Genomic DNA, 119,338 nt, shown 5'->3' on the forward strand with positions numbered 1-119,338 from the left:
CGATTCAGCCTCTCGACTGGATTGCTTTGGGGGTGATAGGGTGTTGTACGAGAATGAGATATTCCAGCCAACTGCTGCAGTCTCCTGAATAAGTTGTTCTCGAATTCCCGACCCTGATCATGGTGGAGTCTTTCTGGATATCCAAAACGAGGTATGAAATCATGAAATATTTTCTCAGCCGCCGTTTTACCCGACTTATTCTTTGTAGCGTATGCCTGTGCATAACGGCTGAAATGATCAACCAGTACTAGGATGTATTGATAACCACCCTTGCTGGTCTCAAGGTGGAGGTAATCAATAGCAACCAGCTCAAATGGTGCAGATGTGACAATGGACCCCATGGGTGCCTTCTCATGGACCACGGGATGTTTCTGTTTCACGCAGTTGCATTTTCGGATTACGTGATCTTCAATTTCACGCTTCATGAAAGGCCAGTAAAACCGGTCTCTAGCTAAATGAATGACCTTGTCTGCCCCTACATGTCCCATTTCATTATGTAATTTCTTTAGCACCTCTGGTCTTAGTTTACTTGGTAAGACTAATTGTCTGCGAGTACCTGTCTGTCTGTAAAGAATGCCATCATTGATTACCAGTTTGTTCCACTCGTGTATGAGTCTCTTTGTGTCTTGGCCCATTGTTCTTTTGTCTTTTTCATTTGGCTTCCAATTTCTTTCTTTCAGTTTCAGAACCTCCCTGATCGTCTCATCCTCGTACTGTGCTGTCTTGATGTCATGGGGTATGACCGAGGACGTACTACCTGATGAGAGGTTTTCATCACTGGAAGTAAGCAGCAATGCAGCAGCCCATGGCACTTCCTCTTCCTTGACAGCCTTGCTGCCCTGCAATACAGTCGAGACCATCTCTGGTGACATAGTTTCAGTGTACTCACTCAGGTTGTCGGTAAGCGTGACAGGATAGCGGGATAAGGTGTCTGCATCCACGTTCATCTTTCCTGGCCTGTATTTGATATCGAAGTGAAAGTCGGCCAGCTCCCCCACCCAGCGATGACCTACTGCATTGAGTCTTGCTGTACTCAAAACATAGGTTAGTGGGTTGTTGTCGGTAAACACTGTAAAGGTAGGTGCATAGTATAGGTAGTCCCTGAACTTATCACAAATGGCCCACTTAAGAGCTAGAAATTCCAGTTTACCAGAGTGTAAATGATATTTCTTTTCAGCTTGACTTAGTGTTCGAGACCCATACCCAATTACTCGCAGTTTACCTCCCTGCTGCTGATAAAGTACAGCTCCTAACCCCTCATTGGATGCGTCAGTATGCAGCACAAAAGGTAGGTCAAAATCGGGGTATGCAAGAATAGGTGGGCTGGTTAACATATCCACAAGCTTCGCCACAACAACTTGGTGTTCAGTAGTCCAAGTGACTGGTGTTTTTGAAGGGAGCTGTCCAGAAGCTTTACTGTCAACCCTTCTGTTCTTGGACCTGGCTCCTGAACTTTTGGGTTCATCTGTCCTCTGAAGGAGTCCAAATAGAGGCCTGGCCAACCTTGAAAAATCCTGAATAAAGGAGCGATAATAGCTTAGGAAGCCGACCAGAGCTCTAACGTCTCCAACTGTTTTGGGTATCTTTTCTTTCCATTGTAGGACTGATTCTAAATCCTTAGGGTCAATCTGGACCCCCTCGCCAGAGACTAAACGACCTACATATCTAACTTGGTGTTTAAATAACTCACACTTCTTTGGACGCAGTTTTATTCCATGCTCACGCATTCTTCCAAATACACGTCGGAGATCCTCCACATGCTCGTCAAATTTTTTCGAGAAACAAAGTACATTGTCTAAATATGGATAGCAGCACTCATCTCGCAAACCTTCCAGTACCCCTTCCATGCACCTCTGGAAAGCTGCTGGGGCGTTCGTAAGACCAAATGGAACCCGTACCCAGTCATATAGACCCCAGGGGGTGCTAAACGCAGTGAACTGCTGTGAATTTTCCTCAACAAAGCCCTGGTGGTATGCACTGCCTTGATCTAAAATCGAAAACCAAACATACCCCCCTAGGTTATCTAGCAGGTCCTGGATACGTGGTAGAGGGTGACGATCTGGGATTGTTTTACGGTTGAGTTCCCTGTAGTCCACACACAGGCGCAAGCTTGCATCTTTTTTCCTGACACACACCACCGGAGATGAGTACGGTGAGACAGACTTCTTTATCCAACCACGATCTAGCAAATTCTGTACGTATTCTTTGACTTCCTTATACAAAGGCTTTGGGATGGAATTATAACTTTTCTGAACCGGTGTTTCGTCTTTTAAATTGATCTTGAGTTTCAGGCTCGGGATACACCCAATGTCACTGTCGTCCTGGGCAAAAATATCAGATTCCTCATATAACATACCTCTGACAATTTCTTGCTCTACTGCTGACAGATGGGACAGGTCAACAGGTGGATTCCATTTTTCCCCATTTCTTACATTGTTGCAGTTTTTGTCAGTAGCAACTTGAGCTGAGTTTGCTTGGGCGTTGACTAGTTGAGTCACTGGACCTGAATCTTGCTTCTGCTGGAACATTGGCACAAGGTCAGTGATTTCCTCTAGCCTACCCAACACTGTTCTTTTAGCAAGGTAGATGTCACGCTGTGTGGAGTTTTGAATGGGAATTTTGACAATCTTAGTGAAACCTGCAGGAACATCAACAACAGCTGGAAATACTTCTAAGCCATCAGGACAGTGGATTTCCATTGCTGGTTCAAACGACATTGTCCCTCCTTTATGACAGCATCTCACTCTACATCTGATGTCACATATCCGGCCTGCAGGAATGACGAGACCTCTCTTTCCCACTTTCACCAGATTGCCAGATGATGGTGTTTCCAACAAATTCAATTTGGCTACAGATACAATTGTCTCAACAGTGTTTTTCCTTAGATTAAGCACTTCACTGAGCAGTGCGCTTAGATCAGTCATGCCAGTTGGACTGTCATTTTCCCGAATAATCTCTTCAATGACATTGAATCCTAGGAGTGGACAGTTAACACTGCTCCCACTAACTAACATAGGCACTTGAATTGCTAGACCGCCATGTCTTTTGCTTGCTAGTTCCAAGGACACATCTATCCATCCGTCAAATGGGACTTCAGTGCCATTAGCTGCAGCGATATGGAAAGATTCATCATGAAGCAATCGGTCAAGAGGTTGGATCTCAATGCCCGGGAGTTCCCTCTCCAGCCATTCTCTACCAATGATGCTGACTTGAGCGCCAGTGTCTAATAACATGTTTGTTTTGACCCCATTGATGAAATACTTCTCCTACCTACAGATGCAGAAGCTCTACCTGCTGCACCCTGCATTAAAGAGTCTCTGTCCCTGCTGGCAGGTGTGCTTGTCTCTGGAGTTGTCGTGGTTGAGTCTGAAGATGGGTGATCGTCACCTTGAGCAGGAGTCCCAACGGGTGGTGGAGTTGTTCCCTTGCTTTGCTGCGTCGCTGTGTCCTCACTTGCTGCTTGTGCCGAATCATCACTAGCTGCGAGTTCATCCATCATATCACGGAGGAGAAGCAAGCATGACATTCCCTCATCCTCCAGGCTCTGCAACTTTGCACTCTTAACATAGTCTGAAATGTAGAAAAACAGTTCTGGATCGCTGAGGGTAGAGACGTCTGGAGTCTCTTCAACTGGTTCACCCCCCAAGGTTGCGGCCAGAGTTTGTAGCTGTCTCAGGTTTAATGCAGGCAGTTTTTTGTGAATGTCCCAGACAAGCGTCTGACATGGTTTGGATGCCATCTTCCTTGCCTGAAGTCTTTACTCTCTGAATGACTTGATTTCAGAAGCCCTCCCTGAAGTGTTGACCACAGGATACTTTAGGTGCAATAGCTTCTATCCTCACCAGGTGGCGCTATCCCGGACGAGCCCCCAATTGTTGCCGGCCTCAAGGCCTAGGGGTACCTGGGCCGTGCACAAAATGGCATCATAGCCGTGGATGGCTGTATGATGTCCGTAATCAGGTCTCTAGTGTAGTCTCTAGTCCTCTCTCTCTCACACTCTCATCCTCTCTCTCTCTCTCTCTCTCTCTCTCTCTCTCTCTCTCTCTCTCTCTCTCTACAATGACAAGAAAAAACCCAACACGCAGGTTAATGTGTTGTCAGCCCGATACAGTAGGCTTCTTCTCAACCTCCTAAGCTGCATGGTTTAATGAAATTCACATTTTAAATACATTACATACTTTTAGCTTTTTCAAGATGCATTTTACATCACATACACATTCCAAATTTACACTACAATGCTCTCAATGTAAAGGTCTCAAAGTGCACAAAATCACTCTGCAATATTAACATAACATCACTGGTTCACATTTATACTAAAAAGTAAATAGCTTTCCAATATGAAGCTAATTTTGTAGCGGACATATCTTACTAGAACACAATTTAGCTGTAAAACACGATACAAAGAACCTCATGGCTTCCATGGAGGCCGCCATTTTAGAACCCGCTGCACCGGAGAAGCTGAACAATGCAGCTGAGACACTACTTCAAATAAATGGGAAATAGTGCTTTGACAAAATCTTAAAACCATACAAATACACTTCTTTACACATGTGTGGTATCAAATGCTTTAAATCTTTTAGTAAAACGTTAGGTTACAGCACCTAGGAAAGTACAAAAAGCTAGATTTTACGTCCAAGCCGACTGAAACAGCCTATTCTAAGCTAAATCGCTAACGCATTTTCTATCTTCTCTTTTACCCAATATAACTCACCCAAAACACATTAAAACATGGCATAGGGTTTACGAACATTTTAGTGAACAGGTTGAACCACTGAAATGTATTTAAAGACATTCCCTACCTCTACAATGACAAGAAAAAACCCAACACGCAGGTTAATGTGTTGTCAGCCCGATGCAGTAGGCTTCTTCTGAACCTCCTAAGCTACACAGGGCTGTAGTTGCCTTGCCACTGCAGGCTAAGAGCGCCCCCTACTGGGTGAGACGACAATACAAGCAAATAATGATGTAATGAGAATTACACTATGTTTTAAAACAGACTAACTGAAATCCAATTAAGTTAAATACAGAAAAATGTAAATAATTTAAAAAAATTATGGGTGCCTATTTTTACTAAAAATAACTTTTTTTTTCAGTCCGTTACACACACACTGCAACCTGTAGGACTGTCACCCTAGACTGTTGTATGTCTGTACTGCACAATAGTCACCCAGTCCTGTTTACAACCTAGTCATCCATCCCTGCTCCATATGTAGGTCCCTCACACATTTCCTGATTATGTCTTTTCAGCTTTATAGCTGTACTCAGGTTTGCACTTGTGTTTCACGCTGGCAGACGTGTCAGATGTGACAACCTCTGCTTTTGATACTCTGATCATATCAGCTTCATTACATTGACAGTAAGACTGCTCTGCAGCCACAATCTCTCCATATCAGTCAGCATGGCAGAGGCACCTTCACTAAAGGTAGAAATGGCCATACCTGTTGCTGCCTCAACCCTGCATTTACCAATACAATTAAATGTACAGGATATCACTACCTGTTCATCTCCTCAGGATTAATTGGTGCGTTTATTTTTTACTTTTACATAAAATAGGTAAGTGTTTAAAACTTTTATTCACAAAACATTGCATTCATTCACTTTTATTCATAAATTGTATTAAACTTTAAGTTTTGTCCATTCTGCCACTAAAGAAAAAAATCTGTAGGGTAAAAGTAAAACTGACAACATATTATTGAAAGACAGGGCACTTTATTAGTCTGTGGATCAGCTTCTTTTCTCTATCTCAACCAGTGTTGCGAATAACGCTGTTAAAAATAACTTATTTTACTTATTTCAGGGCTATTGAAAAAACACTCCGTCACTATTGTTACGTTCGCCACACAAGCCCCCCCCCCCCCCCCCCCCCGGGCAACAGCTTACATTCGCTGCCAAAAGCAACCCCCCCCCCCCCCCCCCCGGACCACGGGTGAAACCTCTCCCGCGGAAAAATATAGTTGATTACCCCTGTAATCATACAATGATAGTGTGTCTCAAAGAAAAAGGAGATGCTGACTGTGCCGTTGTGTGTGAGGGCGAAAGAGAGAGAGAGAGAGAGAGAGAGAGAAAGAGAGGATATTGTGTGTGTGTGTGTGTGTGTGTGTGTGTGTGTGTGTATAAAGAGTCAGTAAGTCAGTAACTCACTAGTTTCTCCAGTGTACATTATGGGTCATGTATGTGACTGTGTGAGAGAGAGAAAGAGAGAAGTTATTGACTGTGTGGGTGAGAGAGAGAGAGGATATTGACAGTGTGTGTGTGTGCATGCGTCTCTCTCTGTGTGTGTGTGTGTGTGAGAAAGAGAGAGAGACAATGGTGGATTTGTTGATCCTCTTACCATCTTGGCTTCAGAGAGACACTGATACTCTGAGAAGCTCTTTTTATACCCAATCATGTTGTCAATTGACCTAATTAGTGGTAATTGGTCTTCCAGCTCTTCGTTATATGCTCAATTTGCATTATATGCTCACTTATTGCTACTTGTCCTAACTTTTTTGGGACTTGTTGACACTTTGAATCAACATATTTTTCCTTTAAAATGACACATTTATTCAGATCAAACTTTTGATCTGTCATCTATGTTCTATTACAAATAAAATATTGACATTTGCCATCTCCACATCATTGCATTCAGTTTTTATTCACAATTTGTTTAGTGTCCTAACTTTTTTGGAATCCGGTTTATATAAAGATTCAGTAAGTCAGTAACTCACTCTAGTTTCTCCAGTGTACATTGTGGATCCTCCAGTAGAGCAGAGAGATGCTTCACTCCTGAGTCTCCTGGTTCACTGTAGTTCAGATTCAGCTCTCTCAGGTGTGATGAGGGGTTTGACTTCAGAGCTGAACACAGAGCAGCACAGCCTTCCTCTCTAATACTGCACTGAGACAGACTGTAGACAGAAGGAGAACAACCCCTTACACTTCATCAGTCATCGGTGTATGATATGACACAAATGACATGGTGTCTGTAAAAATTGCATTTATTGAAGAGCACAAAACAACATAGTACACTAACAAAAACATATGTACACCAACAAAAACATACACTAACATTTTTTTAGTGTAATAGTGATAGACTAAGTAAAAACATAATTAAAAAAAGAAAAGGCTAATCTTCAAATAAAGGTTGTTGGCACCTTTATTTGCCACAGACACATAAGTGCTTGCCTTACACGTCAAGCACTCTGCCTCATAGGGATCACGACACTGGCGAAAGCACAGGAATTTTTTCTTTAACTCCTCCGTAAACGTATACTTTCGTTTAGGCATTGTAGAACACATGTGCTTTCGCTTGTAAACACTCGGGGGTAGACTGGCAGGCCCACGCTTTCTTCTTCACACACACAATGCAAAGTAGATAGATTTTAGGAGAAGGGCGTGACTAATTTGTGATACAGAGAAACCTGGAATGGAGTGGAATGGAACGGAGTAGCAATTCTAATCACAATGCAGTGTACATGTATTATGTTTGAGGCAGTCAAACAAAATCCCGGACGATTTGAAATTCCCCCCAGACATTTTTTTTAGGTCTCAAAAGTAGGACATGTCTGGGAAAAAGAGGACGTCTGGTCACCCTATTACAGAGCAACACATATGTAATAATAGAACAAATAATAAAATCTATGAAAAAAATCTGTGAAAAATATTTATGAAAAATAATTTTGAAGAACTTCAATTTTGAAAGCTCGCAACCGAATGTGAGTTAACATTTTCCGACAGCAAATCAGAGCTCTGGGTCTTTTATCTTTTGTTAAAATATACTCTATGTGAAGTCTGGCGCAAGGCAATGGACGAGACAGAAATCCTCTTGTGTATTCCAAACGTTACGTTTATTCACATTTAATGAGTGCAGACAGTGCACGGAGAACACTTAACATACATCAACATAGACGACTCAAACAACGACGAGCACAGGACACTGCGCGAACGCACATTTAACAAATGTTATTGCTATAATTAGTGCAATAAATATTATATTATTGTATATACTGTATCATACTGTATATACTGCGCAATATCATTGGAAATATAGATTCTCTGTAAACATAAATTCTCTCCATCCATCCATCCATCCATTATCTACCGCTTATCCGGAGCCATGTCGCGGAGGTAGCAGTCTGAGCAGGGAAACCCAAACCTCCCTCTCCCCAGACACCTCAGCCAGCTCCTCGGGTGGAACACCAAGACGTTCCCAGGCCAGTCGAGAGACATAGTCTCGCCAACGTGTCCTGGGTCTTCCTCAGGGCCTCCTCCCCAGGGGACATGCCTGGAACACCTCCCTAGGAAGGCGCCCAGGGGGCATCCGAAACAGGTGCCCAAGCCACCTCAACTGACTCCTCTCGATGTGGAGGAGCAGCGGTTCTACTCCGAGCTCCTCCCGAGTGACCGCGCTTCTCACCCTATCTGTAAGGGTGCGGCCAGCACTCATTTCGGCCGCTTGTATCCGCGATCTCGTTCTTTTGGTCATTACCCAAAGCTCATGACCATAGGTGAGAGTAGGAACGTAAATCGACCGGTAAATCGAGAGCTTCGCCTTTTGGCTCAGCTCCTTCTTCACCACAACGGACCGGTACAGCGACCGCATTACTGCGGAAGCTGCACCAATCCGTCTGTCGATCTCACGCTCCATTCTTCCCTCACTCGTGAACAAGATCCCGAGATACTTAAACTCCTCCACTTGAGGCAGGACTTCTCCACCCACCTGAAGGGAGCAAGCTACCCTTTTCCGGTTGAGAACCATGGCCACGGACTTAGAGGTGCTGATTCTCATCCCAGCTGCTTCACACTCGGCTGCAAACCGCCCCAATGCATGCTGAAGGTCTTGGCCCGAAGCTGCCAACAGAACAACATCATCTGCAAATAGCAGAGATGAGATCCTGTGGCCTCCAAACAGGGCTCCCTCCGGCCCTTGGCTGCGCCTTGAGATCCTGTCCATAAAAATTATGAACAGGACTGGTGACAAGGGGCAGCCCTGACGGAGTCCAACCTGCACCGGAAACAGGTCTGACTTACTGCTGGCCATGCGAACCAAACTCCTGCTCTGATCATACAGAGACCGGACAGCCCTTAGTAGAGGACCCCCGATTCCATACTCCTGGAGCACTCCCCACAGAATACCACGAGGAACACGATCGAAAGCCTTCTCCAGATCCACAAAACACATGTGGACTGGTTGGGCATACTCCCATGAACCCTCGAACACCCTATGAAGGGTATAAAGCTGGTCCAGTGTTCCACGGCCAGGACGAAACCCGCATTGTTCCTCTTGGATCTGAGGTTCGACTATTAGCCGAACTCTCCTTTCCAGTACCCTAGAGTAGACCTTACCAGGAAGGCTAAGAAGTGTGATACCCCGATAATTGGAGCACACTCTCCGGTCCCCTTTTTTAAAAAGCGGAACCACGACCCCAGTCTGCCACTCCAGAGGAACTGTCCCAGATTGCCATGCGATGTTGCAGAGGCGTGTCAGCCAAGACAACCCCACCACATCCAGAGACTTAAGATACTCAGGACGAATCTCATCCACTCCCGCTGCCTTGCCACTGGGGAGTTTGCGAACCACCTCAGTGACTTCGGCTTGGGTAATGGACGGGTCCACCACTGAGTCGTCAGTCTCCACTTCCTCCATGGAAGACATGACAGAGGGATTTAAGAGATCCTCAAAGTAGTCCTTCCACCGTGCGACAGTATCCTCAGTCGAGGTCAACAGCTCCCCACCCGCACTGTAAACAGTGTTGACAGAGTACTGCTTATCCCTTCTGAGGTGCCGGACGGTTTGCCAGAATTTCTTTGAGGCCGACCGATAGTCCTCCTCCATGGCCTCACCAAACTCTTCCCAGCTCCGAGTTTTTGCTTCTACCACTGCCTGAGCCGCCGCACGCCTTGCCTGCCGATACCTATCAGCTGCCTCGGGAGTCCCAGTGGCCAACATGGCCCGATAGGACACCTTCTTCAGCTTGACGGCATCCCGTACTTCCGGTGTCCACCATCTGGTATGGGGATTGCCGCCGCGACAGGCACCAGTGATCTTTCGGCCACAACTCAGTACAGCAGCTTCAACAATAGAGTCGGAGAACATGGTCCACTCAGACTCCATGTCCCCCGACTCCCTCGAAAGCTGGGAAAAGTTTTCCCGGAGGTGGCAGTTGTAGACCTCTCTGACAGAGTGCTCAGCCAGACGTTCCCAGCAGACCCTCACCATACGTTTGGGTCTTCCAGGTCTGTCCAGCCCCCTCCTCCGCCAGCGGATCCAACTTACCACCAGGTAGTGATCAGTTGACAGCTCAGCCCCGCTCTTTACCCGAGTGTCCAAAACATAGGGCCGGAGATCAGATGAAACGACAACAAAGTCGATCATCGACCTCCGACCTAAGGTGTCCTGGTGCCAGGTGCACTTGTGGACATCCCTATGTTCAAACATGGTGTTCGTTATGGACAAACCATGACTAGCACAGAAGTCCAATAACAAAACACCACTCTGGTTCAGATCGGGGAGGCCGTTCCTCCCAATCACGCCCCTCCAGGTGTCACTGTCATTGCCCACGTGAGCGTTGAAGTCCCCCAGTAGAACAATGGAGTCCCCCATTGGAGCACTTTTCAGTACCCCTCCCAGGGACTCCAAGAAGGCTGAATACTCTGTGCTGCTATTTGGTCCATAGGCACAAACAACAGCCAGAGCCCTGCTCCCAACCCGAAGTCGAAGACAGGCAACCCTCTCGTTCATCGGGGTGAACTCCAACACATAACGACTAAGCTGGGGAGCTATGAGAACGCCCACCCCAGCCCGCCGCCGTTCACCATGAGCAACTCCAGAGAAATGAAGAGTCCAGCTCAAGGAGCTGGGTTCCAGAGCCCATGCTGTGCATAGCGGTGAGCCCAACTATCTCTAGCTGGTACCGCTCAGCCTCCCGCACAAGCTCGGGCTCTTTTCCCCCTAGTGTGGTGACATTCCATGTCCCAACAGCTAGCTGCCCTGTCCAAGGATCAGGCCGCCGAGGTCCCCGCCTTCGGCTGCCACCTAATCCACACTGCACCGGCCCCCTACGATAGCCTCTGTGAGTGGTGAACCCACAGGAGATAAATTCTCTCCAAATAATTTATTTAAAATTAATATGTATAGTCTAAGGTGCTCTTGTGTGATATATTTGTATATTGGAGTCTAGAGAAACCTATTTTCATTCAGCTGTGCTCTCTTGTTGTAGCCTATAGTCTGAATGACAATAAAGTTCATTATGACTTTGACCTGAAAGAAAATCTTTGTTCTGGATCAATTTCAGAACCCCCAGAACTTTTAACAGAATTGCCCTGTTAATAAATTAGTATTCTTAAATCGTGAAGATAATTCCTGTGCAAACTAGCTCAAGTCGATCTCGCTCTTGTCTATGTAATCTTGCCGTCATCACCTGCATTTCAAGACTGTGATTCTCTTTTCTGCGAGCAGGTTGCGCAAACTTTCACTTGTCAATAAATATTTCATATAAATGAATAAGGAACAATCATTTTTTTCAAAATATAATTAGTCACAAAGTCTGAACTGAGCGTGTGTACAGAAAATAAAACGCAATTTTCACATTCAAAGGTGTTTCACTTTCCATAGTCCTATAAATATATACAATATTTAAGCATGTACAAACTGCATACAACTGGACTGAATTGAAATAGAAACCATTTTACACAAAAACGCTTTAAGTATATTTTTACATATTTGAACACAATATCAGTATGGGAAACAAACTATTACATGTATGATCCCATGCTCATCTGGTTTATCCATCGTGAATACTCCCTTCATGAATAAGTAACTAACTTCAGCAACGTGGTAAAACATGTACACGAGTGTTTTACACAAGACTCTGCAGTAGTGTGTAAAAGATAATAAAGGGACTAATAGAGCTCATGTAAACATTTTGTTTCCATTTAGTTAATTTTCTTATATAAGCCAAAATGAGATTTATTAATCAGACAACAGTACTTCCGCTATTCTGACGAGTTGTGCTATTTAGCAGCCAACACCCTGTTTCATGTGCAATTATAAAATGAATTCAGTTAATACAGACCTTGATATAAACCTGCCTTACTGTCATTTGTGTAGTTTCTTCGAATAGATTTTAAGTGACAGTTCGGATTCAGATACTCACCGTGTTTTTCTCCAACAGCTGTGTATTCCACTCTTCACAACATGGAGCTGCAGGGTTCGCTTTTTACTTTTTACCATTCCGGTGAATTCTGACCCCCTCCCTGCCGCTTCTCCTAACACTGAGAATGCGCAAGTGTGCCTAGTACTTCGTGGTTTTAATGCGCGGTTTTCTTCGGGTACTCCGGTTTCCTCCTGCCCAAAAACGGTTTGTCTGTGAGTGTGTTGGCCATGTGATAGACTGCCGATCTGCCCATGGTGCACCCTGCCTTAGTAATGCTCTAATAAGAGAAGAATCACTCAAATACAGCAAGTAAAATAGTGTCAAAGGCACAAACATAAAAATGCAAGCAAAACACAACATCCAACCACATGCAAGTCCCATGAGCAAAATACCAGACAGTACAAGCTGTGTGTGTGTGTGTGTGTGTGTGTGTGCGTGCGTGACAGTACAAGCTTACAGTAAGGGCTTAAGTTAACACTCATTGATGGACGGATTGATTGGTGTATGTCCACCAATCTGACTAAAGTTGTGTAATATGACCATATTTGTTTAATATTTGTTTCAGACACAAATAAGCTAGCTCTATTACACAGTGCAGTACTGAGTCTGCATCACTGTTTAAAGCTCCTCATCTGTTATGCTACTTTGCTTATCTCTGAACAAGTGTATGAAAGTGATGTCACTATAATATACTGAATCTGACATGCATTTATACCCTAATGTTATGACATATATTTGTGGCGTATATTTGCTTTGTTGTTTCAAATTCAAATTCAAGATTCCATATACAACACCCTCTCACACTAGAACACAGGAGAAACGGATACCTGCTAATAAAACACAGAGGGAACAGATATACCTGCTACTAGAACACAGAGGGAACAGAGATACCTGCTAATAGAACACAGAGGGAACAGAGATACCTGCTAATAGAACACAGAGGGAACAGAGATACCTGCTAATAGAACACAGAGTGAACAGAAATACCTGCTACTAGAACACAGAGGGAACCGAGATACCTGCTAATAGAACACAGAGGGAACAAAGATACCTGCTAATAGAACACAGAGGGAACAGATATACCTGCTACTAGAACGCAGAGGGAACAGAGATACCTGCTAGTAGAACGCAGAGGGAACAGAGATACCTGCTAGTAGAACACAGAGGGAACAGAGATACCTGCTAGCAGAACAATCTGCAGGTGCACATCTTAATACTTCACTTTTCTGTATTTTTTTCTTTACTCTATACATAGGTTTTACGTAACCTATGGTGTTATGTGTTTGCTTCCTTACACAGCACTTTTGCTTGGACACATTAAGACCAAAGCTCTCTTCATCTCTCTTCATTGATAGCAATCAGGGAGTTCCCACATTTTTGAATTTTCAAGGTCAGATCATTTATTCTGGGCTTTTACATTATGATTCCAACAAGCAACAGAACAGAGCGTAAAATTCTCATCTAAACACAGATCGACCCCCTCCACATAGGTTAGTCATTTCCACATAGGTATTCCACAATCATTTCCTTCTAACATCACATCATGAGGTAGTAAGACATGAATGTCTGCTTTAGAGAAAAATAAGAAATGGAGTTCATTTAGTTCATGTTCATTTAGATCATGTGCATTTAGTTTTCCAGATGGTTCTTTCTCATCACCTCATTACGTGAGTTTTATGTGAGCTTTGTTTTAATCTCTTTAAACATCAAATCAAACAAGAACAACTCTGTACTCTTTTCTGGCAAATTGCAAAGTCAAACTTTCCCTCAGTCTCTCCGTTAAACACACCACACCAGGACCTGAAAGAGAACGAGAGAGAGAGAGAGAGAGAGAGAGAGAAAGCACTGAGCTCCCTTTACACATTCTTATATACCTTTCCTACTTTCACTTCCCCCCACTTCCTGAGTCTCACTGACAGAGGGCTGTGTGTGCGTGTTCATCGGTCTCACCTGTGGCTCATCTCGTGATCACTGGGGAATGTGTAGTTCATCTATTTAATGTGCGTTTGTGCAATGACTCGTGCTCGTCTTTGTCGTAAGCCTTCGTCAGTTTTGTGTCTGACGCATAGTATTGTGTTATTTTATTGCTGTGTGCTTTTTGTGCTGATCGTTAAGTGTCAAAATAAACGTGTGTATGTGCAACGGACTTGCCTCGTTGTGCCTGCCTCCCAATGTTACAAATATAAACATTCATTGATATGTAAGATATACCTTAGTATATCTTATTGGGAGTGAACTCACCATTTTAAGGCAACATTATGCATTAGTATTTTTCTGTTGCCCTTACTAAACTTTTATTGTTTAGCTAACTTAACTTACTGACTGGCAGTTCTACTTTCCAAAACCAATCCTAAATGACCACATCATTCACATACTGTACTACATATGCCTCAGTAAGACATTAAGCTAGGCTTGTCACGATACTAAGAATTACAACTTCAATACGATACTTAAAAAAATATTGAAATTCGATACCATTTTCGATACCAAAGTCAGATACTGTGCTAATTTCCGTTTTAAAGCCTTTTAAATTTTTTATAAACAAATGAATGTTGCTTTGTGTTTGAAAATGCTTGAAATTGTAACTTCATTTCACAACAAATAGGTGTCTGACTGAACAGTTCTCTTGTATTACGTCAACAAATACGAGCCTCTTGTAATTCCAGGACGAAACATGAGAAAACGTGAAGACGTTAAGATTGGGCGTTTTGAAAATAAACAACCATTAAATAATGTGATAAAAAAGCGAATAATTTCGAGTAGGCTATATGTATAAATATTTAACTTATCCCAACAAACATGCGACGTCAGAAAGACGTTAAAATCATGTCTGTATCACATCGGTCAGTCCAGACCCATTTTTGCATGTCTGGTGGACGTTCAAAACTGGTTCAAAATCTGACAGTGTGACTAGGACCTTAACCCTAACTTAGCTTAACATGGACGTCTATGACGAGTTTTCTATCTGAACGTCTGACTAGGACCTTTATTGGATGTCAGTGGACATGCAAAAACTGCAACTGAACAGCAGTAATAGACGTTCAAAAGACGTTTAAAAGTAGAGCTGTGACGGTATGGATTTTTTCTTACCGCGGTGAAAGAGCAGCATGTAACGCGGTTAACCGCCCCATTTAGATTTTTCCGCCACCAAGCAAGTGGGTCCGAATGCGAATCGAGGGCTTCCTCCTGCACATACATCGCGAGTTCAGTGTCCGCACCGGGCTAAAAGCCACATACATCTACTGAACTGAAAAACAACTAAAACATTTAACTGAACTGATCTGTTTCTGAACGGTGCCTGTAGCATTTCATGTGCGACAGTGTTGTGTCGAATTCCGACTTGCCACGTTAATCCGCGCACAAATACGATACAGATAATATTGTCGATTTATGTTTCTATGCATAAATAAGAGCTAGACTTTAATTATCAATCACAGCAAATGGCATTATCTATGTCCAAAGCCACACTGGCTCAAGGGTGTTAATCATTTTAAATAAAACACACATTGGCTATACCGAAGTTCACCTCTGACCACATGACTTCACAGTATTACAGCAGTATTATGTCTAAATATCTAGTTAGGACAAAACTAGAGTGCTCAATGAACTAAATTATAATCACTGTAACTCCCGAATATCATCTGTAGCGTCTTTATGCGTGTGCAAACGAGGAGAGTCTGAATTCGGCACAACACATGATGGTTTGAAAAAAATTACATTTTACGTTACGACCAGTTGTCGTGCTTGTGCTCCTCCGTATGTGAGCTGCGGCACTTGTGTGGATGACGTGAGTGGAAAAACTTCGCACGACAAGGAATCTAAAGTTTACTGTTTTTACTGAAATCTCGGCAGGTCAATACAGAACATTTAACATTACAGCAACACGAACAGATTGTCAGATGTACGGGCTCTAGCTCGGGCACAGAACAGCAGTTTGCACTGTCCATGCGATGAGCCGTGAGCGCCGTCTGTTTTTATTAATTACCATGGCAACCATTTCTAACCGATCGCATCCTACATGCGCTACACACACATCAACAAAGAGAGAGGAGGGAACTAATTCCTCAAATGTGAACTCTTACACTACCCCCCTCCAGGAGCACTGAGTCCCTTCAGTACAAGTGAAGTACAAATACAATGAACCTATTAGTGAACCAATTAGTGAACATAACTCGATGGCAGTATACACATTCTTTGCTTCTGCAATTTCTTCAAGTTCAAATTTTTTTCTATTTTTTTTTTTTAATTTTTTATTTTATAATGAGCACTAACTCAAAAGACATACAAACTCACTTAAATTCAAAAATTTTTGTAAATTCTCCGTCGTGCCTGCTGCTTTCATGTGCTAAATGACAATGAGCACTTTCTTCTTTGATTTACAACTTTGACCTACCACCTGATTAACTTTCTGCTCCGTCCCCTGACGGGTGAAGAGAAATCTACAGAAAAGCTGCTGCCCATTATAAACCGTATGGTTCAAATCGTGGGGGAAAAGTAGTGGCTTATACTCCGGAAAATACGGTAATCCCGCACAAAAATCCAGCGCACGCCCCCATCCCCCAAACCCCATTTATTTAATGGACTGTTCCTCTCGTGTACACAGCGATCGCAATGAAAAATTTTTTCCATGTTTTTTGCAATGGAAACTATTCCTTTTATAGATAAATAAATAGATAAACCGCGGTGATGAGCTCAACACCCCGGTAGGCACTATATAACCGCGGTATTGCGGTAATGCGGTTATAGTCACAGCTCTATTTAAAAGACGTCGCAGAAACTTTCATTCTGGCTTTTCAGTGGACGTCTTTTGAACGTCTGACAAAGTGTCTTTGCTCGTGCTGGGAAATATTGAAATGGACCTTGAAAGTGACATACAAGTGTTTGAATTCCACAAGGTGTATGAACCCTGCAAACATGACTTTGTTTGGAATTACAAGAGGCTCGTATTTGTTAACTTAATAGAACTGTTCAGTCAAACATATTTGTTGTGAAACGAAGTAGTTACAATTTCAACATTTTCAAGTACTTTAGCCTAAATTCCAGCAATTTTCAAACCTGAAACACACTGAAACACAAAGCAGCATTAAACTTCGTCAGGTAAGTCTTCATTCCCCTGTTTCTGAGGGGTGTTTCTTTTATACTACCACATATCGTTTCGGACAACACTGCAAAGCGGAAAGTATAAACGCCTCCACCGCTCGCGGAGGTTTGCGCGAGGTTGGCAGAGTCGAGTGCTATGGTCACTCAACCAGGCTTTAGCGCCCTTCGTTGAAATGTTCCAAAAGCACCGCTTGCAAACTGGCTTGTTCATGTCCTTCGGTTTTCCATCTGTATCTGCTTCGAATCCAACAGCACTGTGTTTGCTTTAGCTGCCATTTTAGCTTTACAAACTGTCCTGTGCATTACGGCAGCTTGGGTGGGTCAAACGAAAGCGCATTTTATGTAAAAAGAATCGATATTTAAGAGAAACGAGTATTGTACCGTTTCAGAATGTTCAGTATCGATACGTATCGATATATCGATTTTTTTGACAACACTACATTAAGCACATGGTATACAAACTTTCATTAATTTATTCCAACCAGTAATTGACAGAACCAACATACTGTTCCGTGAAGCAGCAAACCGATCCATTTCAATGCAACAAGGCTCATTTATTTAAATTGCCTCAGCAGCGTAATCACGCATGAAGCTGCGATCACGCACAGATCTTAAATTATACTTAGACACGAAACATGAGGGAATGGCAATAGCATGACAACACTACACAAACATGGCATGGGATAATTCACACGGTACAACTACATAAACAGATGAAGGGAGACTTAAACCAGGCAATAAACATAATGAAGTACACAATTAATCAATACATGCACACACAATCACATTAACGGCAAACAAAACCAGAGCCGCAGGGGCTCATGGGAAGTAGCACTGTCCCCCATTGGACAGACGCTACAATACATATCCTGAATATCACTCCACATTACACATTCAGTATGGAAATGTAATAAAATCCTTAATGAATACTCTCAAGTCTCACTAATCCAAAACAAAAGACCTTCAGATGCTAAACTCTCAAAACAAATTCCAGAAACCGCATATGGAGCACTGTGCAAAGCCCCTGGTGTGCTGGCTGAGTAACCCCGCTTTCCACCTTGTGCCTTTGTGCGCATGTGCACAAGCCTAATGAACTCAGACAAATTCTGTAACAGCAAATTGATTGTTCTGGTAATTCAAAGAATTGTGTAGGCACAATATCAGAGTGAAATCTGTTGGCCTGACATGTTTTTGCTTAGCCATGCTAAGTAATCCACATTTCTTTGTTTCAGTAACTCAAAATCTCACATCAGTGTACACCATTATGGTGATCCACACATCTTTTCCTCATTCCCTCATATCACTTCATATCACTTCCTCATGTCACTAATTCCTCATTTCCACATATCACTTCCTTATTTCCTTGACCGACAGCTGATACAGTGAAGCATCACAAATTCATACAGCTGGTTCAGCCGTAGATACATTACAGAAGTAGATACACCTGTCTCACACCTCCAGTGAGAGGCCTGTCTCACACCTCCAGTGAGAGGCCTGTCCCACACCCCCAGTGTGAGGCCTGTCTCACAAACCCCCAGTGTGAGGCCGGTTTCACACACCTCCAGTGAGAGGCAACGCGGAAAACACATAGCGTGCAATATGAACGCGGAAAACACATAGTGTGCAATATGAAACTGAACAGTAGAGAGACCAGAGAAAAATAATAAAGGCAACCAAAAGGACGCGGAAAAACTCAGCGCTTAAACACGCCGCAAAAAAACAAAACCTTCCCAAGACAAAGGCAAAAAGGATAGGAAGAGAAATAGATGGGGGAAAACTTGAGAATTGCTAGTAAGCAGCGTTGGAGATATAGACTCGAGTAAATGACAGGTAAGCAGGAGAGACAAAGGTGGCGAGACACCTTGTAATGACACTCAACACCAGAGAAAGCAGTGAGAGGCTGAAAGCGTGACGGCATAACCAAAACGATTCAGCAGTGATTAGTCTCCACAAGCTTCCTTAAGAAGCCTAGAAACAGTTGAGACGAATCACTGCTGATTACACCGATTAAGTCTGGGACTGACTCGGGTGCTTCCAGTGGCGGCTGGGGGAATGGCATCCGAGCCAGCCCTGACAGATTGGAGCTGGAATTGGAGCTGGAAGGCTATTCCATAATTGAGGGGCTTTAAAAGAGAAAGCTCTGCCTCCGGCTGTAGTTTTACTAATTTTTGGAACTACGAGAAATCCAGCATTTTGGGAGCGCAAAGGGCGAGATGGGTTGTAGTAATCAATGAGTTCACTCAGATATTGTGGGGCAAGACCATTTAACGCCTTATAGGTTAACAGGAGAACTTTAAATTCAATGCGATATTTAATCGGCAGCCAGTGTAGTGCGGCGAGAGTGGGACTAATATGATCAAATTTCCTAGCCTTGGTTAGGACTCTAGCTGCGGCATTTTGTACAAGTTGTAGCTTCTTTATGGACTGTTTAGAGCATCCAATTAGAAGACTATTACAGTAGTCCAATCTCGATGAGACAAAAGCATGAACTAGCTTCTCTGCATCAGCTAATGAAAGTAAGTGTCTCAGCTTGGCAATATTACGTAAATGGAAAAAGGCAGTCTTAGTGACATTGCATACATGTGTGTCAAATGAAAGATCAGAATCAATAGTGACACCTAAACTTTTTGCAGTAGATTTTGGTGTTACTGAAAAACCATCTAGGGTAAGGGGAATATCAGCCCAATTGCTTCTAACAGCTTTAGGCCCAAGAATCAGTACCTCAGTCTTGTCAGAATTTAGTTTAAGAAAATTAGACGCCATCCAGTTTTTAATATCCTGGACGCAGTTCTCAATCTTGAGAGTTGTGGTAGTATCATCTGGATTAGAAGATATATACAACTGAGTATCATCTGCGTAGCAATGGAAGCTAATACCATGCCTACGAATGATAGTGCCCAGTGGTAGCATATATAATGAGAATAATATGGGGCCCAGTACAGATCCTTGTGGGACACCATACTTTACTTTAGAATGCTCAGAGCATTTGTTATTTACTAGCACAAATTGGTAACGATCTGTCAGGTAGGACCTGAACCAGGAGAGTGCTTGACCTCTTATGCCAATAAGTGTCTCCAGTCTATTAAGTAGAATATTATGATCAATGGTGTCAAAAGCAGCATTGAGGTCTAGCAGTATGAGAAACGAAATGTGTCCTTTATCAGAGGATATTAAGAGATCATTCAGTACTTTAGTTAGTGCTGTTTCAGTGCTGTGATGAGCTCTAAATCCAGACTGAAATAACTCTAAGACATGTTCTGTCTGTAAGAAGGAAGAGAGTTGTGAAGAAACTACTTTCTCTAAAATTTTGGATATGAATGACAGATTAGAAATTGGCCTATAGTTGGACAGTTCTTGGGGGTTAAGACCAGGTTTTTAAATTAGCGGCTTGATGACTGCAAGTTTAAATGAACTGGGAACGTAGCCCAGGCTCAGAGAATAATTTATTATAGTAAGCAACGGTTCTACATTGCTGTGCAGTAATTCTTTAAGTAGATGTGTTGGTACAGCATCTAGTATGCATGTGGAGGGTTTAGCAGATTTCACCAGTGAAATAAGCTCCTCATGACCAATTGGGGAGAAGGACTCTAACAGGGCATCAGAGCTGATCAGACAGCTGTCAAGGTGCATTGGCATGTTGACAGGCTCTGAGATAGCACTACTAATGTTTTCCCTAATTTTATCAATCTTATCATTAAAGAATTTCATAAAATTGTTACTGCTACACTCTAGTGGAATAAGAGAATTGTTTTGTTCATGACTCCTCGTAAGGCTGGAAACAGTTTTAAAAAGGAGTCCTGAATTGTTTTTATGTTTTTCTATTAAGGCCGATAAGTATAAGGACTTTGGCGTATGGAGGGCATGCTTATATTCAATAAGGCTGCTTTTCCATGATAGTCTATACACTTCTAACTTCATATTTCGCCATTTACGTTCCAGGATCCGCGCGGCTCGTTTGAGGCTACGCGTGTGCTCATTGTACCATGGCGCTATTCTTCTCTCCGTGGCTCTCTTATATCGTAGTGGTGCAACTTTGTCTAAAGCTGTACGAAGGGAAGTCTCGATGTGCTTGGTGAAACGCTCTAGTCCTTCCGGAGCTACAAGTGGATCAGTGTTTGTCAGACCCGGTAAAATATCAGTGAGCGCGGCTATGGTGCTGGGTGTTATAGCTCGTTTAATTTGATAGCGGGGTGGCCGATGAACACAGTCAGTTAAACACAACTCGTACGTTATGAGGCTGTGGTCAGAAACAGCCTCACTCTGAGGAAGAATTGCTAAACTGGATATGTCAATACCAAATGACAAGACCAAGTCTAAAGTATGACTACAGTTATGCGTAGGACCCACCACATTCTGAGTGATACCCATTGAATCAAGAATTGCTTGAAAATGAATGCTAAAAGAGTCACACAGATTTTCAAAATGGATATTAAAATCACCCACTATAATCACCTTATCGGCTGATAGCACTACATGAGACAGGAAGTCTGAAAACTCCTGCAAGAACTCAGAGTATGAACCAGGGGGGGGGCGGTAAATAGTAATTAACATAAACGACTGTGACACTTTGTTGCTTGTTAAATTTGAAACATTTGATACAGTGAGGATGAGGTGTTCAAAAGAATTAAACTTGAAGCCAAATTTTTGAGAAATGCCTATATCAGAGTCATATATTGTGGCGACCCCACCTCCTCGACCATTTGGACGGGGGTTATGGACATACACTGTGTGCAGAATTATTAGGCAAGTGAGTATTTTGATCACATCATCCTTTTTATACATGTTGTCCTACTCCAAGCTGTATAGGCTTGAAAGCCAACTACCAATTAAGTAAATCAGGTGATGTGCATCTCTGTAATGAGAAGGGGTGTGGCCCAATGACATCAACACCTTATATAAGGTGTGCTTAATTATTAGGCAACTTCCTTTCCTTTGGCAAAATGGGTCAGAAGAGAGATTTGACGGACTCTGAAAAGTCAAAAATTGTGAGATGTCTTGCAGAGGGATGCAGCAGTCTTGAAATTGCCAAACTTTTGAAGCGGGATCACCGAACAATCAAGCGTTTTGTGACAAATAGCCTACAGGGTCGCAGGAAGCGTGTTGAAAAGAAAAGGCGCAAAATAACAGCCCATGAACTGAGGAAAATCAAGCGTGAAGTTGCCAAGATGCCATTTGCCACCAGTTCTACCATATTTCAGAGCTGCAACGTTACTGGAGTATCAAAAAGCACAAGGTGTGCAGTACTCAGGGACATGGCCAAGGTAAGGAAGGCTGAAAACCGACCACCTTTGAACAAGAAACATAAGCTAAAACGTCAAGACTGGGCCAAGAAATATCTTAAGACTGATTTTTCTAAGGTTTTATGGACCGATGAAATGAGAGTGACTCTTGATGGACCAGATGGATGGGCCCGAGGCTGGATCAGTAAAGGGCAGAGAGCTCCAATTCGACTCAGACGCCAGCAAGGTGGAGGTGGAGTACTGTTATGGGCTGGTATAATCAAAAATTAACTTGTGGGACCTTTTCGGGTTGAGGATGGAGTGAAGATCAACTCCCAGACCTACTGCCAGTTTCTGGAAGACACCTTCTTCAAGCAGTGGTACAGGAAGAAGTCGGTATCGTTCAAGAAAAACATGATTTTCATGCAGGACAATGCCCCATCACATGCATCCAAATACTCCACAGCGTGGCTGGCCAGTAAAGGTCTAAAAGAAGAAAAAATAATGACATGGCCCCCTTGTTCACCTGATCTGAACCCCATAGAGAACCTGTGGTCCATCATAAAACGTGAGATCTACAGGGAGGGAAAACAGTACACCTCTCTGAACAGTGTCTGGGAGGCTGTAGTGGCTGCTGCATGCCATGTTGATCGTAAACAGATCAAGCAACTGACAGAATCTATGGATGGAAGACTTCTGAGTGTCATCATGAAGAAAGGTGGCTATATTGGTCACTAATTTGTTTTTGGTTTTGATTTTGAATGTCAGAAATGTTTATTTCTAAATTTTTTGTTGTTATATTGGTTTACCTGGTGAAAATAAACAAGTGAGATGGGCATATATTTGTCTTTTATTAGGTTGCCTAATAATTCTGCACAGTAATAATTGCCTGCATAAACAGATATCCTCCTAAGATAGCCAAATCTAAAAAAAAACACTCCAACTTTCTAAAATATTAAACTTTGATATTTATGAGTCTTTTGGGTTGATTGAGAACATAGTTTTTGTTCAATAATAAAAATAATCCTCTCAAATACAACTTGCCTAATAATTCTGCACACAGTGTATCTATAGCCAGAGGGAGAAGCTTCATTTAGGGCCATATAGTCGTCTGGTCGGGTCCAGGTTTCCGTCAAGCAAAGCATGCATAGATCATGATTGGTAATCATTTCATTAACAAGCAATGCTTTAGATGACAGGGATCTAATATTTAGTAGTCCTAGTTTCAGATTTAAACTGCTCTCTGAGGGAGCATAGTTGAATTTAACATTGATTAAATTTTGTCTACTAACTTTACGAGAAATATTTTTTGGTACTCGAGGAACAGACACAGTTTCAATCTGGTGTGACCTAGGTGACGTCTCTTTGCAGCTGATCTCAGACTGTCTCAATCCCACATCATTGGTGCCGACGTGTATAACTATCTTAGAATATTTACGTTTAGCCAGCACCTTAAGATTAGCCCTGATGTCAGGCGCTCTAGCCCCCGGGATACACTTGACTATGGCCGCTGGTGTCTCTAAACTAGTCGCTACGTTCACGTGTCTGAGCTGTGAATCTCCTATCACCAGAGCTCTTTTAACAGGTCGCTCAGTCGGTGTATTACTGAGTGGGGCAAACCTGTTTTACACGGGAACCTGAGAAGGACGGTGCTCAGCCCTACGGTTATGCCGCCGAGACGTCACGATCAACAATAAGGGACGAAGGCACACATGAAAGCTCCTCGGGCCTATACCCCTGCCAGTCCACGAGATATTGTACCTGGCCCCGGACACGACGCACATCCATAAGTCTGTTGACCTCAACCACAAAAGGAAGCTCAGGGTCGGGCATACACAGGACCGATTCGGAAGTGAATTGTTGTTTTAGGTTTTCAAATGACCGCTGGGCCTCAGCAGATGAAACGAAGGGACCAGGTGTCTTTTTGGTAAGAGGGCCTGCTAGAGTGCAGAACCCTTTAATAAAACACTGGACCAGATGGAGCGAGGTGGGGACCGGCCACTGAGGGACCGCTCGGACCTTGGAGGGGTCCATGGCTAGGGTGAAGCCTAGAAAAAGCTGAGATGAATCACTGCTGATTACGCCGATTAAGTCTGGGACTGGGTGCCCCCAGTGGCAGTTTTGTGCTTGTATGGAACCTGGGTTTGGCTGCGCATTAATTTGTCCTGGCTCTGGGTCTGCTGGGTGCTCCACCACCTCTAACAATAGCACGACATACCTGTGCGCAGCATTGTGCAGGACCCCACATGCCCTCACAATATGACATACCTTCTCTGGCTGATACAGGAGCATTTCCCCGGTCCTGTCCAGCCAGCGCCACCAGCTTTTCAGCTGCCCAATCGCCCTCTCCATGACTGACCGGGTGCGAGAATGGAGAGAATTGTATCTCTGCTCCAGGTCAGTCTGTGGATTGTAAAGGGGGGTCATCAGCCATGTCTTGAGTGTGTAGCCGCTGTCTCCTAAGTAGTTTAGCAATTACCCATGTTTTAAATTAATTATTCTAAGCTGGAAATGTCAAATGCTTTAAATTTGTTGCTTATCAAGAAGCCACCCATCACACACTCTTCTTCTTTCGGCTATTCCTGTTTAGGGGTCGCCACAGTGGATCAAACTCCTCCATCTGGCCCTGTCCTGAGTGTCCTCCACTGACACACCAGCCACTCTCATATCCTCTACCACTGCATCCATAAACCTCCTCTTAGGTCTACCTCTCCTCCTCTTGCCTGGAAGTTCCACCCTCAAGAACCTCCTACCAATATATCTCTCCTCCCTCCTCTGTACATGTCCAAACCATCTCAATCTCGCTTCTCTAACCTTATCTCCAAAATATGCTACATGTGCTGATCCTCTAATAAACGAATTTCTGATGCTATCCTTCCTCGTCACTCTAAATAAGAATCTCAACGTCTTCATCTCAGACACCTCCATCTCCCTCACCTGTCTCTTTGTCAGTGCCACTGTCTCCAGTCTCACATAGCAGGTCTCACTACAGTCCTATAGATCTTTCCTTTCATTCTAGCCGACACCCTTCTATCACAGATCACCCCAGACACTTTATGCCATCCACACCACCCTGCCTGCACACTCTTCTTTACCTACCTTTCACTACCTCCATTACTCTATATCCTCGACCCTAAGTAGGTAAACTCGTCAACCTTCACCAAATCAACTCCTTGTAACTGGACATGTCCACCGTCTGCCCTCTCATTCACACACATGTACTCTGTTTTCTCCTGCTCACTTTCATTACCCTGCTCTCCAAAGCATATCTCCATCTTTCCAAGCTCACCTCCACCTGCTCCCTACTTTCACTACAGATCACAATGTTATCAGCAAACATCATAGTCCAAGGGGACTCCTGCATAACCTCGTCCGTCAGTCTGTCCATGACAATTGTGAACAGGAAGGGACTCAGGGCTGATCCCTGATGTAGTCCTACCCCAACTGTAAACCCATCTGTCATTCCTACCGCACATCTCACTGCTGTCACACTGTTCTCATACATATCCTGCACCACCCTCACATACTTTTCTGCTACTCCTGACTTCCTCATACAATACCACAGCTCCTGTCTCCGTACTCTATCATAAGCTTTCTCTAAGTCAACAAACACACAATGTAACTCCTTCTGTCCTTCCCTATACTTCTCCATTAACACTCTCAAATCTAACATAGCATCTGTGGTGCACTTAGCTGGCATGAAACCATACTGCTGCTCACAGATCTATACCTCTCCTCTAAGCCTAGCTTCCACTACTCTTTCCCAGATTTTCAGGCTGTGACTGATCAACTTTATTCCCCTGTAATTACTAGAGCTCTGAACGTCGCCCTTATTCTTGAAAATCAGCACCATTATGCTTCGTCTCCACTCCTCAGGCATCTTCTGACCTTCCAAGATTCTGTTAAATAACCCAGTCAAAAACTCCACTGCTGTCTCTCCCAAACATTTCCATGCCTCTGCTGGAATATCATCCGGTCCAACTGCCTTACCACACTTCATTCTCCAAATTGCAGCCCTTACTTCTTCCTTACTCACCTGGGGCACTTCCTGATTCACAACCTCTACCTCTTCTAACCTTCTTTCCCTTTCATTCTCTTGATTATTCAGTTCCTCAAAATACTCCTTCCACCTTCCCAAAACACTCTCCTCATCAGACAACACATTTCCATCTTTATCCATTATCATCCTAACCTGCTGCACATCATATCATAATGGTCTTGGCGAATTAGGCCATTAGCAATATCTTCCAGTAATGCCAACGCTGCCATCTCCCAAGAACTCCAGCGCAACATTTCATGCATGTTTGAAAACACAATGAATTATTATTTCAGAAAGGCAATTCAATTGTCTGATTAATTTACTGTTTAATTGTCTGATTAATTTACTTTATTTTACACAATAAGGGCTTACTACAATGTCTGCGTAGAGGATATCTTAATAGTGGTAATTTCAATGCATCACATCTAAGTGTTGACAAATTATGAAAACACATTAGAAACATACGTACGCCTGAAGTGAAAGTGCTGGGGGGGGGTACAAACTTTCTCACATTCAAGTCACATTTACTACATCTGACCGTTTGCGTGAAACATAGTGTACACAATGTTTTTGTACTTACGCACCGTTAGTACATTAGGTCCCAGATGCTGGAAGACATGGGGAGGACACACAGTCCTCTACTACAATCATGATCACACAATCACATTAACATGTGTAGCAGACTCAGTATTGCGATGGTCCATGGAGCAGGCAAACACAAGCCAGGTGCAGACAACTACGGGTTTATTCTGTAAAATATAGCATGGGGCAAAATGAGCACATGGCAATCAGCGTTTATTTCCACTCCGTACAGCATCCACTATGCTTTTGACGCACATGGGGAAAACCCCTATTACATGTGCTCACGAGGATTGCAACACCATTTAATGCCCCAACTGCAACAGGTTCGAGGGGAATCAAGAATGGCCAGAAAATGTAATTAAACAAAAATAACATACAGTAACTCACAGAAAATGGGGTTCTTTGTGAAGTTCACTTTAGTTGAACATTTTAACAACAAAATAAATTTATCTCAGCTAAACATGTAACCATGGAGACTCATGTACACAATCGTGTGTGTGTGTGTATGTGTGTTTGTGGTCATTCTTATTTCTGTATATGAGACTCAGACTACATCAGGGGTGGGAAATTAATTTTTACAAGGGGCCACATGAGAAACCTGAATTGTGTCAGAGGGCCACACAAACAATAATGACGTCATCACAGTGGCTCCGCCCACCTCACGCAAACTTCTGCGAACGGAGGAGGCACTTATACTTGTCACATTCTGTGCAGTGTTCTCCGAAACGATGTGTGTTGGTATAAAGAAACACCCCTCAAAAACAGTGGAAGGAACATTTACCTGACCAATTTTAATGGAATTTAGGCTCAATACTTGAAAATGTTTGAAATTGTAACTACTTCGTTTCACAACAAATAGCCATCTGAATGAACAGTTTTCTTGTATTACGTTAACAAATACGAGCCTCTTGTAATTCTAGGACGAAACATGAGAGAACGTGAAGACGTTAAGATTGGGCGTTTTAAAAATAGACAACAATTAAATAATGTGATAAAAAAGCGAATTATTTCGGATAATTTCGAATATATGTATAAATATTTAACTTAATTAAGTTTAACGTGCTGGGAAATATTGAAATGGACCTTGAAAGTGACGTATATAATAATAATAATAGAATTTTATTTATAAGCGCCTTTCAAGACACACAAGGACACTTTACAAGGGAATAAGCAACAAGAGTTTATATAAAACTAAAAATGATTAGAATAAATCACCAACAATTTAAAATAAATTATTAAATAACTAAAAACATTAGAAAGAAGCAGCAGATAAAAGGGACACACACATACACACATATACATAAACACACACACATGTATAAATGCTTTAATTCCACCTTGTAAAGGTGTATGAACCCTGCAAACATTACTTTGTTCATTGCGCTGAAGCACGGCGCGCGCGCGAAGTTACAAAATTCGAGAGGTGCACGACCTTGCGAATCAACAGCGCGTGAGACCCTCCGCCACCGCGATTACATAATTTTCGCCGCGCAGACCCTCGCGCCGCGTCAAGTATAAACCTGGCTTAAACCTAGCTTTAAAGCACTTCTACGGCACTTTCAAGGTCCATTTCAATATTTCCCAGCTGACTCAGGTTCTCTCTAAGCTCGGTTTCTGGAACAGAAAACCTGAGCTTTCGTTAACTCTGAGTTTACTTACCCGCTTTCTGGAATTACCCCGCTGTTCAGTCAGCTATTTGTTGTGAATCGAAATACAGTTACAATTTCAAGCATTTTTAAGTACTTTAGCCTAAATTCCAGCACTTTTCAAACCTGGAACACAATGCACAATAAAAATTCGTCACGTAAATTTTCCGCCGTTTGCGGAGGTTCGCGCGAGGTGCAACTTACACTCCCGAAAGCCTTAACTTGTCGCTGATCACCTACAGTGTTTCTCGCACAGCTCACACACACACACGCAGGTATGTCCACACGGAATTAACACAAACGTAGCGCTTTCAAAATAAAAGCGTCACAGTTGTATTGCACGCACGACATAGATATTTGTTTCATTTATGATTGGCCTCTCGCGGGCCGGACAGGGACGCACAATGGGCCTGATGTGGCCCGCGGGCCGTAGTTTGCCCAGGTCTGGACTACATGGTCTCTTGATACTGTAAGAGACAGAATAGGACAGAATCAGACATGAACACACACTCATCACAGTTAGACATCACACTCTAACAAACTCATTAATTGTGAACACTCTCTAGTTTCTTCAGTGTACAGTGTGGATCCTCCAGTAGAGCAGAGAGCTGCTTCACTCCTGAGTCTCCTGGTTCACTGTAGTCCAGATTCAGCTCTCTCAGGTGTGATGAAGGGTTTGACCTCAAAGCTGAACACAGAGCAGCACAGCCTTCCTCTCTAATACTGCAGCCCCACAGACTGTAGAGTGAAGGAGAAAAACTCCTCACACTTACAGATCACCATAGACATGCAGTGATTTTGTGTTTGTAGGTGTGTGTGCATACGTGCTGACGTGTTTGTGGGGAAGAGATTTTTGCATGTGTGTGTGTGTGTGTGTGTGTGTGTGTGTGTGTGTGTGTGTGTGTAAATAGAGAGAGAAGGACAAAATGTGTGTGTGTCAGGAGATTCTGACTGTGACAGACGAAAATACACTGAGCTTGTTTGTGTGTGTATGAAGAGTGAGTTAGTGACTCACTGTAGTTTCTCCAGTGTACAGTGTGGATCCTCCAGTAGAGCAGAGAGCTGCTTCACTCCTGAGTCTCCTGGTTTACTGATGTCCAGATTCAGCTCTCTCAGGCGTGATGAGGGGTTTGACCTCAGAGCTGAACAGAGAGCAGCACAGCCTTCCTCTGTAATACTGCACATACACAGACTAAAGAAAGAAGGAGAAAAACTCCTGATACAATTCAATACACACAACCATGCACACACAGGCACTGTGTGTGTATTCAGGAGAGACGTGCAGTGATATGTGTGTGCGTGTGTGTGCAGGGGTGCAACTACATACTTCCTGAAGTGTATGCAAGCATACTATCAGAGATCACTGCTAACTGGGTCAAGCGATCATTGCTCATGCTAGAATGAAGGTGTTTTGATAAGCTCGAGCTTGCTGTCAGAGGCATGGTCAGGATCACTCTAAGGGAAACTGTGAAATTTGGAAACACCAAATCAACATTCTCCCTTCTAATTTAACTTCTCTAGAGCATTGTAACCCTTCAGTAGACGGCTTGCTGGGTATGTTTCTTGAATGATAACTCTTGAAACATCACAGGTAGTCAGGGCATATGTGGTCACTGATATGTGGTCCTCCAACTCAGCTTTTGTCATGTGCTCCATTTTAGTGATGAATTTAAATTTCTCAGACACAAGGTGAAGATTGGAAAACCTCTCAGACAGCTCTTGCAGGATTGTGTCAACAATGATATTGAAAACCATGCACTTAAAGTACCTTTTGGGTTCCTTTTCATGATGACCAGTGCATGAATTGTCATCTGGGAACCTCTTTTGCTTCCTAAAACATCTCCGTTTGAATTCTGGAGAAGCATCCATTTCACTGGCTATCCTGCATGCAACTTAGCATAATCCATATATATTTTGGCACTTTAGGAGAAGCTGAGCTTCCCTTGCTGTCTAAAGCTAGGTTTATAGGCCCTGTGCTCGGTTGCTTCGCGAGGTCATGAACCTCTCGAATTTTGTAACTTTGCGTGCGCCGCGCTTCAGCCCAATGAACAAAGTCATGTTTGCAGGGTTCATACACCTTTACAAGGTGGAATTAAAGCACTTGTACGGCACTTTCAAGGTCCATTTCAATATTTCCCAGCACCTTAAACTTAATTAAGTTAAATATTTATATACTCGAAATTATTCAAAATAATTCACTTTTTTAATCCCATTTAATGGTTGTTGATTTTCAAAACGCCCAATCTTAACATCTTCACGTTCTCTCATGTTTCACCCTGGAATTACAAAAGGCTTGTATTTGTTAATGTAATACAAGAGAACTGTTCAGTCAGATAGCTGTTTTTTGTGAAAAGAAAAAAGTACATGCATTTTCAAGTACTTAAGCCTAAATTCCAGCACTTTTCAAACCTGGAACACAATGCAACATTAAAAGTTATCAGGTAAATGTTCCCCTGTTTTTGAGAGGTGGTCCTTCATACTACCACATATAGGTTTGGAGAACACTGCAAAGAATGTGACGCACCAAGTATAAACACTTCCGCTGTTCGCACAAGGTGTGTGCAGTCGCGCTACGGTCACTCACGAAAGTATCCAGCCTTTAGAGCAATCGCCTCCGAGGGAGAGAGGTAGAGAGAGAGACAGAGAGTCTAATTGAGGACACACAGATAAGGGAGTGAACTGATTGTCATTGTATTCTGACTGAGGGTCACAGACAGTAAATCACAAATTCCCTTACATCATCTACTTACTTGTTATGATCTGCTATATTTTGTAATGCAGCACCTGTCCTTTTAGCTACTGACATAATAAACTGATCTACCTGCTGTCTTTCAACCACTTTAAAAAGCTTTTCTTCATCCCTACATATTTTTCTCTCTCCCTCTTCCGTTTTGTTTTGTGCTTCAGAGAGCTTTTTTTCTGCCCCTCCATCTTGAACACCCTACAGGTGCGCCAAGACGGAAAAAAACGAACTGATTAGGGGTATGCCAGCCATGCCCTTCGTCTAATCATCTAAGAGTACGCCACAAATCGTGCGCATGCACGAGCCGAGAAAAACTCGTGAACGGTGACAGGAGGGTAGAGGGGAAGGAGTTGATGGGCGCCTGATTAGTGTTGTGCTTCTGTTTTTTTATGTGTATTATCATACATGAACAAAAAGCTCTTACAGAAAAAGCAGACTAGAAATTAATTTCTGGCATCGATTTGGCGCCCCCTCTGGTGCAGCACCCCTATGCGTCACATACACTGCTTACCCCCTTTTTGCGCCACTGTGTGTATGTGTGTGTGTGTGTGTGTGTGTGTAAAGAGTCAGTAAGTCAGTAACTCACTGTAGTTTCTCCAGTGTACACTGTGGATCCTCCAGTAGAGCAGAGAGATGCTTCACTCCTGAGTCTCCTGGTTTGTTGAGGCTCAGATTCAGCTCTCTCAGGTGTGATGAGGGGTTTGACCTCAGAGCTGAACACAGAGCAACACAGCCTTCCTCTGTAATACTGCACTTAGACAAACTGTAGACAGAAGGAGAAAAGCTGCTCACACTTATAAATCAACACACACCCATGCACACAAAGGCACTGTGTGTGTATTCAGGAGAGACATGAAGTGATATATATATCACTTCATATATATATATATATATATATATATATATATATATATATATATATATATATATATATATATATATATATATGTGTGTGTGTGTGTGTGTGTGTGTGTGTGTATACAAAGAGTGAGTAAGTCAGTAACTCACTCTAGTTTCTCTAGTGTACAGTGTGGATCCTCCAGTAGAGCAGAGAGATGCTTCACTCCTGAGTCTCCTGGTTTGTTGAGGCTCAGATTCAGCTCTCTCAGGTGTGATGAGGGGTTCGACCTCAGAGCTGAACACAGAGCAGCACAGCCTTCCTCTGTAATGCTGCAAGTAGACAGACTGTAGAGAGAAGGAGAAAAACTCCTCATACTTACACATCTTTCCCCCCCACACATAGCAGCATGTGCATGTGCTAGCTAGCTGAGCTAGCTAAGCCAGGGTTGCCAACTCTCACGCATTGAGCGTGAGACACACGCATTTGACCGTTTTCACACGCTCTCACGCCACACTTGCAATATCTCACGCCAAAAAAAAAAATCTAGTTCATTTACCTCTGATCCACACCTATGATTCAATGAGTTACTAGTTCGCTCTGGCGCCAACCACCGGCGATCGATAGATCGCGATATAATACTTAATTCAACAACTTACGCCCCCCGTCAACAATTTACACTCGCCACCTCCTCCGGGTTCAAATCTCATGCAAAGCGATCTTCAAAAGTTGGCAACCCTGGCTAAGCTGTTAGCTTAAGTTAACTAATGTAACTACCCGATTAGCTTAATTTGTGTTGGTTAGTTAATGTTCATAGTAATCTATTTATTCAACGTCAAGTACTGCAGACATAATCTTATTTTCGTTTTTCAATAATATCAGGAAAAACCAAGTGTCCGAATCACTGTCTGTACATTAAAATTTCATTAGATGAGCAAAACACAGTACACCACTCACACACTGCATCTTAAATCACTGATTCTCAAACATCACAGGTATCACACCCTCCTCACTCCTGCGAGTAAGTGTAACAACAATCTCCCTTGGTGAGTGTATCTGTAGATTCAATCAGTCTATCTGGATGATGGATTCACCTATTTAGATGACCTTAACATGGAGACACAGGGCCTCTCTGACGACATCAGGGCCGCGATGAAAGATTAATGTTTTTGTTAAAGGAAATTAATCCTCAGCTCTCTACTACTGTGGAAAACAATTTACACACATGTGGGTTGAGAGTTAATGTTGTGATAGTTGTGAACCTCGTTACTGAAGAGTATTTCAAGCTGAGATCACACCAAAGAGGATCAGGAATTCCTTGATCTTTGACCTCATAGGAGTGTCTGAGGCTCTGATCTGTGCTGAACAAGAGAAGCTGCTCCAGTTATGATGAGATATTGATTAAACAGATGTAACTGTACAACTCCTGGATCTAAAGTCAGAGTGAATATCCAGCCTTCTCATTAAAGTCAGAACAAATATCCAGCCTTCTCAATAAAGGTTGTGCAAGTTTTGATGTCTCTACTGGGGTTGCGACTTCCTTTGTGAGAAAGAACAGACACACACAGTCAAAACTGAGTACCATAACAAACTGGATCCAGAGCCAGACCTGTGTTTGAAGATCACAACAATGAAGACATTGCTGTAGGAAACACGGGGGATGTGGGGGACAAGTCCCCTCAAAATAGAACACAGCTCTATTTGTCCCCTCAAAATAGAACACAGCTGCATATGTCCCCCCAAAATAGAACACAGCTCTATTTGTCCCCTCAAAATAAAACACAACTCTATTTGTCCCCTCAAAATAGAACACAGCTCTATTTGTCCCCTCAAAATACAACAGCTCTATTTGTCCCCCCAAAATAGAACACAGCTCTATTTGTGCCCTCAAAATAAAACACAACTCTGTATACCAATGTATACCAATGTAGACCATAGGTGGGTGGAGAAAAAAATTTAACCTTTCAGCAGCATCCGAGCCTGGAAGACTCTCACCCTGACTAAGACTGAATTCATTCATCTTTCATTCATCATTCATCTGCCTTGCGGGCCAGAGTGGGTTCTAAAATTTGAAGGAGGGGCCGTGTCAGGAGCATTTGGACACGCAATTTAATGTTATTATTTTCATACATTTCAGTTGAAGGTACAAAGTTAAAGAAATCAACATTTACTGGAAAAAGGTCAATGGAACACTTTCAACATTCAAAATGTATTACCTAGCAAAATACTCAAGCGCAATAATTTGTAATTTTTTTTACATAAAAATTTTTTTCATAACACAGTGGAGAAACTGCCAACCTCTGAGCCACTCGTCCTTCTGTTGACTGCTTGCTAGCGTAGTTTACATGCATCCTAGCAAAGTGACGGCTGATATTGTACTCTTTGAAAACTGCAACCGTTTCTTGGCATATCACACATGCAGCCGTTGATCAGACCTCAGTAAAAAAGTATTTTGTTGTCCACTCCTTTTTAAACACTCGACACACTGTGTCCACTTTTCTTCTTGGTCCACTCATTTTTAAGGGCGAAAACGGCAGCGGGAAAATTACACTTCAACAGAGGTCAATGTGTCTGGACTAGTGGGACTATTGGGGAAACGAGGGTATTGCAGGGGAAAGGGAGAAAAGGTGAAATGAATGGACAAGTTTGGCGGGCAGGATTAAAAAGCCTAATGGGCCGTAGTTTGCCCATGTCTGGCATAGATGTAAGACATGCCAGTATCTTCCATTTATTAGTTCATCCATAAGGCATTTTCCTCCATTTTCATTTACTTAATCATCGTAGCTTTTGGGTTGGTTAAAATTGGTTTAAATGGTCTGTGAAGTTTTCTGTTTCATACTTGGTTTAACAGTGCGTTTGTCCTTACTCTGATTTAGTTAATAACTTGGTTAACTCTCTGAAACTAAACCAACTTTTTGAACATATGTGTCATAATCATAATAATGGTAAACTGTTGATAACATTTGCATTTGTTCATTATATCAATAACTGTGGCAAATGTATTTCAATCAGTGGTATTGGGTCACTGCACTGGCTCTGAGTTTCACCTTCGATACATATTTCCTTGAAATTTCATTTCATAATTACTGTATTTTCTGGACTAGAGCGCACCTCAATATAAGTCGCACCTACAAAGTTTTTTTTTTTTTAATGGAAAATGTTGTATAAGCCGCACCGGGCTATAAGCCGCATATATCTACTGAACTGAATACAGTGAGTACTCGCTTAATGACGGGTCTGGTTAACGACGGACCAGAGTTACGACCAACTTTTCAAAATTTCGCGCGGTGCGTGGAGGAGCAGTGGCAGCACAGTGGAATGTTGTGGAGTGTTGTGTATGGTAAGCTGAGGCAGTGCAGCCTCCACCGCAGCCCATCTCTGCAACGCAATCGCTCTTTCTCACGCTGTACGCACGCACGAGAACATTGTTAGTTTTTTCTATACTGTATTTACGATCAAAGCGTATCTAAATCTAGGGTTAAGCTTAATGACGAAAACTGTTTACAATGGACTTTTCGGTCTCTAACCCAGTGGTTCCCAAACTTTTTCTGCCGTGCCCCCCTTTAGTAGATGAGAATATTTTTGCAGTGTACAAACTGTGTACAAACAATGAACGAACGGGACTCTTACATGCGCGCTCGGTTTAATTTTGTGACGTGCCGCTCAGGTTCGCAGTCGCTCCCCCACAGAAAACACAAGACGACAGGGGAGCGAGGCGACAGTGACGAGCGGCACCCGCGTCACACACGAAACACTAAACATACAACACCACGAGCACGCATACTGGTCCACACGCCCATTCACACGTACACTTCACCCACACAAAACATGAAGAGTATACAGGGAAGACGCCCTGGTCCTCGCCGTGCAACACACAAAACAAACGCACGGCGAAACTCTTCCGACACACAAACAACGGACATGAAGAGCTGTCTCAGGGCAGACTGCCCTGGTCCTCGCCGTGCTACACACACACACACAACACAAAAGCACGGCGGAGCTCTTCAAACAAAACACCACGCAGACAAACACTTACCACGAGACATGTGCAATGATAGTTAATGAGTTGCAGTTTTGCCCTCTTGCCACCAGATGGCATCAGATATGTTGTACTTACCCGGATGTGTGTAGAGAGTAGAAAAACGAGCAGGAAAACGAATGCTGAACATGTCACGGTGTACTGACATGCATATGACTCGTTTTGTTAATAAATAAGTTGTTTGACGAACCCAAGTTTCTTCAATAATATAAGAACATTACATGGTACCAGGAGTGGTCCAACAGAAGTCATGGAAAGTGTGAAACCGCCCGAACCTCTGAATTGGACTGGAAATGTGGACTGTGAATGGCGCGCGTTCAAACAACGATTCAACTTGTATCTGCAAGCACTGGGCCTGGACACAAAGCCAGACGCGCGGAAAATAGCACTGCTTCTCACCGTCGCGGGACCTCAGGCTGTGGAGGTATTTAATACGTTTGTGTTTGCTGAAAGGGACCACCAGGAACAGTACGACAAGGTTGTGGAAAAGTTTGATGAGCACTGTTCGCCGAAGAGGAACGAGACCCTCGAACGGTATGTGTTTCGATCCCGCATGCAATTGCAAACGGAAAGTTTCGATGCTTTTGTGACAGACCTGAAATTGAAAGTACGAACTTGTAACTTTGGGGAACTGAAAGACTCAATGATTCGTGACCAAATTGTGATCGGAGTGCACGACAAAAAATTGAGAGAAAGGTTACTGAGGGAGCCAGAATTAAAGTTGGACGAGGCTATTAAAATTGGCAATGCGAGCGAACTGGCTAAGCTACATGCAAAAACATTCAGTGGGCAGAAGGATCAGGAGAGTGCAACGGTGCCCGTAGCTGCAGTGAATAAGCAAATGCAGAAACCAAGTAAAAAACAACAAAAAAACACGGAGACGTTTTCATGCAAAAGATGTGGCAATCAGCATGTACCAAGACAATGCCCAGCATTTGGTAAAACATGTAGCAAATGTAAAGGGAAGAATCACTTTGCTAAGCAATGTTTTTCCAGAGGGAAACAGGGTGGCGGAGAGCGAGTCCACACAGTGGAGGAAACGGAGCTTGCTGATTCGTTCTTTGTCGGCATGGTAGAGCAGGCTGAAAATAACATGGCAGCACTGCCAAAGGACATTGAACAGTGCACAAATGGAACCTGTGTTAGGAAGGACAAGTGGATTGTGCCACTAGAAATAAATGGTGCAGTCATTCCCCTGAAACTAGACACAGGGGCAAAGGCCAATTTAATCAGTGAATGTGATATTAGAGCAATGAAGGTGAAACCACGCATCCATCCCAGCACAGTGAAGCTCAAAGCCTACAATGGACACAACATTGATACGAAAGGCGTATGCAAACTAAAAGTGCGAATTAAAGGAAGAGAGCATGACCTTATGTTTGTAGTTGTTCCAAATGGACATGACTCATTAGTAGGTGACACTGCATGTGAAAAACTAGGCTTAGTGAAGAGGGTTTACTGCATTAACAATGTTAATAGCCAGACCAGTGTTGAGTCAATAGTGGACCAGTACCCAGACATCTTCAAGGGGTTTGGAGTCTTGCCATTCACCTATAAGATACAACTGAAGGATAATGCACAGCCAGTTGTCCATGCTCCCAGGCGCGTTCCAGCACCCCTACGAGAAAAGCTGAAGCAAGAATTGGATAGAATGATGTCACTGGGTGTGATAAAGAAAGTGGAAGAGCCCACAGAATGGGTGAATTCAATGGTGAGTGTCAGAAAATCGAACGGAGAATTACGTGTCTGCATGGATCCAAAAGATCTGAATAACAACATAAAAAGAGAACACTACCAAATACCTACCAGAGATGAGATAACAAGCGAGATGGCCGGTGCCAAATACTTCAGTAAATTGGACGCCTCTCAAGGCTTCTGGCAGATAAAACTGCATGAGGACAGTACAAAGTATTGCACTTTCAACACACCGTATGGGCGCTACTGCTTCCAGAGAATGCCTTTTGGCATAAGTTCCGCTCCAGAGGTATTCCACAGAACGATGGAGCACATCATAGAGGGCATTGAAGGCGTACGAGTGTATGTCGATGACCTAATTTTATGGGGATCTACTCTCGAGCAACACAATGAAAGGCTTACTAAAGTGCTTCAGAGAGTCCAGAAGTACCAGCTGAAGCTGAACAGATCCAAGTGTCAGTTCGGAGAGAAGGAAATCACCTTTCTGGGTGATAAGTTGTCAGCAGCTGGTGTTGAGCCAGAGGAAACCAAGATCAAGGCAATACTGGAAATGCCAAGACCTGAAGACAAAAAAGGTGTGCTGCGTGCATTAGGTATGATTAATTTCGTGGGAAAGTTCATACCAAATTTATCCTCCAAGACTGTGCACTTGAGAGAGCTACTGCGTGACAGGTGTGAGTTCAAGTGGACATCTGAACATGAGGCAGAATGGTCCCGTTTAAAAACAACTCTCACAACAGAACCAGTGTTGACGTTTTTCGATCCGTCAAAAACAATAAAGATATCAACCGACTCATCAAAGGATGGCATTGGAGCTGTCCTACTACAGGCATGTGGAAAAGACTGGAAGCCCGTCGCCTATGCATCGAGAACGATGACAAGTGCTGAGTGCCGCTACGCCCAAATCGAAAAAGAGTGCTTGGGTCTGGTGTACGGTTTCCAGAAGTTCCATGGCTATGTGTATGGCCTACCAAAGTTTGTAGCAGAGACAGACCACAAACCGCTAATATCCATCATCAAAAAGAACCTCAGTGAAATGTCACCACGCATTCAAAGGCTCATGATGAAGCTACAACGCTATGATTTCGACCTAATTTACACACCTGGAAAACACATAGTGGTAGCTGATGCTCTGTCGAGGGCAACCACACAGAGCGAGGAGAAGGCGGAGGGTTCCACTGAAAACGAAGTGAATCTTCATGTGAACCTGATCACTGAGACACTGCCCATGTCCGACATGAAATCCAGGCTGATCGCTGATGAAACAAAGAAGGATGTCATTTTACAGAGAGTCATCCAGCTGATAAAAGAAGATTGGCCAAGGGGTGAGTGTCAACAATATTACAATATTAGAGGAGAGCTGAGCTTTGTTAATGGACTGCTGTTGCGAAACAACAGAGTAGTCATTCCTCAGTCTCTGAGACCAGAAATGCTTAAGAGATTACATGAAGGACATCTAGGCATAGAAAAGTGCAAAAGACGGGCTAGGACCTCGATCTATTGGCCAAGCATAAATGCTGATATAGACAGAATGGTGTCAAGATGTGCCACATGTCTAAAACATCAGGCAAAGCAGCCGAAAGAGCCCATGGTAATCACAGAAATACCTGACGAGCCCTGGAAAAAAGTGGGGACTGATTTGTTTTCCTTGGATGGTAAGAATTACCTGCTTGTGATCGACTACCTATCCAACTACCCAGAGATTGCACTGCTCTCCAACATGTCAGCGGCCTGTGTGATTAAGCACATGAAATCAATCTTTGCCAGGCATGGGATTCCTCAAGTTGTGTACAGTGACAACGGTCCATCCTATAGCTGCAAAGAGTTTCAGGATTTTGCACTAAAATATGACTTTCGTCATGTAACTTCTAGCCCCCTGTACGCTCAATCAAACGGGAAGGCTGAGAAAGGTGTGCACATAGTAAAACAGCTGCTTAAGAAAGCACAAGAAAGTCAGTCTGATCCATACTTGGCTTTGCTGAGTTATCGGGCTTCGCCTCTTGAGCATGGCCTGTCCCCTGCAGAAATTCTTATGGGACGCAGACTACGCACCACACTTCCATACACTTCTGAGCAGAAACAAAAGGAAGTGAAACAGAAACAAAAACATCTTCAAAAGAGACAAAAAGCAAATTATGACAAGTCATCAAGGAGCTTGGTACCACTGGCTAGGCATGACACTGTAAGACTACATGATTCCAACACCTGGAGCAAGAAAGCAACAGTTCTTGAGGAAGTGAGTCCAAGATCCTACAATATCAAAACAGAAGATGGTCAAGTCCTCAGGAGAAATAGACGGAGTCTATTGAAAACACAAGACACCTGGCAAGAGCAGACTGATGAAGATCCGCAGGGAGATCCAATCTCCACCACATCAGATGATCCACCGCAGGATGATCACCAGAGAGCTGTGGAGACTGACTTACCAGTGTTGAGAAAATCATCACGCACTGTCAAAGCACCTGATAGACTGAATCTATAAGCACTATGAACTGTCTCTTCTTCATTGGGATTTGCGTTCATGAGTATGTTGTTTATTGAGTAATGTTAAGTTAATAGTCAAATATGAGTGTTATACAAAAAAAATAAAAATAAAAATAGTAATTTACAGATACAAACTGCTAATAAGAAATATAACGATTGTTAGATAAAAGGGTTTGTGTGTAATGGTTCATCTGTAGAAAAAAAGGGGGATGCAATGATAGTTAATGAGTTGCAGTTTTGCCCTCTTGCCACCAGATGGCATCAGATATGTTGTACTTACCCGGATGTGTGTAGAGAGTAGAAAAACGAGCAGGAAAACGAATGCTGAACATGTCACGGTGTACTGACATGCATATGACTCGTTTTGTTAATAAATAAGTTGTTTGACGAACCCAAGTTTCTTCAATAATATAAGAACATTACAACATGAACACGAACGAAGGAGAAAGTAAAGGAGACTGGTGGCTTCCGAAAGTGGCTGGTTATTCTGTGACGGGCAGGGTGAGCGAAAATAAATGGAAGCGATCACGCCAAGTCTCAGGGAAATAGGATGGTTTAATATGTAAAGTGCGCAAACCAAAACCCGTGAACTGATCCAAATTAAGGATATAATAACCAGCAGTCAACTGGTACAAAGACAAGACATATATAGACGAACAAACGACCCTCAGGTGAGACGGATCGCGGGCTCCGCCCACCTGAGGGACGAACACAACACCACACCCACAGGACAAGCTGCTGCTGTAGACGGGGGCGACCAGTAGGGGGCCGCCGTACCGTGACACAAAGCCACATTGGCTCAAGGATGTTAATTATTTTAATTAAAATACACACTGGCTATACCGAAGTTCACCTCTGACCACGACTTCGCAGTATTACAGCAGTATTATGTCTAAATATCTAGGTAGGACAAAACTAGAGTGCTCAATGAACTAAGTTATAGTCACTGTAACTGCCTAATATAATCTGTAGCGTCTTTATGCGTGTGCAAAGGAGGGGACTCGAAATTTGGCACACCGCTTTGGTTTGAAAATAATTCTCAGTCATGCCTGCTGCTTGCATGTGCTAAATGAATATTATATATAATATATAATATATTGCAACACACTCACATAGATAAGAGTGGCCACATCATGGTCACTTTGCACATACTGAGTGTTTTTGGGTTATTGTATTTTTTAGGGACAAGATTAATAGTATAAGGTAGAACATAGCAACAAGCACTAATAGACTATCAACCCTTATATCAGTTACTCAGCTTAACTTTAATATGTCTTATTTCCAAGAAGTTGACATGGTAACACTACTTGATGTGATTTCATCACTAAAATCCTTTACATGTGAACTGGACCCTTTACCAATATGCTTTTTCAAACACAGGGTTGCCAACTCTCACACACTGAGCGTGAGACACACGCATTTGACCATTTTCACATGCTCTCATGCCACACATGCGATATCTCACGCCGAAAAAAAAAATTAGTTTATTTACCTCTGATCCACATCTATGATTCAATGAGTTACTAGTTCACTCTGGCGCCAACCACCGGCGATCGATAGATCGCAATATAACACTTATATTGACCCCCCAGCGTCAACAATTTACACTCGCCACCTCCTCCAGGTTCAAATCTCACTCCAAGCGATCTTCAAAAGTTGGCAACCCTGCAAACAGATTCTGAACTCATTAGTTAATGAAGTTCTAAAGATTGTTAATCAGTCTCTACAACTGGGAGAATTCCCTTAAAACTGCTATGGTTAAACCACTAATAAAGGACAGAAATCTTGATCCCACAGTTCTCAATAACTATCAACCTATATCTAACCTTTCCTTTCTTCACAAAATCATTGAAAAAGTTGTGTCAATCCAGCTGAATGATTATGTCAAAGTAAATCAGATATATTACACTTTTCAGTCTGGTTTCAGAGTTCTCCACAGCACTGAAACAGCACTAGTTAAGGTAGTAAATGACCTGAGATTGAATAAGGATGCAGGCAAACTCTCAGTCCTTTTTCTGCTAGATTTAAGTGCTACTTTTGATACCATTGATCATGAAATACTTCTTGATCAACTACAGAGCTGGGTAGACCGACCTTAGTGGCTTAGTCTTAGACTGATTTAGATCGTATCTAACTGGGCATGATTACTATGTTGCATTAGGTACCTCTTCCTCCACATGTCAAAAAATAACTTGTGGCGTCCCCCAAGGATCAATTCTTGGGCCGTTACTGTTCAACCTATATATGCTTCCGTTACCACATATCAGTAACAAACATGGTATTAGTTACCATCAATATGCAGATGACACTCAACTTTACATTTCTCTAGAACCTAAATTCCTGACTGCATAGGTGATATACAGACATGGATGTCTGACAATTTTCTGCAATTAAATAAAAAGAAGACAGAGGTTCTTGTTCTTGGTAGTGATTCACAAAGGAATTATGTCCAGATTTATTTAAATCAAATGAATCTGAAGAACCTGGGTGTCACCTTTGATAATGAGCTCAGCTTCAAATCACACATCATGGCTACATGCAAGACAGCTTATTTTCACCTTCGGAAACATTGCTAAGGTCTGATATATGCTCTCTCCTGCTGACAGTGAAAAACTTGTCCATGCATTTATCACATCAAGGCTAGAATATTGTAACGCTGTTCTATCTGCTCTTCCAAAGAGCTCTATTTCTCACCTACAGCAAGTTCAGAACGCTGCTGCAAGGGTTCTGACCCACAGGAGAAAGAGAGATCATATTACACATGCACTCCACTCACTGCATTGGTTACCTGTCAGCTTTAGAATAGATTTTAAGGTTCTAGTGATGGTTTTTAAATGTCTTCATGGTCTTGCTCCTCTTTACCTCAGTGAAACGATGATTAGATATGTTCCAGTCAGGTCTCTCAGGTCTTCAAACAGTAATCCACTGGTGATTCCTAAAAGCCGATTAAAGATTGGCGAGGGTGCTTTTAGCCACTATGGCCCAAAGCTCTGGAACTCTCTTCCTGAAGAGCTCAGAGGCATTTCATCCCTGCATAGCTTCAAGAAGAATCTCAAAACTTTCCTGTTTAGATCTGCTTTTAGTTTTACTTTACTTTTTTTTACATTATTTTATTCAGTTACATTTTATGTTATTTTAATATTTATTTTATTACATTATTATTATTATTTTATAATTTGTCATTTTATTATGTTTGTTTCCTTTTTATCTTTAATTTATTTTAACATTTTCTTTTTGTCTTTGTGACGGGCAGGGGTGAGCAACAAAAAGGAAGCGATCACGCCAAGTCTCAGGGAAAAAGGATGGTTTAATAGAAAGTGTGCAAACCTAAAACCCGTGCAATATCTCCAAATCAAAGATATAATGACCAGCGGTCAACTGGTACAAAGACAAGACATATATAGGCAAACAAACGACCCTCAGGTGAGACGGATCACGGGCTCCGCCCACCTAAGGGACGCACATGACGTCACCAAACAACAACAACAACAGCCGCTGTGGACAGAGGCGGCCGGTAGGGGGCCGCCTCACTGTGACAGTCTTATCTTTGCATCCTTTTAATGTTTCTTTTTATTTATTCTGTAAAGCACTTTGAGTTGCATGTATGTATGAAAGGTGCTATATAAATAAAAATTATTATAAGATTATTATATTTTGGATTCTCTGGTGATTTCACTTGGTCTGTATTTCTACTTCTCCTTATGGATTAGCCCTCTGGTATTGTTTGCCCTCGCAGTGTTTTTGAAAGTCTGGATCTGTGATGTGGTGGTTAGTAGTAAAAACACTGTGAGGGTTTTAACAGAAATGGGGAACTGAAACCTCCGCCAAAATGATGCAGGAAGGAAAGGAAAATGTGAGATGGGCCAAAGAACAGCACAGGAGTGAAACACTCTAACAAACAGAGACTCAGAGAGAGAGTGTGGTGACGAGACACCAAGGAAACGCAACACGATACTGAAAAAGACTGGGACTACAAACAATTAAGTGGTGAGACATTCCATCTGTCTTTCTTAAGTAGGGAGAAAGACAGGTGCAGGTCATCACCGCTGATTGACGATAGCTGGCTTCTGAGCTCCGCCTGGTGGAGGTAGATGGCACAACACTAGAGCCAGCCCTGACAGGAACTTGATTTTGCTCGCTGTTTTTCTTCACTGGCTTCGACCCTATGCCTGTTCTGATGATGAGAATCAAAAAATTCTTTGTTTATCTGCGTACGTCTACTTGTGCTGTTATGTCCAACCCCTCAGAATCACTGTCCAATCACCAGCTGTAAGTTCCTGTGTGTGTCATACCTGATTATTGCCCCATAGTGCAGGTGATACCAGTACATGGTGAATTGTGATTGGTCAGTGATGTCAAACCCTGGTGTTGGTGAAGGTAAGACTGAAGTCAGGGTCTTGGGTGGAGGGTTCAGAGAACAGTTGAAGTGGAGCTAAGTGGAGCTTGGACAGAGCTGGTGGACTGAGGAATGGAGAAACCTCTCACTGGAGATCTCTCTCTCTCTCTGGATGTATCTCACTCCTTTTTCTCTTCTTCTTTTCAGTAACATTCAGGTAATATTCTGTAGGCTGCATTTATTTTATTTATACAACGTATTGTCTCATATAACCAGTTGTAATGTGCAGTTGTATTATGTTAATATATTTGTATTACGTTAATATATTTGATGAGTCCCATCAAATATATGTGAATGTCTGTTTTTCAGATAACATTATGTAATGTAGATGCTAAAGAAAGGAATTTTATTAAACTGGTTATGCATATTCATGACCCATGCTGGACTATGCAGTAGAATTTACTCCAACACATTTTTTATTTTAATTTAGCTGCTCCTGTTTCTATTGGTGGTGGGAGGGTTTAATAACCCCAGTACAGAAACTCCCTACAGTGAGATACAAGGAACGTCTATGTGTCTGTGTGTGTCTGTGTGTGTGTGTGTGTGTGCGTGTGCGAGTGTCACGTCTAGCCCCACCTTCACCTGTCAGTCATGTCTCTTGTTTCCTAGTTCCATGTGCTTGTGTGTCATTTCAGTTGGTCCCTCCTGTCTATTTGTAACCACGCCCCTTGTTAATCATTAATACCGGAGCCGCAGGGGCTCATGGGAAGTAGCGCCGTCCCCCAGTGGACCGATGCTACAGTATATACCAGGCTTTAGGTGTCTCACCACCTCCCTCTTTCACTCTCTCTCTGCTCCCGCTGTCACTTATTCGAGTATCTACCTCTTGCGCCGCTATCTGGCCTCTCTCAAGTTTTCCCCAAGCTATTTTCTCTTCCTATCCGTTGTTCATTTTTTTGGGAAGGTTTTATTTATGTTGCGGAGTTCGCCTGCTGCCAGCCTCTTCCCCTGGTGTCCTAAGTTTCGCTTTCTCACGCGTTGAGTTTCTTCCGCGTTCTTTGTGTTGCGTTTATTATTGTTATAATATTTTTTCACGTTGAGATTTCCGCGTTGTTTTCTGTTTATAGTTCAAACGTATTATTCCCGGTATTGTTCTCTTTTCTGCTCACGCGTTGAGATTTCTGTGTTGTTTTCTGTTTGTAGTTCTACCGTGCTCGCACGGTTTAATTTCGTTTTTGCGCGTCGTGTTTTTTTTTCTAGTTTTGTTTATTGCTCAGGAGTGTGTGTGATCACTCCTCATTTTTGCGTTCTGCTCTGTTAAGCATTTTAGTTACTAACCGGCACTTGGGTCCTCCCTTCTCTCTTCGCGGTGTGTACATCTCTGTCAGAACCTGTTGTTTGTGTTAGTTGTGTCTGGATATATTATATTATTATTACCATTCAGCTTTATAACTTTGAGCTGTTCTGAGGTTTATAACAATGTCCTTAGTCTTATCATGATTTTGCCCCCCCCGGCACAGTGATTGTGTTCATGAGTGTTCATGCTGTGACCACTGGCAGCAGTCTCAGTAGACATTCCTCTGATGGGTAATATTTATTCAGGTCAAATTCATCCAGCACCTCTTCTGAGTTCAGCAACACAAACACCAGAGCTGACCACTGAGCAGGAGAGAGTCTGGCTCCAAAGAGACGATAAAAACCCCTTCTGTTCAGGTATGTTTGGACTTCCTGCACTAGAGAATGATCATTTAGTTCTTTCAGACAGTGGAACAGTTTGATGGATTTCTCTGGAGAGGGTTTCTCGCTGATCTTCTCCTTGATGTACTTGACTATTTCCTCTTTGCTGTGAGAGCTGCTTCCTGTCTGTGTCAGTAGACCTCGTAAGAGAGTCTGATTGGACTCCAGTGAGAGACCCAGAAGGAAGCGGAGGAAAAGGTCCAGGTGTCCATTCTCACTCTGTAAGGCCTTGTCCACTGTGTTCTTAAGGAAGTCAGTTATTGTCAACCTTTTGAAGAAATAATCAAGGAAGCTCCGTAGGGCACTAGTAGTTTGCTGTTCGAACACATTTGTGTTGTTGGAGATGAAGGAGATAAATGCATATAAAGCAGCCAGAAACTCTTGAACACTCAGATGCACAAAGCTGAACATCTTCCCAAGGTGCAGCACAGACTCCTTTCTGAAGATCTGGGTACACACTCCTGAGTACACCGACACTTCTTTGACATCAATGCCACACTCTCTCAGTTCTTCCTCATAGAAGATCAGGTTGCCCTTTTCCAGCTGTTGGAAAGCCAGTTTTCCCAGTGCCAGAACAATATTTCTAGCCTTGCCAAAATCAATGTCAGTTTTTCCATGGTACTTTCTGTCCTTGTGTTTGATCTGAAAGATCAGGAAGTGCATGAACATTTGAGTTAGAGTCTTGGGGATCTCAACACTCTCTGCTTCACCCAAAAGTCTCTCTAGAACAGTGGCTGCAATCCAACAGAAGACTGGAATGTGGCACATGATGTAGAGGCTTCTTGATGACTTTATGTGTGAGATGATTCTATAGGCCAGGATCTGATCATGGATTCTCTTCCTGAAGTACTCCTCTTTCTGAGGGCCACTGAATCCTCGTACCTCTGTTACCAGGTCAACACACTCAGGAGGAATCTGACTGGTTGCTGCTGGTCGAGAGGTTATCCAGAGGAGAGCAGAGGGAAGCAGATTCCCCTTGATGAGGTTTGTCAGCAGCACATCCACTGAGGTTGACTCTGTTACATCCCACAAACTCTCATTGTTCTGGAAATCTAGAGAAGGTCGACACTCATCCAGACCATCAAAGATGAAAATGACTTTGCATGCATCACAGTCTATTAACTGTAATTGCTTTGTTTCTGGGAAAAAGTGATGAAGCAAATCCATCAGACTGAACTTTTTCTTCTTCATCAAATTCAGCTCCCTAAATGGAAGTGGAAATATGAAGAGGACGTCCTGATTGGCTCTTCCTTCAGCCCAGTCCAGAATGAACTTCTGCACAGAGACTGTTTTCCCAATTCCAGCAACTCCTTTAGTCAGCACTGTTCTGATGGGTTTGTCTTTAAAGAGGTCATTACATTTGATGGGTGTCTCCTGTGTTGCTGGTCTCCTGGATGCTGTCTCAATCTGTCTCACCTCATGTTCATTATTGACCTCTCCACTCCCTCCCTCTGTGATGTAGAGCTCTGTGTATATCTCATTCAGAAGGGTTGAGCTTCCATGATCTGAGATTCCTTCAATAATGTTATTGTATTTGTTCGTTAGTTTGCATTTGTGGAGTTTGGATTTGTCATACAGAATTCCTGATAAGAAAACACAAACCAGCAAATTATAATTTCAATAGTGATAATTCATACCTTCTTAGTCAGAAAACATCAGTTTTTATATCTCCCAGTACAAGCTAGTAAAGAACACAGTAGTGATACATTATGTATGGTTCCTAAACTATGAATTTGTATGTTTGTTACACATGAACTGTGTGTTTGTCTGTTGATCCTTAGTCAGATAATCCAAATCTGTCAGGATATGTAAGATGTGAGTCATCTATGCTTTACCTTGGTTTTAGTGGATTGAGTGTTGTAACAAAGCTGTCTGAATGAACTTTTTTGTATTGTCTAGTCTCCTCTCAGGCAAGGACATCTTTGACCACCAGAGGGAGACATAAAGCCACCCTCACAGTAATCACAGTTAATCAGTCATACCTGTCCCCCAGCCTATTGAAGAGCAGCTCACCGATCCTCTGTTTGTCAGTCATTGTTAAAGGTTCTGGATAAAGACAAAACCAGTAATCCTGGTAGAGACCATAGGGGCTGTCTGTTAGGTCTCCGTGCTTCCTCCTCTCTACAGTCTGGAGTTCTTCTTTCCCTCTCGAGTTCTCTCTATCCCTTCTTTGTTGGGAAAGTTTTTTTTTTAACAGTTTTGCCCTGACAACCTAAATTCTTCAGGCCCAGTGGGCATGACCTCCCTGGTGGGTGTGGCCTGGTTGGCGTTGGTTGTGCCCTGCACTGGGGTCCTCTGCTAATGTCTCACTCAGTTTAATTGGGATCCGCTGGAGTCCCTCCTCAGTACATTATCAGTGATGTGAATATTCAGATGTGACCTTCAGTACATAATCAGTGATGTGTATATTCAGATGTGATCTTCAGTACATAATCAGTGATGTGTATATTCAGATGTGATCTTCAGTACATAATCAGTGATGTGTATTAACAGACCTTCAGAGACTCCTGCACTCAGTGAAGATCCTCCAGTCTGAACTGGGCTGGTGCTGGAACTGGACTTTTCCTCAACTGGAAGAAAGTTAATTACGAATGAGGATCATTATTAATATGTATGTGTGTGTGTGTATATATATATGTATGTATGTATATGTGTGTGTGTATATATATATATATATATATATATATATATATATATATATATATATATATATATATATCGCTGCTCAAGATCCTTATTTGGACATTCATCTCTTACCATATGTAATGTTCATTGTTACATTACAGTTTTCATGAAAGTGACTCCCATGGATCTGAGGAGCACAGACGTTCCCTCCTGTCTGAGCTGTGATGTTGGTCTGGACTGTGATGTTGGTATGGACTGGAGTGGACTTCTCCATCTTTTAATCAGTTGTTACATCACCAACAACACTAAACATCAAAGTATGAAGAAGTATGAAATCTACTGTAAGTAGATAAAATAAAACTGGATAAATTATATATATTTATGTTTTAAAAATATTTTTAGGCCCTCTGAGAGGGCGTAGAGGGCCCTGACGGTTCCCCACTGATATATATATATATATATATATATATATATATATATATATATATACACACACTACCGTTCAAAAGTTTGGGGTCACTTAGAAATGTTCTTATTTTTGAAAGAAAAGCAGTTTTTTTTTCAATTTAGCTAACATTAAATGAATCAAAAATACACTCTATACATTATTAATGTGGTAAATGACTATTCTAGCTGTAAACGTCTGGTTTTTAATGTAATATCTACATAGATGTATGGAGACCCATTTCCAACAACCATTACTCCAGTGTTCTAATGATACATTGTGTTTGCTAACTCTGTAAGGAGGCTATTGGATATTTAGAAAACCCTTGAAAACCCTTGTGCAAGTAGGTTAGCACAGCTGAAAACAGTTTTGCTGATTAGAGAAGCTATAAAACTGACCTTCCTTTAAGCTAGTTTAGAATCTGGAGCATTACAATTGTTGGTTCGATTAAACTCACAAAATGGCTGGCCAGAAAAAGACAACTTTCAATTGAAACTCGACAGTCTATTCTTGTTCTGAGAAATGAAGGCTATTCCATGCGAGACATTGCCAAGAAACTGAAGATTTCCTACAATGGTGTGTACTATTCCCTTCAGAGGAGAGCACAGACAGGCTCTAACCAGAGTAGAAGGAGAAGTGGAAGGCCCCGCTGCACAACTGAGCAAGAAGACAAGTACATTAGAGTCTCCAGTTTGAGAAATTGACGCCTCACAGGTCCTCAACTGGCAGCTTCATTAAATAGTACCCGCAAAACGCCAGTGTCAACGTCTACAGTGAAGAGGCGACTCCGGGATGCTGGCCTTCAGGGCAGAGTGGCAAAGAAAAAGCCATATCTGAGACTGGCTAATAAAAGAAAAAGATTAATATGGGCAAAAGAACACAGACATTGGACAGAGGAAGATTGGAAAAAAGTGTTATGGACAGACGAATCAAAGTTTGAGGTGTTTGGATCACACAGACGAACATTTGTGAGACTCAGAACAACTGAAAAGATGCTGGATGAGTGCCTGACACCATCTGTCAAACATGGTGGAGGTAATGTGATGGTCTGGGGTTGCTTTGGTGCTGGTAAAGTGGGAGATTTGTACAAGGTAAAAGTGATTTTGAATAAGGAAGGCTATCACTCCATTTTGCAACACCATGCCATACCCTGTGGACAGCGCTTGATTGGAGCCAATTTCATCCTGCAACAGGACAATGACCCAAAGCACACCTCCAAATTATGCACAAACTATTTAGAGAAGAAGCAGGCAGCTGGTGGTTTATCGGTAATGGAGTGGCCAGTGCAGTCACCAGGGTGAAATTTTTCCAGATTACCTCAGCAAATTAACAGCTAGAATGCCAAAGGTCTGCAATGCTGTAATTGCTGCTAAGGGAGCATTCTTTGACGAAAGCAAAGTTTAGAGTAGAAAATTATTTCAAATAAAAAAAACATTATTTCTACCTTGTCAATGTCTAGACTATATTTCTATTCATTTTGCAACTCATTTGATAAATAAAAGTATGAGATTTCAGGGAAAACACAAAATTGTCTAGGTGACCCCAAACTTTTGAATGGTAGTGTATATATATATATATATATATATATATATATATATATATATATATATATATATATATATATATATATATATGTGTGACGCTGGGAGGCGGCAGACGGAAGAGACACAGATCCGCTGGTTTCGACAGACGTCACTTTTATTTATACAAATATTGCGCAATACAGCGCACGTGGAACACGGAACAGACACGGCAACGTGTAGACTTAGACAACGACGAGCACAAGACACTGCGTGAACGCACATTAAATAGACAGACCACATCAACCCCACGTGATGACGAGACGAGCCACAGGTGAGACGGATAATTACAAGACACACCCGTACCCACGGAGATACACTGACGCAAACGAGAAGACGCAGACAACGTTAACACACGCCCCAAAGGAAGGGTTCGGGGACCGTAACGTGACACGCCCCCACCAAGGGCACTACCCGTCCTGGGGTGCCAACAGGACCGAGTGCCCCGAACCCACGTCGATGGGCGGATCCGAAGCGCCCAGTCCTGCGTCTGGGAGATGACCGCCCTCGGTGGAGAGTCTGCCACGAACAGCCTAGAACACCCTCCCTGGGAAAACGGGGGAAAACGCGTTAGACACATTCAACGGGACGTTTACAAACACACAAACAGGAACATTAACACACAGAGGCACGAAAGGGAAAAGGAGATTAGGTAGACATACTGGAATACATACGAACACAGGGACAGACACACATGCAACAGGCGCCAGGCTACGCGCCAGTAGGAGGGCGATCAGGGGAGAGAGACCGGGAGCTGCTGGTGCTGCAGGCGTTGCGATGGGCGGTGCTCCTCCTACCCTTGCTGCAAACCCTCCACCAGGTGCAGCGCGGCTGGCGGACGCGCCAGGTGCAGCGCGGCTGGCGGACGCGCCAGGTGCAGCGCGGCTGGCGGACGCGCCAGGTGCAGCGCGGCTGGCGGACGCGCCAGGTGCAGCGCAGCTGGACTCCTCCCGGCTGATCATATGGCACGCCCCACTCGCCTCGCGACTGCCCTCTGGGGTCGGCAGTGTGAGCGTCTTCCTCCGTCTTCATCGCCTCACTGCCCTGGCTCCAGCTCATGGGCTGCTCCGGGCTGCCACCCCGGGAGTAGTCCATCTCCTCTCCTCCGGAGCGCTCGGAGGATGGGCTCACTTCTGGAGTCCACCTCCCCTTCACAGTTCCAGCCGATATCTCCGAGGGGGAGGGCTCTCTTCCTCCTCAGTGTAGGAGCCCTCCGAAGGAGGGTACTCCTCCTCCTCCTCCTCCTCACCGTAGTTTACGGTGGAGGCGTCACACACCGAAGGAGGGTAGTCTTCCTCATCGTCCTCCTCCCAACCGTAGTAGTCAGCGGGAGCAGAACAGAGGGAGGGAGGATAGTCGTCTTCCTCTTCCTCTTTGTCCTCCTCCCCGTAATCCACCGTAGGCGTGGAACAGACAGAGGGAGCTGGGTCTTCCTCCTCCTCGCTCTTCTCTTCCTCCTCGCCTTCCCCGTAATCCACTGTGGGAGCGGAACAGACAGAGGGAGCCGAGTCTTCTTCCCCCTCTTCCTCTTCCGATCCCTCGTCCCCGAACTCGTGCTCCGGAGTCTTGGCGGTAGAGCAGAGCTCAAGGTCGCCTAACTTGATCGGAGAGAGGTCTCGGGAAGGAGAGGGGTGTCTCTCCCGCCACATTCGCTCCGCGGTGTCGCGGAAGTAGTCCGCTAATTCCGCGGAAGAGGCCTCCCGAGCCCGAAGCAGCATGATGCTGCATAGCGGGTCCTGCTCCATCAGTTCGGGAGTTACGGTGGCCGCGCGGCATTGGGCAGGAGTAGAGGCGTGGTGGCGCCGGCTAGGTCTCTGACTCCTCTTGGGCCGGGTGGCATATCCTGGCATCTTCGGGTGTCTCTGGTCGGCTCGTCGTTCTGTGACGCTGGGAGGTGGCAGACGGAAGAGACACAGATCCGCTGGTTTCGACAGACGTCACTTTTATTTATACAAATATTGCGCAATACAGCGCACGTGGAACACGGAACATTCCAAAATGCATCAATGACTGCTTGAGGAAGCTGTTCTACTTTGATACTTGAAGAAAAAGTACATGCTTAATAAAATGTAGGCTACTCGTGTTCAACGGTTTATTCAGTTAAACATGAATTTGTAAGTCTACATACTGTACATTAAAAGGGTTTGATAACATGTTTATTTAACTATATATACTATATATATATAGATAGATAGATAGTGTGACGATGGGTGCGAGGCGAAGGACGAGACACAGATCCTTGCTTTAGCAGACGTCACGTTTATTTCTACAACTATTGCGCAAGACAGCACACGTAAAACATAGACCACTCACACTGAAACGTGTAGACTTAGACAACGACAAGCACAAGACACTGCGCGAACGCACATTAAATAGACAGACCACATCAACCCCACGTGATGACGAGACGAGCCACAGGTGAGACGGATAATTACAAGACACACCCGTACCCACGGAGATACACTGACGCAGACGAGTAGACGCAGACAACGTTAACACACACCCCAAAGGAAGTGTTCGGGGACCGTAACGTGACTATATATATATATATATATATATGGGGTGGGACGCGATTAAAAAAATTAATCAAATTAATCGGAAGCTTTGTACTTAATTAATCTAAATTAATTGCATTTCAATATTTAACATGAGAAATATTAATTTAAGTTTGAATGATGAATGAATCAATGAACATAATCATAAACTTCAACATCTTGTTTATTTTTCCACCAGTCTACTACACAGACCAATAGATGAGTGCAGAAAACAGAGCAAACAGTTTTCAGAACACTGGAAATTCTGACCAAAAATGTTGTTTCATTTTGGGAGTTTTGCTCAGGATATTGGAAGAATTGAAGTAAATCAGAAGGTGTTTTTAAATACAATTTTAGATGGTATATTTTTCTTTAATTTCCCTAGAAGTGGTCTTCTGCATGCTCAAAGCAAATGAATGGATCTTCATCATCTATAGATTCAGATTTCATGTGGTCAAAGTCTGAATATATAGAATGAAATCTGACGTCATCGACGCACTCGCGCCATTTTGTGCTTTCAGTTTGTGATGCTGGGTATGGCGGCAGGTTGCTCGTTATGAGTGAGGCATCTCGTAATTCAGGGAAAATTTCTCCATAGTACTGTTGGCTAGCGTGCTATCAGCTGTGACTGGCCTGATTCGGAGGTGCAGTTTGTTTGTGTAATCATACTTCATGTTCAGATTCACACTGAAATCGTCACATTACACCAGAAGCGGTAACCACGTCGCGTGATGCGGCACAAAGGGCTTCCATATGGGAAGATAAACCTCTCAGTCCTCCTCAAACTGAACAGTGTGCAGATCCGCGCAGCACGGACTGGTTACCTGCGCAGTACACTGTCTGGACATCCATACTGACTGACAACACGCTGCACATCAGCTCATCAGTGGGCCGCGCAGAGCGGGTCCATAGTTTACATCAGTGACTGTGTTTCAGCCATTCACGCAGATATATAGGCTATGCACTATTACAAATACTACTGAATGAATGGCACTGTATTTTGAAAATGCATTTTGAAATGTTTTATTAGAACTCTTAACATGCATGATGCAAGCATGAACTTAATAAACTTGTCCTACAAATTGAAATTAAAATAAAATTTCATAAAAGTTAAAATAAAATAAATAAAAATATTTCTCCTTTTTTCAAGCACAAACAATACAGCGAGTCCCCGATGGTGTTAGACCGAAAAGTCCGTCGTTAAGCGCGACCCCAGATTTAGAAACGCTTTGATCGTAAATACAGTATAGAAAAAAACTAACAATGTTCTCGTGCACAACACTCCACTGTGCTGCCACTGCTCCTCCGCGCACCGCACAAAATAACATAAAAAGTCGGTCGAAACTCCGGTCCGTCAACCAGACCGTCGTTAAGCGGGGACTCACTTTATTATGTGCAAAACAAAAAGTTTTTCTTTGTCAATAGGCTACAGAGTGCAAATAGTGCAAACAGAGCCTGACCAAGTATGTCACTGAATTTGCTGCAACTACACTGCCATGTTCATTTTTAAGAATATTAACATCGCCACACTGCTCCCGATATCCTGCTGTCTCAACTTGCCAAAGCGCCTTTCTGTCCCTGCTATCAATTGAGATATGTGGATCTGAGTACTGAGCTGTGGTGGTGCTGTAAATGTCTCTGTATCGTGCTCGTATTGGCCGCGGTGTACGGCATTATTTTCATACAATGTTTGTATATGGTCAGTGTCTTATCAGTCACTCTCTTGCCATTTATCATTTCTGCCGGGTACCCAAAATGCTGCCAAACATACGAGCCTGCCGCCATACCTGGTACCACAAACTGAAAGCACAAAATGGCGCAAGTGACGTCAGGTTTCATTCCATATATTCAGGTTTTCATTCCATATATTCAGACTTTCATTCCATATATTCAGACTTTCGTTCCATATATTCAGACTTTCATTCCATATATTCAGGTTTTCATTCCATATATTCAGACTTTCGTTCCATATTCTCAGGTTTCATTCCATATATTCCGACTTTCATTCAATATTCTCAGGTTTCATTCCATATATTCAGACTTCATTCCATATTCTCAGGTTTCATTCCATATATTCAGACTTTCATTCCATATTCTCAGGTTTCATTCCATATATTCAGACTTAGCAGTCATTCTATATATATAGTTTTTTCCTGATATATATATGGAATGAAAGTCTGAATATATTGAATGAAAACCTGAATATATGGAATGAAAGTCTGAATATATGGAACGAAAGTCTGAATATATGGAATGAAAGTCTGAATATATGGAATGAAACCTGATGTCATCAACACACTCGCGCCATTTTGTGCTTTCAGTTTGTGGTACTGGGTACGGCGGCAGGCTTTATGAGTGCGTTATGAGAGAGGCAGCAAGAAATGTGGTAGCAGCAATCCTCAGTATGGAGGAGATGATAAACACCCTGACCAGTGCAAGAGCGATGGTGGCTGTCACGTGGTCCTGCCTCCCCCGTCAGTTATGTCTTTTGTTTTGTTCTCTGTATGTTTGAGTGTCTTTTATATTGAAATTCCTAGTTGTCTCTGTTTTCACACCCCTGCCTTGTTCTCTGCCCCTCGTTATTGCTTTCAGGTGTGTCTTGTTGTGTCCCTTGTTTAGTTGGTGTATTTAAGGGCGTACTCACACTAGGGTCTGTGATTCAGGCCCGGGCACGGTTCCCTGCTGAAGCACGGTTCGTTTGACTAGTGTGATCGCTCTGAACTGTGCTCGGGCCTGGCCCAGTTAACCGTGCCCGGGCCCGCTTGAAGAGGTCGGCCAGGGCACGATTCGCTTGGACTCGGGCACGGTTCGCTTCTAGTGTGAGCGCTATCCGTGCCCGGGCCCGCTTGGTGCCTCGTCTGATTGGTTCATTTTGCCGGAACTCAAACGCTCACGTTAAACAGTCATGGCGGCAAATGACAAATGATCGATAAATCTGTGCTTGCACCGTGTTTCTGCACTCCCAAAACGACTCCAAAAATACAATAAAAAGAGAATTGGGAACTCTGTAGTGTTGTGCGAGCGCGTTTTTTTCCAAATAAAGTGGCGTTGTGATGACGTAAGCGTGCTCGGGCCGGCTTGATAAAGGCAGTGTGAGTGCAGGCCAGAGGGGATAACCGGGCCCCAGCATGGAACCAGCAAACCGTGCCTAGTGTGAGTACGCCCTAAGTCTTGTGTTTGGTCTTTAGTGTTGTGAGTTATTGTAGGTTGTGAATTGTAAGTTGTAAGTCATACATTCTAGTCGTGAGTACTGGTTTTTGTAGTTCATGCTCTTTGTGTCTTTCCATGTTTAGCTATTCATGTCACCTCTGTTCTTTGAAATAGTATGTTGTTTTTGTGTTAGTCCTTTTTATAAAAACTCCAAAAAATCTGCATCTGCATCTGCACTGTCTCTTACAGTGGCGTACTGCTTACAAGCAGAATAAATAGAAAATTTCTCCATAGTACTGCTGGCTAGCATGCTATCAGCGGTGATTAGCTTGATTCGGAGTTGTCTTCACACGCCATACATCCGATTTCTTACGCTTAAAAAAATCTAGTTTATTTATCTCTGATCTACATCTATGATTCAATGAGTTACTAGTTCGCTCTGGCGCCAACCACTGGTGATCGATCGATTTACGCCTGGTTTATACTTGACGTGTCTCTAGTGGCGCGAAAATGACATCATCGCAGTGGCTCCGCCCATGCGCGAGAGCCTCGCGCGTTGTCGTTTCGCGAGGTTGTGCACCTCTCGAATTTTGTAACTTTGCGTGCGCCGCGCCTCAGCGCAATGAACAAAGTCATGTTTGCAGGGTTCATACACCTTTACAAGGTAGAATTCAAGCACTTGTACGTCACTTTAAAGGTCCATTTCAATATTTCCCAGCACGTTAAACTTAATTAAGTTAAATATTTATACATACACTCGAAATAATTCAAAATAATTTGCTTTTTATCACATTATTTAATGGTTGTTTATTTTCAAATTGCCCAGTCTTAACGTCTTCACGTTCTCTCATGTTTCACCCTGGAATTATAAGAGGTTTGTATTTGTTAGCGTAATATAGGAGAACTGTTCAGTCAGACAGCTATTTGTTGTGAAATGAAGTAGTTACAATTTCAAGCATTTTCAAGTACTTTAGCCTAAATTCCAGCACTTTTCAAACCTGAAACACACTGAAACACAAAGCAACATTAAAATCGGACAACACTGCAAAGAATGTGACACAGAAAGTATTAACGCCTCCACCGTTCGCCGAGGTTCGCGCAAGGTGGGCAGAGTCGAGCGCTACCCACTTGCGAAAGTAAAATGGTGCGAGTGCGGCGATGACGTCAGATTTCATTACATACATTCAGACTTTCACTTTCACATGAAAACCTGAATATATGGAATGAAAGTCCTGAATATATGGAATGAAAGTCCTGAATATATGAAAAGAAAACCTGAACCAGTCACAGCTGATAGCACGCTAGCCAACAGTACTATGGAGAAATTTTCCCTGAATTACGAGATGCCTCACTCACACAGCCTGCCACAGCCTGCCACCATACCCAGCATCACAAACTGAAAACACAAAACGGCGCAAGTGCGTTGAAGACGTCAGGTTTCATTCCATATATTCAGACTTTCTTTCCTATATTCAGGTTTTCATTCCATACATTCAAACTTTCATTCCATATATTCAGACTTTCTTTCCTATTGTTACAGTCCCCCACCGTCTAGGTACTGAGGGAGTACATTATAAATACCGGCAAAGAAAAACGGGTAATGAAATGAATAAAAGTGATGTTTATTCCGTACATACAACTGGGGTTGTGGCGTTGGAAATCAGCAGCTCCAAAAGAACAAAAACAACAAAACCTTCCCGTCAACGCAAAATACCTTACCTACACACACACAAAAAGAAAAACACAAAACTCACCTAGCTACCTACCTACAACAATACAACAATAAAACAAACGTCAAAGAGAGCACCGACTCCCCCCATTCTCCTAATACACTCTACAATTTATAACTAGATGGAGATGGATATAGATATAAATATTGTGTATCTAATTGTATCAAGGGCAACCAACACAATATAAACAAACTCCCAGCATAAAGCAAGTCTGGCAAAGGGGCGGTATAAGCGCCGCCATCATCCAGGGCTCCGGTGGCTTTATACAGGCCAAAGGCCAATCAGGAACAACTTGCATACGTAGCCAACTCGTAACCCAGGTGGACCGACTTGACGGATGATCGGGGGCGGAGCCAAACCTGCAAAACACACATAACCCACAAACGACCACGCAGGGTCGTAACATCCCCACCCCCAAAAAAACACAACCCATGTCATGGAGTTGTGAACGTAATACTCATGCCGCTTACCTCGAAAGACAATCAGCTACTACATTATCTGATCCTTTTATATGCCGTATCTCTATGTTAAAACTCTGACAAATAAGTGCCCAGCGCATAAGACGTCTGTTGGTGTTGGACATCTGCAATAGGAAGGTCAGTGGGTCGTGGTCTGTAAACACAACTACAGGAAGGACGGACGACGTTACGTAAATCTCAAAATGCTGCAAAGCCAGAGCCTCCTTTTCAATGGTACTGTAGTTACGTTGATGTTTGTTAAACTTTGCTGAATAGAATGCTACTGGATGATCCAAACCGTCATCATCATCTTGCACAAGAACCGCTCCACACCCAGTATCACTAGCATCAACCTCCAATTTAAATGCTTTGGTGAAATCAGGTGCAGCCAGCACCGGCGAAGAACACAATAAAATTTTGGCAGCATCTTCACGAAGAAGATTGGTCAGAGGCAACACAACATCAGAGAAATTACGACAAAAACAATGATAATATCCTATCATGCCTAGAAACCTTCTCAGCTCACGTTTGGTCACAGGAACAGAAAAATTACGAATTGCACTCACTTTAGTCTCTAAAGGCCGAATGACTCCATTCCCCACTTGTTTCCCGAGATAAGCCATCGTAGCACAGCCAAAGTCACATTTTGCGAGATTCAATGTAAGATTTGCGTCTCTGAACCGAGTAAACACTTCTCTTAACACGTGTAAATGCTCTTCCCACGTGTCAGTGTAAATAAGCACATCATCCAAGTAGGCGTCACAACAGGAGACGTTTGCCAAGACCGTACTCATAAGTCTTTGGAAAGTCGCAGGTGCATTGCGCAATCCAAAAGGCATGACTTTATACTGCAAAAACATATCAGGCATGGCGAATGCAGTGATTTCAGAAGCACGTTCCGTTAACGGGACTTGCCGGTATCCTTTAGGCAGATCTAATTTGCTCACATATGTAGCTCGACCCATGCAATCAACACAATCCTCAACTCTGGGTAGAGGAAAAGAATCCGGTTTCGTACACATGTTCACCTTACGAAAATCAGTACAAAACCCGTACGTACCATCAGGTTTTGGTACAAGTACACAAGGAGAACACCATGAACTAGAACTAGGCATAGCCAATGAATGAGCCAGTAAATACTCTGTTTCCTTTCTCAGTATCTCTCTCTTTACAGGATTGACCCGATAAGCATTTTGTTTGATAGGCTTATGATGGCCAACATCTATGTCGTGGTATAATACCGTAGTTTGAGAGGGAGTATCAGAGAAAAGGCTTCGATATTCCTGTACGAGATCCATGAGACCAGAACGACGATCTTCGCCAAGATGACCCAACACTGAATGAAAAGACAACAAAGATTCAGAGTTTGATAACCGAGCCGTTGGCATTCCAACACACCCAATAGTCAAGCCATCCATTTCTGGAACATACTCTACAGGAAGCATAGCGATAGACATGGTTAAACCACTGGGCATTACTGGTTGTGCGGTACCGGAAGTTCTGTCAGTATCTGTCAGCTGAGACATCTCACGAGACACATAACGTTTCATCATATTTATATGGCAAACACGAGTTTTCTTTCGTCTGTCCGGAGTTTTGATAAGCGCCGCCATCATCCAGGGCTCCAGTGGCTTTATACAGGCTAAAGGCCAATCAGGAACAACTTGCATACGTAGCCAACTTGTAACCCAGGTGGACCGACTTGACGGATGATCGGGGGCGGAGCCAAACCTGCAAAACACACATAACCCACAAACGACCACGCAGGGTCGTAACACCTATATTCAGGTTTCATTCCATATATTCAGACTTCATTCCATATTCTCAGGTTTCATTCTATATATTCAGACTTTCATTCCATATATTCAGACTTCATTCTTTATTCTCAGGTTTCATTCCATATATTCAGACTTAGCAGTCATTCTATAATTATTTCCTGAACGGCTTTCCATAATATATTAGGGGTGGGCATAGATTAATTTTTTTAATCTAGATTAATCTCACTGAAATCTTGAAATTAATCTAGATTAACCTATGTTAAAATGGCTCATATGCGTGCTACCCAAGTAATGACTAAAAGTCAGTTTTTGAGATAGGGTTTCTTAATACAGGGGGTGATTTAGACCAGGGGCTCATCTCCTGTTTCCAAAATGCATCAATGACTGCTTGAGGAAGCTGTTCTACTTTGATACTTGAAGAAAAAAAACATGCTCAATAAAATGTAGGCTACTCGTGTTCAACGGTTTATTCAGTTAAACATGAATTTGTAAGCCTACATACTGTACATAAAAAGGGGTTGATTCAGCTAAACATGATATTTGAAATGTAAGCCAACATTTAGTTTAGTACATTTAACCTCACGGACGTAATTTGGGGGGGGCAGTTTTAACGGTTAAAAAGAAATATTTAAATAGCGACGAATCTAGCGCTAGGACCATGCAGAAAACGACCGCTCCACTCCGGTAACACTTTACATTCCTAAAAATGAATTTTCCATGAAGCAAACCTGGCGACTTCGTGGCTGCATCCATGTACACACATACGATTTGTAATTCACAGGTTTGAAAACACGTTCTTGCCCCTACTGTGCAATTTGGTTTAATAGATCCTCCTTTCGCAGAAACCTTAGAAACGTTTAGAAGCCTCTAAACGCTTCCTATAGCTTCTAATGAGAGTCTGGATTGTGGGTGAAGGTATTTTAGACCATTCTTCTTTACAAAACATCTCTAGTTCATTTAGGTTTGATGGTTTCTGAGCATGGACAGCTCTCTATAAGTGACACCACAGATTTTCAATAATATTCAGGTCTGGGGACTGAGATGGCCATTCCAGAACGTTGTACTTGTTCCTCTGCATGAATGTGTTAGTAGTTGTTGATCAGTGTTTAGGGTCGTTGTCCTGTTAGAAGATCCAGCCCTGGTGTAGCTTCAGCTTCTTCACTGATTCCTGGACATTGGTCTCCAGAATCTGCTGATATTGATTGGAATCCATGAGTCCCTCAACTTTAACAAGATTCCCAGTCCCTGTACTGGCCACACAGCCCCACAGCATGATGGAACCACCACCTAATTTTACTGTAGGTAGCAGGGTTTTTTCTTGGAGTGATGTGTTCTTTTTCCTCCATGCATAACGGCCCTTGTTATGGCCAAATAACTCTATTTTAGTTTCACCAGTCCACAGCACCTTCCTCCAAAATGAAGCTGGCTCGTCCAAATGTGCTTTAGCATACCTCAAGCAGCTCTGTTTGTGATGTGGGTGGAGAAAAGGCTTCCTCTGCATCACTCTCCCATACAGCATCTCCTTGTGTAAAGTGCAGCGAATAGTTGAACGATGCACAGTGACTCCATCAGTAGCAAGATGATGTTGTAGGTCTTTGGTGCTGGTCTGTGGGTTGACTGAATGTTGTAGGTCTTTGGTGCTGGTCTGTGGGTTGACTGAATGTTGTAGGTCTTTGGTGCTGGTCTGTGGGTTGACTGAATGTTGTAGGTCTTTGGTGCTGGTCTGTGGGTTGACTGACTGTTCTCAACATCCTTCGCTTCTGTTAATTTGAGATTTTGCTTGGTCTGCCACTTCAAGCCTTGACTTGAACTGTACCTGTCTTCTTCCATTTTCTCACAATGTTTCTCACACTGGAGACTGAAAGCTGAAATCTCTGACATAGCTTTCTGTATCCTTCCCCTAAACCATGACTGTGAACAATCTTTGTTTTCAGGTCATTTGAAAGTTGTTTTGAATCTCCCATTCTGTGACTCTTCAGAGAAGATGCAAAGAGGATAAAAACAAAATTGCCACCCTTAACTACCCTTTCTCATAATTGGAGTCACCTGTGTATGGAGGTCAGGGGTCACTGAACCTACCAAACCAAATTTGAGTTCCAATAATTAGTTGTAAAGGTTTTGAAATCAATAAAATGACAACAGTGCCCAAACTTATGCACCTGCCTATTTTTGTTTAGACAATTATTGCACACTTTCTGTAAATCATATAAACTTCATTTCACTTCTCAAATATCACTGTGTTTGTCCCCTATATGATATATTTAACTGAATTTTTTTTTATCCAAACATTCAATGATTTATAAAGGTGAATCAGGAAAATTAACAAAGGTGCCCAAACTTTCACACCCCACTGTATGTGTGTTCATCTGTAAGTGTGAGTTTTTCTCCTTTTCTCTACAGTAGGTGTGTGTGTGTGTGTTGATTTGTAGGTGTGAAGAATTTTTCTTCTTTTCTCTACAGTCTGTCTGAGTGCAGAGTTACAGAAGAAGGTTGTACTGCTCTGTGTTCCGCTCTGAGGTCAAACTCCTTATCACACCTGAGAGAGCTGAATCTGAATAAACCAGGAGACTCGGGAGTGAAGCAGCTCTCTGCTCTACTGGAGGATCTGTACAGCACTCTGGAGATACTAGTGAGTTTGTGTATAGAGTGAGATGTCTGACTGTGATGAGTGTATGTTCTTGTCTGATGATTCTGTCCTATTATTTTACAGTATCTGACGATTACAGATCCGAGTGGAGTCTCATATATAAAGAAGATGACCAAACACACACACACATGACTGTACATATGAGTCTCCATGGTTACATGTGTTGGTCTGATTGTGTGATCAAGACTGCAGTAGAGGACATGTCCTCTCAATGTCTTCCAGCATCTGGACACCAGGACACACACACACACCTGACCTGTAGGATAGACAAGACCAAACAGGCAACACGTGAATACAATAACGAGAGGGCCAGGTTACAAAATACAAGGAGAGACTACAAATACACATATGGCTAAGAAAACAAAACAGCCGGAGGAGGGGCTAACCATGACACCTGGACAGTGATGTCAGTAACGTGTTACTCTAATCTTACCACTTTTTTCAGTAACGGGTAATATAACGATTTACTATTTCCAGTCCAGTAATCCAAGTAACTGTGCGTTACTATTTTTATTTTCCTTAGTAAAACTATAAATTTTTTCTTTATTCTTGGCTCAGTTATACTTTTGCGTCTGACTGTAGCGCTCAACTCCACAGTAATCAGATTAAAGTTACTTACCCAAGTAACTGTGCGTTACTATTTTTATTTTCCTTAGTAAAACTATAAATTTTTTCTTTATTCTTGGCTCAGTTATACTTTTGCATCTGACCGTAGCGCTCGACTCCGCACGCTGAACCTGTGAGAGCGCGAGTGCGTTTTACACGTCATTCTTTGCAGTGTTGTCTGTAACAATATGTGGTAGTCTAAAGAAATACCCCTCAAAAACGTGAAGGAACATTTACCTGATGAATTTTAATTTTGCATTGTGTTCCAGGTTTGACAAGTGCTGGAATTTTGCCTAATGTACTTAAAAATGTTTGAATTTGTAATTGTATTTCGTTTCACAACAAATAGCTGTCTGACTGAATAGTTCACTTGTATTACGTTTACAAACACATTTACAAATAATACCGTGCAGCGACAGAAATGTAATGTCAGGAGATACATTGTTACTGTTAAAAATGCACTTCCAGTAAAGTGAATATTGGAAAAACTCATTTTGCTGCTGAATGTAACTACTAAAGTGACAAGACCTAGGTGCTGATTCTTGGGCCTAAAGCTGCTAGAAGCAATTGGGCTGATATTCCCCTTACCCTAGATGGTTTTTCAGTAACACCCAAATCTACTGCAAAAAGTTTAGGTGTCACTATTGATTCAGATCTTTCATTTGACAAACATGTATGCAATGTCACTAAGGCTGCCTTTTTCCATTTACATAATATTGCCAAGCTGAGACACTTACTTTCATTAGCTGATGGAGAGAAACTGGTCCATGCTTTTGTCTCGTCGAGATTGGACTACTGTAATAGTCTTCTAAATGGATGCTCTAAACAGTCCATAAAGAAGCTACAACTTGTACAAAATGCTGCAGCTAGAGTCCTAACTAAAGCTAGGAAATTTGATCATATTAGTCCCACTCGCGCCGCATTACACTGGCTTCCGATTAAATATCGCATTTAATTTAAAGTTCTTCTGTTAACCTATAACGCGTTAAATGGTCTTGCCCCACAATATCTGAGTGAACTCATTGCTTACTACAACCCATCTCGCCCTTTGCGCTCCCAAAATGCTGGATTTCTCCTAGTTCCAAAAGTTTGTAAGACTACAGCCGGAGGCAGAGTTTTCTCCTTTAAAGCCCCCCAATTATGGAATATAATTATGGAGATTCTGGCACAGTTCCAATCTTTAAATCTAGACTTAAGACTCATCTATTTAATCAAGCCTTCAGCTAATATTCCCCTTGTAAGGTGTAGGGGCTTGGGGGCCCCCAGACGTTGAGATTTCTGGTGATCTGAGATGTTGATGCTGTCATCCAGCTATGTCATGGCATCACCCTATTCGTGACAATGACTTGACTGGAAAGCAATGTCTCAGTGAGCTCTCATGCCTGTGTTCACCTCTGAACCCCTCCCTTTAGTTATGCTGCTATAGATTAGCCTGCCGGAGCCACATGCTCATCACTGGCATGTGAGCTATGTACATTTAAAACAATGGTGGTTTAAATTCATGTCCACTCAGTCTGTATTTCTATCTTCTTGCATGCCTCCACCCAAGACGATTGGATGCAGGCACCTGGGGGATGGTCTGGCTTGCCGGTGGACATGCTGATGCCGGGGTTGGATGAGCCGTTGCCACGAGGGGTCGTGCTGATGCTGGCCCACCTGAGGACCACCGCCTGCACCGAGGGGACTGAGGCTGCTTGGCCAGGGAACAGGAGCCTTGAGTGTTGCTGTGGAACTTTGAAACCACCCTGCGACCACGGACTTGTGTTAACGGGCCGCCCAATGGAGGATGGATTCCCTTTTGAGTCTTGGTCCTCCCGAGGTTTCTTCCTAATCCCCACCCTATAGGGAGTTTTTCCTCGCCACTGTCGCCTTTGGCTTGCTCATTAGGGATCTGGACCCATACGATTGTAAAGCTGCTTTGTGACAACGTGTGTTGTGAAAAGCGCTATATAAATAAATTTGACTTTGACTTAAAGTAACTTGTAATCTGACATAGTTACTTTTAAAATAAAGTAATATGTAATGTAACTAAGGAGTAATCAGTAATCGGATTACTTTTTCAAGACAACTAAGCAATCACTGCACCTGTAAAGACACACACGCTTGTCCTGAAACTGCTGCCATGACTGTAAAGGGTTCAGTAAAATGGTTCAGAAAAAATAATAAAATAAAATTAATGTTTTTTGTGTACATTTTTGTTGTACATTTCCCAAGTTCCACCATAAACATCAACACTGTGATGTTATGGAGCTGTGGAGGTGGAATAAGTGGAACTATTTATCAGAATGTGAAAGTGTCCCAGGAACATTGTGTGTGTTGAGTATTCTACTCCAAACTACAACAAAATGTAGCCTGAATATAATAAATATGAATTAAATATGTAAAGCTCTATTTAGCCCTGTTCAGGCATTGATAGCAGTTCATCCGTATACAATTAATCATTTATGTTTCTTTTGTCCACAAGTCACTAGATGAAGATAACTACACATGCAAGTATGTTTTTAGAATAGAATAGAATAGAATAGCATTTATTTGTCATTGCACAACAACGTACAACGAGATTGGTACCACCGGGGCCACGGTGTAAAGCACCACGATCCCAAGGGCGGCCACAGCGTCATAAATGTGCTGCTGTCTCCAGAGATTGGGCAGAGAAACATAGAGAGATAACATTTGGAGGAGACAAAAAATATGATCACAGATTATTCTCTCAACATGCTGTGAACATGCAAATCCCCATAGCACATACAAGCATTGATAACATAGACAGTCAAGCAGAGAGAGGCGTGATTCATTCAGATACGGAGGGGGGAGCCAGAGGCCTGACACAAAGTTTTTGTGTCTAAGTTCATGGTGGAAAGCGAGGGCTATCCTCTGACAGTGTCTGTGTGGGGGAAGGAGCAGGTAACCAAGATGACGACCTTCTGGGAGAATTTTGTTTGGGCGCCAATGTAGATAAACGAGAATGCAGAATTTATCAAGGAGCCTGTTCTTGAGCAGTTCTTGAGAAACTCCTCTTAATATGAAAGACTTCTACTTTTACTTGAGTAAATATCAGTAGCGAACCGTGATCATTAAACCTGGGCCCGCTCCCACCCCGAAAAAAATTGTTTCCTCTCCTAATTAACTCCAATAAATAAATAAAAAACTGAGACGACAGTAAAGCTTTAGAAACACAATAAACAATAATATGTGTACTAGATAACTTCTTAAGCAAAATAAGGTTCCAAACAAAATAAGGTTCACAGCTCCGTGTTCCTTGGAAGCGGGATATGTAAACAACGCGCATGAGGGGATCAAAGGAATGAATCGAAACTAGCTAGCGGTGGTGCTAACGACAGCTAGCGTTGCCACAGCGGGCGGAAATTATCATACAGTTAAGCCCGTTTGTTAGTTAAACCCATTGACACCTGTGCTAATTAGTTTGGCAGGTGTGTCCAATTAAAGCAAGGCTACTTAAGAAGGCTGTCCCGCATTATTAAGCAGCCTACATTTTCAGCCAAAATGGGAAAGAAAAAGGATGCACACACGTGTGTGTGCTGATAAGGGAAAATTGAGGACTCTTTCCAACAGGCAATTACGTCAGGTTAAAAGAACAGTTGCAAAAATGCCTTATCATAGCAGCAGACAAGTTTTTGAAGCTGCCTGTGCCTCCAACATCCCCCGAACAACAAGATGCAGGGTCCTTCAGAGGTTTACAGCTGTATAAATCAGAGCAGAGCAGTGCCACAATAGAGCAGCGCCACAACAGAGCACTGCCACAACAGAGCAGCACCACAACAGAGCAGCGCCACTACAGAGCACTGCCACAACAGAGCAGCACCACAACAGAGCACTGGCCCAACAGAGCACTGGCCCAACAGAGCAGCGCCACAACAGAGCACTGGCCCAACAGAGCAGCGCCACTACAGAGCAGCGCCACTACAGAACACTGCCACTACAGAGCACTGACACAACAGAGCAGCGCCACTACAGAGCAGCGCCACTACAGAGCAGCGCCACAACAAAGTACTGGCCCAATAGAGCAGCGCCATTACAGAGTAGTGCCACAACTTCAGCTGTCTCATTTCAACCCGCCACTGTCACTTCTCTCATAGAATGGTGAGAAAAATCATGCAGCTGCAGTTGACAAATTAATGACATGAACTAAAGGACATTACTGTACAATCTGCCTAATTATGAAACTTTACTGTACAATCTGCCTAATTATGAAACATCTGCCTAATTATGAAACATTACTGTACAATCTGCCTAATTATGAAACTTTTTGTGACTAATGTACTAGCCCTTGCTTTTGTGGTGTTGGCTAAATGTAGCCCTTAAAATTTTTAATTGGGGATTCCTGCTGTACAGTCCTGAGAAAAAACTCCATGAAGTGCTCCCTCTGTGGGCTGCAGTGGAATATACAGCTCTGAGTGAGACTGCGTCAGTGTGGCAGTGTCAGAGAAATCCTGATTCCCACTAAAAGAAATACATACGACACCAAGTGAGTGAGGAAAGGGTTCTGTATTCTCCTACTGTGTAGAGACAGAGACACAGTCTTCACCTCACATTTCCAAAGAACATGTCTCTCTCTCTTCCCTGTATAACGCACAGTCTTCACCTCACGTTTCCAAAGAACATATCTCTCCCCCTTCCCTGTATAACAGTCTTCACCTCACGTCTCCATACCCTGTATAACACATAGTGTTCACCTCACATCTCCAAAGAACACAAATCTCTCCCCTTTCCCTGTATAACACACACTGATGTCATCTCCCTTTTTCGGGGGGTGTTTGATATGCTGATGGGAGTTTTAGTTACACAACAGTGTTCGGAGGGCAGAACAAAAAATTATTGGTTCTGAGATAACCTGGGGAAATATATTGTATAGTGTCGTGCTGCTTTTAAGGCAGAAGAATATCTCTAACCCAAAAATTATTCATTGGTCATAATCGAGGTGGAATTTAAATATTGTTATTAATTTGAGTTCATTAAGCCCAGATGTACTCTTGGTCAAGATAACTACTGTTTTTTTCGAATAAGTCTTTGGATGGATTTTTTTTCTTTGTTTAGGGAAATAAATTGAGAATAATTGAGTTGAACGTGTCAAACAAAAGCTGAAGTGTCACGGTAGGCCACACCGGCTCCGCAGGGGAGCCTCCCACTTCACAACACTCCACAACACTCCACCTCCCGTTCACTCCCTCGGAGTTCATACTGATCCTCCACCCCTGTTCCTCATTCCACACACTCCCTTTTGAAGCCCACAGGTCTGTCCAGTCAGTGCAGTGCGTTCCATGTGTCTTCTGAACCTGCTGGACGTCTTCCGCCGCTCTACCGTCGACCAGGCCAAGACTTTGTGAGACGAGTTTAAGAGCACGCTACGCTCCTCATTCTCCTTTATTCTACACTGTCTGAGCTGAGAACACGGCACCATCCTCTGTGTCTGCGGCTTCTGTCACCCCGTTAATGCACAGCCGACAGGCAGCGGCACGAGCACCACCAACGTGGCTGATGTACCAGCCGCCCAGAATGCAGCCCACGAACAGCAGCAAGAAGAGCTGGGCGAGCTCAGATGTTATGGACAATCTTGCGAGTTGCGTGCAGCAGTTGTCCTCCCGAGCGGGGTCTGGTAACACCACAAGCCCCTCCCCTTCCAGATATTACATCACCTGCCCGTAACACTGCTGCCGCGATGCTTTGATGCTTTTTGATGCTTCGATGCTTTGATGCCGGTGCTCCCTCCTCAGTGCTTCGTATGTGTGTTAGACTGAAGCATGGACCGTGCTATCCAGTGTGCTAACCCGCACCCATAGTGAGCTGGGCGCACACGTCTTTGGGCACTGGCCACCTGGAGCTGCTTGGAGCCCATTACTGGTGGCCGGCGATGCACAAAGACATTAACACCCATGTTGCCTCATGTGCAGAGTGCGCAGTACTACATGCCTGCATATAAGCAGCTCCCCCTCCCTACAGCTTTGCGTCCGTGGTCTCACCTGGCTATTGACTTTGTCACAGATCTGCCCATCTCGGAAGGAATCACCATTCTGGTCATCGTGGACAGATTCTCAATGATGGTGTGCTTACTTCCCCTGCCAGGCCTGCCTACAGCCCTAGAGACAGCCAACCTCCTCTTCACGTTTTTCGGCAGTTCGGTCTGCCAGAAGACATTGTGTCCGACCAGGGGTTTCAATTCACGTTGTGAGTGTGGAAGAGGTTTCTGAGCAAGCTCAACGTGACGGTGAGCCTCACTTCCGGCTATCATCCTTAAGCTAATGGTCAAGCAGAGCGAGCTAATCAGGAGCCCATTCTGTTCCTAAGGGCATACTGCCACGAGCATCCTAGAACCTGGGCGTCCTATCTGGCGTGGGGCGAGTAAGCCCAGAATTCACTCGCTCATGCTGGGACAGGACTCACCCCTTTTGAGTGTGTGCTTGATTTTCATCCACCGTTGTATCTCATCATTTCATTGCGAGCACTCGGTCCGCCTGCACCCTAGATGTCCTGGGCACCTGCGGCAAGGAGGAGGGTGGAGCATTAAAGAGAACTCATCACAGGAGTAGACCCACAGTAGACTCATCACAGGAGTAGACCTACAGTAGACTCATCACAGGAGTAGACCCACAGTAGACTCATCACAGGAGTAGACCCACAATACTCATCACAGGAGTAGACCTACAATAGACTCATCCCAGGAGTAGACCCACAGTAGACTCATCACAGGAGTAGACCCACAGCAGACTCATCCCAGGAGTAGACCCACAGTAGACTCATCACAGGAGTAGACCCACAGTAGACTCATCACAGGAGTAGACCCACAGTAGACTGATCACAGGAGTAGACCCACAGTAGACTCATCACAGGAGTAGACCCACTGTAGACTCATCCCAGGAGTAGACCCACTGTAGACTCATCCCAGGAGTAGACCCACAATAGACTCATCACAGGAGTAGCTCTTTCCCAGCAGTCTTACCTCCTACGCTGCTCTTTCTTCAGTGGTGTTTTCATATTCTGTTCTGTAATTCTCATGTGTACAGTGATTTGTCCTGTTCATACAAGTTCATCATTATTTACTGGCAGTTACGTGGATTAACCTGCCAGCCGCACCTGCCCTCTCACACCGCTGTGCCGTCACCTGCCCAAAGGCAGCTCAGGTCACTGGGCGTGGCCTGTGGGTGGACGGGACCGGACAAACATGCTGCTATTGCCCTTTTGCAGATGTTATATAGCACACATCTCAAATCAGTGGGGATATATATATATATATATATATATATATATATATATATATATATATATATATATATATATATATATATATATATATACACACACACACACACACACAACACACACGCACACACGCACACATATATGGGTGCTCACATACATAGATTAACAGTACATGGAAACAGTCGGGTGGATCAATAAGCATTAAGTATTAAATTATTATTAAATCTTAAAAAATTAATAGTCATGATGCCCTGGTAGGATGAGACACTCCAGTACAGACCAACATTAATAGTCCTGATGATCCTGATAGGAGGAGACACACCAGTACAGACCCACATTAATAGTCCTGATGATCCTGATAGGAGGAGACACTCCAGTACAGACCAACATTAATAGTCCTGATGGTCCTGATGTTATATCCAAATACACATTTTCCTCTTTATGAGGGAAAGCTACACTGTTCTCAGATCAGAGAGGTGTAATTTATTTTCAGTAGTTTGTATTTCCAGTAGTCCAGTAATTTATTTCCGGCATGTTGTGTATGACACAACTTGTATGTACATGTAGCAGTCTGGCTGCATTGCTTACCTGTGAGCAACATACTGGTGAGCCACTTACCTGTTAGCTACTGTTATTCAGCACTGGGAGAGAGCCGGTATTATACTGATCTGTTAAAATATACAGATAAACTTGAATCTGGAGTCTCCACCTCCTACTGAGTCATATGAGAAACTAAACAAAAAGATTCAGATCAGAGTGAGAGAGACTGAGCAGGATAATAATTTAATGAGAAACACATTAATCAATTTCAGAGGATAATGGTGAGTATATGCTGTAGATTCAGAATGATGAAACTTTGGACTATTAGTGGAGACAGACAGTAGTAATAGAACTCCTAGTGTTAGTACAGACAGACAGTAGTGATAGAACTCTTAGTATTACACTGTAAAAAGTGTATTTGAGCAGGAGTTCAAGTAATGTATTTTTTAAAGTCAGTTTTATTCAGTTTCCTGCTTTAGTGATGGTAATGTAATTTTGTGGATTGTATCAACTTAAAAATGACACCATGTTACCACAACCTGTGATTCTCAGTTCAGTAAAAGCATGTCAATTAAGTTTCTTTTGTGTGTCTGACATCATAACGTTAACGCCATGACGTCCATGTCATTTCTAGATTTTACCCCGCAATTTTTTGTACCGTGACTCGAAAAGAAGGTAAGTCTAATACAAGACAAAAACGATATTTTTGTATTAATATGTAAAATTTGATGTAAAATGATGCATGCCGATTTTTGTTTATACATTGTATTGTTTGCGTTTGCGTGAAAACTTGCTCAACCAAACCAGATATCTAGGGTTGCCAACTTTTCAAGATCGCTTGGAGTGAGATTTGAACCTGGAGGGGGTGGCGAGTGTAAATTGTTGATGGGGTGGCGAACGTAAGTTGTTGACGGGGGGTGGCGAACGTAAGTTGTTACCGGGGCGGTGTAAAATGGACACAGTATTATATCGCATTGAGTAGGATCTGCCTCATCCGGCTGTAATTCTGTGTTGACTGTGCCTGGAACGATGTTCACCTTGTGCTGTTTGGTTGCCCCTATGATGTGTTTGATGCTCATTGTGTGTTTAATACCATGTTTCTGCCCTTTTACGCTACTGGACTGTCCTGTGTGTGGTTAAGTCACCCCGGTCCATTTTTATGTACGTGTGCATTATCGTAGTTCCCCCTCCATGTATGTGTAACATTGCCGTCTTCATGACCTCCCCCTGTGTTTCATGTGTAAGGCCAACCTAATTTAGGTCTCACGTTGTATGGATTGTGCCTGTGAGTGCTGGTTTTATTGAAAGTGAAGAATAAAACCTCTGTTCTGCTTGAGAATGGACTTGTCTGCAGCTTCTTTCTCCCACGTCACAATGTTGTAGGACTGTTATGCAGTTTGGACATATTTGTTTAAAATAAAATGATCCGAATGATACATTTTAAGTGCATAGTATGCTTTAATGTTATGTTTTTAGTTACATTACATTTTATTTCTTTCAGCTAACCTAAAATTGTAATTGTTTGGAGCTAATTACAATTAGATTTAACAAACTAAAATAACACATTAAGGTAATTACAAAGCTTACCTTTCCTGAAACTGTACTGTTGGGTTGTGTAGGACTGGTATTTGACTTTTCAGTAACGCTAATAATTGAGTTGGAAAACTGAAAAGTTAAGTTGACTTGCCTTAAAATTAATTTGTATTAATGCACTGTTCATTTGAAAATACTTAGATTGTTAAGCTCATCTAACTTAAAAAAAAATATGTTCATCTAACATGTTAACTTGATTTGAAGAAACTGAATTAATTTGCGTGTTACCAATTGAAGTAATTTTTTTAAGTTGTTCCAGCAATTCACTTTTTACAGTGTAGTGCAGACAGACAGTAGTAATAGAAGTAGTGTTAGTGGAATTAGGTGTTTGTTTAAGGTTCTTTCCAAGTTTGTTCACTGTTAGTGTTGAACTCTAGATCTGTTTCTACATTTTGTCTCTACTGTAGTGTTGTTTTATGGTTCTGTTTGTCATCATGTCTAGCCCGTGTTTAAGTCTGGGTTTTGTTTCTGTGTCGCATTTCCATTCTGTTATGACCCTAGACCGCTTTCATGACTCTGATATAGGATTTACCCATAATAAATCTTGCTTCTCTCTGTGAATGCATCTGTCTCATATCCAGATGTTTTCTTTACTATATAATAATTGTACAATAACGCTGTCTGCAGCTATCAATCAATAAACAGACTGGCCTGTGTCATACTCTGGGTAAAGTTATTTCACACACGTGTAACACTGTAACTTACTTTTTAATGATATCCTCATGCTTTGATATTTAGTGGTGTTGGTGAAGTAACATCTGATTAGAAGATGGAGGCCTCCACTCCAGTCCAGACCAACATCACAGATCAGACCAACATCACAGCTCAGACTGGAGGGAACGTCTGTGCTCCTCAGATCCATGGGAGTCACTTTCATGGAAACTGTGAAGTGACAATGAATGTTACTTATGGTAAGACATAACATTACATATGGTAAGATATAACATTACATGACAGATGAATGTCCAAATAAGAATGTTATCTCCAACAGTTCAGTCCAGTTCCAACACCAGCCCAGTTCAGACTGGAGGTTCTTCAGAGACTCCTGCACTCAGTGAAGGTCTGTTAATACACATCACTGATTATGCACTGACGGTCAGACTGAGATCTCTCAGAGAACATCTGAGAACTTCAACAACTAAGGCTGTCAGGACAAAACCATAAAAAAAAAACTTTAGCAACAAAGGAAGGATAGAGAGAACTCAAGACTCAATACTGTAAAGAGGAGGAAGAAAGTAGATCAACAGACAGTCACTATGGTCTTTATCAGAATTACTGGTGTTGTCTATAACCAGAACTTTTAAAAAAGACTGAGCACCATGCTATGAGCTGTAGGCTAGATCACAGGTGTGGCTGATTGATTGATTACTGTGAGGGTAACTCTGTCTCCCTCTGGTGGCAAGGATGAAATGCCTCTGAGCTCTTCAGGAAGAGAGTTCCAGAGCTTTGGGCCATAGTGGCTAAAAGCACCCTCGCCAATCTTTAATCGGCTTTTAGGAATCACCAGTAGATTACTGTTTGAAGACCTGAGAGACCTGACTGGAACATATCTATGACCATGACTAGAACCTTAAAATCTATTCTAAAGCTGACAGGTACCCAGTGCAGTGAGTGGAGTGCAGGTGTAATATGATCTCTCTTTCTCCTGCGGGTCAGAACCCTTGCAGCCACGTTCTGAACTCGCTGTAGGTGAGAAATAGAGCTCTTTGTAAGAGCAGATAGAACAGTGTTACAATAATCTAGCCTTGATGTGATAAATGCATGGACAAGTTTTTCACTATCAGCAGGAGAGAGCATATCTCGGACCTTAGCGATGTTTCGTAGGTGAAAATAAGCTGTCTTGCATGTAGTCATGATGTGTGATTTGAAGCTGAGCTCATTATCAAAGGTGACATCCAGGTTCTTAACACATTGTCTGGCATTCAGATTCATTTGATTTAAATAAGTCTGGACATCATTCCTTTGTGAATCACTGCCAATAACAAGAACCTCTGTCTTCTCCTTAATTGCAGAAAATTGTCAGACATCCATGTCTGTATATCATCTATGCAGTCAAACAGTGAGCAAATTGATTTTAGGGCTTTAGGTTCTAGAGAAATGTAAAATTGAGTGTCCTCTGCATATTGATGGTAACTAATACCATGTTTGTTAATGATCTGAGGTAACTGAAGCATATATAGGTTGAACAGTAACAGCCCAAGAATTGATACTTGGGGGACGCGCAAGTTATTTTTTGACGTGTGGAGGAAGAGGTACCTAATGCTACATAGTAATCACGCCCAGTTAGATACAATTTAAACCAGTCTAAGACTACGCCACTAAGGCCTACCCAGCTCTGTAGTCGATCAAGATCAATGATGTCAAAAGCAGCGCTAAAATCTAGCAGAAAAAGGACTGAGAGTTTGCCTGCATCCTTATTCAAGTAATTTACTACATTAACTAGTGCTGTGTCAGAGCTGTGGAGAGCTCTGAAACCAGAATGAAAAGTGTCATTTATTTGATTTACTTTGACATAATCATTCATCTGTATTGACACAACTTTTTCAATGATTTTGCTAAGAAAGGAAAGGTTAGATATTAGGGGTGTGACGAGATCTCCGTGTCTCGTGATCTCGCGAGACTCAACTCCGCGAGATTTCTCGTCGTGTTAAAAATCTGTCTCGCGAGATTTGATGACGTCACAATGACGTGGGAAAATACAGGTATTACTATTGAAGATGCCCCGCCACTTTCAAATCGTTTGTTTGGCATCATTTTGGGAACCCGGCGGAAATGATAAATGGCAAGAGAGTGACTGATAAGACACTACATATGCAAACATTGTATGAAAATAATGCCGTACACCGCGACTAATACGAGCAGGATGCAGAGACATTTACAACTGCACGCACCACAGCTCAGTACTCAAATCAACACATCTCACTTGAACAGAGGTAGCAGGGACAGAACGGCGCTTTGGCAAGTTGAGACAGTAAATGATATCGGGAGCAGTGTGGGGATGCTAATATTCTTAAAAATGAACATGGCAGTGTAGTTGCAGCAAATTCAGTGACATACTTGGTCAGGCTCAGTTTGCACTATTTGCACTCTGTATTGACAGAGAAGAACTTTTTGTTTTGTACATAATACAGTGAGTCCCCGCTTAACGACGGGTCTGGATAACAACGGACCGGAGTTACCACGACTTTTAATTTAATTTTGCGCGGTGCGCGGAGGAGCAGTGGAGTGTTGTGTAGTGTAGTGGAGTGTTGTGTACGATAAGCCCATCTCGGTAACGCGATCGCTCTTTCTCACGCTGTACGCACGAGAACATTGTTAGTTTTTTCTATACTGTATTTACGATCAAAGCGTATCTAAATATAGGGTCACGCTTAACGACGAAAACTGCTTTACAACGGACTTATCAGTCTCTTACATAATGCATGTTAAGAGTTATAATAAAACATTTCAAGATGCATGTTTAAAGTTAAATAAAATTTAAATAAAAGTCTGTTGTCCAGTCACATAATTTGTAATTTTAGTGTTCTTAAAATCTCGTCTCGTCTCGAATCTCGTGAACCCAATCTCGTGTCTCGTCTCGTCTCGTCTCGTGAGTGTCTCGTCACACCCCTATTAGATATAGGTTGATAATTATTGAGAACTGTGGGATGAAGATTTCTGTTCTTTAATAGTGGTTTAACCATTGCAGTTTTAAGAATATTAGGGAATTCTCCCAGTTGCAGAGACTGATTAACAATCGTTAGAACTTCATTAACAAATGAGTTCAGAATCTGCTTGAAAAAGCATGTTGGTAAAGGGTCCAGTTCACATGTAGAGGATTTAAGACATTTTAAAGTTAGGCTGAGTAACTGATATAAGGGTTGATAGTCTATTAGTACTTGTTGTTATGTTATGCCTTATACTAGTCATCTTGTCCCTAAAAAATATAGCAAACTCCTCACATTTATTCACTGAAACAGTTTCAGGGAAGACACCGGAGGTGGGGTTTACTAGCTGATCTATACTTCTGAACAGGGCAGCTGGGTTATTATTGGATGAATTGATTAAGGTAGAGAAATAGTTTTTCCTTGCTGATTTCACTTCACAGTTGTAATTCTGCAATGCTGTTTTATAAATATCAAACTGTACTTGCAATTTTGACCTTCGCCAACGTCTCTCAGCCTGCCTACAATCTTGCCTAAATTTTATAATAGATGAAGTGTTTCTCCAGGGCATCTTAATTCTACCAGAGATCATTTTAGTTACCTTTGATGCCACAGTATCAATACTAGAGATGCATGAGTACCGATACTGGTATCGGGTATTTGCCCGATACCATGTCCATTTACCCGTACTCGTACTCGCAAACGAGGCTCCGATACCAACATCCGATACCTTTTTTCTAGTGGACGTAAACCACGTTATGCTAATGAGCAGACAATTCAACATGTCGGCGATCTGGAAGTACTTCACAATTAGTGATGACAACCCAAGCAAAGCAGACTGCAAACTGTGTTCTATTAAAATATCAAGAGGAGGTACTTCTGCGTCTTCCTACAACACGAGTAACCTGATAAAACATCTTAAAATGAAACACAAAACTCAGCACGACGAGTTCACTGCTATCAAACCACTGCATCAACCAACACTGCAGCAAACGCTAAGTAGACGAGAGAAAATGTCTACACACCACCCTAGATCTGTGAAGATAACAGAAGCTCTTAGCCAGTTTATTGTTCTTGATGATCAACCATTTTCGGTCATTGAGAATCAGGGATTTCGGCACCTTCTTGATGTGTTAGAGCCCAAGTATGAAATTCCCAGCCGTTATCATATAACGGAGACCATTTTACCGAAGATGCACGAAAAGGTGCAAACGCATATCAAGAGCTTGTTGCATGATATTACAGCCTTCAGCTGTATGTTGGTTTTGTATTGATTTCATTGCACTATTTTACATTAATAACTAAATTATTACATAATGCTCCTGACTGCTTAATTCTATGTAAGTATCGGTATCGGTATCGGCAAGTACAAAAATACACGTACTCGTACTCGTACTCGGTTGGAAAAAAATGGTATTTATGCATCCCTAATCAATACAGTTCCTAACTCTATGTGTGAATGTTTCAACTAACTCATTCCCATTTTCTGAGGGAGGACAGAGAGATGGTATCATGTCTGTGAAGGCCACGGCACTGCCAGCACTGAGATAACGCTTGGTTATTGTGCGCTTTTCACTAGTAGTGTTCTAGTAGATAATGACATATTGAAAAATACACCAAAATGGTCAGAGATTGCAACATCAGTAATTTCAGTATTATTAACCTCTATACATTTAAAAATGATCAAATCTAAAATGTGGCCATGCTTATGAGTTGGGCTTGATACATGCTGTATGAGATCAAAAGATTTAAGCATCCTCATAAATTCTGAAGTGATTGGATGTAGCAAGGATGCCTGGAATGGGCTGTTACACATTACAAACAAGTAAATTCAGACAGCTTTGTTTATGTTAACAACACTTCAGTAATAAATCTGCTCAAACAACAGTAAAGCAAAGATGACACATCTTACATATTCTGACAGGTTTGGATTGTCTGACTGAGACAAACACACAGTTCATGTATAACAGACATACAAGTTCATAGTTTAGAAGCCAGACATAACATAACACTACTGAGCAACATGGTGTCTTGGTGGTAGCCAGTGGGGAACCGTCAGGGCATATTCTTAAAACATATATATATATATATATATATATATACACACAATATAATTTATCCAATTTAATTTTATCTACTTAGTTTGACAATCGACATCTACACAATTACAAAAATATAAGCAAATAAATTATTCACCCGTGTCTATTCAATCTGTGTTGGAAGGTGAGGGGTTAAGTTAAGTGGAAGCCTGTGAGCCTGTGTCTCCCCCTATTAGGACTGTGATGCCCGCTGTTCATTTACAGAGGGCCAGGCAGTTATAATTCAGCAGTTTCAAATGACAGCAAAATTGACCAATTATATCTTCCCTCTTAGTGGGCGGGCTTAACTGTATAATAATTTCGGCCCGCTGTGGCGACGCTAGCTGGCGTTAGCGTACCACCGCTAGCTAGTTTCGATTCATTCCTTTGATACCCTCGTGCGCGTTGTTTACATATTCCACTCTCAAGGAACACGGAGCTGTGAACCTTATTTTGTTTGGAACCTTATTTTGCTTAAGAAGTTATCTAGTACATATGTTATTGTTTATTGCGTTTCTAAAGATGTACTGTCGTCTCAATTTTTTTTATTTTTTTATTGCAAATAATTAGGGGAGGAAACTAATTTCTTTTGGGGGGGGGGGGGGGGTGTAGCGGGCCCAGGTATAATGGTCACGGTTCGCTACTGGTGGTAGCACATTTGCCTCTCAGCACTGGGGTCTTGGGTTCAAGTCCCTATCAGAGTGGAGTATCCATGTTCTCCCCTTGTCTGCATGGGTTTCCTCTGAGGTCTCCGGTTTCCTCCCACAGTCCAAAAACATGGAGGTTAGGTAAAGGCAGTGCCTGACAAATTCTCCATGCATGTGTCTCTTCATATTCAACAAAAACAGTTGTGTCTGTGCATGAATGTGTGTGTATTTCTGCTTCTTGCTGGTGTGTGGTTGGTTGTGTAAGACTTGGTTGTGTATCTGTGTTAAAAGTTGTAAAGCGACCATGGGTATCTTGAAAGGTGCTATATAACTTGAGGTATATTCCGCCGAATCGGTGCCATTTCCGTCCCCAGGCAATTACATGTATAAATGGGCACAAACAATAACTGTAAAATACATTTTATTATAATTCATAATGACTTGTACATTGGCATAATGGCAAATTTAAGGTATATAATTAAAAACATTAATAAAAACAACCTAGAACACTGAAAATAACCATTTGTTAATGTCCCCACTCTCTAACTATACACTTTACCATGAAATATCATTACTAAAATTCTACAGAGATTTTTTTTTTGCATTGTTGTATGACTCCATATCCCATCTATACTTTAAAAATATTTTTTTCATAAGAAATCCTGAATATTTAAGTTAAAATACACATTTTAGTTGTGTCCCTAGGTTTTCCACTCAGTCCTGTTACCATATCACATTACCCCATCTGAAAAATTTGTAAAGTTCCACACATTACATGTTCAACAGGAAGTTGCATCAGTTGGATCTTTTGAAGGTCATGGGAAGACCAAAAGTACGTTTTCTGCTTGTCTTTTTCTGTATATTTGATCATATTGTAACTATGACTGAGGAGATCAATCTTAATGTGATGTCCTGTTACCTAAATTAATTCTTAGATGTAATTTGTTTATTTTTAAAATACACATTTTGGGAAAATCATTAGAATGTGCTCACTGTCCTCATGCTATTACTATAGCCACGATGTAGCTATATTTCATGTTTTTGCTAATTCTATGCTAAAAACTCAGTCCTGTTACTTTCAGTCCTGTTACTCATATAAAGAGTAACAGGACTGAGTGCTTGTAACAGGACTGAGTATAGGCCTCTGGTTTATTGATTTATTATTGTGAATATTACATACATTATGTAATACTATGTAGCCGTTTTAAAGGTTTTACATTAAATTAGTTAAGATTCAGTTTCACAATGTGGATGCCATACTTACAGGGTGCCAATCCACCACTAAGTGCTGCAGAAAAGCAGCGACGCTATCGTGCTCGATGTGATGCTGACCCAGAGAGGAGACAAAGATATTTAGAGAAGGAACGAGAAAAATACAGGGAAGACCTAGAATCAGGCAGGAAGAAAAGAATCAATAACCTAAGTGAAAGCGCAGACAATGCAAAAAGTGGAGGGAAACATATCATAGGATCAAGGACAGGAAAGAGGCTCTACAACATCTCATCACCCCTCTACACAGTCCCCAGCAGTGTTGTATAAAGTATTCGAGACCCATACTTGAGTAAAAGTACAAGTACTCTATCAAAAAATTGACTTGAGTAGAAGTTGAAGTGTTCTTTAAAAACTTTACTTAAGTAGAAGTACAGAAGTATTCAGCATTTTTTGTACTTAAGTATTGCAAGTAGTTTATTCTAAAATGTATTACTCAAGTACTGAAAGTAAAAAGTACAAGTATTGTGTTTTGAATTAATTAAAGAATTGTTTTTATATATCACTTACAAATCAAAGATGTCAAAGACCATAAATACAAGTGCTCTGTATGTACAAACAAGTAGCAACTTAAAAAACTGGGCTTAACACTTCATACACAAAAAACAGATAACTTATGTCCCACTACGTCGTATGTTTGGTGCAGAAGTACAAGTTCGCCTTAATTTAGCTGAGAAAATGAGGTGTATTTTGGACGTAAAATCCATCCATCGGATTCTAAGGGTGAGCCTACTGCCCTGCGTTTACCCTCAATAAATGCCCTTACCCTATAAAAACACTATACTATAAAAATGGGCACATGATTAGTCAGCCTGAAGAGACACGGCTTACTGTTGCTAAAAACACAACTCAGCGTGACGTCGCCTTTATGATTGCCTGGTAATGTTAAGTGAATACTGCAGCACGTCATGAACATAATTAGGTTAGTTAGCTAAGATATCGAACCTAACTAGCGCTTACAGACTGCTAAAGCTGGTGTGTCTTCTGTGCGTTATATTTATAACTTACATTGATGTTTTTTACAGTTCGAAGGTGAATTTTTGAAGGCCAATATTTCACACTCTTTAGGGAGACAGAGATGGCACTTCATCCTATAGGAATTTACTTTCACTCCAGCAAACGCAAACACTGTCTCTAGGTAGGGCCAGGGTGGTCTCCTTCCTCACCCTCACCGCCACGATCACTCGATGTTGAAGGTGTGGAAGGTGCCAATATATGTACATTAAAACGCCAACAAGCTTATTATGCAGCACTTATGCTGCTCTTCTGCTGTTACCAGTGCCGTACAAGTGCATGAATTCCACCTTCTAACTTCGCACAAAAATCGAGAGGTACGTCACCTGAAACTTGAAGCGCGAAAAGAAGAGACCATCTCGCCTGGCGTGCGTTCATGCGCTTCGTGCTCTTTAGGTATTCCAGGTTTTTGTGATCGGTGATTACTGCAAAGGGGTGTTTGGCTCCTTCTAGCCAGTGCCTCCACTCCTCAAAGGCTAGCCGCATCGCCAGTAACTCCCTGTCACCGACCCCGTAATTGCATTCCGCCGCTGTTAGCTTCTTGGAGTAGAAAGCTATAGGACGTAGCGAGCCGTGCTTCTTGAGGCGCTGCGACAGCACGGCTCCCACTCCGACGTTAGAAGCATCAACCTCGACGATGAACGGGCGTTTGGGATCAGGCTGCTGTAACACGGGAGCCTTAACGAAAGCCTGTTTGATACCGTCAAACGCTCGTGCAGCGGCTTCGGTCCAGTTAAGGTTTTTAGCTCCCCCGCGTAATAAGTCAGTCAGAGGTTTCGCTATCTGGCTAAACGAACGGATGAACCGCCTGTAAAAGCTCGCAAAGCCGATGAACCGCTGCAGCTCGCGCCGTGTGTGAGGCTGCGCCCATCCGACCACCGCCTCTACCTTGCCCGGTTGCATGTGTACGGAGCCTGGCCTGATGGTGTAGCCTAGGAAGTTCACTGCCCGTAGGTGGAACTCGCACTTCTCTAGCTTACAATACAGACGATTGCGCAAGAGAGTGCCCAGGACTGCTCGTACATCCTGCACATGTTGATCAAAGGAGTTTGAATAGATGAGGATGTCATCGATATAAGCGACGACGCATCTATTCAGGTACTCCCTTAGAACCTCGTTTATGAACGCCTGGAAGTACGACGGGGCAGAAGCCAAGCCATAAGGCAGGACCCGGTATTCGTAGTGCCCAGTGGTGGTACTGAACGCCGTCTTCCACTCATCCCCCTCGCGGATGCGGATGAGGTTATAGGCGCTGCGCAGATCCAGTTTAGTAAACCAATTCGCTGACCTTAACTGCTCCAGTGCCGAAGGCACCAAAGGCAGTGGGTAGGAATAGTTGACTAAGAGGGAATTGAGCCCTCGATAGTCTACGCATGGCCTCAAACCCCCGTCCTTCCTCTTTACGAAGAAGACGCTGGCCGAGGTGGGCGAGGTAGAGGGAGTGATGTAGCCCTGAGCTAGAGCCTCTTTAATGTACTGACTCATTATGCGTTCCTCCTCCTGGGAGAGAGGGTAGACTCTACCGCGAGGAGGAGTGGTGCCTTCCTTGAGCGTTATGCAACAGTCCCAGGGGCGATGAGGAGGAAGACGTGACGCTTTGGCCGTGCTGAACACCTCCCTCAAATCCCGATACTGCGAGGGTATGTTTTGCTGAGTCGCGATGTTGGGGCTCTCTATACTGGTTGATTGAGCCAGCACCTTGGGGGGGAGTCTATCCCTACGGAGGGGCGTGACCCACCTTATCAAACGGCCTGTGATCCAGTTTATTATCGGATTGTGCAATCTAAACCAGGGAAGCCCTAGAGTGATGGCGTGACGCGTGACGGGAGGATGTAGAAGCTAATGTACTCAGTGCGACCCTGAATGCTGAGACGAACTGGTGCAGTGCGCTGTGAGATGACACCCCCGCCCACAGGCCGGCCGTCCAGTGCGTGCACGCGCCTCGGCTGGTCTAATCTCCTCAGGGGAACTCCGAGCTCCTCCGCCAAGCTCCGCCGCATCAGGTTCCCCGACGATCCCGAGTCCACTAATGCAGAAACCCCAAGAGAGACATCCCCGTAAGTGATTTGAACATGCCAGGTAAGCAAATTACCAGTCAGGGATATACTCACCCGGGGGCGACCCCCCCGAGAGCCAGGGTCTCGGGCCGGGGCCGTCATCTCTCCCACTTGCATAGGTTCGACCTGGTTTCTCTCCTGGGTGGGCTCCCGCGTCGGAACAGGCAGCGTAGGCGTAGGTGTGGAAGTCTTGGCTCTGTCCTGCAGCAGACGGTCGTAGGTGATCGCCAGTCTCACCACCTCATTGAGCGACTGCTCCTCGGGACGACAGGACAGTTCGGCTCTTAACTCAGGCTTCAAACCATACAAAAATACGTCCGTGAGGGCCGCGTCGTTCCATCCCATCCCCGCGGCCAGGGTACGGAACTCCAGGGCGTGCTCGGCCGCAGATCGAGTGCCCTGTCGCAACCGCAGTAGGCTCTGCCCGCATGCACGCCCCTGGCGCGGATGATGGAACACCTCACGGAGTCCTCGAATGAACGAGTCATAGTTTTGGGTGAGGGGCGAGTCCCCTGACATAAGCGCCGCACCCCATGTAAGCGCCTTGTCCTTGAGGCGAGAAATGACGTACGCCACCTTGGCCTGATCCGTCATTTGTGGCTGATACGTGAAATAGAGCCGGCATTGTACCAGGAAGCCCTCACAGCCCTCTGGCTCTCCTCCGTATGCCTCAGGAGGGGAGATGGGCACTCTCTCTCTCTGGGCAGCCCGTGTGTTACGGTCTGCCTCTACTTGTGTAGAGAGAGCCTGGAGACAACCCGTTATGGAGGACATCACATTCCTCAGCTCGTTTAGATCTTGCTGCTGCTTTCCTATGGCCTGGCCCTGAAAGGCCAGTACCTCTAGAGGCGACGTCTCGCTGCCTCCGGCCGCTCCGGGCTGCACATTCTGTGACGGGGTAACAGAGGCGGCCAGAGGCAATGGCTGTGCGTCATGTTCTTTATTATCCATGACCAGCAGCGATAACACACAGAAACTTTTAGGCTCACGAAGAGCAGAGAACCATCAAAACAAAAGGAAAAACGAAGGACTCCTCTCGTGCGACGTGCAACTCGCGGAGGAAGCGCGTTGTCCTCAGGAATGTGCAGCACTGGACTGCACGCCCTGTGGGAAGATAAAGGGAGCACACCAACCATGCACAGGTGTTAGTAATCAGGTGATTGTGAGCGTGGTAGTGGCCTAGTGCTAGGGGGTGTGTGATGTGTCCGTGCACGAGCGGGTACACGCGCCCTCTGGTGGCCACTCGGCCGACCCACCGTAACACCTGTTACTCAGTGTTCATTCCTGTTACCCAGTCTTCATTCCTGTTACTTGATTATTCTTTTAAAAAAATTAAAGATAAACCACTTTTTTTCCAATTATGTTTGGTCTATAATTTATCTATTTGTTTAATAAATTACATGACATAAAAAATATTCATTTCAGGTTTGAGTCTTCTTGAAAAGATAAAAATGGCTTTGCATCTTTTCCAAAAATATAACATGTGTGCATATATAGTGATGTTTTAGTCATAAATATAAATTATTTGAACATGTAGTCAACCATTTCTTTAAAATAAACACTTTCTTGAGGGAAAATCGAAGAAATTAGCTGGCATTCTTTTAAACAGGCTTTTTAAATGTCACACAAGTTTTGGTAACAGGACTAAGAAAAATGTAACCATCTTTGGGTTAGAAACCTTGTAAAAAATAAAATACAGCTGTCTGAGATTGACCAATACATGTTTTGAATAGTTAAATATATGTGTTATTAGATCCAGACTTAAAAAAAGATACAAAATTAAGTTTCATTTGGAAGAGTTCCAACATGCAAATGGCACCCATTCGGTGGAATGACCCTTGAACATTCATTCATACTGTGTTCTTTACCAGATTGTACTGGGGATGTAAAAACAACTGATGTTTTCTGACTAAGAAGGTATGAATTATAGCTACTGAAATTAGCTGTTTTGTGTTTTCTTATCAGGAATTTTCTATGAAAAATCCAAACTCCACAAATCCAAGCTGAAGAACAAATACAATAAAATTAATGAAGGAATCTCAGATCATGGAAGCTCAATCCTTCTGAATGAGATCTACACAGAGCTCTACATCACAGAGGGAGGGAGTGGAGAGGTCAATAATGAACATGAGGTGAGACAGATTGAGACAGCATCCAGGAGACCAGCAACACAGGAGACACCCATCAAATGTAATGACCTCTTTAAAGACAAACACATCAGAAGAGTGCTGACTAAAGGAGTTGCTGGAATTGGGAAAACAGTCTCTGTGCAGAAGTTCATTCTAGACTGGGCTGAAGGAAGAGCCAATCAGGACGTCCTCTTCATATTTCCACTTCCTTTTAGGGAGCTGAATTTGATCAAGGAGAAGAAGTTCAGTTTGATGGATCTACTTCATCACTTTTTCCCAGAAACAAAACAATTAAAACATATCGACAGTGATGTTTACAAAGTAGTTTTCATCTTTGATGGTCTAGATGAGTATCGGCTTCCTCTAGATTTTCACAACAATGAGAGCTTATCCGACATAACGGAGTTAACCTCAGTGGATGTGCTGCTGACAAACCTCATCAAGGGGGATCTGCTTCCTTCTGCTCTCCTCTGGATAACATCTCGACCAGCAGCAACCAATCAGATCCCTCCTGAGTTTTTTAACCTGGTAACAGAGGTACGAGGGTTCAGTGGCCCTCAGAAAGAAGAGTACTTCAGGAAGAGAATCAGTGATCAGATCTTGGCCAAAAGAATCATCTCACACATGAAGTCATCAAGAAGCCTCTACATCATGTGCCACATTCCAGTCTTCTGTTGGATTGCAGCCACTGTTCTAGAGACAATGGGTGAAGCAGAGAGTGGAGAGATCCCCAAGACTCTGACTCAGATGTTCACACACTTCCTGATCTTTCACATCAAACACAAGGACAGAAAGTACCATGGCAGGACTGACATTGATTTTGGCAGAGCTAGAAATATTGTTCTGGCACTGGGAAAACTGGCTTTCCAACAGTTGGAAAAGGGCAACCTGATCTTCTATGAGGAAGAACTGAGAGAGTGTGGCATTGATGTCAAAGAAGTGTCAGTGTACTCGGGAGTGTGTACCCAGATCTTCAGAAAGGAGTCTGTGCTGCACCTGGGGAAGGTGTTCAGCTTTGTACATCTGAGTGTTCAGGAGTTTCTGGCTGCTTTATATGCATTTCTCTCCTTCATATGCAACAACACAAATGTGCTTGAACAGAAAAAGAAAACGCTCTTCAAAAGATCAACAATGTCTGATTTTCTTAAGAACACAGTGAACAAGGCCTTACAGAGTGAGAATGGACACCTGGACCTTTTCCTCCGCTTCCTTCTGGGTCTCTCACTGGAGTCCAATCAAACTCTCTTACGAGGTCTACTGACTCAAACAGGAAGCAGCTCACACAGCAAAGAGGAAATAGTCAAGTACATCAAGGAGAAGATCAGGGAGAATCCCTCTCCAGAGAAATCCATCAATATGTTCCACTGTCTAAATGAACTGAATGATCATTCTCTAGTGCAGGAAGTCCAAACATACCTGAAGAGAGGTGACTATTGTCTCCATGAAGTCAGTCTCTCTCCTGCTCAGTGGTCAGCTCTGGTGTTTGTGTTGCTGAACTCAGAAGAGGAGCTGGATGAGTTTGTCCTGTATAAATATGACCCATCAGAGGAATGTTTACTGAGACTAATGCCAGTGCTCACAGCATCCAGAAAAGCTAAGTGAGTATTTTCATTCATAAACACATTACACCACTAGAGGGAGTTTCTCCCCCCAAAAATTACAATAAGACATTCTCTCACTCTCACTCACATACACACACACACACACACACACACACACACACACACTGTTCACTGCATCTCACTGCAGACATGTTCAAAAGTAAAAAAAAAAAAAAAAAAAACGAGTCAAAGTCAAGTCACGTGTCTTTTGGCTAGAGTCAAAAGATGGAAAATGACTATTTTATATATCATCTTAATAGCACCTATTGTCAGCTGTCCCTCATTATTGGCCACTTCTACGTATTGCGTATTTTCTGTGCCTCTCATCGCCAATACCGTTGAGAAATAAAAAAAAGCTCCAGTCTTAGAATGAGATTTAAACTTTATTTTAGCAATCACATGTAAAACAATTTAAATATGACTAATAACAGTGTAAGTTAGCGTGTTCAAAACCGCATAGAATGCATCACTCGTTTTTGTTTCGCGACGGTTATTTGTCTTGGTGTGAAACGATATTGGCGATATTGGGGATGAACATCTGTTATAGAGATACTAGCTAAACTAAAGTAAACAAAAATATCATTCTCGTTACGTCAAATAGTCTTGGACATTCATTTACACACATAACACTCCTGTAAAACAATAATTGTGGCAAGTAAAATACTTCAACTCATATACAGTTAACTTAAAATGTCGATGGCTGTTTTAATGTTTGTTTACAAGTGGATACTATGCAAATTCGAGCTACTACGTTCACTGTAATGGCATCTAAGTGGCTAACGTAAACTAAAGTTTGAAGTTTGTTGGGGTGTTCCAGTTTCTTTGTTAACATGTATATTCGGAGGTACAAAGTTTCTTTCCCTGTATATTTTTGCGTAATACTATTTGTACCTCATGAGCCACCATAGATTAAGTGACAAGTTTATGAGGTTTATTCTTAAATATCAACGCTGTGATGATGAAGAAGTCTCTGCTGACACTGTCTTAGTTGTCAATAATAAGTTTATTACAAAAAGAACAGCATCTAATCAACCACCTAAGTCTTGTTTGAGACAGGTCTCGGGCCAATGTGAATGTTCCTCTCTCGAACTATCTCCACATATATGTGAGTTCTTCATGAAGACTAACACCCCTCCTATTTGTATAATATGTTATACATATTGATAAAGAAAAGGTAGCCAACACCATGGACAACATGATGTAGACAGCGGGGCGACAAGGCCGACCTCCATCCAAAAGTCCAGGACATATCAATAAGGAAAATGCCTTATGGATGAAACTAATAACTGGATTATAATGGCGTGTCCTGCATCTATGCTAAAATTTATAAAAGCTAGGTGCAATGCTGAAATGCATGCAAATGACTGACTAAAATGTTTGTATCATTTGTATTTGGCCAGGATATCTAATCCTATATTGATATTAATAATAAGAGTAGAACCTCAAAGCTGGCATCAGAGCGGCATGATGAATGAAGGTGCCTTAATCAGCGCCAGAGTATTCCAGACTCGGATGGCGGTCCACTCATGGCAGTCGGAATGCAGGGTATTTTGAGGTGCAAAATGAAACCACACATACTTTCTGAAGTTATACCAAGCACTGCCAGTAAACTAACTGTACCAGAGGTTCGTTGAAGTTTAACGACGATGTTTGAGCAGATCCGTTTCAAAACTGCTATCCACTTGGTTGAGTCCATAAGGCCTTTGTAGTATTGAGCAGCTGTGTGCGCTACGAAATAAGATACGTTGTATATAAAATAACTTTAGTGACAATTTAGAGCAAATTAAGTGAGTTTATATGAACTCATGGATTAAACAGACGTTTAAACTCACAACCCTCTGGTCACAAGACCACCAGACCATGGGGCAGTTATAATAGTAGATTAATCAGATTCACATACCCACACTTTCAAGCTTGTTCTTTCTCTAAAAACACACACACACACACACACACACACACACACACACACACACACACACACACACACACACACACACACACACCACTGTATGTCTCTCCTGAATAAACACACACACATGGAGTCTGTTTGTGTGAGTATGTGTGTGTTTTACAGAAACACATGGAACAAGAAAACCAAGAGACAAGAGACATGACTGACAGGTGACAGGGCAGAGCTAGAAGTGACAGGGTTGATCTGTAACTGTGATGAGTTTTTCTTCTTCTCTCTACAGTCTGTCTAGCAGTATTACAGAGGAAGGCTGTGCTGCTCTGTGTTCAGCTCTGAGGTCAAACCCTTCATCACACCTGAGAGAGCTGAATCTGAACTACAATGAACCAGGAGATGCAGACGTGAAGCAGCTCTCTGCTCTACTGGAGAGTCCAAACTGTACACTGGAGAAACTATAGTTAGTAATGGACTTACTAAGTCTCTACACACACATAGACACATAGACACATAGACACACACACACACACAGCCAAATTTGTCTGAGACTCACACTATCACTGTAATAATTAGATTCATATACACACTTGCATGTTATCTCCTTACAAACACACACACACACACAAACACACATCACTGCATGTCTCTCAAGAATACAAAACACAGTGCATGTGTGTGTGTGAGTGTGTGCGTGTGTGTTGATCTGTAGGTGTGAAGAGTTTCTCTTATTTTCTCTACAGCCTGTCTCACTGCAGTATTACAGAGGAAGGCTGTGCTGCTCTGTGTTCAGCTCTGAGGTCAAACCCCTCATCACGCCTGAGAGAGCTGAAACTGAGCTACAATGAACCAGGAGACTCAGGAGTGAAGCAGCTCTCTGCTCTACTGGAGGATCCACACTGTACACTAGAGAAGCTATAGTGAGTTATTGACTCTTTACAAACACACACACACACACACACACACACACACACACACACACACACACACCACTGCATGTCTCTCCAGAATACACACACAATGTGTGTGTGAGTGTGTGCGTGTTTGTTGATCTGTAGGTGTGAAGAGTTTTTCTCTTTCTCTTTACAGTCTGTCTAGGTGCAGTATTCCAGAGGAAGGCTGTGCTGCTCTGTGTTCAGCTCTGAGGTCCAACCCCTCATCACACCTGAGAGAGCTGAAACTGAAATACAATGAACCAGGAGAATCAGGAGTAAAACAGCTCTCTGCTCTACTGGAGGATCCACACTGTACACTGGAGATACTAGAGTGAGTTACTGACTTACTGATTCTTAATTTAAACACGCACAGTCAATATCCTATCTCTCTCTCTATGTCTCTCTCACACACACATACACACAGAGACAGTATCCCACCCTTTTCTCTGAGGCACACACTATCACTGTATTAAAATAAATTCATATACATGCACTTTTTTGTTTGTTCTCTCTCTACAAACAAACACATACACAGACAAATCACTGCATGTCTCTCCTGAATACACACACAGTGTATGTGCTCATGTAAGTATGAGGAGTTTTTCTCCTTCTCTCTACAGTCTGTCTTACTGCAGTATTACAGAGGATGACTGTGCTGCTCTGTGTTCAGCTCTGAGATCAAACCCCTCATCACGCCTGAGAGAGCTGAAACTGAAATGCAATGAACCAGGAGACTCAGGAGTGAAGCAGATCTCTGCTCTACTGGAAGATCCACATTGTACACTGGAGAAACTACAGTGAGTTACTGACTTACTGACTCTTTAAACCATAGGTATCAAACACATATGCGGCCCTTAATACAATTATATCCAGCCCATGAGACCATTTTACATTGACCTAGTATTATTGTTCTTAATGGCCCGGTGATATTAAGCGCTGATAACACAAAGAACTACAGATCCCATAATGCTGCACAACAGCTACCTTGCCGAATGATACATTCATGATAGTGGGAACATTTCCGCATCATTCCGCAAGTCAAACATCTGTAACTGTCTGCAACACTATAGTATCATCAAAACTAAACCTTAACAATGGTTAAAAGAAAAGCTGATTCTGAAAACAGACCCTTTGAAAACCGATCGGAATCTGAGTATATTGTAGCGTCGTGTTCATAGCGCTACAGTTGGTAAATAGAGGGTGGAGTACTCATGTTGCCCAGAATGCTCCTGGGTTCCAAATTAGTCACCGTTATGGTGATTGCTGGCAAGGTTTAAGGAATCGTGGTGTTTTTACTGTAAAAGAGTTTTATCTATCTACTGATATTGGTATTCTGTTTAAAAGAGCTGATCTTTTGGTGGGTTCAATAAACGGTTACGATGAGCAAGATGAGTTTAATCTAAGACGGCACTTTGAGAAAAACATCAGGACAAGCTGAACAACATGAATGCAGACTAGAAACTACAGAGAGTAGAAGAGTTAAAGAAGTGTGGCCCACAACCTAAAGTGTGCTTTGAGTTTTTTGGCCCCCAGTGCAATTGAGTTTGAGACCGCTGCCTTACACACACACACACACACACACACACACACACACACACACACACACACACACACACACACACACACACACACACACACCATCCCCCTTTTTTCTGTGAGACACACACTATCACTGTATTAATTAGATTCATATGCACACTTTCCTGCTTGTTGTCTACCTACAAACACACACACGCACACATACACACACACACACACACATCACTGCATGTATCTCCTGAATACACCCATAGTGCATGTGTTTGCTTGAGTGTGTTTTGATCTATAAGTGTAAGGAGTTTTTCTCCTTCTCTCTACAGTCTGTCTAACTGCAGTATTCTAGAGGAAGGCTGTGCTGCTCTGTGTTCAGCTCTGAGGTCAAACCCCTCATCACACCTGAGAGAGCTGAATCTGAATACCAATATACCAGGAAACTCAGGAGTGAAGGAGCTCTCTGCTCTACTGGAGGATCCACACTGTACACTGGAGAAACTAGAGTGAGTTACTGACTTACCGGCTCTTTATACACAGTCAGTATCCTTTCTCTCTCTCTCACTCACACACAGTCAGCTTTTTCTCTGAGACACACCCTATCACCATATTAATTAGATTCACATACACACTCTTTCTTACTTGGTCTCTCTCTACAAACACAGACACGTCACTGCACGTCTCTCCTGAATATACAGTGTCTGTGTTTGTGCGAGTGTGTGTGTTCATCTGTAAGTGTGAGTTTTTCTCCTTCTCTCTACAGTATGTCTAGGTGCAGAATTACAGTGGAAGGCTGTACTGCTCTGTGTTCAGCTCTGAGGTCAAACTCCTCATCACACCTGAGAGAGTTGAATCTGTACTACAATAAACCAGGAGACTCAGGGGAGAAGCAGCTCTCTGCTCTACTGGAGGATCCGTACAGCACACTGGAGATACTAGTGAGTTTGTGTATAGAGTGAGATGTCTGACTGTGATGAGTGTATGTTCTTGTCTGATGTTTCTGTCCTATTCTTTTACAGTATCTGACGACTACAGAGCCGAGCGGAATCTCATATATAAAGAAGATGACCAAACACACACACACATGACACATGTACATATGAGTTTCCATGGTTACATGTGTTGGTGTGATTGTGTGATCATGACTGCAGTGGAGGACATGTCCTCTCAATGTCTTCCAGCATCTGGACACCAGGACATACACACACACACACACACACACACACCTGACCTGTAGGATAGACAAGACCAAACAAGCAACATGTGAATACAATAACGAGAGGGCCAGGTTACAAATACAAGGAGGGACTACAAATACACATATGGCTAAGAAAACAAAACATACATGATTGACAGCAGGGGGAGGGGCAACCATGTGTCAGGGAAATTTGCTAATGTCATTTAAAGATTACATGAGAACATTATGATTTAGTACATTATCAGAAAAACTGATCAGTGATTCGGTTAAGTGATTCATTTGTAATCATCTTTTTTGTGTGTAACCGGCGTCAGGAGAATGTGTTCTGAGCAGTGGTGGACGAAGTACAGCAATTATGTACTTGAGTAAAAGTACAGTTCCCTTGCACTGAATATTACTCAAGTAAAAGTAAAAGTATTCACCTCAATTTTTTACTTGAGTAGAAGTACAAAAGTATCTGCCTTCAAAAATACTTAAGTACTAAAAGTAAAAGTAAAAACCTTTTTTTTTTATCTTAGCGTCACATCAAAACCCCTAGGCCTAATCGATCAACAGGTGAACAGGAAACAGTGCCTTACATTTGCCTAGCAAACACAAAATACACAAAACTAGCCTATATTATCCTCAATCAATCAATCAAAGTTTATTTGCACACTACACTTCACAACATTCATCTCCAAACTTTATCCATATTAATAATTCACACTAGAAAGGTAGACAAGTGGACAAACCGTTTAATATGAAAACAAAATTCACCACCAAACAGAACAATAATTTCGAACCGGCCACTTCAGACCAGCTTGGGGGACTTTTTCTGAGGTTCTATTGTCCACCACATGGCGGGACAGGGAAGCTAGAAGCTACTGAACTCATAATATTAAACTTGGCCGATTAATTAATATAATAATAATAATCAGGGTTTCCAACTCTCACACAATGAGCGTGAGACACACGCATTGACTGTCTTTACCAGAGACCGTCTTCACTCGCTCACACGACATACATCCGATTTCTCACACTGAAAAAAAATCTAGTTTATTTATCTCCGATCTACATATATGATTCAATGAGTTACTAGTTTGCTCTGGCGATCGATCGCGATATAATACTTAATTTGTGTTCAACTATTTACACTCGCCGCCACCCCACCAACATTTTACACACATGCCGCCGCCCCGCCCCCCAACCCTGATAATAATAATTTTTATAATAATTTTAATAATTTTGCTTCGCTCATATTTGCTTGCCTTCGCCTCCCTCGTAGGAATGAATTGGCCAAATTCGCGTGTATGTGTCCCCGGCTTTAACGTTTGATGTGGGAGTCTCCTGTGTTAAACTGGAGTTTAGCATCTCCACAGATTGCAATTTGGGTACTAGCACACTGCTTTGGATAAAAACATCTATTAAATGTAGTGTATTTCAATGTGATATAATTAACCAGGGTATATAAACCTATTCATCTAATGGAGAACTTACTTCGATGTGTTTTTTCAAGTTTGACGGCGAGTTCATAAATGATGACAGCGATGTGTTCTTCGGAATGCAGAGGAGGAACACGAATCATTTTTCTTTTCGAGGAATTCAAACAATTGAATTGGCTAAATAAGGCCAGGGGTGCTGGGGGAAGCCATCTGTTGCAGCCATGTCAGATCCTCAGCCATTTAGCGTACAAATCTTAATCTCTTACTGAGCGCTGATTGGTTATAGTCTGTGACACGGTACACTTTGACCTGTCGGTATTTTATTAAGCGTTGATTTAAAAATGAAAAAGGAACGAGATGTTTCTGTAAATGTAACGAAGTGAAAAGTAAAAATTTTCGCTTTGAAATGTAGTGAAGTAAAAGTATAAAGTCTAACCAAATAAAAGTACTTGAGTAAAGTACAGATACATGGAAATGTTACTTAAGTACAGTAACGAATTACATTTACTTAGTTACTGTCCACCACTGGTTCTGTGTTCTGCTAAAAACAGGAAAGCTCCATATTAGGAGGAATACACATGTGAGATGAAAACTGTCTACTGTGTATTCTCCCCCCTCAGTTTCTCAGTGTGCCCAAATGTACTGTAAACATGTGATAAAGGAATAAAGGAGATTGGACTGCCCTCTCTCCTCGGAGTTCTTGTTCTAGATGAGACTCTCATGCTTTTTTAGTTTGCAGTAAAATTCTCTTTTAACCACGTCTGAGTCCTCATCTATTTTCAGAAAATTTCCATGACACGACATCTGGATAGACACACACGCTTATCCTGAAACTGCTGCCATGATTGTAAAGGGTTCAGTTAAATGGTTCAGTAAAATGGTTCAGTAAAATGCGTGCATAAAAATGTGCATAATTGGGTTATAGGAATTGTTTACTGTCTTTTTCCTCAGGGGATGTGTATATTCAGGTATAATTGTTAGGTATCATTTGACTTTCGTCTAGTGGTTTTTCCAGCTTGGAGTACCTTGTGTTCAGGACTATCTATTCTACCTTGGAGATTCCAAGCAACTACATAGCACTTTTGTAAGTCGCTCTGGATAAGAGCGTCTGCTAAATGCCATAAATGTAAATGTAATGTAAATGTAAAATGGGGGGTGGCGAACGTAAGTTGTTGAGCGGGGAGTGGCGTGTAACAATTTTTGAGCGGGCGAGGGGGCGCCATGTAGCGTTTGTTGTAAAATAAATGGGTCTTATTATTTACATTGAGGGGGCGGGACACCTCACCTGAGGGGGTGACGCCCCCTTTCACCCCGACCCCACCCCCCCCCCCCCCCCGCCCCCCCCGTGGCGCCGGCCCTGTTTGTAAGCCTATATACTGTAGGTACATTAAAAGGGGTTGATAACATGTTTATTCAGCTAAACCTGATATTTGAAATGTAAAGCCAACATTTAGTACATTTAACCTCACGGACGTAATTTGGAGGGGACTTTTTCAAAAGCCGGTTTTGGTCCTCTGCAGTTTTAACCATTGACTGTATATATGCGGTCTCTGGTTTTAACGGTTAAAAAGAAATATTTAAATAGCGACGATTCTAGCGCTAGGACCATGCAGAAAACGACCGCTCCGAGCTCCGCTCCGGTAACACTTTACGTTCCTAAAAACGAATTTTCCATGAAGCAAACCTGGCGACTTCGTGGCTGCATCCATGTAAACACACGTACGATTTGTAATTCACAGGTTTGAAAACTCGTTCTCGCCCCTACTGTGCAATTTGGTTAGGAATACAGCCGAGCTAAACTATCAAGTTGAAAGTCATCATAGTTTGCTTACCCATTTTGACCCAGTTCCCAACCCAACTTTAAGAATAGATTAACGGCGATAATTTTTATATCGCCCGATAAGAGTATCAAATTAACGAACGCCGTTAACGGCTCACCACTAATGTTTTTATACTTTTGTTGTACATTCCCCAAGTTCCACCATAAACATCAACACTGTGATGTTATGGAGCTGTGGAGGTGGAATAAGTGGAACTATTTATCAGAATGTGAAAGTGTCCCAGGAACATTGTGTGTGTTGAGTATTCTACTCCAATCTACAACAAAATGTAGCCTGAATATAATAAATATGAATTAAATATGTAAAGCCCTGTTCAGGCATTGATAGCAGTTCATCCGTATAAACTTAATCATTTATGTTTCTTTTGTCCACAAGTCACTAGATGAAGATAACTGCACATGCAAGTATGTTATTAGAATAGAATAGAATAGAATATAATAGAATAGCATTTATTTGTCATTGCACAATGAGGTACAATGAGATTGGTACCACCGGGGTCCCGGTGTAAAGCACCACGATCACAAGGGCGGCCACAGCGTCAAAAATGTGCCGCCGTCTCCAGAGATTGGGCGGAGAAACAGAGAGAGATAACATTTGGAGGAGACAAAAAATATAATCACAGATTATTCTCTCAACAGGACAACTCGCCGTGAACATGCAAAAAATCCCCATAGCACATGTGGCAGAAGCTAAAGAGAAGGCATATAGCAAGCTGTATGAGAAGTTGGACACTAAGGAAGGGGAAAATGATGTGTACAGATTGGCCAGACAGAGAAACCGTGATGGGCAGGATGTGCAGTAGGTTAGGATGATAAAGGATAAAGATGGAAATGTGTTTTCTGGTGAGGAGAGTGTCATGGGAAGGTGGAAGGAGTATTTTGAGGAACTGATGAATCAAGAGAATGAAAGGGAAAGAAGGTTAGAAGAGGTAGAGGTTGTGAATCAGGAAGTGCCTCAGGTGAGCAAAGAGGAAGTAAGGGCTGCAATTCAGAGCATGAAGTGTGGTAAGGCAGTTGGACCTGATGATATTCCAGTGGAGGCATGGAAATGTTTGGGAGAGACAGCAGTGGAGTTTTTGACTGGGTTATTTAACAGAATCTTGGAAGGTCAGAAGATGCCTGAGGAGTGGAGACGAAGCATAATGGTGCCGATTTTCAAGAATAAGGGCGACATTCAGAGCTGTAGTAATTACAGGGGAATAAAGTTGATCAGTCACAGCCTGAAAATCTGGGAAAGAGTAGTGGAAGCTAGGCTTAGAGGAGAGGTAGAGATCTGTGAGCAGCAGTATGGTTTCATGCCAGCAAAGTGCACCACAGATGCTATGTTTGCTTTGAGAGTATTAATGGAGAAGTATAGGGAAGGACAGAAGGAGTTACATTGTGTGTTTGTTGACCTAGAGAAAGCTTATGATAGAGTACTGAGACAGGAGCTGTGGAAATGTATGATGAAGTCAGGAGTAGCAGAGAAGTATGTGAGGGTAGTGCAGGATATGTATGAGAACAGTGTGACAGCAGTGAGATGTGCGGTAGGAATGACAGATGGGTTTAAACGAGGTTAGGCAGGAGTCCCCTTGTATGGAGTCAAATTAGGGTCGTTAATGGTGACGAAAAAAAAATAATATCGCAAATATAAGATTAGCATTTTGCATTTTACGTTCCTAATTTGTTTCTGCAATACTTTCCCTCTTTTGCGTTTCACATTTTATATTGCTACTTTTTCTTTGCAATACTTTCTCCCTTTTGCGTTTCTTTCTTTTGTTTGCGCGTCACTGCTTTTCTTTGCGTCTCGCATTTTACGTTCATAATTTTTTTTTGCGCTTCTCTCTTTTCTTTGCTCCGGTTTTACCCTCTGTGTGGGGGCGGGGAAAGAGGCGTGGCCAAGAGCAAAAGGCGTGCTGTGAACGTTCAGCGTCATCAGTTGAACCACACAGCACGGCAATTTGGTTACTGGTATCATGGCAGACGGTCGCCCAGCTGGACCACAGGTATATGCGTGCAGACATAGACATCAGGTGCTAAAGCACCACCAACTCTGCCCTTTATCAAGAGGGCAAACTGCTAGTACCTTGACAAGCTAGCCTCCGAGTAGCTCCGCCGAAAAAGAAGCACCATCCCGGCTAGGTAGCACCGGGAAGGAGAACCATAATGGACCGTCTTCACCAGTGATCAAATAGCTGCTGGTTAGTTAATATGCAGAAAAACCGCAAGCGGGTGGATGCACTAGTTAATGTGTTGAGACTGGATGTCAACACGACTGTGTGACTCGATTGCCTTCAAAAAGTTTGGCTTTTCACACGAAACAAAATAGGGTTACGCTCCTATTATTATTATTACGTTATTTTCAGCAGCAATATTACACATTTTGCACTTAAGGCTTCTATTTTGTGGACTGTTGGTTGTTCAACAGTAATTGAATGCATTTTTAAAATGGTATCTTTTGATGAGTTTTTATTACACAATATTTACTTTGGACTTTTTGAATCCTGCACCTGACAAATAACCCAAAGTATAAAAAAACTAAAACTAATACTAGAACTAATGAAAACTAAACTAAAACTAAACTTTAAAAAATTATTAAAACTAATAAAAACTAGCAAACATGCTCTAAAAACTAATTAAAACTAACTGAATTAGAAGAAAAAAAGTCACAATGAAATAAAAACAACTATAATGAAAAATTCAAAACTATTATAACCTTGCTCCTAGCTTGCTTATCTTTCAACAACAGGTGGTGTCTCCTTCCTTAAGATTCCGTTTCTTCGCATGCCACCTTTGCCTGGCTTGAAGTACACTCAAGTACTCCCGCCTCCATCTGGCCCAAAACGTCTCCGCCAAGGCCTGTACTCTTTTCCACTGATGCTTCAACAGACTGGCCTCTGAGCCGTCTGCAGGAGGAGCTGGTGGAGTACCACTCTTCTGCGTGAGCAGCATCGCAGGAGTAAGTATCAGTGGCGCTTCAGGATCTGAGGAGACTGGTATTAACGGCCTGGAGTTAATTATAGCGGTAACTTCAGCCATGAACGTGCACAGGACTTCATGAGTGACCTTTGACCTTCCAGCTTGGAGCAACATTGAATCCAGGATACGACGTGCTGTACCTATCATGCGCTCCCAGCTTCCACCCATGTTGGAGGCATGCGGCGGGTTGAAGACCCAGGTGCACTTCTGAGAGCACAGGTAAATATGCACACTTCCTTCCTCGGCTTCCATTGCAGCATTCAAGTTGGTGTTGGCACCCACAAAGTTGGTTCCTCGATCGGAACGTAACTGTCTCGCTGGTCCCCTTATTGCAAAAAACCTGCAGAGGGCATTAATACAGCTTGAGGCACTCATTATCTCAATCACTTCTATGTGAACTGCTCTCGTGGACATGCACGTGATCAGTACTGCCCATCTCTTACTGTTGACACTACCGCCTCGGGTCCGTCGGGTGATGATCTCCCAGGGTCTGAAGACGTCTAACCCTACGTAGGTAAATGGAGGTTCCTGCTTTAAGCGCTCTTGAGGAAGGTCCGCCATTTGCTGTTGTTCCAATTTGCCACGTAACCGCCTGCATATTACACACTTGAACACCAGGCTAGAGATGGCTCGCTTGGCTCCTACTATCCATAGACCACTTGCGCGCACCGCTCCTTCAGTGAAGTGCCTTCCTTGGTGTTGCACTCTGAAGTGGTGGTGACGAATGAGCAATGTGGTGACATGATGCTTGCCAGGAATCAGGAGTGGGTGAGTCTCATCAGTTGGCAAGTTCGAGCGAGAGATTCGGCCTCCAACGCGTAGCAGACCTTCTGCATCTAACACAGGGTGAAGCTTCCTCAGAGGACTCTGTGCAGGTAAGTCTCGCCCCTGCTGGATGCATTTGATCTCATCTGCATACACCTCATGTTGTACAGTTTTGGTGATGATGCGCTCTGTGGCAGTAAGCTCTGAAGATGTTATTCCTTTCTTGCAGAGATGCCATCTGTTACATCCTGTGTCAGGTGCTGGGTTTTGGAAACTTTGGGCTATGTGCCTTAGATGCGTTATAGCTCTTGTCAGGCGCTCCCAGGATGAAAACTTCTCAAAGCGTTGTGAGTCCAGCTGAGTCCCTGCAACCTTGGTCAGAAAAGTTGCAGGACGAAGTTCAGGGTCTGCACCTGGATCGATCAACTGAAAGTCACTGTCAGGTGATGAAGAACTGTGTGGCTGTAGCAAGAACTTAGGTCCGGTAAGCCAATTGGTTACTTGCAGCTGGCTTACAGACACTGACCTTGTGGCATGGTCTGCTGGGTTGTTCTTGGTGGCAACATACTGCCACTGATTTGGGTGACTGGACTGCCAGATCCGGTGTACGCGATTACTAACAAACACATAAAACCTTCTGGACCTGTTGTGGATGTAACCCAATACCACCTTACTGTCAGTAAAGAATGTGAACTTGTCCAGTGCTTGGCCTAGTTCTTCTTTGACCTGGTCTGCGATCTCTGTAGCTAACACCGCTGCACAAAGCTCAAGTCTGGGAATGGTGAGCTCAGCCAGAGGTGCAAGCTTGGACTTGCCTAACACAAAGCTTACTTCTGTGTGGCCATTCTCATCCTCTACCTTGAGGTAAGCCACTGCTGCTATCGCCTTCACTGAAGCATCTGAGAAGATGCATAACTCTCTGCACTTTGCTGTTGTTACTGGGAAGGAAGCATAAGTGTGAGGGATGTTCAGCTGATTCAGCTCCTGCAGAGATTCCTGCCATCTCTGCCACTTAAGGAACTTCTCACCAGGTAATGGCATATCCCAGTCTGTCCCCTGGGACACTAGTTCCCTCAGTAGAAACCTGCCTTGAATTGTCACAGGTGCTAAGAATCCGAGCGGATCAAATAGGCTATTAATTGTGGACAGAACGCCTCTGCGTGTAAAAGGCTTCTGAGACTCAGGAATGGTGAACGTGATGGTGTCCTTGGTCATGTCCCAGGCAACACCTAGACTGCGTTGGACAGGTAAGTCATCAACAGCAAGATCTAGAGCCTTGATACTCTTGGCCCGATCGTCTGCGGGAAAGGGTTCCATAACCTCTGTTTTGTTGGAGGCAATCTTGTGGAGCTTGATGTTGTAACCTTTCAGCAACTGCTGAGCTCTCATCAACACGTCCACTGCTTCGGCCTCTGAGGGAAATGACCGGAGGACATCGTCGACGTAGAAGTCAGTCTTGATGAACTCACAGACGTCGCTGCCAAAGTCCTTTTCTCCCTCTTGAGCTGATCTTCTCAACCCATAGGTTGCGACTGCCGGTGACGGGCTGTTCCCGAACACGTGAACGGTCATGCGGTAGTCCACTACCTCATTCTCAGGGTTGTTGTCCTTGAACCACAGGAAACGTAATACATCCCTGTGTTCGTCCTTCACATAAAAGCAGTAGAACATCTGTTTGATGTCTGCGGTAACTGCTACCAGGTCTTTCCGGAATCTGAGAAGGACTCCGAGAAGGCTATTGTTGAGGTTGGGACCCTGAAGCAAGACGTCATTCAGGGACAGTCCCTCAGCGCTAGGGCTTGAGTCGAACACGACCCGGATCTTCCCGGGCTTCTGGGGATGGTACACCCCGAAGATAGGAAGGTACCAAGCTTCCTTTTCATCCACTAAAGGTGGCGCCCGCTCTGCATGGTGGTTATCCAGAACCCCCTGCATGAACTCGAAGAAGTCTTTCTTCATGTTGGGTCGTCTCTGGAAGTTACGTTGCAGTGACATAAAGCGTTCGTAGGCATACCACTTATTGTTAGGGAGTTGTTTTCTTGGAGCCCGAAATGGCAGTGGGGCTATCCAGCTTCCGCTGTTATCCCTGACAAACTCTTTGTCCATCAGCTGTAGGAACGTCAGATCATCAATAGATGGCGATAGATGATTGTCCTTGTCAGACCTCAAGAAGACTGTTCTGCCCAGGTGGTCCTCTTGTCGCACTGTAGCACATGACCAAGGAATATCTTGCTTGAAGCTCTGACTCAAGTCTTCCTTGACTTTGACAACATTCAGACAAGGATTCATGCAGCTTGGATGACCGTTTTCCATGAAGCATGTCTTGAACGTGTTCACAGTTTTCGGAGAGTGAGCTCCACTCAAACAGACATCGCAGACAATCACCCACCCAAGGTCGTGCTTCTGGGCGAAGGGTGCGCTTGGTGGGCCATTGTGTTGTTGACACACCTTGTGGACCTGGAGTATGTCCCGTCCTAACAGCAGCCAAATCTCTGCGGAGTCATCCAGAGCAGGTATCCTGTCAGCAATGCGCTGCATGTGGCTGTGGTGGTATGCTGCGTCTGGAACGGGAATTTCTGCTCTACTGTTAGGGACATTGTTACACTCTATCAGAGTAGGAAGAGGAATGCTCAATTCTCCTGTGAGTGGTTCGACCACATAGCCATGGGCCCTCCTTCCTGTGGCATTTCTGGCTCCTGCACATGTTGTGAGGATGTATGGAAATGATGGCCCTTTAATGTGGAAAGCGTCAAAGAACTCCATCTTGGCTAAGAAAACATTGCTTTGATCATCTAAGATCACGTACATCTTTTTCATCTTGTCACGATGACCTTGCGGATATACGTTAACTAGGCATATCTTTGAACAAGACTTGCCTTTGAAGCCCTGACCACACACCTGGGTGCACATGGTCGTTGCAGTTGAGCTTGGTGCATCGTCAGACTGCTCATACGCATCATTTGACTCCCTGCCATGGTTTTTGGAGGGCCTCTGCACCCTAGGTCCCTTGGGAGTAGGCCCTGGATGCTGTGCGGCAAGGTGTTTCTCACTGTTGCATTCCGCACACTTTATGGCAACATCACAGTACTTGGCCATGTGTGAGACTGACGCACAGCAGCAGAAACATACACCGTTGTCCTTCAGGAACTTCTTCCTGTCATCAAGTAGCATAGCTCTGAAGCTCTTGCATTTTCTTAGTGGATGGGGTTTCTTGTGTATCGGGCAATGTACATTTGGGTCCACTGTTTGGTTTGTTCCACTCTCTGTTGTTTCCTTGGAAACATTGGTCTTGTGCACTGTAACTTGGTTTTTGTTATAGAGGTTTCCTGTCTTTTCCTTTTTCAAGGTAGGTGCAGTGGAGCTGCAGGTGTTGAAGCTCGGGTCATTTCTTGCCTTAGCCTCCCTTCTGATAAACTCAGAGTACACTACAAATGGTGGAAATGCAACCCTTTTGTCTTCCTTATACTTTGACCCAAATGTCATCCATTTCTCTTGCAGATAGAACGGCAACTTTTCCACAATGGGAGCGACTCCTCTTGCAGTGTCCAGGTATGCTAAGCCCTGAAGGTACCTGTCTTGTTTTGCGGCTTCAAGTTCTAGCACCAAGTCTGCGAGCTCACTAAGCCTATGGTTGTCCCGGTTGGAAATCTTGGGAAAGTTATCCAGTTTAGCGAACAGTGCCTTCTCAATGGCTTCTGGAGCTCCATATCGTTCCTCCAGCCTGGTCCAGATCAGTCTAATACTAACCGATTTCATCCTGCGTGCTAACTGACTTGACTCAGGGCCTAACCATTTAATGAGCAGGTCAACTTCATCGTTGGCTGAGATATCTAAGTCCTGTAACACGAATGTTGCCTTCCAGCTGAGATAGTTTTCGGGTTGATCATTGAAACGACTCAGTCCACTTGTTACCAGTTGACTCCTTATTAGAAACTTAGCTATGTCTGATATGTTGCTGTTTACGTTCTGGCTGGGCGTGTGGTGTGGGGAATAAGAACTGACCTCTGGTTCTCTTTTGAATTGAAGCTGATCCATTCCTTGTGAGTATTGGTTAACCTGTGACACGTGTTGCTCTCTATCCATCCGCTGTGATACAGGAGACTGCGTATGTGGCTGCCGTGGGCCGAAACATTGCTGCATCCCATTGTCTGGAGGGGTGCTCGGTTGTGCTGGAATGGAAGCATTGTGCCCCTGAATGTGCGTCGGTTGGGCAGGTAGTTGTGGTGCTTGAGGGGTTAAATCTAATTCTTCTTCATAATGGCTATGTTCTATGTGAGTGTGGTTAGCAACATATTCGCTGACTTTCTCTTGCACATTCTGTTCTTTGAGTAACGACTCAAAACTTGCCAAGCTACCACGATAGCTTCCTTCAGCAGTAGCGGCTTCCATGACAAGAGCTTTGGCAATAGCTGCATCTGCATCTCTGTCTTGATGGAGTGCATCCAATTCAGCTTCAAGGCGGGCCTTCTCAATTTTTTGTTATTTTTCTTTCCTAGTGTAGGCTGCTCTAGCCTTAGCTGCTTCAGCATCTGCCCGTGCCTGTGCAGCTGCTATGCTTATCTGTGAAGCCCGTGAGCTTTTAGTTCGGTGAGAGCCGGATACATGGTATCTAACTATCAAGGACTGTTCATCAGCGTCCTTTAGTTGTACTTCTTGCACAGAAAGCTGCTGCAGAACCTCTTTATCTTCCTCCATCTTCTGATGAGAGGCTGCCATTTTACTGTACTGTTCTTAGAGCCAACAGCCAGCTAAACTCATCTCTTCAACGAATCCCCCAAGAAAGAGGCAGGTCTCGTAATAAGCGAGATTTATTGAAAAGAAGGTAAAACTGAAATAAATACAAATACACCAGGTAAGTATAAATAATGTCTAAACATCAGCTATGTATTAAATAATAAGGTATTACAAATATCTACACAGATAGATAGGCCAGGTAGGTAACTAAATGCTACATTTAGCTTAGCTAAAGTACTAATTAGGTCTATCGTACCTTGCACAAGGAATGCATTACTAGCACTTAATAGCTGTTTTACAGTTTCCACATTAATTAACTTATTTCCTCACAAAATAAATAAACCATTTATTTACTCATTAATTTATCCCTTTTACATGTAAATCAACATAAATATTCTTACTGGCAATGCCACACCAAAAGAGCAAGATAATTTTTCAGAAGAGCTGAGCTGATGTATGTCCTTCCCTTTAAACAACTAAAAGAAAATGGCTATTCCCCTGAACAGCAGTGACATCATACCTTCATTGCTATGTCAAAATAAAAGCCCCTTTCCCAAAATATATTCCCCGTGGCATCACATTCATATATTATATTTATTTATAAAAAATTATTTTCATTATGATTAAAAGTCATTGTTTCCAGTAATAAAAATTTCCATGATGTAATTTATTGACACGAGACAGTACTCTGCATTTACTCAATTCTTGAGTAGTGTGACGTACTGATCAGGCAGACAAGAATCCAAGTATGGAGAATAGCTGCTTTTATTGAAACAACGATCACAGAGCAATCGAACAGGGGTGAGTTTCCCAAAACATTCTTAGCGTACGAGGTTAAGAAGTACTTAGCGCTAAGAACGTTTTGGGAAACTCACCCCTGCTGAGTTACTTCGTTCAGGGTGTGCTGTGCAGGAGTATCGTGAACATAGTCAGGACAGTCCAGGATCACGCCGGTGAGACAGACGCCAGGAGGTACAGAGGGACTAGGCAGGGAACGAGGTCTAGGAGGAGAGCAGAGGTCGGTACACAGAAAGGCAGTAACACGGAAAGAACGCTTGGTACGTGGCATGGCAACAATACTTCGCAACCCGGAAGAGAGAGGAGGAAGCTTAAATAGTTGCGAAGGGTAGAGGCAATGAGCGGCAGGTGAACCACATCTGCACGGAGATCATGTGTTGTTCCTGACAAGTAGCTTATAATCAAAGTACTTTTTTACTTTTACTCAAGTAAATTTTTGGATGCATACTTTTACTTTTACTTGAGTAAAATTTGGTTCAAGTAACAGTACTTTTACTTGAGTAAAATTGTTGAATACTCTGCCCACCTCTGCCGATAACTGACCTCACTTTTTTATTTCCTGATACACCAGGGCAATACCTAATCCAATCAGCAGAAACCCAGTGATCAAAGTTCCAAATAGATACACATCGTCAATGTTATCCAGGGAGAGAGACGTAAGACACAAACTACGCCACGTCCCTCATGAGTCAAACACATATCCAGCTGAGAACGTTCCGTCCGGACATGTGGGTCCTCCCATCCCATCACTCCTCGTGGAAAAAATAGTATCAATTGCGTTGAAAGACCACTTTAATTCCTGAAGAGCAGCGTCAGGGTTCTGATATGAGACAGAGAAGCTAAGTCTAAACCAGGGAGTGCAGGGTGTTACGGAACAGCTCCGGACCCCTCCTTTTGGGAGTGTGTTTCGTCTGCGTCTGGTTATGTCCGTATATGTATTAAAGTGGGTGTGGATTGTAAGGATTGTACACACAAGGGTAAAACCAGTGGACTCCTGCACCACAGATCCGACATGTGAGCAGGACCATGGGCAGCCACACGTCCCAGTCTTTCTGGTGTTTGTTGGTGACCATGGCAAGCTGGGTTGCCAGCTTGCGGTAGATCGCTCTACTAAGCCATCACCCTGTGGGTGTAGTGGTGTGGTCCTGGTCTAATTTATTCCCAGCATCTTGTGCACTTCCCCCATGACCTCGGATTTGAAATTTCACTCCTGGTTGCTGTGCAGCTTTTATGGTACCCCAAAATTAAAAAGTATCAGCACGGGTGACCTGTCCGTCGGTCTGAGCGCCATGTAGCGCCCAGGCTCAGGGTCGCACGTGTCAGCCTTTGCGCAATGTCTGCATCCTCCATCTAAGCACGGTCTGCGTGACAAGGCGTCTGCATTACTGTGAGTTTTACCTGGCCGTTGTACGATGGAGAATTTAACACTATAAGCACCGCGCCTCATTTACATACTTATACCTAAGCGCGGAGGGCCGGTCATCTGACCGCTTTCACCACCTACTACTAGCGCCATGTTGTTTTCACCGCTACGTCTTTACACAGGGAAGCTGGTACTGACACATAATTAACGATAGATTGCGTTTTGCACAAAAGGAAGAATGAGCTGCCCAAACAAAATATTCGTAATGGTGACATTTGCACATAACGACAATATGTTAACGAATTAATGTGACTAAATAACCTTTTAGAATCAGTGCCTTGTGACCTTGTTTTCAGTAGCTTCCCCATTGTGCGTTTTGTTTAGTTTCATATTGCATTTCTTGGTTTGTGCGAAAACGTAAATGCAAAATATTGTTTTAGTTTTTTTTCTTGATTAGTGTAATAGTTTGCTTGGTTAGTGTAATAGTTTGCTTATTTGTCTGTGTGTTATTCTGTTGGCATATATGTCACTAGATTATCATGTTGGTATGACACACCACTAACCCACTGGCCCGCACCCCCACTGTGAAGCGTTAACGTCTTTTGTCTTGCTAATGCAACAGACTGCGCTGGAACCTTCAACCCCCACATCCACAGAAAGCTTGTTCAGTACTCAAAGTACCAAACATGAAGGCCGTAGACTGAGCCAAAGCAAGTTTATTTGTATACTCAATGCCATTTCAAGTTTTAATGTCTAAAAGTATATGTTAGTGTATTGCAGGCTATGGTGAACATAGCAAATCTACAAAAAAATGTCTATAATGTTTTATGTTAGACAAAGAACAAAAAGCACAAATAGGCTAAATTAATTACAAAATTATAATTATAAAAGGTAGGCTATGTACCTTTGCGTAACAAAACCCAAAATTATTTAAATGATTGAATGCGATAGTAGATGGCTTCACAAATATAGTTGCCTCTCTCCTCTCGATAATGTTCACTTTGTTCTCTCGCTGGTACGGCAGGCCCCCTACTGGTCGCCCCCATCTACAGCGGCAGCTGTCCTGTCAAATTGTTGCGTTGTGTTCGTCCCTCGGGTGGGCGGAGCCCATGATCCGTCTCACCTGAGGGTCGTTTGTTTGCCTATATCTGTCTTGTTTTTGTACCAGTTGACCGCTGGTTATTATATCCTTAATTTGGATCAGTTCACGGGATTTGGTTTGCGCACTTTTTCAATTAAACCATCCTTTTTCCTTGAGACTTGGCGTGATCGCTTCCATTTTATTTCGCTCACCTTGCCCGTCACACTAAATATTAAATGACATACGAATCTTTGCGACACCTGCTGGCAGAAAATAGAATCACGGTCTTGAAGTGTAGGTGATTACAGCAATATTACAGAGATACGAGCGAAATCGATTTAAACTTTTTTCGATTTAAAAGATTTAAAATTTAATTTAAGTAGGTCGAACAGACACGGCGCTTCTAGTAAGACGTCACAGCGGTCAAATGACCGGCGCTTGGCGTTTCTAGTGTTAAACTCTTGCAGTCTGGCTCAGGATCACGGAGGTTCAGGACAGGGCAGGCACCAGAACATATACAGTGGGGGGGCCTCAGAAAATGTCGGGGTGGCGAACGTAAGTTGTTGAGCGAGGGGGGGGGGGGGGGGGGGTGGCGAACGTAAGTTGTTGAGCGGGGAGTGGCGTGTAACAATTTTTGAGCGGGCGAGGGGGCGCCATGTAGCGTTTGTTGTAAAATAAATGGGTCTTATTATTTACATTGAGGGGGCGACGCCCCCTTTCGCCCCCCCGTGGCACCGGCCCTGGTTCAGGAGCCACTGTAGTGACGTGTGATCTGTGCGTAGCTGCAAAGACACGGCGTATACGTATGGCCTGAAGTTCTCTAGGTGACCACTCAAACATTGTCTTGCTGCAATCTCCATGAATCCCCAGATGAACATTCTGTAGTAAGAGGCCAGGCCCAGAAAGCTCCTAACCTATTTGGTGTTTGTTGGGTGAGGCCAGTTTTTCACCGCTTCTGTTTTTGCCGGGTCCATACCGATCCCCTCGCTACTGATGACGTACCCCAGAACATTAAGCCGTCACTGTAGAATGTTGCATTTTGTGGGGGTTAAATTGGCCTGGCGTATTTTTCCCAGGACCATGTCTAGGTTAGCTAGCGCTGCTTCAAACGAGCCCCCGTATACCAGTACGTCGTCGAGGTAAACAAAGCATTTGGAGCTTGGAACCCCTTTCAGGACCCTCTCCATGAGCCGCTCAAATGTCACAGGTGCATTACACAGCCTGAAGGGCAGCACGGTGAACTGCCATAACTCCCTTCCAACGGTGAATGCCAAACGCTCTTTAGCCAACTCGATTACGGGGACCTGCCAATACTCACTGTGCAAGTCTAGGGAAGTAAACCATGCTGAGCCTACGAGCAGCTCGAGGGACTCGTCAATCCTCGGCAGTGGGTACGCATCGATTTTTGTGACTGCGTTGAATCGCCTGTAATCTACACAAAACCTCCAGTCACCATTTTTCTTTTGTACTAGGACCACAGGTGAGGCCCATGGGCTGCTCGGAGGCTCAATAATGCTGGCTTCAATCATGTTATTAATTAGTGCCTCAACTATCCTGCGCCTCATGAATGGCAGGCGGTGGGGTCTGGAATGGATCAGTTTCGCCAGTCTCTATGTCATGCGTGGCTAGACTGGTCCTAGAACAGTCATTATCTGACAGCGCGAAAATGTCCATATATTTCTCTAATAGGGACCAAACCCTATTCCCTTGTTCGGAGTCGAGATGGCCCACACAACGAGTCCCTCATGGCCCTAGCAACCTCCGGGTGTCCGAGCTTGTCCCGTTTGTTGCACCCATGTGCTGGCTCGCTCCCTGAGTGCACCCCAGATGGTCTGCCACCAAACAAAATAATCCCGGTACCACAGAGTATGGCCGCCCCTGCATGCCTTAAAAAATCTAAGCCCAGGATAAACTCATCACAGGTGTGGCCTAGCCAAAACTTCTGGATAAAAGGCCCAAGTTATAAGTCTACGCTCGCCATAGTGTGGTCATGGAGCACCACCCTTTCCCCCGATACTGTAACAAGGTTTAGACGCTCCCCCTTAATAATCCTAGCCTTAGCCCCAACTGCCCGTGTGTTGTATCGCAACACAGAAATGGCTGACCCTGTATCAATCAAGGTACTCACCTATTGGCAGTTTATTTTCATGGGGGTGTAGAATCCATTGTGTTGCTAGAAGGTGGCTCACCGATCCGCGCATTCAGCGCACTGCGCAGCACGAACAGTTCTCTCAAGTTCTCGTCTTTTAACTCAACTCTGCCCAGTCTTAAAGCCCGTCGAATTGCGGCAACAGAGAAATCAGTGCATTCTGGTCCGGGCTCCATGCTGTCACGCTATGACGGCCTTGCGCAGTTCGCTTCGCAGATTTCAAAGGTAAATTAAAAGTTTTCAACACCATACCTGCTAGTGATGTGTCGGTCATGAACAAACCGACTCAAAGAGCCGGCTCTTTTAATTAAGTGAATGTCGAGAGCTGGTTCCCCTCCAAGATCAAATTTGTCATTCAACAAATCAGAGAACAACAACAAGCAGAGGAACCAATCATCGAAGGGTTATACCACCAAGCAAGGAGGGGAGGGGTGCATGGGGTGTGCACAGTGCTAGCTCATGGCAGACGGGAGAGTGGAAAGGTAGAGCGGGAGGAAGAAAAATTTAAGAAAGGAGCGGTATTTGGCTGCACTTTAAAAGCCATGATAACGCAACGGCAGAATGTCTTATTTGCAAGAACAAAATATCCTTTCATGCAGGATCCACTAATAATCTTCATAGACATTTGAGAACGATACATCCACAGTTCAGTAAGTTATTTTGTAACACCTACCTTTTGGCATCAATTGGCCATATTTCATACAAGTGATGCTTTAATAAAGTGTTTAAATAAAAAATAATTTATTGATACAATTGAATGTGTGAGTGCAATCAGTTATAATCAGTTATTACAAGGCAAGCATGAAAACAATTGGCCACAGCAACACTCTTCTTGAGCTTTTTTTGCACTCTCTTGTGCATATAGTCATGTAAAATGTAGGTAACATTGTTCTTTACCACTGGAAATAAGTGGCAAAACAAAGAGCCATTTGGGAGCCAAAAAAGCCAACTCTTTATGAAGAGCTGAGCCAAAAGATCCAGCTCCATAAAAAGAGCCGAAATTCCCATCACTAATACCTGCCATCATTCCTGGAGGCTTAATACTCTAGCCACTTGACATCTCTGTGAACCGCAGCTTTAAGGCAGTATTGCGTCACCTGTGGGAGCAGTGGATGCTGGATGGAGAGCACAGCTTCACGGCAACTGGGAGAATCAATCAATCAATCAAATTTTATTTATATAGCGCTTTTTACAACAGTTGTTGTCACAAAGCAGCTTTACAAGTGCTGAGTCCTAGCCCCAGTGAGCAAGCCAAGGGCGACAGTGGCAAGGAAAAACTCCCTAGTTTTTTTGCATGAGGAAGAAACCTTGAGAGGAACCAAGACTCAGGGGGGGAACCCATCCTCCTCTGGCCGACACCGGTCACCATGACAACAACAACAATTTAGACAGAAAGAAATAAAGAAAAGGAAAAGATGTAATAATGTCCATCATGGTGTAGGCTTATCCGGTCAGGCAGTAGGTGGCTGGCACTTGATGAATCGCTTGTCTCTCCTCATCTCATTTTTCCTCGAGCAGGCGGGTAGCCATGTGGAGAAAATAAAACAGGGAAAATTAGCTCAGTATGAGGTCATATATAGGACAGATGGAATTAAACACATTTCTGGAGTGTGGCAGCAACTCCGGCATTAAGTTAAACTATTACAGCCTAGCTAAAAAGGCGGAACCAGAAGCATAGGCTTGGGGGCATTCTGAGACAATGGCATCCATCCACTGCACTGTCAACAAACTTGAGTGACCACGAGCAGTGACAGGACAACAGCACCAGCGCCCCAGTCTACCATAAAACCCTTCGTCTATGAACCCCTGGATCTGTACCTTTATCTAAGGGGGGATGTTAATTATCAAACGCTAAACCTGGATGTGGGTGGGGGAAGGTGGGTTTTCAACCTAGACTTAAAGATTGTGACTGTGTCAGAGTCCTGGATGCATTTTGGAAGGTTGTTCCAAAGCTGGGGGGCCTTATAAGAAAAGGCTCTTCCCCCTGCTGTTACCTTATTAATTTGTGGAACTAATAAAAGACCAGCACCCTGTGATCTTAGTGGACGTGGGGGTTCATAGTAGGAAATAAGTTCCTGGAGGTATTCAGAAGCAAGCCCGTGCAGTGCTTTATATGTTAATAATAGAATTTTAAAATCAATACGGAATTTAACTGGGAGCCAATGCAGGGCTGATAGGACTGGTCTGATATGCTGAAATTTTCTAGTTCTGGTCAGAACTCTGGCTGCGGCATTTTGAACTATTTGAAGTTTATTTAGATTCCTATTTGAACATTCTGGCAGTAGTGAATTGCAGTAGTCTAATCTAGAGCTAACAAAGGCGTGCACCAATTTTTCTGCATCATCCTGTGATAATGCATTTCTTAATTTGGCAATGTTGCGGAGATGTAGAAAAGCTATCCTAGTAGTGTTATCTATGTATTTATCAAATGATAGGTCGGAGTCGAGTATGACGCCTAGGTTTTTGGCTACTGTGCCAGGTGTAATGGGGTAGTCTGCAAGATTAAGCATTAGATCTGAATTTTTTGTCTTGCGGCCTTGGGGCCCAGGAGGAGAACTTCTGTTTTGTCCTCATTAAGTTGGAGGAAGTTTAGAGACATCCAGCATTTAATATCTCTTACACAGGACTCAATTTTTCCTAAACTGAGTTTGTCACGCAACGTTCTCGGAAGTAATTGAATGGATCACCAAAGCATGGGCTTCTGTGAAAACCGAAAGCATTCTGCTGGGATTCAGAAAGGCTGGAATAATTGAAAATGCAACTCACGACGAGTCTGACAAAAGCAACGAAGTGGCGCTTCGTCCACCTCCGGAGTTGGCGGAGTTGTTTATAAGTGACACTGAGGAAGAAGAGTTCAATGGATTTTATGATTTGAAGTGAGATAAACTTTGATAAAAATTGTTTGATAAACATGTTAGCATGTTCTTTGTTATAGTTTGTTATCATTATCTGATACCTCTGTTACCTTAACTTGGATTTTATCAAATAAAAAAAATTAAAAAATGCGACTTATACTCCGGTGACGTATATATGTTTTTTTCTTCATTGTGAATTTTTGGCTGGTGCGACTTATACTCCAGAGCAGGGGTGGCCAACCCGCGGCTCGCGAGCCGCATGCGGCTCTTTGCCTGGTTTCGTGCGGCTCCCCAGCCGGTCCGCGGGCTCACCTGCACTAACGGGGCGACACACTGCTACATTTTCGTGGTGCGCGGTTTGTTTACAAGCCTAGCGAGCCGCTAATACTTTTAAAATCGCCGTAGTGGAAAACACGCATTTGACTGTCTTCACAGCTAATAATTTTAACCCCCCCCCCCCCCCCCCCCCCGCTCGACAACTTACACTCGCCCCGCCCCCCCGCTCGACAACTTACACTCGCCAATGCATGATGTGGCTCTTTGCCGTTACACAGTACAAAAAATGGCTCTAGGTCCCAGGTTCAGCTTGGCCCGAGGCACCAAAAACTGCCCCGTTGGCTCCCATGTAAATTCCTCAATTGGCTTTTTCATAATTTGTCTCTGTGTTTAACTTGTCATAAATCAGACAGTATTGGGTCAGACCCCTCACACTTAGTATTGGGTCAGACCAAAATCATTGTTCTCATACAATCATCATCTCATACAATCTCATCAGTTAAGCAATAAGTTAAATATGTCCCGAACTACGACCGTTTAATCTGATGCAAATCAGATTAAACAAGGCTTCTCCACTCAGAGAAACAGAGATAGTCACAGTTATTTTGAATGTCTCTCCCCCCTCCCCCCACACACACTTACATACATCTCTCTCATACCCACTCCACACAGTCACACACATATACACAACACACACACACACACACACACACACACACACACACACACACACACACACACACACACACATACATGCACACACATACATTCATACCCACTCCACACAGACACACACACTCCTCACCCACACACACACATACATACATCTCTCACACACACCACAAAGACACATACATGCCTAAGGAGGTGTTGTCATACACACAATACACCCTGTACACCTTCACACACACAACATATGCATCACATATGCCATACACATTATAGACCTTCATACACCCCATACAGTTCCATGAACCATAACAGACACTAGACTCTACACACATTGTACTCTAATTCTCTCACAACCAGTAGCTCCCCCTCCCAAACACACACATACATCTGTCTCTGACACACATCACTCAGACACAGACACATACTTAATGAGGTGTTGTTCACAAACACACACACACTCACACTGTACACATTTTCAAACAAACGTTAAACACTCACCTTCTTTCATGCCATACGCACCTTCATTCACACACCACACAGATGCATACCTACATAGACACACAAACACACATACACACTATGCACACAATACACTTACTGTACACACTTTCATATACACTGCACACGTGTCGTACACACTCACACTCACCTTCTCTCATACCATATACACACCTTCATTCACACACACTCACATACTACACTCAGACACATACTCAAAGAAGTGTTCTTCAACTACACAGACACACAAATGCAGACAGACACTATACACACACGTGTACACATTGTACCCATTTTCATAAATACTGCACATACCTTAACATCAACTTCTTCTTCTTCTTTCGGCAATTGCCGTTTAGGGGTCGCCACAGCGAATCAAACTCCTCCATCTGGCCCTGTCCTGAGTGTCCTCCACTGACACACCAGCCACTCTCATATGCTCTACCACTGCATCCATAAACCTCTTCTTAGGTCTACCTCTCCTCCTCTTGCCTGGAAGTTCCATCCTCAAGACCCTCCTACCAATATACCTCTCCTCCCTCCTCTGTACATGTCCAAACCATCTCAATCTCGCTTCTCTAACTTTATCTCCAAAACATGCTACATGTGCTGATCCTCTAATAAATAAGAACATACCTTAACATCAACAACAACAGATAAAGGGATGAAGGGCTCCACTGGAATAACCATTGAGGGAGCAGAGGTCCTTTTTGGTATTCCCGAAGTGGACATGTTTGTGCCTACCTGATGGGCCTTATCTATGCCCTGGAACTAAGCTACCCTAAGAAACTGAAATACACCTTTGAGGTTTTTTAGATCTTCTTAGACAATATAATGTCCTCAAGCTTATTTTGCATACCTAAAAGCCACACAGAAGGTCAAGAGTTTGAAGGTTTGTGCCCTTGTCAGGTTTTATATTGTTTTTAATTTGTACTTTCTCAGGTTCTCTCAATATGCTTTCTGTCCTTTTTGTTTTATAGTTGAAGAAAAAATAATAATACAATAACTGTCACGGTGACAGCTCCGGACCCTTCCCTGTGGGTGTGTCATGACGTCGTCTGCGTGCTGCTATGTCCATGTTTGTACTTCCGTGGGTGTGGGTTGTTTGTGAGCGTGTTCGTTTGTTACACCTGTGCCTTGTCTCGAGGTCACGTGGGTCTGTGTAACTCACTTATTTAATGTGCGTTCGCGCAGTGTCGTGTGCTCGTCTTTGTCTAAGTTTCATGCCAGTGTGAGTGTCACTTGGTTGTGCTTGCGCCACCGCAGTGAAGCTACGTGTTCAGTGCCAAAGTAAAGTTCGTGTTTGCACCTTCTGCTACGTGTCGTGTCCGTTCCTCCGCACGTCACAGAAAGACGAGCCAAAGAGAGAGAGGTATGCCTGGATACGCCACCCGGGCGCCTAAAGGGAAGAGAAAGAGCCGTCGCCACCACGGCTCTTCCCCGGTCCGTCACCACGAAGCCCCCGTCTCCGAGCAGGAGATGATGAGGAACCCGTTGTGCGCGTACATGCTCTGCGCGGCTCGGGAAGCGGAGGATGCGGAGATGGCAGAACACCTACGCCAATCCGCGGTCCGCATGTGGAGGGACCAGGACCTCGCCGCTTCCCTAGAGCCCCCGCACCGGGCGGTAAGAGGCGGCAGGACCGAAACCCCGCACGCGTATTCTCCCATGCCAGTGCCCGAGAGCGCAGAGCAAGGAGAGGATAGCGCGCTACTCCCGGTCTTCCCCGAGGAAGAGGAGACCGAGGAGCCGTTTTGGGTGGGCATGGGCGCCTTTTCCCTCACCCCTCCCGAGGAAGAGGAGGAAGAGTCCTATCCCCCCTCAATGTGCTCGAAGAGCACGGTGGATTACGGGGGTGAGGAAGGCAGTCTCCCACCGTCTGAGGGCGAGACGGAGGGGACGGACTCCGAGGAGGAGGAGTATTCCCCGTCAATGTGCTCACGGAGCACGGTCTGCTACGGAGAGGAAGACGTCAGTGCTCCGCCATCGGAGTGCGAGGCGACAGGCGTGGACTCCGAGGAGGAGTATTCCCCGTCCGTATGCTCGGAGAGCACCGTTCGTTACGGGGGGGATGACGTCAGTCCCCTCCCATCCGACTACGGTGAGGAAAGCGAGGGGGAGAGCCCTCCGTCTGTATGTTCGCTCCCGACGGTATACAAAGGGGGAGGGGGCGGACCGGACAGTTCGTTCGCATCGGTGAGTGGGGATTCCTGCGAGGAGGAGCCCATGGACCACTCCCGATGCGAGACCCCCGCTCGGTCCATGGACTGGAGCGTGGCCGAGGAGGAGGAGCCGGAGATGGACACCACCCCCGATACCGGTCCAAGAGGGGGCTGGCCTGGCAAGGGAGGGGCTTCCTACGGGAGATTCCCGGAGAGGGAGCGCCGGCAGGCCTATCGCGCAGCAAGCCCCTACGGTTCTCCCGGAAGAGGTAGTCACGGACCCGGGAGGAAGGTCGCTGTGAGACCCGCCGGTCGCGCTGCCTCCAAGCGGGCTAAAAGTCGCGCTGCACCTCGCGCGTCCGCCAGGTGTGCTGCCCCCAGGCGGTCGACCAGTCGCGCTGCACCCCGCGCGTCCGACCGAAGCACGGCACCCAAGCGGTCGGACAGTCACGCCGCCCCTCGAGCGCCCGCCCCCAGGCGGTCGACCAGTCGCGCTGCACCCCGCGCGTCCGACCGAAGCACGGCACCCAAGCGGTCGGACAGTCACGCCGCCCCTCGAGCGCCCGCCAGAGGGACTGGTCCCAAGCGGTCGACCAGTCGCGCTCCACCCAGCGCGTCCGCCGGCCGTGCGGCACCTGGCGGTGAGCGGGCGCAACAGGCGGGAGGAGCACCGCCTGCTGCAGCGTCTCCAGCCCTCGGAGCCTTCGCGCCGCTACTGGCGTTGCCTCAGGCGGGAAGCCTGGCTTCGGGGCTGAATGTGTGTGTTCCGGTGTTTCTGTCTGTCCCCTTGTGTCTCCCTAACCCACTGTTCCCTTTTGTGCCATTTGTGTTTCATGTTCCAGTGTGTGTGTTTGTCAGCGTGCCATTGTTTAACGTTTTCTCCCCTGTCTTCCCAGGGAGGGTGTGCTAGAGCTGTTCGCGGCGGTTCCCGCCGTCGGGGGTGACTGCTCTCGGAGGCTCACGATCCCGGCGGCTCCGGACCTGCCCCGTCGGTGTTGGTTCGGGGCTTCCCAGCTACGCGGGACGCTCCGGGAGTAGCGAGCCCCTGGCGGAGGGTTCTGTCACGGTGACAGCTCCGGACCCTTCCCTGTGGGTGTGTCATGACGTCGTCTGCGTGCTGCTATGTCCATGTTTGTACTTCCGTGGGTGTGGGTTGTTTGTGAGCGTGTTCGTTTGTTACACCTGTGCCTTGTCTCGAGGTCACGTGGGTCTGTGTAACTCACTTATTTAATGTGCGTTCGCGCAGTGTCGTGTGCTCGTCTTTGTCTAAGTTTCATGCCAGTGTGAGTGTCACTTGGTTGTGCTTGCGCCACCGCAGTGAAGCTACGTGTTCAGTGCCAAAGTAAAGTTCGTGTTTGCACCTTCTGCTACGTGTCGTGTCCGTTCCTCCGCACGTCACAATAACAAAAATAGAAACATGACATGTTTGTATATGCATAATAAAAGTAAGTCCTTACTTCAAGTTTTTTCAAGTGAACTTGCATTTCAAAATGTTCTGAAATATAAATTGATTTTATTAATACCAGCTGACATTCCAGTTGGAGGAATTTAATTCTCTTTGGTTCCCACTGATCAGTTCCATTAGCTAGTCGGGGTGGTTGGCTGGGGCTTCAGCTCCCGGGTGGCCGGTTGGTGGTCGACTCCGGGGGGACTGCTCATGCCAGCCACTTTCTGGGCTGGGGGGCCGGGGCTGCCGACCTGGGATGTTTGTGTGTTCACCCTGGCTGGCGGTGGTGGGGGGTACTTGGGTGGCGCTGCCTCTGGGCTCTGGGGTGTGGGGCCGGGGGTGCGGGGGGAGCAGGTGCTGGCCCTTAGGGGGGTGGCTGGCCTCCCCTGCGGGACCCAGGGCCCGGTGCCTGGGGCCACCCAACCCCGTGCTGGGGCCCTGCCGGCACGGGGTGACCTGTGCCGCTGCGGGCGCACCGCTGGGTGGGGTGGATCGATCGGCCTTGTGTCGGGGCGTCGGGTCTGGGCCTTGGGGCTCTGAGGTGCCTGGCTGGTGGGGGTGGGGCGGTGGCTGTTGGGGGTATCTGGGGTGGGCCGGGGGCGCTGGGTTCCGGACTCCGACCAGCTTCTCTTCAATCCTGTTGATGTCTGTTGTCGTTTGATCACTGTGCGATTGGTATGATTGTGGGTGCTTACATAGGTGTGTTGTGTATATGGGACAAATGTGTGTGGGTGTATATGTGTGTGGAGATATATATAAGGGATGAATGTGTGTGGGTGTATACGTATGCGAAAGAGAATATGTGTTTAGGAGTATGTGGATGT

At 43.6% G+C, this 119,338-nt stretch overlaps 5 protein-coding genes across 5 annotated transcripts in view; 2 read left to right on the forward strand and 3 right to left on the reverse strand.

Annotated features, from left to right (window-relative positions):
• Window positions 1–6,789, reverse strand: part of LOC143482194 (NACHT, LRR and PYD domains-containing protein 12-like) — a 250,500-nt gene extending 243,711 nt beyond the window's left edge. Inside the window, exon 1 of the mRNA XM_076980475.1 lies at window positions 6,708–6,789. The gene's annotated coding sequence lies outside the window, so the exon portion shown is untranslated. The remainder of the gene's footprint in view (window positions 1–6,707) is intronic.
• Window positions 6,790–29,170: 22,381 nt separating this feature from the next.
• LOC143482217 (ribonuclease inhibitor-like) lies at window positions 29,171–32,774 on the reverse strand. The gene is made up of 4 exons (XM_076980522.1): window positions 32,469–32,774; window positions 32,047–32,223; window positions 29,733–29,909; window positions 29,171–29,455 (listed from the first exon to the last, which is right to left on the reverse strand). The coding sequence occupies exons 1-4, from the start codon at window positions 32,699–32,701 to the stop codon at window positions 29,263–29,265; spliced, it is 780 nt and encodes a 259-aa protein (XP_076836637.1). The 5' UTR covers window positions 32,702–32,774; the 3' UTR covers window positions 29,171–29,262.
• A 13,617-nt stretch (window positions 32,775–46,391) lies between these two features.
• Window positions 46,392–71,368, reverse strand: LOC143482362 (NLR family CARD domain-containing protein 3-like). The gene is made up of 5 exons (XM_076980708.1): window positions 70,832–71,368; window positions 70,542–70,636; window positions 49,347–49,519; window positions 49,085–49,159; window positions 46,392–48,172 (listed from the first exon to the last, which is right to left on the reverse strand). The coding sequence occupies exons 3-5, from the start codon at window positions 49,486–49,488 to the stop codon at window positions 46,392–46,394; spliced, it is 1,998 nt and encodes a 665-aa protein (XP_076836823.1). The 5' UTR covers window positions 49,489–49,519; window positions 70,542–70,636; window positions 70,832–71,368.
• A 1,162-nt stretch (window positions 71,369–72,530) lies between these two features.
• Window positions 72,531–88,024, forward strand: LOC143482210 (NLR family CARD domain-containing protein 3-like). Its single transcript, XM_076980505.1, has 4 exons — window positions 72,531–72,572; window positions 74,229–74,401; window positions 74,482–74,550; window positions 86,165–88,024. Exons 2-4 carry the CDS (start codon window positions 74,260–74,262, stop codon window positions 87,928–87,930), a joined length of 1,977 nt encoding a protein of 658 aa, XP_076836620.1. The 5' UTR covers window positions 72,531–72,572; window positions 74,229–74,259; the 3' UTR covers window positions 87,931–88,024.
• A 135-nt stretch (window positions 88,025–88,159) lies between these two features.
• Window positions 88,160–93,817, forward strand: LOC143482214 (ribonuclease inhibitor-like). The gene is made up of 7 exons (XM_076980515.1): window positions 88,160–90,295; window positions 90,576–90,752; window positions 90,922–91,098; window positions 91,388–91,564; window positions 92,627–92,803; window positions 93,061–93,235; window positions 93,317–93,817. Exons 1-7 carry the CDS (start codon window positions 90,096–90,098, stop codon window positions 93,383–93,385), a joined length of 1,152 nt encoding a protein of 383 aa, XP_076836630.1. The 5' UTR covers window positions 88,160–90,095; the 3' UTR covers window positions 93,386–93,817.
• Window positions 93,818–119,338: the final 25,521 nt, after the last annotated feature.

This window comes from Brachyhypopomus gauderio, chromosome 18 (assembly GCF_052324685.1).
Source record: "Brachyhypopomus gauderio isolate BG-103 chromosome 18, BGAUD_0.2, whole genome shotgun sequence".
Taxonomy (NCBI): Eukaryota; Metazoa; Chordata; class Actinopteri; order Gymnotiformes; family Hypopomidae; genus Brachyhypopomus; species Brachyhypopomus gauderio.

What these genes read in the sequence shown, in the direction of transcription:
- LOC143482217 (XM_076980522.1), bottom strand. Translation starts at nt 32,701, where the DNA reads ATGTGTGGGGGGGAAAGATGTGTAAGTATGAGGAGTTTTTCTCCTTCT. An exon ending in TGTACACTGGAGAAACTACA is followed by an intron (nt 29,910 to 32,046) that starts GTGAGTTACTGA and finishes TTCTTTCTTTAG; the next exon opens with TCTGTGTATGTGCAGTATTA. An exon ending in TGTACACTGGAGAAACTACA is followed by an intron (nt 29,456 to 29,732) that starts GTGAGTCACTAA and finishes TTCACTCTACAG; the next exon opens with TCTGTGGGGCTGCAGTATTA.
- LOC143482362 (XM_076980708.1), bottom strand. Translation starts at nt 49,488, where the DNA reads ATGGAGAAGTCCACTCCAGTCCATACCAACATCACAGTCCAGACCAAC. An exon ending in AACAATGAACATTACATATG is followed by an intron (nt 49,160 to 49,346) that starts GTAAGAGATGAA and finishes ACTTTCTTCCAG; the next exon opens with TTGAGGAAAAGTCCAGTTCC. An exon ending in GAGTGCAGGAGTCTCTGAAG is followed by an intron (nt 48,173 to 49,084) that starts GTCTGTTAATAC and finishes TTTTCTTATCAG; the next exon opens with GAATTCTGTATGACAAATCC.
- LOC143482210 (XM_076980505.1), top strand. Translation starts at nt 74,260, where the DNA reads ATGGAGGCCTCCACTCCAGTCCAGACCAACATCACAGATCAGACCAAC. An exon ending in GACAATGAATGTTACTTATG is followed by an intron (nt 74,402 to 74,481) that starts GTAAGACATAAC and finishes TATCTCCAACAG; the next exon opens with TTCAGTCCAGTTCCAACACC. An exon ending in GACTCCTGCACTCAGTGAAG is followed by an intron (nt 74,551 to 86,164) that starts GTCTGTTAATAC and finishes TTTTCTTATCAG; the next exon opens with GAATTTTCTATGAAAAATCC.
- LOC143482214 (XM_076980515.1), top strand. Translation starts at nt 90,096, where the DNA reads ATGAGTTTTTCTTCTTCTCTCTACAGTCTGTCTAGCAGTATTACAGAG. An exon ending in TGTACACTGGAGAAACTACA is followed by an intron (nt 91,565 to 92,626) that starts GTGAGTTACTGA and finishes TTCTCTCTACAG; the next exon opens with TCTGTCTAACTGCAGTATTC. An exon ending in TGTACACTGGAGAAACTAGA is followed by an intron (nt 92,804 to 93,060) that starts GTGAGTTACTGA and finishes TTCTCTCTACAG; the next exon opens with TATGTCTAGGTGCAGAATTA.